Source organism: Panicum virgatum, chromosome 7K (assembly GCF_016808335.1).
Source record: "Panicum virgatum strain AP13 chromosome 7K, P.virgatum_v5, whole genome shotgun sequence".
NCBI classification, from domain to species: Eukaryota; Viridiplantae; Streptophyta; class Magnoliopsida; order Poales; family Poaceae; genus Panicum; species Panicum virgatum.
This window is the reverse complement of record NC_053142.1, coordinates 28,776,884-28,915,527: the sequence shown is the minus strand read 5'-3', so window position 1 is coordinate 28,915,527 and position 138,644 is coordinate 28,776,884. Positions and strand designations below refer to the sequence as shown.

At 46.4% G+C, this 138,644-nt stretch overlaps 8 protein-coding genes and 2 long non-coding RNA genes across 15 annotated transcripts; 4 read left to right on the top strand and 6 right to left on the bottom strand.

Annotated features, from left to right (window-relative positions):
- The first annotated feature begins 23,983 nt into the window (after positions 1 to 23,983).
- LOC120640776 (DNA-directed RNA polymerase III subunit RPC4-like) lies at positions 23,984 to 29,215 on the top strand. 3 transcript variants are annotated; one of them, XM_039916697.1, is made up of 11 exons: positions 23,984 to 24,026; positions 26,422 to 26,500; positions 26,577 to 26,638; positions 26,749 to 26,818; positions 26,915 to 26,957; positions 27,593 to 27,673; positions 27,884 to 27,921; positions 28,001 to 28,064; positions 28,145 to 28,233; positions 28,398 to 28,634; positions 28,717 to 29,215. In XM_039916697.1, exons 2-11 carry the CDS (start codon positions 26,438 to 26,440, stop codon positions 28,870 to 28,872), a joined length of 903 nt encoding a protein of 300 aa, XP_039772631.1. In that variant the 5' UTR covers positions 23,984 to 24,026; positions 26,422 to 26,437; the 3' UTR covers positions 28,873 to 29,215. The 3 variants fall into 3 exon arrangements, with proteins under 3 accessions (XP_039772631.1, XP_039772629.1, XP_039772630.1); XM_039916695.1 differs by lacking the exon at positions 23,984 to 24,026 and adding an exon at positions 25,069 to 25,413; XM_039916696.1 differs by lacking the exon at positions 23,984 to 24,026 and adding an exon at positions 25,163 to 25,413 and having other exon boundaries at positions 26,408 to 26,500.
- A 3,629-nt stretch (positions 29,216 to 32,844) lies between these two features.
- LOC120640775 (probable carbohydrate esterase At4g34215) lies at positions 32,845 to 35,836 on the bottom strand. The gene is made up of 3 exons (XM_039916694.1): positions 34,939 to 35,836; positions 33,255 to 33,475; positions 32,845 to 33,063 (listed from the first exon to the last, which is right to left on the bottom strand). The coding sequence occupies exons 1-2, from the start codon at positions 35,473 to 35,475 to the stop codon at positions 33,269 to 33,271; spliced, it is 744 nt and encodes a 247-aa protein (XP_039772628.1). The 5' UTR covers positions 35,476 to 35,836; the 3' UTR covers positions 32,845 to 33,063; positions 33,255 to 33,268.
- A 22,980-nt stretch (positions 35,837 to 58,816) lies between these two features.
- LOC120640773 (zinc finger CCCH domain-containing protein 27-like) lies at positions 58,817 to 69,787 on the top strand. Of its 2 annotated transcripts, none has more exons than XM_039916689.1 (5): positions 58,817 to 59,024; positions 60,424 to 61,282; positions 62,011 to 63,138; positions 63,324 to 63,641; positions 64,279 to 64,806. In XM_039916689.1, the coding sequence occupies exons 2-5, from the start codon at positions 60,512 to 60,514 to the stop codon at positions 64,804 to 64,806; spliced, it is 2,745 nt and encodes a 914-aa protein (XP_039772623.1). In that variant the 5' UTR covers positions 58,817 to 59,024; positions 60,424 to 60,511. The 2 variants fall into 2 exon arrangements, with proteins under 2 accessions (XP_039772623.1, XP_039772624.1); XM_039916690.1 differs by lacking the exon at positions 58,817 to 59,024 and adding an exon at positions 69,279 to 69,787 and having other exon boundaries at positions 60,512 to 61,282; positions 64,279 to 64,807.
- Positions 69,788 to 70,147: 360 nt separating this feature from the next.
- LOC120640774 (dihydrolipoyllysine-residue succinyltransferase component of 2-oxoglutarate dehydrogenase complex 1, mitochondrial-like) lies at positions 70,148 to 75,693 on the bottom strand. Of its 2 annotated transcripts, none has more exons than XM_039916691.1 (13): positions 75,502 to 75,693; positions 73,550 to 73,607; positions 73,435 to 73,474; positions 73,245 to 73,312; positions 73,081 to 73,155; positions 72,931 to 72,986; positions 72,800 to 72,844; positions 72,381 to 72,644; positions 72,213 to 72,307; positions 71,403 to 71,493; positions 71,213 to 71,323; positions 70,853 to 71,047; positions 70,148 to 70,760 (listed from the first exon to the last, which is right to left on the bottom strand). In XM_039916691.1, exons 1-13 carry the CDS (start codon positions 75,547 to 75,549, stop codon positions 70,569 to 70,571), a joined length of 1,338 nt encoding a protein of 445 aa, XP_039772625.1. In that variant the 5' UTR covers positions 75,550 to 75,693; the 3' UTR covers positions 70,148 to 70,568. The 2 variants fall into 2 exon arrangements, with proteins under 2 accessions (XP_039772625.1, XP_039772626.1); XM_039916692.1 differs by having other exon boundaries at positions 73,245 to 73,309; positions 75,502 to 75,692.
- Positions 75,694 to 79,454: 3,761 nt separating this feature from the next.
- LOC120640770 lies at positions 79,455 to 80,797 on the bottom strand. The gene is made up of 3 exons (XR_005661985.1): positions 80,718 to 80,797; positions 80,598 to 80,637; positions 79,455 to 80,416 (listed from the first exon to the last, which is right to left on the bottom strand). It is a non-coding gene; the product is annotated as an uncharacterized LOC120640770 (long non-coding RNA).
- A 1,154-nt stretch (positions 80,798 to 81,951) lies between these two features.
- LOC120640769 (cysteine-rich receptor-like protein kinase 27) lies at positions 81,952 to 91,244 on the top strand. 2 transcript variants are annotated; one of them, XM_039916688.1, is made up of 9 exons: positions 81,952 to 82,261; positions 82,532 to 83,286; positions 84,646 to 84,807; positions 84,912 to 85,096; positions 86,097 to 86,140; positions 89,840 to 90,006; positions 90,131 to 90,359; positions 90,475 to 90,628; positions 90,732 to 91,244. In XM_039916688.1, the coding sequence occupies exons 1-9, from the start codon at positions 82,173 to 82,175 to the stop codon at positions 91,014 to 91,016; spliced, it is 2,070 nt and encodes a 689-aa protein (XP_039772622.1). In that variant the 5' UTR covers positions 81,952 to 82,172; the 3' UTR covers positions 91,017 to 91,244. The 2 variants fall into 2 exon arrangements, with proteins under 2 accessions (XP_039772622.1, XP_039772621.1); XM_039916687.1 differs by having other exon boundaries at positions 84,909 to 85,096.
- Positions 86,148 to 89,453, top strand: LOC120640771. Its single transcript, XR_005661986.1, has 4 exons — positions 86,148 to 86,476; positions 86,955 to 86,993; positions 88,732 to 89,241; positions 89,315 to 89,453. It is a non-coding gene; the product is annotated as an uncharacterized LOC120640771 (long non-coding RNA).
- Positions 91,245 to 106,801: 15,557 nt separating the features above from the next.
- On the bottom strand, positions 106,802 to 109,705 carry LOC120640768 (glycerophosphodiester phosphodiesterase GDPD2-like). The gene is made up of 6 exons (XM_039916686.1): positions 108,962 to 109,705; positions 108,334 to 108,393; positions 108,136 to 108,216; positions 107,711 to 108,007; positions 107,393 to 107,589; positions 106,802 to 107,288 (listed from the first exon to the last, which is right to left on the bottom strand). The coding sequence occupies exons 1-6, from the start codon at positions 109,268 to 109,270 to the stop codon at positions 107,072 to 107,074; spliced, it is 1,161 nt and encodes a 386-aa protein (XP_039772620.1). The 5' UTR covers positions 109,271 to 109,705; the 3' UTR covers positions 106,802 to 107,071.
- Positions 109,706 to 111,381: 1,676 nt separating this feature from the next.
- LOC120640767 (probable serine/threonine-protein kinase PBL7) lies at positions 111,382 to 115,950 on the bottom strand. The gene is made up of 5 exons (XM_039916685.1): positions 115,559 to 115,950; positions 114,899 to 115,104; positions 114,319 to 114,508; positions 112,686 to 113,077; positions 111,382 to 112,176 (listed from the first exon to the last, which is right to left on the bottom strand). Exons 1-5 carry the CDS (start codon positions 115,734 to 115,736, stop codon positions 111,700 to 111,702), a joined length of 1,443 nt encoding a protein of 480 aa, XP_039772619.1. The 5' UTR covers positions 115,737 to 115,950; the 3' UTR covers positions 111,382 to 111,699.
- A 10,157-nt stretch (positions 115,951 to 126,107) lies between these two features.
- On the bottom strand, positions 126,108 to 127,025 carry LOC120642996 (glutaredoxin-C5-like). Its single transcript, XM_039919543.1, has one exon. It carries the CDS (start codon positions 126,875 to 126,877, stop codon positions 126,458 to 126,460), a length of 420 nt encoding a protein of 139 aa, XP_039775477.1. The 5' UTR covers positions 126,878 to 127,025; the 3' UTR covers positions 126,108 to 126,457.
- Positions 127,026 to 138,644: the final 11,619 nt, after the last annotated feature.

Below are 138,644 nucleotides of genomic sequence, written 5' to 3'. Positions count from 1 at the left end.
GAGCTTACTTTCCATCCATTCCATACCAAAACCAACTCATTTTCGCCCGGTCTCCATTTCTTTTTACTCAACAAATCATTTCAAAGCCAAAGCTAAGGGATCAAGATCCTAAACTCGCGAGTGACAGTAATCACTCGACTTCTACCGAAATCCTATTAGCAGAGCATTTCTATCGACACCTGCATACTAGTATAGGCCCACAGTACCTAGGGAAAACATGCATACTATGGTTCCATTCAACTCCTAGAACATAAATGCACAATACTTAAATAAACATTGAATAATTTAAATTATGGTTATGCTCCGGGGCTTGCCTTGCAGGTCAGCGGGGTTAACAAAGTCTGCTAGAGCGTGCTCAACGGCAACCTCCTGCTGTTCTCCTGCTCGTGGCTCCTGGACCGGCTCAGCAACTAGCTCGTGGACAGCTTCGTTCGCGGCGTCTACACGAATAAAATATGACATGCAACCGTTAGGACACAGAGCAATGCATAAGCACTTATGATGCGATGCAAAGATTAACTCAAAAAGCCTGAAGTGTTTCCTTCGAAATAACAACTACTAAACTTGCTTTGCTTAGGGCAGCAGTGATTAAAACAGAGGCTTGCTTTGTATGCCTGAAACAATTAACTAACAACACTTAAAAAGGAAAAGAGCATGGCTAGGAAAAATATAAGCCAAACCCTAACCTGCACACAGGACCTAGCAACACAATTTAACCAGATCAACGTGAAAGCAGTAAGCATGCCTCACAAAATTTTCCAACAAAAGCTACTGCTAACAAAGCAATTAACTAACCCTAGCAAGGAAAAAGGAACATAATTAGATCTACCCAAAAGTGTACAACACTAGCACCTGAAATTTTTACAGTGGGTTACACATGTAAGGAGTAATCCACTGCGAATTTTTCATAAATTTTAGAGCCCTAGAATAACCGGTAATAAATAAACTAGGTTTAACGCAAACCGGATTTTCAGCAGGGCAAAAGTGACAATCCTCAGGCACAAGTATTTTTCATCTGAAGATCTTGATTTTAGAAACCTAAGAAAATTGGGTTTGCAATTTTTGGATTTTTCTACAAATTTCTACACTTTTTGGAAGGTTTCAGCCATTTAAATGAAAGGAAAACAATAAAAGGGGGGCTGACAGCCGGGCCCCACATGGCAGTGGGCGCCGGCCCAGCTTGGCCCCCTCCTCTGCTTCACGCGCGCCGTGCGCCATAGCCGTGGCCGGCGGGGCGGCCAGCACCGCGGCGGCGGCGGCGTCCCGGCCCGCCCGCTGCTCGCCGGCGGCGCGGCCCGGCCCGCCCGCGGCCCAGGCAGCTCGGCGGAGCCGGCACCCGCGGCGGCGCTGGGGGGGCATGCTCAGTGCGGCTAGCGGCGGCGCAGGGGGAAGGGCAACGGCGGCGGCGGTGTTCCGGTCCGGTCGGGGCCGGCCGGCGGCGGTGGTGGGCGGCGCGAGCACCAGGGAGCCCAGGCGGCCCAAGGGCGCACGGCAGCGGCGGCGCACAGGGAGGCCCGGCGGCGTGCGCGCGGAGGCGGCGGCGCTGCCACGGCGGCGAGGCGGCGCTGCGGCTGCGATATCGCCGGAATCGGAAGGGGAAACGGACGGGGAGCAAGAGGAGGTCGCGGGGGATCTCACCGGGGGCTCGTTTTGGGCGGGGAAGGGCCGGAGGTGGGTCGTCGACGGAGAGGCGAAGCTCTGGTGAACTGCAATGGCGGTCGGGGCGATCTGCGGCTCGATTCGTCGGAGTAGGGGCTCGGTCACGCTCGTGGGTGGTCGGAGTGGGTGGACGGCGAGGCTGCACAGCTCGGGGTGCGACGAATCGAGGCGGGGCGGTGATCCGTGGCCGGCGCGGCGGACGGCGGCGACTCTGCTCGACTCGGGTCGCACGAGCTCGAGGATGGGGATGGAAGGGGAGGACGGGATGGGGCAGGAAGGTTCGAGGGCGTCCACGAGGATACGAGCAGCGCTCAGACGTCGAGGATCGCCGGGATTGCCGACGCGTGGCGCCGGTCGCCGGCGACTAGCGGCGGTATGGGCGTCGGGGCACAGTGTCGAGCACAGGAGGGGCACTGTTTGCTCGTTTAAAAGATTTTAGCCTGAGTTTGACCAGTTGAAACTCAAATTTTCATATAAGAACTTGAAATTTGGCCAAAATAGAAGTTGTAGAGGATTAAAAGATCTACAACTTTCGTTTTGGGCGGAAGTTGATTTGGAGCTCAGATCAAGGACAAAAACGAGATCGAACACGGCTAAATAGATGTTTACTAAGCGAACGCGATTAGCGTTAACAACGAATTTGAGTCCACGATTAGCGAGTTAACTCGTGATTAGCGAGACAATTAACACAGGGGTGTTACAGCCTTTCCCCCTTAAAGGAATCTCGTCCCGAGATTCACACACAATAGAAAGTATAAGACGAGAAGGTTCGAAGATGTAGTACCTGGATGAGCGTTTAAAAAGTCTGGATACTTGGATCTCAGAAATTCCTCCTTCTCCCAAGTAGCTTCATCTTCGGAGTGATTACTCCATTGAACTTTGTAGAATTGGTTGGTGGTGCGACGAGTAACTCGATCCTTGCGATCAATAATCTTGATAGGATGCTCAGAATAAGTGAGATCAGACTCTAATTGAATCGAGTCACTTTCAACAGCTTCCGTCGGAACTCTAAGGCACAGTCTGAGTTGTGACACATGGAAGATGTTATGAACTACAGAAAGATTCGCTGGAAGATCCAACCGATAAGCCACAGGACCGCATCGTTCCACAATTGGATATGGACCGATGTAACGGGGAGCTAACTTCCCTTTTATTCTGAATCTCTGCACGCCTTTCCAAGGTGATACTTTTAAATAGACGTGGTCACCGACCTTAAAGACGAGTAGATCTCTTCTTTTATCCGCATAGCTCTTCTGTCGAGACTGTGCAATCTTTAAGTTGGCTTGGATAAGGCGGACTTGTTCTTCGGCCTCTTGAACCATGTCGGGTCCAAAGATAGTTCTTTCTCCGGTTTCAGACCAATTGAGAGGTGTACGGCATCGACGACCGTATAAGGCTTCAAATGGTGCCATTTTGATGCTTTCTTGATAACTATTGTTATAAGAAAATTCAGCTAATGGCTAACATTGATCCCATTTCTGTGGATAGGTCAAGACACATGCACGAAGCATATCCTCCAATATTTGATTTATCCTCTCGGTTTGGCCATCTGTTTGAGGGTGATATGCAGAGCTGCGAATAAGATGCGTTCCCAAGCAAGCATGTAATTGCTCCCAAAAAACGAGCAACGAACTGGGTTCCTCGATCAGAAATGATGGTCTTTGGCACACCATGCAAACATAGTATGTGATCCATGTACAATTCCGCATATTGCTTGGTCAAGTACGTCGTCTTAACAGGGAGGAAATGTGCCGATTTAGTTAGCCTGTCGACCACAACTCAAATAGAGTCATAACCCTTTTGAGTTCGAGGTAAGCCGACGATGAAATCCATACTTATATCTTCCCATTTCCATTTTGGAATATTCAAGGGCTGGAGAGTTCCAGCTGGTCTGAGATGACTAGCCTTAACTCTTCTACAGATATCACACTCTGACACATACTTGGCAGTTTCTCTTTTCATCCGAGTCCACCAGAATCATTGCTTCAGGTCTTGGTACATCTTGTTGCTACCCGGATGAATTGATAGTCGTGAAGTATGGGCTTCGTCAATAATTTGTTTTCTGAGCTCAAAATTCTTAGGCACCACTAATCGGTTCTTGAACCATAACACATTCTCAGTATCCTGGTGGAAGCAATTCACTTTAGGATCTCCCTCTGATAGTCTTCTTTGAATTTCCTTCACCCCTTTATCTTGCTTTTGTGCCGCTATGATAAGATCGCGAAGAGTAGGAGTAAGCTCTAGATGAGCCAATGTGCCATGTGGTACAATACTCAAATTTAGCTTTTCCATTTCATAGCAAAGAGACTCGCTTAATGGTATAGCTGAAATGCAATGACAGTGAGCTTTGCGACTTAGCGCATCGGCAACCACATTTGCCTTGCCTGGATGATAATGCACTTCGAGCTCATAATCTTTAATCAACTCAAGCCATCTTCTTTGACGCATGTTCAAATCAGCTTGAGTGAAAAGATATTTGAGACTCTTGTGATCAGTATAGATGTTGCACAATGAACCTAAAAGATAGTGTCGCCAGATCTTCAGAGCATGGACGACAGCTGCTAATTCAAGATCATGAGTGGGATAGTTTTCTTCGTGACGCTTGAGTGATCGAGATGCATAAGCAATCACCCGGTTCTCCTGCATCAGAACACAGCCAAGTCCTGTGCCCGAGGCATCACAGTAGACATCGAAAGGTTTTGTAGTATCAGGCTGGGCCAAGATTGGAGCAGAAGTGAGAAGTGTTTTCAATTTCTAGAAAGCTTCCTCACATTGAGCACTCCAATAGAATTTGACACCCTTCTGAAGAAGTTCAGTCATTGGTTTTGCAGTTCTGGAGAATTCTGGGATAAACCGACGATAATACCCAGCTAAGCCCAAGAAATGCGAATTTCAGGGACTGAAGTTGGGGCTTCCCAATCGAGTACATCCTGTACTTTACTGGGATCCACAGAGATGCCCTCAGTAGATATGACATGACCGAGGAATGGCACTTCCTTCAGCCAGAAGTCACACTTGCTGAATTTGGCATAAAGATGGTGCTCTCTCAGACGCTGAAGTACTATACGAAGATGATGAGCATGTTATTCCTCATTCTTGGAGTAGATCAAGATATCATCAATGAAGACCACGACGAACTTGTCTAACTCCGGCATGAATACCGAATTCATGAGGTACATGAAATAAGCTGGAGCATTGGTTAATCCAAAGGACATCACCAAATACTCGTATAACCCATAACGAGTAGAGAAGGCTGTTTTTGGTATATCCACCGGTCTGATTTTGATTTGATGATAGCCAGATCGTAGATCTATTTTTGAGAATACTTTAGCTCCGGCTAGTTGATCAAAAACAATATCAATACGAGGAAGTGTATATTTGTTTTTGATGGTGACTGCATTCAGCGGTCGATAATCCACACATAGCCTTAGTCCGTGATCTTTCTTCTTTACGAACAGAGCCGGGCAACCCCAAGGTAAGGTGCTCGGTCGAATATAGCCTTTATCCAGTAACTCTTGTAACTGGATTTTTAATTCAGCTAACTCACTCGGAGTCATTCGATATGGCCTTCGAGATATGGGTGCTGTACCGGGTTGTAACTCAATGACAAACTCAATATCCCGATCGGGAGGCATGCCTGGCAAGTCTTCCGGGAACACATCAGGGTATTCACAAACCACCGGAATTATTTCTAGAATTTTCCCTTCAAGGTGGTATATGACAGTGGCTGGAATTGCATGCTGGGAAAGATGAATATCCATAGAACCATATGTGGGAGAGTTTAACTGAATAACACGAGAGGAGGTATTGATGGTAGCACCATGTTCCTTCATCCAATTCATTCCAAGTATGACATCTATCCCCTGGCTTGGAAGGACAATGGGTGTAGTCGGAAAAATCGTCCCATTCAAGTCAAGGGGCACACCTCGAACGAATTGGCTGGTACTTAAGTGTGCCCCCGGTGCATGAATGATATAAGGTCTTATCATGTGGGTTTCTTGCAAATTAAGCCGTGCTACACATGCTTGACTGTTGAAGGTATGAGATGCTCCAGAATCAAACAACACAGTAACAGGGCAGTGATTAACGGAGAACGTACCCGCCATCACTTGGGTGCCCTTCGAAACTTCCTCCAGAGTAGTGTAGTTCACACGACCAGTCTTGGCAGGTACAATCTTCTTCTTCTGATCCTTAAGGCTGGAACCTTGACTCCGCGCGGGAGTCTTGTAGATATTCTGCCGAGGTGGCAGACGACAGTCACGTGCAAAGTGCCCCAGGTTACCACAATTGTAACATGGGTAGTTGTTGGGGCGAGGACCTTGTAGCATTAAAGGCCTCTGCTGCTGTATCGGAAAACGGGGTGCCCACTGCTGCTGTTGCTAGGGTGGCCTAGCGACCCAACGACCCTGCTATGGAGGATGGTTTGGAGCCTGCTGATTCCCTGTCTGAACCAGCTTGTACCTCTGGGGTGCGTTGCTAGAAGATCCAGCAGGTGCCTTCCTCTTCTTGTCAGCTTTGTGCGCCAACGTAGCATCTTCCTGCGTTATGGCCTTATTAACCAGCTCGGTAAAGTCATTGCATGTAGTGAGGGCTAGCTTGTCCTGAAGCTTTGTGCTAAGTCCCCTTCTGAAGCAATCTTGTTTCTTCTCATCAGTATCCACATGAAAACCGCCATACTAGGATAACTGATTGAAAGTCTGAGCATACTGGAGCACAGTGTTGGTCCCTTGCTTCAGGGCTAGGAACTCTACCATCTTTCTCCTCATCAAACTTGTAGGGATGTGGTGGGCTTTAAAAGCTGCCACAAACTCATCACAGGTGAGACGTGTACCAGCGAGAAGTAGAGCCTTGTGATTTACCCACCATATTTTCGCAGGTCCTCGCAGCTGTTGCGCTGCAATGGCGGCTTTGTCCATCTCTGTGCAATTGAGGATGCTGAACTTATCCTCAATGGTGCGAATCCAGGCATCAGCCTCAAGGGGATCATCGGCCTTATGGAACAGAGGTGGCTGGGTGGCCAGAAAACCGACATAGTCAGTTTCTGCTGGTGCTAGTGGGGGAGCGTGTCGACCTCTGCCGGCATTGACTTGGGCTTGCACCAGTTGCCTTATCAACTCCGTCTGCTCGTTGCGGTCAGCGATAAGAGCTGCAACGGCTTGAGCCAAAGAGGGAGGTTGTTGGGGGCAGTGCTTCATGATTCTCACTGTCATGATTATCACCCATCTGCAAAACAATCATTCCCATGGTTAGCCATTTCGCTATCAGGACTAATTCATGCAATTTAAAGAATGTGCATATATAATATGAACACACAGCATGAATCCTTCCCCTCGCGATATGGTTCACCAAGGGAAGATAAACTAACTTGCTTTGGTTGAAAGCGCATCAACCAACAAGTTTCGTCCAGAGTAGCTCTACGTATGCAATACTAAACATCGCTCAACAAAATTTCAGATTTGAAGACGGTCAAAGCGCAACTCATAGCTAAAATTTCACACACTGACAGAAAAGATCATCACGGGAGTAAAAAATTTACATTAAGCAGCCACGCTGCTTAAGCTGGAACAAGGGCTATTACATGACCAAAGCCCTGCTGCAAACCAACTAACATTAGAGAAGGGTTCACAAACGACCCGACAACACACCACTACGGGGTCTTACACGACCCGGCTACACACCACACTAGCGAGGGGTTATCCTACATGACTCGAACTACTGAGCCACAAAAGAATTCTCAACCCAAGGTTAGCCCAGAGCACTATGTTGGTCATCCTACCCAACTATCCTACAGTTAGGCTACACTGCAAGGGGAGAATCCACACTATCCCGCTGCGTCCTCACGGAGTCCCAGGTCCCGACTCGACTCCAGACACTCCCTCGATCTCCACAGGGTCCTCTTCTTCTTCTTCCTCTTCCTCTGGCTCCTCCTCGGCTGCCTCGGCCTGCATGTCTGCTGCTGCCTGCACCTGAGCCTGGGCGTCCTCAATTCACTCCTGGGCCTGCTGAAGCTGCCCCTCAAGGTGCTGCACCATCTGAGTCCTGTTCTCCAGCTCCTCCTGCAACTCCTGAATCCTGATCTTCCTCGCTCTGGACTTGGCCTTTAGGGTCTTGATCATGTCCTGGGTACCAATCATGTGCTGCTCATGGAGGTGAGCCTCTCGAGCCTTGCTCCTGCATATCGTATTTTCCTCGCGAAGCTGCTCATACATGTTGCTCAAAGCTGAGGAGTAGCTGAACGAGAGTGCTGTCCTGACATTGTAGTCGGGCATCATGTAGTTCAGGTTGCGGTTCACCCGATCTTCATAGGCCTGAGTAGTCTCATCCTTCAGAGGAAACACACTGTAAGGAGTATCTATCACCTCTGCATTATGCTTCTCTGAGAACTCCTCAGTGGCTTTCCTAGCTGCAATCTCCCAGGAGTCTGCCAGCTTCCTACCATACACTGTGAGCTGCCACGAGTCCCATTCCAAGCGAGCGGGGCACGCAGGGATCTTCAAGATCATCTGACAGCGCTCGGTGCCCAGCAAGCTAGACTCGTGTTCGGAGTACTGTGGGGGCTCAGTGTAGTCAAACGCCCTGAGCATCTACCACAGTAGACGAGGAAAGTGGCCGGTGTGGAGGGCATTGGAGTGCGCCCAACCCTCAGCGTCCACGATCACGTGTGTGAAGCTAGCCATCTGTAAGAACACATAGCGCTAACGTAAGTCACAGATTTTTAAAAGAACAGATTTAAACTTGGCAACGCAACACAAATAATTTTTTTTAAGAATACATAGTAAAAACATGGTGATCCAAACAAATTTTTGTGAAGCGCAACCGAAGTAACAAGACAACCAACAACTCAGGAATGCAAGATGCAAGATGCATGCCACGTTCTAGCGTTTCTCACCCAAACAAGTACCAAAATATGGTATACGCGGACAATCGGTGGCATATTTACGTACTCTCCCTATATATAGACTAGTCGTTCCTACGATCAAGGATTTTATAACGCGCTTACGTGGTTAGTTTCCTGCAGAAGAGCACAGAGACAAATATAATATCCATTTCTGGACCCTTCGTGCCAGCACACACGAACGGCCCCCATGTGTCCTACGCCACACGGGTAACGCATATGCAGTTTCCCACATATTCACACATACATTACCATCCTCTATAGAGATGGCACCCAGACGTTCGACGCTGAATGGGCAGCGCTGCATATGTCATAACAACGTATTCACTTCCCGTACACTCGCCTTACGGGACATCCAAGGGTAGACGTGTCCCAAGGGTCACGGTCATGGCCAACCGCATGACAGGTTTACATCTCGTAACATTGCCTTACGAAATGGCCATGATCACAATCACACGGCATGAAAATCCAAACTCTATATCGAGCGGCAGATAGTGACAGGCTCATTTGAATTGAGCCTTATCACCTCCTCGTATGCTCATCATATGGGACCCGCGCACGTATGAAACACGTGGGCTATTCTAAGGACTACCAGAATGCTTACCTTGCTTACCTCAACGTAGGTGCGTCGTTATAGAAGTAAGGTTTAACAAAAAGTAAAAGCTGGAAGTGCTGGAATAAAATAGATACTTAGTTGCCACCTAACTTATATAACATAATTAGGGCATACGAACTATCTATTCTATTCCTTAGCGCATCTAGCGTCAACTTTTCGAAAACCCGAAATCGTTGCAAGGTAATCACCCCAGTGCAATTTAGAGCTCTGATGCCAGCTGTAGCAGCACTGTCTAAATTAAACCGGCTTAAATGCACTAACCATCATCTTAATACTTAATCAAGTTACTGTGCACTTAAAACGGTGTAACCTGACAGGCTGTCGGGTAAACTCCCGATTAAACTACTGTACTCCAAGATCACAATTGCACTTAGAACCGTACGAAGATGAGCACAGGTGATACCAGCACACATAAATCTTCCAATTAATTTACAACACAGGTTTTACATAAAACTCTTAAATACAAACAACAGAGTTCAAACGCACAGCGGAAGTTTAAAACTGAGTTCGAAATACGATAACCACGACGACGATACAAGGTGAGCTCCACATCCTGCCCACCGATGTGATGCCAACCTGCCCAATCTTCACGGGGAAGACGGGGCCCACTCGATGGTCCAACCCGGAGGAAGCGGCTGTCCAACCCAGGACGCACAGATCTCCTCGAAGTCCGCAGGGACACAACCTGCTCAGAAGGGTTACAACAACAACCATGAGTATACTAATACTCAGCAAGACTTACCCGACTCTGGGTATACTTAACCCATTACCTAGACATGCAAAGCTTTTTGGCTCTGGAGTTCTTTTGCTGAAAGGCTGCTAGAAGTGAATCCTTATTTTCAATATTTTAGCTCCATTTAGTATACCAAGTATTAACTACATTCGCCTAATCATCTAGAGCACACATGGTGGAACCGATTATCTTTCAGCAACTTCCAAACCAGTCTTTTTCATTCCGTTTTCATTCCACTTTCTTACTACGATGTGACAAAGTGACCAAGGTTCTCTTAACCGAGAGAGACGGCGAATCGATCCGATTTAACCTTGCAAGGTGGACCTAACTCACACGACACGCGTAAACCCCGTCGGGCCACACACGTCAACTGTTCCCATCATCACCCCGATGTCTGAATCACGCCTGCCAAAACCCGGGTGAAGGGTCCCTCACAGCGAACTCCCAGAGAACTAGGAGGCGACATACACTCCAACACCCGCCATCATCCCACTCCTAGAGTAGCAGGTCACGATTCAAAGTATCGTTGCAAATCAGGTAATTAGCTTACCGGTTTCGACTACCTCCTACTTCCGGCATGTGGTTAGTACTGTTCAAACTCAGTCAACACTGCCAACAACGGAACGGTCCTCAATCGACACAGGCGGAGCTTACTTTCCATCCATTCCATACCAAAACCAACTCATTTCCACCCGGTCTCCATTTCTTTTTACTCAACAAATCATTTCAAAGCCAAAGCTAAGGGATCAAGATCCTAAACTCGCGAGTGACAGTAATCACTCGACTTCTACCGAAATCCTATTAGCAGAGCATTTCTATCGACACCTGCATACTAGTATAGGCCCACGGTACCTAGGGAAAACATGCATACTATGGTTCCATTCAACTCCTAGAACATAAATGCACAATACTTAAATAAACATTGAATAATTTAAATTATGGTTATGCTCCGGGGCTTGCCTTGCAGGTCAGCGGGGTTAACAAAGTCTGCTAGAGCGTGCTCAACGGCGACCTCCTGCTGTTCTCCTGTTCGTGGCTCCTGGACCGGCTCAGCAACTAGCTCGTGGACAGCTTCGTTCGCGGCGTCTACACGAATAAAATATGACATGCAACCGTTAGGACACAGAGCAATGCATAAGCACTTAAGATGCGATGCAAAGATTAACTCAAAAAGCCTGAAGTGTTTCCTTCGAAATAACAACTACTAAACTTGCTTTGCTTAGGGCAGTAGTGATTAAAACAGAGGCTTGCTCTGTATGCCTGAAACAATTAACTAACAACACTTAAAAAGGAAAAGAGCATGGCTAGGAAAAATATAAGCCAAACCCTAACTTGCACACAGGACCTAGCAACACAATTTAACCAGATCAACGTGAAAGCAGTAAGCATGCCTCACAAAATTTTCCAACAAAAGCTACTGCTAACAAAGCAATTAACTAACCCTAGCAAGGAAAAAGGAACATAATTAGATCTACCCAAAAGTGTACAACACTAGCACCTGAAATTTTTACAGTGGGTTACACATGTAAGGAGTAATCCACTGCGAATTTTTCATAAATTTTAGAGCCCTAGAATAACCGGTAATAAATAAACTAGGTTTAACGCAAACCGGATTTTCAGCAGGGCAAAAGTGACAATCCTCAGGCACAAGTATTTTTCCTCTAAAGATCTTGATTTTAGAAACCTAAGAAAATTGGGTTTGTAATTTTTGGATTTTTCTACAAATTTCTACACTTTTTGGAAGGTTTCAGCCATTTAAATGAAAGGAAAACAATAAAAGGGGGGGCTGACAGCCGGGCCCCACATGGCAGTGGGCGCCGGCCCAGCTTGGCCCCCTCCTCTACTTCACGCGCGCCGTGCGCCATAGCCGTGGCCGGCGGGGCGGCCAGCACCGCGGCGGCGGCGGCGTCCCGGCCCGCCCGCTGCTCGCCGACGGCGCGGCCCGGCCCGCCCGCGGCCCAGGCAGCTCGGCGGAGCCGGCACCCGCGGCGGCGCAGGGGGGCACGCTCAGTGCGGCTAGCGGCGGCGCAGGGGGCAGGGCAACGGCGGTGGCGGTGTTCCGGTTCGGTCGGGGCCGGTCGGCGGCGGAGGTGGGCGGCGCGAGCACCAGGGAGCCCAGGCGGCCCAAGGGCGCACGGCAGCGGCGAGCGGCGGCGCACAGGGAGGCCCGGCGGCGTGCGCGCTGAGGCGGCGGAGCGGCCACGGCGGCGCGGCGGGCTGTGGCTGCGATAGCGCCGGAATCGGAAGGGGAAACGGACGGGGAGCAAGAGGAGGTCGCGGGGGATCTCACCGGGGGCTCGTTTTGGGCGGGGAAGGGCCGGAGGTGGGTCGTCGACGGAGAGGCGAAGCTCCGGTGAACTGCAATGGCGGTCGGGGCGATCTGCGGCTCAATTCGTCGGAGTAGGGGCTCGGCCACGCTCGTGGGTGGTCGGAGTGGGTGGACGGCGAGGCTGCGCAGCTCGGGGTGCGACGAATCGAGGCGGGGCGGCGAGCCGTGGCCGGCGCGGCGGACGGCGGCGACTCTGCTCGACTCGGGTCGCACGAGCTCGAGGATGGGGATGGAAGGGGAGGATGGGACGGGGCAGGAAGGTTCGAGGGCGTCCGCGAGGATACGAGCAGCGCTCAGACGTCGAGGATCGCCGGGATTGCCGACGCGTGGCGCCGCTCGCCGGCGACCAGCGGCGGTATGGGCGTCGGGGCACAGTGTCGAGCACAGGAGGGGCACTGTTTGCTCGTTTAAAAGATTTTAGCCCGAGTTTGACCAGTTGAAACTCAAATTTTCATATAATAACTTGAAATTTGGCCAAAATAGAAGTTGTAGAGGATTAAAAGATCTACAACTTTCGTTTTGGGCGGAAGTTGATTTGGAGCTCAGATCAAGGACAAAAACGAGATCGAACACGGCTAAATAGATGTTTACTAAGCGAACGCGATTAGCGTTAACAACGAATTTGAGTCCACGATTAGCGAGTTAACTCGTGATTAGCGAGACGATTAACACACGGGTGTTAGAATACCCCTCACGCCGGACCCACCTATCATGTTCGAGGGAGGTGGGAGGGGGTGGAGACCCATAAAAACTACAAGTTAGAGAGAGTTTCTGCCAAAATCTAATTGTTTTTCTCACCTTATGCAATTATACTATAAAGATCGAAAACAATTGAAAACTTTTTCACCCACCTCGGACCCATCATACCTCTCACGCCGGACCCACCTGTCAGGTCCGAGAGAGGTGGGAGGGGATGGAGACCCATAAAAACTACGAGTTAGAGAGAGTTTTTGCCAAAATCTAATTGTTTTTCTCAACTTATGCAGTTGTACCCATCGACTACACCCGTGGTACCCAAGATGGAATTTTTTAATCTAACAGCCCATGCTAACGATGATAGGGCCTAGCTCTAAACTCTCGTGCAGAGTTTTTTAAATCTAAGGAAGACATCCACGCTGCTTCCGTCCTTGGATCAGGACTCCGATAACAAAAAAAAGATTAGGACTTCAATATTGATACAGTCCTTGAGAAATATCTCCCCTGAAAAATATATTACTAATGATTAGGTATTAAAAAGTTGGTGATTAGTTCAATATAAACAGAATATGATCACGATAACCAAACAATATAGATTCATATGAAAAATATCACTGTGGTCTACAGCTTATTATATTCAAATTTTAAGTATTGTCGTGCCAACCTATCGCCCGCGCGTGGCGCGCGGGCCTCCTTACTAGCCTTCACAAAAAAAGTGAGCAGATCTCCAGCTCCGTGAAGCTTGATTTTCTCGGTTTGAGTTTTTACACTACTAGAAAACGGGCCATGGTGGTACCGGCTGCAATAGCAGCTGGTACCTTTGGCCTTCGACTGACCTAGTGGAGGACAATTGGTACCGGGTGGTCGATCCAACTGGTTCCAATGCGGCAGCATAGGAACCGGTTTGAACCACCACCCGGTACCAAATGAAAGCGACGATATAGCCACCGAATAATGGAAATAACCGGTTCCTATGGTGATGAAACGTGGCAGCTGCCAGGAGCTCGGGCCTAAGGCACCGGTTGGTGCCTTGACCCGGTGCTATTGAACAAAATTTAGCACCGGGTCATTGAAACCAACCGGTGCCTTTGGCCCGAGCCTATAAATACCCCAGCCCCTCCCCCCTCAAGCTGCCATGAACTAACTGTTCATGACAGCTGAGTGAGGTGAGGGGAGGCGAATTTTTACTATTTTTTTGAAAAAAGGTTAGTTATTTTTCTTTATAACTTAGCAATTAATTTTTAGAAACAATTATTACTTGATTTAGTTTATACATGTGATAATTATTTTTATTTGTAGCATCTTATTGTAGTTATATGCGTTATCAATTTATTTGATATTTGAATACTATCAAATTATTGTATTTATATGTTTTTCAATTTATTTGATAAGTGAATAGTATCTATTTATTATAGTTATATGCATTATCAATTATATAAATATATTGTTATAAATTGGTAGTATGAATGAACTATTTGTACAGTACAATGATGTATATAAATGTATTGTGGACCCAGATGAGTCGGCAATGGATGTACATGGCCGACCGGCGTTCAAAGGAGTTCATGGATGGCGTGCATGAATTCATAGAAGCGGCCAAAAAACACAAGTATGGCGGTTTCGTTCATTGTCCATGCAAATTCGGTAAGAATGAAAAGGATTACTTATCATCAAGAACCATCCATAGTCACTTGTCTAATAGTGGTTTCATGCCAAACTACTATGTTTGGACTAAGCATGGCGAAAGAGGAATTGTGCTGGATAATAATGTAGAAGAAGAGGACAGGATTCCTGACTTTGCAGCCAATTATAATTCCTTTTTCAATGACACTGCAATGGGTGAGCCTGAAGAAGATACTGAAGGATACGTTGTAGAAGATGATCTTGGTCAGATGCTGCGCGAAGCTGAGAAAGGTTGCGAAACAGAAAAGGAATCGAGAGATCTGAAGCGTATGTTGGAGGACTAAAGAACATTGTTGTACCCTGATTGCAAACAAGACCAAAAGAAGTTGGGTACCACATTGGAATTATTGCAATGGAAGGCATCAAATGGTTTGTCTGACAAGGGATTCGAGGAGTTGCTGAAACTTATAAAAAACTTACTCCCTGAGGGTAACACCTTGCCGGAGACAACATACAAGGCAAAAAAAAGTTGTTTGTCCTTTGGGATTAGAGGCACAGAAGATACATGCTTGTCCTAATGACTGCATCCTATATCGAGGTGAGTATGAAAATTTGGATTCATGCCTTGTATGCAACGCATGCCGGTATAAGATCCCTCGAGATTATCTAGGCGACGTTGAGGGGATGCGTGTCAAGAAGAGGGTGCCTGCCAAGGTGATGTGGTATTTTCCTCTAATACCACGTCTGAAAACGTTTGTTCATGAACAAAACGAATGCTAAATTGATGTGATGGCACAAAGAAGAACGTAAGCAAGACAATATATTGAGACACCCCGCTGATGGGTCGCAGTGGAGAAAAGTGGACAGAACATTCCCAACATTTGCAAATGATGCGAGGAATATAAGATTTGGTTTAAGTACGGATGTCATGAATCCTTTCGGTGAGCAGAGCAGTGGCCATAGTACCTGGCCTGTGACACTCTGTATATACAACCTTCCTCCCTGGTTGTGTATGAAGCAGAAATTCATTATGATGCCGGTGCTTATCCCCGGCCCGAAGCAACCCGGTAACGATATAGATGTGTATCTAAAATCACTGATTGAGGATCTTCTATTGTTGTGGAAAGAGGAGGGTGTCCATACGTGGGATGCGCACGCAGAGGATCATTTTAACCTTCGTGCATTGGTTTTCATAACCACCAACGATTGGCCAGCACTAAGTAACCTCTCTGGACAATCCAATAAGGGTTATAGGGCATGCACCCATTGTTTAGAAGAAACCGACAGCATGTACCTCAAGCACTGTAGGAAGATCGTGTATATGGGTCATCGTCGATTTCTTCCGATCAAGCGCCCATTAAGGAGGAGGCATGCTCACTACGATGGAAAGGCAGATCATCGTACCAAGCCTAGGCACCGTTGTGGGAAAATAGTGTTTGAAATGGTCAAAGATATAAAAGTAGTATTCAGAAAAGGACCTAGCAGCAGATCAGTGCAGAGTGATGACGGACGTGCACCTATGTGGAAGAAGAAGAGTATTTTTTGGGAGTTACCTTATTAGGAAGTCTTAGACGTCCGCCACGCAATTGATGTGATGCACCTAATAAAAAATCTTTGTGTGAACCTTCTAAGCTTTCTTGGTGTCTACGGTAAGGCAAAGGATACATTGGAAGCGCGGCAAGATCTTCGACGTATGAAACAACGGGCCACCCTACATCCAGAAAAAAGGGACAAAGGACGTCATTATCTAGGTCTTGCGTGCTACACTCTTAGTAAGGAAGAGAAGAAAAGTATGTTCGACTATTTGAACAGTATCAAGGTCCCATCAAACTACTCTTCGAATATAAAGAGGCTACGGAACTTGAAAGAGAAGAAATTCGCACACGTAAAATCCCATGACTGTCACATGTAGTAATTAAAATTATTGTACATTTAAATAATTTATTATGCAACTATTTGATTTATTATGATTTATTATGCAATTAAAATAATTAGTTATGCGCCTAAATGATTTATTATATGGTAATTAAAATTATTGTGCATTTAAATGATTTATTATGCAATTATTTAATTTATTATAATTTATTATGCAATTAAAATAATTAGTTATGCACCTAAATGATTTTATTATGTAGTAATTAAAATTATTGTGCATTTAAATGATTTATTATGCAATTATTTGATTTATTATAATTTATTATGCAATTAAAATAATTAGTTATGCACCTAAATGATTTATTATGTAGTAATTAAAATTATTGTGCATTTAAATGATTTATTATGCAATTATTTGATTTATTATGCAATTAATATGATTAGTTATACATTGAAAAAATTTACTATTCAATTAATCGATTTTGTAAATAACCTATTGGCACCGGTTGAAGGTTTCAACCGATACTAAATTTTTGGCAAAAAAAAGTGGCGCGCGGGAGTCAAACCCGGGCCTCTGCGATTGGAAAACTTAGGGTTACCACTGCGTTACACGGTGTTTTCGGTAGGTTTGGCGGCAAAAGGTTTAAAGTACAAATATTTCAGCAGCCTTAGGCACCGGTTTTTGTTTACTAACCGGTGGCTTAGGAACTTTTCAACTCCCGCCCGTTGTAGCCCTAAAGTACCGGATGGAATTATCACCCGATGTCTTTGGGTTACCTAAGGCACCGGTTGGGTTACAAACCGGTGCCATAGGCCCTCAAAGGCACCGGTTGAAATTATCACCCGGTGCCTAAGGCCTTTGGTGTATATAAGGCCGTGCCCTTCTCTTCTTCCTCACTTCTTCCTTCCACGCACAGCGCCGATCGTCCTCCGCCGCCGCCTCACCTTGACCTCTCCGCGGGCTTCCTCGACGACCCCTCGACGCCGAACCCCGGTGCGTCGCCGCCATTCCCCTTGGCGCCTCCTCTGCGCGCCTCCTCGACGCCGGCCGCCTCGACGCCGCCGCCCCTTCGGCCGCCGCCGCCCCTCCTCGCCGTAAGTGCCGGCCGGCTGGCCTGGCAGAGCACCGCCACCCTGTTTTTTAAATTTTATGAGAATTAGAAGATAATTAGGATAGAATTATTAGTGATTTGGTAGATAATTAGGGAGAATTATTAGTGATTTGGTGGAGAATTAGAGAGATCGAAGTAGAGAATTAGGGAGAATTATTAGAGAATTAGTAGAGAATTAGTGGACAATTAGAGAGATTTAGTAGACAAATAGAGAGAATTAGAGAATTAAAAAGAATTAGTTAGAGAATTTAGTTATTTTATTTATATACATTAGTTAGAGAATTTAGTTAGAGAAGGAAATGGAGAGAATTTAGTTAGAGAGAATGTAGTCATTATTTTTTTTGCCATTATTTGATATTATCTAGAATTTAGTTATTTCATATATAGAAGGAAATGAAGAGAATTTAGAGAGACAATTTAGAGAGAATTTAGTTATTTCTATTATTATGTCTTATGTAGTGTATAATTGTGTCATTCAAAGATTTTATTTAATCATGTATTTAATGGTTAGACGACGACGACATGTATTTCACTGTATAATGTAATGACGACGACTAGTAATGACGATGACAATGAGTAATGACGATGACGAGTAATGACGAGTAACGACGACGAGTAATGACGAGTAATGACGAGTAACGACGACGAGTAATGACGAGTAATGACAAGTAACGACGACGAGTAATAATTTTATGTACAATTCTTGATTACATGTATTCGCTCTCTAACTCACTCACGCATTCGCCGTCCCTTGACTCTCGACCTCGACCCTCGACCCCGACTCTCAACCCCGTCCCTCGACTCTCGACCTCGACCCTCAACCCTAGCCCTCGACCCTCAACCCTCAACCCCTCACACACACACACACACACACACACACACACACACACACACACACACACACACACACACACTGTCTAATACACTCTAACACACACACACACTCACACTTAACACAATTGTATAAAGTATCGACCCTGACACACACACACATACTCACACTAACACACACACACACTAACACATACAAACACACCCTAACACACTCTAACACATTTATATAAAGTATCGACCCTCGACCCTTGACACAAACACACTCACTCACACACACTGACTCACACACACACTAACTCTCTCTCTCTTTCTCTATCCCACTAACACACAAACACACAGACACACACACCCACACCCACACTGACTCACACACACACTCACTATCTCTCTCTTTCTCTGTCCCTCTAACATACACACACTCTCTCTCTCTCAAACACGCATATTCGTTCAAAGAATTGAATTCTCCTACTTCATTTAAGGATGGACACATACTCTAACGCATTTTTACGGTTTCAGTTAAGGATGGACCCCTTCGGTGATGACGAGGTCGCCAAGCAATACATGTTGGACGCAATAAACAAAGATACGAGGGCCAACACCACCCAGCCAATAGCTGAAGAAGATGCTCGGACAGCTGATTCGTTCCTGAATATGTCTGGAGATGCCGATGAAGAAGATGATGACTTTGCGCCGCCGCCCAATCAACAACAGCATGTTCCAGTACGAATCTTAAAACTATATGCATGGTGACTTCGTTAGATTAGTTTTGCGATTAACATATCTTTTCTGTAATTTAGTTGACCTCCGCATCGACTTCGTTGAGCCAGTCAAAAGGGAGACGCCGGCCAACCAAGAAAATGGAGGGAAGACAGGTCGTCACAGAAGTGGACGCAGAGGGCTGTCCAAGTGCTCCAGAGGCTGCTAGCACAAAATTTGTCAATCAATGTGGGGTTATTGTTCGGGCAAGAATTCCGATCACCACAAGACTATGGAAAACGAGCAAACCCGAAGAACAGCAACACGCCGTGCCTGCACATCAAAAGGAAATGCTATGGACAGAACTCAAGGATATGTTCACTCTTCCTGAAGGAGTTGACCAAGAACTTATGAAGAAATGTGCCTTGAAAAAGATGACCCTTGCCTTTGCAACTTTCAAGAAGAAGTTGTACATCAATTACATCAAGAAGGATAAGGAGCCAAACTGGGACGATCTTCCTCAGGTTAAACCATATTGAGAGGAGTTCAAACAATACAAACTATTAGAGGAAGCCCAAGAAAAATCCGAATAGGCCAAGGTGAATGCAGCAAATAAGAAGTACAGCCACCACCTTGGGGCTGCCGGGTACAAGAAGTCAATAAAAAAATGGAAGAAGATGGAGCAGGACCTTATGGATAGAGGCATCAGGCCGACGACTTGGGATTGGCCGGATAGATCCAAGTGGTGGTTATTTGCTAATGGCGTGACACTAAACTAGTTGGATGGAAATTTGGTCGTGCCCGAGCATATGCAAGAAGTGTCCCGCGATCTAGTCACTGCAATAGATGAGACCCAACAAGGAACATTACAGCCTCAAAGGGAGAATGATGAGCTCACAAGGGAATTAAAGAATCTGGAACACCCTGGACGAGCCCGCGGCATCGGCGTGGTCCCATGGAAAGTTGCTTGGGACGGAGATTCCTCTTACAATACTCACTGAAAGAGCAAAGCCGAACAGGAAGAGAAACTTCATGCCTTGGAATCTCAGATGGACGCCAGGGTCAATAAGGCAGTGCAGCTAGCTCTGAGCCAAAGGGGCACTGCTGGTTCGCACCCGGATGTTGTGATAAGCCCGGTCTCTCAGCGATGCAGCAGCTGTGCATCCACAGCGGCGCCCGACGTACAAGCGGAACAGCAACCCCAGATTGAGCCAACAGCGGTAGATGACCAGAGGTATCCAGTGGACGATGTCACCATGCCGACACCGTGCGAGCTTCATGTGCGAGCAAGAAATGTATCCATTCATGTCGCATACGGGTCAGCCCTGCCTCTGAATCCTTCTACTACAATTCATGGAAGGCCGATACCCCCTGGCTACACCTTCGTCACAGTCGAGCAAATAGTTGGAAACAATGAGGATCTTGAGCTCGACTTCGTTGGAGGGGATGGAGAGAAGACATTGGGAGACGCACTGCACGGAGTCGTTCTATGGCGCAAGGCCGACATCAAACTTACTGCAAGCACAACGGCTCCCGTGCAGACCGATTGCCCGTCTCCGCGGTCTCCCTCACCGCCGTCCCCACAACCATCTCATTCACCACTGTCTCCGCTGGCGCAAAGGGCCACGAGTACTCCAACTCCTCCTGACCCAGAAAAAGGAAAGAAAAAGACAGCATCCCTCCAGGCGGCTGGACTCTCAAAGAAGAAGCAGATAACGGTCGAAAGAAAATTAACCTACGAGAAAACTGCTGAGGAGTTGGAAGAGGAGACTGCTCAATATATAAAAGAACAATTAAAGCCTAAAGTTCCCCCGCCGAGGGAAAAAGTACCTCTAGAACTAGGGAAAAAGCTTCTCGCAAACCTAGACAACCCACCAAAACCGAAAAGCTTACCCTCGGACTATGATCGTACTCTGACAAAAGCACACAAGGTGAGAAATCTGAAGAAAAAATGTGGCAAGACCATTCCTCAGCTTGGCACACAACAAAAAGGACTCGAGCCCCTCCGGGTGCCAGGGTTGCCACTCCTACACCCGACGGACGTACAACTCTAGGCGGACCTACAGGCCGCGATATTTCTTTCTAAAACTAGATTAACGCTAGAGGAGGCAACGGGGCAAGTGGAGGCGGAAATCCCTATCGCTCCCGTTCTTACTCCATTCCAGCATGGAAAACCTTTTGTCACTGAGGAAGAGGAGAAAAGTCTAGGCACGCAGATGTTCAATTTGCATAGATGGTACCTGCGAATGTCGAATGACCAAGGGAAAATGTTTGGAGTCAAGTATCGTGACCATGATTTCTTCCGTAGGGAGGACTTCTGAGTGTACTTCGAAAATTTATATCACATTTACCATCGACAAGCCCTCAACGCCTCTATCGTCACCATTTGGATTTTGTAAGTATCACTTACCTCTACATTAATACTTTTTGTTAACAAGAACATAATTATATATGTGCATTATAAAATTTCTATTATATCGTTTAGACAGGAGACCCAAAGAAGCCGAAAATATGGATGGCACCATCAGATCGGCTTCATGTCTCCTTTGCTAGTCAACCAGAAAGTGCTCAACGAAAATTACAAGAAAACGTGCCAAAACATGTACGATTTGTTGACTAGGCAAAATTACAAAATCCTATATATTCATACCATACAACTTTGGGTAAGCCTTGGTCGACTCAATCCTCTGTTATATTACTAAATAAATACTAAGTCGTCTAATGCATGTATGTATATATCCTATCTATATCCACAGTTATCATTGGATTTTACTCATACTTTTCGTAGAGACCGTCAATCTTATAGTCTTTGACTCAATGAGAAATCCAAAGTCCGCAATCCAACATATCCTAGACCCCTTGAATAGGTAAGTTCGGTTTGCACAATCAAATCTTTTTTCTGTTAATAACAATTCCTTAATATCAAACTTAACTTTGAGCGTAGGATTTGGAAATTTTTTTGTGAAAAATAACAAAGGACGTGGTCAATGGAGGCCCGAACTGAACGTTAACATGGATTATCCGCTATGTTGATTCATAAAGATTTGTCTAGTTAAGTATATAATCCCAAATTGTTCTAAATTGAGTAATTTATTTGTTTCTCCTTAAATGTGCGAGACAACAACAAGGAACTGATTGGTGCGGGTACTACGTATGCGATTACTTGCACATCATGACTCCATGCGGGAAGGCTACTGATGAAGACACGAGAGTACGTCCAAACCGTTCACTAGTATATTTTCATAATTGTACTAACGCATATGATGTTAATCTTTTTTTTCTAAATGATAGATGTCTCAAATGGGGGATGAATGTTACTCTACTGATCGGATCAACGCCGTGTGCGAGCAGCTCGCCAGATTCATTTTGAACGAGATCTTGGATCCTAGAGGCGAGTTCTACCATGACGGTCACATCCATAGAGGACTTCCATCGACCTCCTGAGGGGACCAGTAGTTGGACTACAAACATGACTTGTACATTTGTAAATATTTTTAAACATTATGTCTTGATGTTTGTAAATTTGTAAATATATTAGTTCATCTAATTAGCTTAATTATATGCTCGCATTTCACTTTTAGCTAGTTTCAAATATTCTCTGAAAACGAACACGAACGACCAATGAACGTATAGTACTGTAGAGATTGAGTGCATTTAGCAATTATAAAAGAATAAACAGTAATAAATATAACAAACAAAACTATATTTAGGAAAAAAAAGGGAAAAGGTCATTGGTACCGGTTGGAAAGACCAACCGGTACCAAAGGGGCTGCCACCTTGCGTCAGCGTGACAGCCTCTTTGGTACCGGTTGGTGTTTCCAACCAGTACCAATGGAAGCCTAAGACACCGGTTGAAAAACCCGGTGTCTTAAGGCGAGGCCATTGGTCGCGGTTGCGGGGCACCGGTTGGGAAACCGGTTCCTTTGGCCCATTCTCAGCCGGTGCTGAAGGCCTGTTTTTCAGTAGTGTTTAGATGCAACTTCTTTTGTTTTGTTTCTTCCACAAACCAAAACACATTTCCCTCTGGGAAACGGAATGTCTGGTCTCGTTCTCTGAACAAAAAGGATTCGTAAAAAGTCAGTATTGTCTCTATAATTAGGACTCATTTGGTTTTTTTCAGTTTAAGTCATAAGTCCTGTCACATCGCATGTCTATACACTAATTAAAGTACTAAACATTGTTTATTATAAAATCAATTTTATAAGTCATGAATCTATTAAATTTAATTAGTCTATAATTTGACCACTTATTGCTACAGTAATCATTCATTATTCGTGCATTAATTATATTTAATAGATTCATCTAGAACTTTAATTGCATTTTATGCAATTAGTTTTATATTAAGTTGACATCTGAATATTCAAACTGACATTCGAATAGTCAATGTGACAGTAACTTAAAAAACTAAAAGAGATCTTATAAACGCATTTCAGTAATTTTTAAAAAAACAATGCTAAATGAAAGCTATTATTTAAAATACATGTTGTTACAATGCTGATATACTGGACGGTATTCGGCTGGCTGGTGCTGAATTTTTGTGAGAGAAAAGTATTGCTGGCTGGCTGGTGCTGGTTTTGTGTGAGAGAGAAATACTGTTGGCTGGATGCAGTGAAGATGAAGCGAACAGAGTCTTACACTGTCAGAGAGAGAGGATATTACAGAAGTTAAGTTTTAAGATATGTTTGTTTTCAATTTATGAAGCAGCTTATCAGCAAGATTAAGTGATCTGCTTCCTCCCAGAGTCCCAACCCTCTGCTTTCAAAAAAAACCTCTACTGTCTGCGCCACCACCGCCCTCACTGGCTCGCTCCCTCCACTGCTTGCGCCGCCGCCGGCCGCCCGCCCTCCCTCCCTCCGCTCTTGGCGTCGCCTTTTCCCTCCCTCCACCTCCCTGCTCTCCAGGATCCCCTGCCCCCGCGCCCTCTACGCTCCAGGAGGAGTCTCCAGCGCCAAGAAGAGGTAAATCCCTTCTGAACTTCGCAAATTTTGTGTGGTTTGTATGGTTAGGTATTTGGTACTGCAAAGATTTAGATATTTTAGATCCAACAAATGTTAGCGCTTTCTGCATTGCAATTTCAAAGAGTGTGCTGCAATTTCTTGTGGTTTGTATGGTTAGACATGTAGTGTTCTCCGTGCCCAGGCGCTTCAGCACTAAGGCGCCCCTTGGTGGGGTTCCTATATAACTTCCACAAGATGCATAAGCTATGCATCTATAAAGCCCATTAGGCTCAAATTAGATTCAATATTTTTGGAAAAAAGATCAACATTTCAAAATAGTAGATTCAACATTTTTACAAACCTATTTCAACATTTGGAGAGAACAGATTCAACATTTCTCAAATCTAGATCAACATTTTTCCTCAACTTGTCTTCTCCGGCGACGGTAGCCGTGGCAGCGGTGGCATGTGGCGAAGCCTCCGCTCGGCGGCGTGCGGGGGACGGGGTGCAGCCGCGGCGGCGGGAGCGGGGAGCGGAGGGCCGCCACGACGAGAGCCGGCCGCGGAGGCGCGGGGCGGCGGCGAGCAGGGGTGGAGCACGGCGGCGAGAAACTGGGGGCGGAGACTCGGCGGCAGTGGGGCAGCGGCGCGCGCTACAAGCTATGGGCGGAGGCGGTGCGGTGGCTGGTTGCTCGAGGACGGCGGCGGCGGCGCACGCGAGTAAGGAGGAGGCGGCGAGTAAACAGTGTTAGGGTTGAGGGAGGGAGTGATGAGGATCCAATGAATATGATTTGTTGTACGAATTTCAAACACTGGAAGATGGGGAAAAAAAATCTTCCGAAAAATATATAGGATCCACGCCCCTTGGTTCTCTTCCTCTGGATGCCACTAGAATCAGTGGCGGGCCCAAAGGGTAGTTTGGGTAGGCCCAAAATTACTCAAAATTTGAGCCCAAAATTTTTTGGGTTTCTCAAAATAGAGTCCAAGTTTGGCCCAATGACTCCCTCGGCCCAGTAACTCATCACCTTTCCATCTCCGTCACGGCTTAGCGCCCCTCGTCTCCTTCTCCCGTTCCCCCCGTCGCCCTCGCCCCCCTACCCCGAGGGCGCCGCCGCCATCCGCGCCTCGCGCCGGCTGCCGCAACCCGCGCAGCCCCGCCTCCCGCCACCGGCTGCCACCCGCGTGGCCCCGCCTCCCGCCGTCGCCTCCGCCGCCTGCTTCTGGGCGCCTGGGGCTCTGGGCGAGCACGCGCCTCCCGTGTCCCGCCGGGCGCTGTGCGCGGGCACGCGGCCGCGGCAAGCGACAAACCCGGTGCGCCGGCACCTCCCGCCGTCCCGCGCACCTGCACGGGCGCACGGCCGTCACCTGCAGCCCCAACCAACACTGGCAGTACTGCTCACTGGTGTCGGGTGAGTATTTTCTTTTTCCAGAAACATGAAGATTGTGATTTCATTTTCATCTTAATCTTGTTGCGACACAGAAACATGAATGAATGGTAGGGTGTTCTTGAGCCTTAAATTGGCATTCTACCAGTGTCAACTGCAACTGTGGAAAGAGTATTTTCTGGGTTCAATCCAGTGAAGAATCAAACAAGAAATCGCATGTGTGATGAGTTATTGAATGATTGTTTGGTCACTTTTCTTGAGCATGAAATTTTCTCTAATATAAGTGAGGATGACATAGTGATGGCCATGAAGAAGCATAAGTAAAGCCACAGCATTAGACTACATTAGTATTGTAATCTTCTGCAACTATTTATATTGTAAATTATTGGAGTTCTGAACTAATTTGTTGAATTGAATGTATTATGAGACCTTTTTACTTATGTTATTGTAAATTTGATCATTATATACCGTATGGTTGCTGAAGTGATATTAGAGTATACCAGTTTGTGCTTTGAATTTTTTTGCCAGGACTACCCTAGTTTCAATTCCTGGGTCCGCCACTGACTAGAATCGAGAGCATTTGGCTCCTCTTCCTCTAGCACCTTTTTCTTCTGATCAAGGGAAACAAGTTCCGAGACGTTAAAAATTGTCAGTTTATCTTGGTCCATGGATTGATGGGGTTAATGTTTTCAGTGTATGTCGTGGTTTTGACATCTAGAATAGAAGTTGGGAGGAACCCAAACTTAGGATTCTTAGGTTTAATGGTCTGGTCCTGCGTGTTAGATTTTTTGTAATAGCCCTTTACTAGTTTCTTTACATTACTCACTCTGGTCCAAGGTGAGGTATATTTTTTTTGTAATTGGACCACTCTTTCTCTCTTAATATAAAGATACACAGCTCTCTTGCGTGTCGAAAAAAAAGAATAGAAGTTGACAAGCAATTTCGAGTTTCTAATTGTTGTGTAAATTGTAGTCAACTTCAGTGCTGAAAGCTTAACACAGAGGTTTTCACTTTTCAGTTTCACTCTTATAGGTTTTGTGATTTTGTTATGGACGACAAGAGTAAAGTCAAGAAGGAAATAAATGCCCCCCTTGGAGCTCCTCCTCGAAAGGTTGATATTTCCTAGGCTGTTCACAATGTTGTCTTCTTCCAGTTTAGTGCTTACTATTATTGTTGCTTGATGTAAGGGAGGACTAAAATTTGCACCTAAAGTACCTGTGAAGAAAGCCGCTAAGGTTGTCCCGAAAAAGTACGTGCTTGGGTCCACATTTACTTTCCTATAACTTTGATAGTTTCTATTTGAATTTTGCAAGATTCACAATTTTGGTATGTGGAATGTGATTTACTGTAACTTGACAGGGAACCAGTTGAGGATAGCAAGGATGAAACCGTCGATAAGGAATTGTTGATGAAACTTAAGACATCACAGGTACTAATTATTGTATTTGGTTCTTCATTTGTTGTATCTGCATGCTTTTCCCTTGATGCTTTGTTCATGTATACAGTATTTTGTTTCATTTTGCAGGTTACAGATCCCTTTGCAAGAAGAGTTAAAACTGAGGAAAAACGTAAGAGTACTTATTTATGTTCATTCCATGCAGTACCTAGTAAATTTGTTATTCGTACCTATAAAAAAAATGTTATTCCTACAAGCTGAGTGTGCTCACAGCTACTTCCGTCAATGGCTATTGATATTCTCATATTCCATCTGCTTGGTTGGTAGCCTGAAATATATATAGGTACAAATCTCCGAGGTTATTAATTAAACATGCTCAACTAGTTTCTTACCACTTTACAACATTTGCAGATAAAACTGCTACTTGTGTCTTGCATTTTTATGAACAGTCTCTGTTTACCAAGTTATATGTATCTCTTTCTTTATTTCATTTGAAAAGCGTTGTTCTGCAAATAATTGTAAAAAATATATATGTTGCATCATGTTGAATTGTCTTAGAAAATGCATTGTGTTGGACATGCACCAAACTCTTTCTTTCCATGTCTTGAATTAGGTACTAAAATTAGTGCATGTAATACAAGGTTACCAAGGATTTGTAATAGAGAAAGTAATATATTCAATTATTACAATTATCAAACTAGTAGCTCATTGGTGTTGATAAATATACAATTTTTAGTATTGGTGTAGATTATTTATTGTTATTTCTGCTGCACATCTAGCTAATGATGTACTGTTCTGCTTGCATAGCAAAAAGCCGAACAGAAGTTGCATTTGGACAAGGAAATTCTTCTTATGCAAGATCTTTTCGTATCCCAAAAAGTTCTTCAGGTATTCATGGAAGATATTTATCTTCATTGTTTACGATTATGAACCGTTCCCTAAGCATCATTGTTCTGAAAAATTGTATTAGTCTGCTGGTTGGGCTGCATTTTTTTCTTCTCTCTTTTTAAAGAACATAGAATATATTTCATACTTGTTTATGCATACATATTGCTGTATTTAGACCTTAACTCCTCTTTGTTTCTATTTGATATTCAGGTGAAGCAAAGTTACCAAAAGAATATGCAGAGCCATGGGTGAGGAAAGATCAGATTACTAATGAGGATTGTTTCCTATTCAGACCTTATCCATTGGTTTCTTTTTCTTTTATTACAGGACTATACCCATACTGATTATCCTGTTTCTCTCCCACTGAGGAGGCCCTACTCTGGAAATCCTGGTATGCTGTTGTCTTTCTAGTTGAAATTGCAAAAGATTTTCTTCAACTGGCCTTACACCCTTCCTAAATCTCAAATGCAGAAATTCTTGACGAGGAAGAATTTGGAGAATCTTCTGCCAGCAGAGCTCAAGATGCTGAATTAACCGCAGCAGAAGAGCTTGGGTTAATGGTATATATTGTTGCATATTCCAAAACCGTTTTATTTCTGGTCATATGCATTAAAGCAAAATCACTTTGTGAGCTCAATTGTATACTCTAAGAAATACCATTGAACTGGCTAAAACTCATATGGTTATACAGGCAATTGCCCATTAATGTTCTCTGTGTTGACAGGATCGGTCAGATGAATCACAATTGCTCTTGTTCCAGTTGCCATGCTCTCTTCCTTTACCAATGCAGCCACAATCAGTTACTGAGCCTAATAAAGGCTCTGAGGAGAGACGTGAGGACGTGAGGCCATCATCGCAGCGTGGCTCGGAACTCAAGGACCTTCCTGCAGGTTATATGGGGAAGATACTTGTATATAGGAGTGGTAAAGTGAAAATGAAGATTGGAGACGCACTCTTTGATGTGAGTTTCAAAACTGAAGTATTTATGTTTTCTGTATAGGTTTCGCATGCAGTACTCAGATCACAATCAACAAATTGTGCAGGTTTCTTCTGGCTCCAATTGCAAGTTTGTCCAGGAAGTTGCAGCAATTAACACCAATGAGAAGCATTGCTGCACGGTGGGGGAGATCAGCAAGCGTGCTGTTATCACCCCCAATATTGGCTGTCTGCTGGGTTCTGCTAACAAGATGGAAGAGTAGTCCATTCATTTCTTTTCCATAAACCATGGCCATATCCCATATGCCATATTGCAAGGGAGTTTTGTTTCTTCAAGATAACAACTTGAGAGTTTAAGGTCCAAAGCTTAGATCTAGGAGAAAAGAGTCACAGGAGATAACAATTTTGATGTTAAACAAATTAAATATGAAAAAACAATGAATCAGATACGAGGTCTCGAACAAAGGAGGCAGTTGCAAATAGGTCAATGTTGAGCTGAGGGGTAAACAAACTTTTATGTATCAAAGGTATCTGTCCGGCTTTATTGAAAGGCGAAAGCATGAACTCAAGTTGGGGATCCCAGCTGACATATGCGCTTTTTGTCTACTTCCTCGTTTCCTAAAAGAGTGCTCTTTTAGATTTATCATAAGTCTATCTTAAAGTTGACCCTACAACTCTGTAACTTTGATTAAACTTAAAATAGTTTGATTTAGGATAAATCTAAAAGAACACTTATTTTGGGATGTGACAGAGAGTATGAGATGTGGAGCTAAAAGGAAACAAAATAATATTACTTTGGGTTTTTTTTTGGATTTCTGCCATTACAATTCTTGAACTTTGGAGAAATGACATTACAATCCAGCTATTCTGAAACTTGTCATTATAATTCTCCATCCATCCGAACCTTGCCATTTTATACGTCTTTCACGTGCCTAGGCCCTCTGTATGGTAAATTCAGAATGTTTTCCACGACCTCATCTGGCATGTACAGCTGCATTAATGGGTTTAATTCAGAATGTTGTACTGAAACTGGATGTTGAGATAGTGATCTTTACTCATGTTTTGCATATGTTGATACTGGTGGTCACGGGGCAATTTAGTTTTTAACTATCTGCTCCAGTTAGGGCATTTAGTTTTTGCAATTTCATATTTGGTCATGTGTCTTATTTACTTTAGTTAGGGCAATCTTTGGGAAAATCTGTTTATAATCAAGAGGCCATGAGCTTTTTTATTATGTACTTCAGCTCTGCCTGTTGGATTTTGTGCATATGTTGTTTAGGTGATCTATCTTGATTGCTGTCATACCCAACACTAATCACAAACTACTCAGGTTAGCTGTACTGCTAGTGCTAGCTGTTTTCTTTTTGTTTCATTCTTTTTATCTAGAACAGTGATCAGTTAAGCTAGCACATCTTACGAAGTCCAGGACCTGTGCTGAGCACTGACAAATAAACACATCTTACAAAGACCATGCCAGAACAGTCTTTCACGATCCAGTACATCATGTCCCTCGAGAGAACCAATTCGACCCAGATGATGAACCAAATCCTCAATGATCATGTGCGCCGCACCAAAAAGAATAGATCATTCTCATCATTCGAAGAGCAGGGACCAATCAATTCATTCATTACAAATTGATTGGATTCATCATCAGAATCCATACTCTATGGTGTTGATTTTGAATACAAACTGGCATGCCAGAACAAATTAGATCATTCGTGAGGAATACAAACTAGCACCACAATTAGATCATTCGGATCGTCCCTCGCGGTAGGAGGCTTCAGGCACGACGGAACAAATCAGGAACCATCCACGTGCAGGATGAGTGGCTGCAGGAGGCTTGAGCACTATAGGATAGTCTGACCAATGGGTGCAGCGAGTGACATTTTGGAGGAGCTTTGCGCCGGCGATGGATGGGTGCCGCTATAGATAGAGGGATTTTCTAGGTAGCGCGCGCGCGTCAGGAGGCCAACCAGCAAACGATCTCCGACAGCCCCCAAAAGATTCTATTTTCGGATTCCGCGTCATTCTCTTTTCTTTTTTTTTGGCTTCCGCAATCCAACATCCACTAGCAGCGATAGCGCGCGCCAGGAGGGGGTGACAGCGTTATCCAACATCCACGAGCAGCGGTATCGCGCGCCAGGAGGGGCTGCCAGCGCTAGATCAGACAGCTAATTTTTTTTTTGGGAAAATTTTTGTTCTCCATGATTTTCTACTTTTAAAAGTTTTTATAATTTTTCTAGATAACTGTTTAGATGATATTTTTTTCAGTATAATTTTAAATGATAATTTTTCAGCACAACTTGTACGATACTTGTAACTTTTACGCATAATTTTTTTCAGCCAACTTTTTGTAGAATAATTTTTTAACACAAATTTTCTAGATAACTATTAGATGATATTTTTTCAGTATTACTTTAAATGATAATTTTTCAGCACAATTTTTTTATACTTGTAACTTTTACGCATAACTTTTTCCAACCAACTTTTTGTAGAATAATTTTTTAACACGACATGTATAAATTTTACGCATGACTTTTTTCAGCCTTCTTACTAAACGATAACTTTGAACATAACTTCTATCAAACTTCTCAACTTTGATGCATAACATGGCATATTTTGTACGAAATATTTGTCAAAAGAATATCTTGAAAATAAAATATAAAGAAGGTAGACAAAAAAGATTAAAATAGAAAAAGAGAAGAGAATACTAGTCAATTCGAATATTATGCCAGTCTCAATGGAAGGGTCATCGACACGATTATCTAGACTGAAATCTTAAGAATTGTGCTAGTGGATGTTATGGTGATGACACTCCTCTTTTCTCTCTCCTCATACTATTGATACATGTTATCAAATTTAATATACACGACACTCTTATAACACTTCCACTGAGATTGGCCTTATATATCTACAACAAGTATGTATACAGCTTACATCGCTGTTGAATCGCTCCCCGTGAAGTTAGGCCTTGTTTAGTTGCCTTCAAAATTCCAAAATTTTACAAGATTCTCCATCACATCGAATATTTCAACGCATGCATGAAGTATTAAATGTAGCTAAATAAAATAACTAATTACACAGTTTGTCTATAATTTGCAAGATGAATCTTTTGAGCCTAATTAACCCATGACGAGATAATAATTACCAAATACAAACGAAAATGCTACAATACTTTACACCTAAAAGTTTACGCATCTAAACAGGGCCTTAGTTAACAAAAACTGATTAACTGCAGCGATGAGAAATAAAAACGGTCAGCAGCCCCACCCATGTGATCAGCGGCCCACCCACGTAAACGAGCTGGGTGGTCGGGGGTGTGTTTAGTTCGCGAAAAGTTTGCGAAAAAGTTGCTGTAGCACATTTCGGTTTTATTTGGCAACTATTGTCGAACCATGGAGTAATTAGTCTCAAAAGATTCGTCTCGTCATTTACAACCAAATTGTGCAATTAGTTATATTTTTTAATTACATTTAATACTCCATACATATATTGTAAGATTCGATTCGATGTGTGTCAGTGAAAAATTTGGTAACTTTTGGCGGAACTAACACAGCCCCGGGGGCACGACGCTCACTTATTTTGGGAACCGGGCGCCACGCTCGCTGACGCTCGCGCGTCCAATTGGATTCTCGATAGATAGATGGGGCGGCGATGGAGCATCGGAGACCGAATGACGTTTCTTTAGAAAAAAAATACCAAGGTTGGGAGGTTTTGAATATGGAGAGTAAAGATTTACTTAGTCTATTGGTTTCCCTACCATTTAGGAGGCTCTATTTTTTTACAGAGTTGGAAAAACTTCAAATTTAGCTAGGAGGATAGCTAATCTCCTGGAGTTGCTCTCAAGGCCATGAATAGCCATGCTATTATGTCCATAAATGGCTGAGATATTGCCACATATTCTAAAAGAAATAATTCAGCTCTCGCCCATGAGCGTTCGAGTCCCAAGCTCGACACGTTCACATCTCACTAGAGCTTGCCCCCATAAATAAATCTACATCCTCTCATGTGTAGAGCCACAAAGGGATGCGACGTGCTTATCACCTACGGAGTCTTCGGGGATTCCGATGATCTCTAGAAGGACGTGGTTTTCGGTTTTGTGTGTAGCTGTAGGGCTGTTTGTACGCGTATAGTGGTGTGAGTGAGGTGTGCATGTGTAGAGTGGGCATGCATGTACTTGTATGAACAGATATTGCATCTGTACCCAGATGAGAGGCATAAAAAAAAGCAACATATAACTAGTAGAAACTCAACGGGTAGCAATTACTTTATATATGGAGGGAAATGTTATGAACTGAATTTGAAATATTATACACTTAATACATTAGTTTTGAGCCTCTAGGGTGAATTCCCGAATATCATTTGATTAGGATCTTGAGCACATAATTGTCTTGCTGTCTTGTTCTGCAGTGCCTTTGTCAAACATATTCACTGTGGATTGAAGAAGGAACAGCCTGCAAAAGTATTAAAACTAAAGAATGAAACAAGGGCCATGATTCAGTTGATACACTAAAACATCTCTGAGAAACAGATGTGGCTCATTTACTCCTTATCTCCAAGGACTCACATGGATGTATCGTGAAATAAGGCAAAAATAAATTGTCAAACATGTCACGGTATGAAAAGGAGTCTCTAAGAATATTACCTAATGGCAGTCACCTAACAAGTCGTTGTTAAGAAGTTCTTGATGTAGGCTTCTGCAAGCATGTTACCAAGCTTTACTTGTGACTCAGTGGTAAGATGCAAGTTATCTTCGTTCAACGCAAGACCCATTGCATCAACAGTTACAACATTGGGTAGGTTAACCCTAAATTGAGCGCTTCTTACTTTCTCAATGTTCCTTTTATCGCCGGATGCAAGAGCAACCTGTTGATATTATATACAATCTTGATTAAAATCAGTACTAGATACTGCACTTGATATCTAGGGGGGCATAAAGGGTGATTTCCTAATATGAAGAAGCTGAGAAAACAATTTTGAAATCAACTTCTGTCCTTAAACAATTAAGGCAACGTCAAGGGCTTAAATATTACTATTACTTTACCAGTTCAGTATCAAGTTTTTTTTTCTTTATTGAAGGATGAAACAAAACTTGATGCCACACTATAAAATCTGAGGAAAAATCATGTGTTAGTCGAAATGATGAGGAAACTATTTATTCTAAAAAGTGTTTAAAGGTTACTAAAATTCAGAGATGAATATATGGCCCCATATATACAAGCTGCTCTGATCCTATACTGACTGATGTGCACAGTTTCGCTGCATTTTATCAATTCAATGTTTTGAGTGACATTCTGTTAAGTGCCATCCTTTTAAGAGGAATTTTATAGTTTTGCTAATAACTATTATGCGATTGGGGACAGGTTCACTTGTTATTACTCCCTCAACTCACAAAGCCATTGGAAGAACCTCAAACAACAACATTGACTTCCTACTAAATTTCCAAACCATAGCAAAAATCACTTTATTCTGGAAAACAAAAGTTAGACAACCCTATCTGTACCATTTTCAAAAGTTCAATCTCAATGTACACTAAGTATTTGACTGCTCGCAACCCAAAATGTTGGCTAGAGATTTACAGTTATAGTTACAGAAAACCCCACATGTCAGGGTCACAGCAATGCGCACATTTCATTATGTTGCGCCATGGAGAATGTCTGCTCAGTTCTAAGAAACAATAATGATAACAAATGGTACAGAGTATTAAAACTTCAGCGCTATGAGAACTAATCAGAAATTGCGGCAAACAACTAATCGCTCCTCAAGCCCTAAACCATTCCCCCACTTTCCTCTACTTTATCCGCTGCCAGCCTACCTCTTTGGTGCGAATTGTAAACTTATTTCTCTAGGGCGCGTGCGTGCGTGTTTGGGTGGGTGGCTGTGTGTGCTAAAGCCTTGTTGGGGCTGTTTGTATTGTTTTCATTCTTCTTAATATAATGACAGGCGACTCTCTAGCCGGTTTGAGAAAAGAAGCTCCCAGCCTAACAAGCATTAGTTTTCCTTTTCAAGACAATGTATCATCTCGATGTATCCTTCTTGAAATCAATAAAGTTTCCCTTTTCCAAAAAAAAGCAAGTGTTAGTTGAAAGCATCTAGACGAAAGAGGATAAAAGACTATGAAAGTAAAATTGAGAAAACTTTTCCTCTCTTGTGTCTTCCCTACGATGTCTGTCAATCAAAGTGGGTTCAATCAGCACAATAATTCGGACCACAAATTTGAGAGCAATTCATGCAGTTCAATTTCATCCGAATTTGGCAAATAGAGAACAAATGAATGAACCCAGGTAAAACTAAACCAAAGTGGGAGTAGGAAGAACCAAGGCCATCACCTGAATAAAAGGCAACTGCGGCATCCCAAGATCCGCCCTGACATTGGCGATGAGCCTCTCGATGTTCCCGCGGTACGCCGCCGCTGCGGCGTCGGACTCGGCGTCGCTCTCCCCCTGGTACCACAGCACGGCCTCGATCTCGCCGTACCGGGCCGCGACGCGCGCCCGGCACACCATCTGCTCGTACAGGCGCTCCCCGCGAGCCCACTCCCGGATGGCCGTCCCGCCGACGGCGCACGGCACGAGCCCGATCCCAATCCCGGTCCCGGCCCGGGCCCCCTCGACGGAGGTGCCCTCCTGCAGGCACGGGAGCACGGCGCGGGCGAAGACCATCCCGGGCCCGACGCCGCAGGTCTTGGCGGTGTCGATGTCGGCGTGGAGCGGCTCCCGCGCCTCCTCCCAGTCCAGCGCCGCGGAGAGGCGCTGGATGGACGGGTCCGGCGCGCCCTCCGGCGGCACCACGCCGTCCCAGCGCCGGCGGTGCACGCCGCCGCGGCCGGCCATGTTGCTCTGGCCGGAGAGCACGAATATACGCATGACTGGCTCGGCGCCGCGGCTTGCAGACAGGAAAGTGCCTCCTTTGATGTTGATGGTGGTTGCGAGTTGGCGTCGGCTTTGCTTGACGCCAAATCAAAAGCTACCCAATCTCAAAAGATCAAAAGCTACCCAAAGTCCTCCAACTGGCCATTGGGCGAGCTCCTGAAAATCAATGTTGACGGCTCGTATATTGCTGAAACCAGCTGCGGTGGTTGGGGATTTGTGATCGGAGATGCAGATGGTGCTGTATGCTGGGGCCGGGGCCGGGGCCGGGGCTATTCCTTGTGGATGGATGCTTTCCATTCTGAAGTTCTGGCCTGAAGGCAGCAAGCGAGAAGGGCACGACGAGAATTGTGGTGGAACCCGATTCCCTGCTGCTTCGGCTGGCCCTCGGGCGCAATGCTTTCTCCCTAGCCCCAACTGGAGGCCCCATTCTTCATCTAATTTTATATTTCTCTGTTCTGTACTGCTCTCGCGTCTCTAATAGTGTGGCGCATGTTTTGGCATTGCAGTTTGCTGGCGGACTTAGGATTGGAACTTACGATATGTATTAAAATTTTAACATATAATTCGGTACGATCTAAAAAATAAAAAAATTTCACGAGCAATTTAGTGTATAAAAAATTAGATTCAATACTTGCATAGATTACAATATAAATAATAAAAACACATTTAGTCTTAAAATGCATAAAATAAGCTTACAAACCTACAATAGTTCAAAGAGACTACCTTATTTCTTCTTATCAGGTCTACGCTTCCTAAAGTTCATGAAAGTATTAACTATATCATCTTCATTCACTTGAAAAAAGATATCTCGCTCGATAAATGTGTGTAGACAATCATCCAAAAGACTATCTCCCATCTTATTTCTCAGCTTAGTTTTCACAAAAGTCAATGCAGAGAAGACCCTTTCAACACTTGTCATCGCCACCGGTAGAATCAAGACCATATCATAAATATTATGCCTCCAAGTTTTAACTAGCTTAACTGAGAGCTCAACAAGATTGGTAAGACATTTGAAGCTGTCCTCATCTCTAATGTCATCAATATAATTGTCAAGTTGCAATTCAAGTTTGACCAAATCCGAGTCAGAGAAGTCATTAGAGTAGAAATCAGCAAGCCTACATAACTTTTGTGCATCAAAGGAAGCAAAAGAATCAGCAGGGCTGAAGACTGACATAAAAGAAAGCAGCTCCAAATTAACCTCATCAAATCAATTGTCAAGCTCTTGACCGATATGATCAATGACCCCAATAAATACAGCTTTCTTTTTGATACTATATCCAACCCAATCATATTTGTAAAACCATACAAAATTAAAAACCCGTTCTCTACCTCCAATCAGCCTTTTCTTAAATTCATGTGCATAAAGTTGGAATGGACCTTTTTAGAATATATGACCTTCTAATTGCATCTTGATCATTAAAAGGATAACTTCCAATGGGGAGCCTTTCACCTGGATCATAAGGAAGACGATTGACATCATAAATCGGTGATTGTGGTGGCAACACATTTTCAATTGGAGGTGGGATTGGTGGCAAGACATCTTCAGCTTCAATTGATTCTGAAAGCACACTAGATGCCACAATACTAGGATTCACATCTTCTTCAATTATTCTCTCTTGCACTTGAACAGGCTCTTGAACTTCCTCTTCCACCACTGGTGCAGCCGGAACAGGTGAAGGAAATGCAGAAGCAGCAAGCTTCTTTTCTATATGCTTCTGAAAAAGTGATGCAATGTCCTCATCCCTCTTCATTGTTCATGGAATTTAAAAAAATGAAATACATCAATAATCAACCCATGTATGATTCTCATTCAGCAATTCTTGCATCTATTAATCGACATGTGACATCAATTATCATTTACTTATTTACTAATCTACTGCCTAGGGTTAAGCAGGGGATCAGAATAGGGATTCAATTTACCTCTGGGGGTAGGCGCTTCCTTCACTAGGGTCTGGGGCTTTGGGAGCGCAGGCGCGCCGTGCCGGGGCTGGCTGGCGCCTGCGGCACTGCGAGCAAGGTGAGCCCGCGAGGTGATAGCCGACGGCGTGCGGCGACGCGGGCACGATGTGCAAAGCAGACGAGTGCGTGAGAGGGAGAGGCAGAGGCGGGTCTGGCGAGCCGAGGAAGGGGCGACGGATGGCGGCGCAGCGAGTCAGTGACTTGGGGCGGGCGGGCGGCCACCTGGGCGAGCGGCGAGTCGAGCGGAGTGCCGCGGATTCATCAGAGAGGAACGGGAGACCCCTATGAGCATCTTCGAAGACTGAGCCGGCAAATCCTCGAGATTGACGAAGTCACCACAGATGTTTCGCTGTCGACGGGACCGTTGCCTACCACTTAATGCCCAACGTCGTTAAATCCCAGAATATTCGCTCTCATGGGGAGTCGAACCCAGGACCTCATGTGTTACCGAGGCTCTTATAACTACTAGGCTACATGCCCTTTTGCAGAAAAAGTAGCTATATGCCAATCACCTGTATGACCCCTAGATCATTATCCAACAACTCGGTCATCTGCCCATATATGTTGTGTTACCTAGTTGTTATCGGGTCCACTTTCTCATATAGCTTGCCCGATATGAGTTCCTTGTTACCAGCCCAGTACATCACATTAAGCCCAGTAAACAATATTTTATTTATGTGTTTCTTCCAATTAGAGTAGAAATAAAAATTAAAAATGAAAAAAAAGTTACAGCTAAATTTTTTGGCTGACTACAAAGTTACAATTTCAATTTCTCCCAGCCAATCTTGATAACAAACAAGAACTGCACCATGATGCACCAACAAATCTGTAAAATTTACATCACCTTGAACCCAATACATTATATGATGTTTTATTTTTGTTTTTTCCAATGTTCCACAAGGCGCTATTCCGCGCCCGCCTAGGCGCACTTATGCGCTAGGCGGCGGGGTACCGCCTCGCCTAGGGGGTAGGCGGACCCCTAGGCGAGCGGAGCACCTTCGCCGGTCTCCCTCCGCGCCGGGCCGCCGATCTCCCTCCGCGCAGGGCTGCTGCTCCCGCCGGCCACTCCCCTCCGCGCGGTGCTGGCGAGGGAGGAGGCAGACCAGAGAGCGCCGGCGGCGGTGGCGGAGGAGGCAGGGACGGGCGCCGGTGGAGGAGGAGAAAGCAGGGGACGGGCGGCGGCGGCGGAGGAGGAGGAGAGATGCAGGGGCACGCGCGGAGGAAGAGGAGGAAGGGTGGAAGGCTGGAAGCAGAGGTGAATGGAGGCAGGGGCGGCGACGTTGAGAACGAGAGGAGATGCAGGGGGCGTCGGGAAGGGAAACGAGAGGAGAGGAGGGGAGGAGATAAGGTGGTTGTTGGGCTGCTGGGCTGGGCTGCTTTGATGGGCCTATTTTTCAATTCAGGGTTTAGTGGTCCTCTGTTTTTCTTTTCTTTTAGAAGTATATATGATGTATATGACAAATGTATACGTACATATATGGCACCGCCTTGAAACGCCTAGGCTCGCCTAGGCTCCAGGCAGTGGGTCACCGCCTAGAAACCGCCTAGCGCCTAGCCTAACATTGGTTTTTTCTAATCAAAGTACAAACAAAAAATAAAAAATTTACAGCTAAAATTTTTGGGCTGACAATAAAGTTACGAACGAACAATTACAATTCTCTTTGCCTATATTAACCACAAACAAGAGCCGGTCCATGCTGCACTAACAAATCTACAAAAAAACAAAAATACATCACATTGAGCCAAGTAAACTACAGGTTTTGTTTGTGTATTTCTCCAACTAGAGTGCAAACAAAACTAATTTTTGGGCTCACAATAAAGTTACAACTGCAATTCCTCTTACTTATCTTGATAATAAACAAGAGCAGGCCTACGGTGCACTAACTAATCTGTATAAAAACAAAGAATTTGTAATAATTAGGACTACTTTATATTTCAAATCACACTATACTGCATTCCTCTTAATTGGACTAGGCTGAAATGGGAGCTCCGCTCTTCGCTCCTCATGGTCTTATTTGGATAGTGCTAGGATCTAGAACGCACGTTCCTCAAAAAAAGAATCTCTCACCATGAAGTACTAAATGAAGTCTATTTGTAAAATTTTTTTAGGAATGGACGTAACTTTTCGCGATGAATCTAATGACACTAATTAATTAATGATTGGCTACAGTAATGCTACAATAATTACTCTCTAATCACACGATTAAAGGCATCATTAGATTCTTCAGGGTTTCTAGCGCAGAAATTGTGAAGTTAGTTTTGTAAACTACCTTCATTTAATATTAGCAATTAACGGTCAAAGTACCCTAGCACAAGTTGTGCTAGGGAACCAAACAGGGCCCAATGGAGTGTGCTGCCGTACTGGCAGGCGCGTGGGGACAGCCATTCTTGTGCCTGCTGGGTGCTGGCCGCGAACCACACGTCATTCAGTCACTCGCACGCCGGGAATCACTGATCTGTTATCCATCGCCCATCTAACCCTCTGGAACCTCGATTGATAGATAAACATAATTTCAATCGTTTGACACGGAGTAAATCTGTTCTGTTAATGGAATCACTATTTTCATAAAAAATAAGCTACCAAAACTCTTCAAGAAAAAATGGACCAAAAGTAATTAACAGGATGTTTAGAAGAGCTCCGCTCCAAGAACTCCACCAACATGTTGTGCCAAACACGTTTGGCTCCAGCAACTCCAACTTTATGTTTTTCTTGGAGCTCCTCAAGAGGTGCTAGAAACACCGGTTATGGGCGTCCACATAGAGTTAGGGTAAAATTACCCATCTTTGGCACTATTTACACAACATATTGCTTCAAAAAAAAAAGAGCCTCTCTGGACCCTGCGCCTCCCCCATCTCCTGACTTCACCTCTTGCGCCGTTGCCCAAACCCTAGGCGCGCCCTCCAAGGTTCATCGCCGGCGGCCTCATCTCTCATGCGGAATGGATCCCCAAAATGATTATCTTCCTTCTAGTATAGGTATTGTGGCCTAATTCCTTCTGATTCCCTTCAATTTTTCATCTCCCTCACTGCATATCTCCATGGCTCCATGACAATAACCTCATCTCCTTCTAGGGGGGGGGGGGGGGACGCCCTTCATCATGCTGGTGTTGGCCGGCCATGGGGCCTTCGATTGTGATCCTAGTTTCATACCAATGATACCAAAAAGATATAACAAATATGTTGTGTCATTATTGGCATCAGATGGGTCAACATCTGCACCCAACACTCCAACAATGGATTTATTTCGTGATGAGTTGGCGACCACAGTTTCTCTTGCTTGGAGGTAGTCGACAAAGTTTATAATTCTCATGTAGTATGTGAACTTGGACCATGCATGTGATTTGTTTCAATGAATATTGTATTTTCAATACTGTAGCAAGTTAATGTAGCATGCAGGCCAATCTGTACCATCGCGCAGTCCCTCCCCATCGTAGTAGGGCGTCGGGCGTCGGGTGGCGCGGGCTGGCGGCAAAGGAGAGGGGGAGAGGTGGAGGGCGTCGGACGTCAGACCTAATTCTACTCAAGACACTCGATGGCGGGACGATGCCGCCCCCCATGCGGGTGCCAAGTGAAGATCAATAGTGAAAAGAGTAAATTGCACCCCAGATCCCCAAACTTGTCTCGAGATTTCACGTACGTCCCTAAACTCTCTAATCGTCTACCTGGGTCCCTAAACCATGCTAAGTCTTTCATCTGAGGTCCCAAATACACCATGCGAGCACCCAAAGCTGATGTGGCATGCCACATGTCGCCACGCAGGCAAATATTTACAAAAACACCCTTCCAGAATTTCATCTTCTCCAATTTGATCCCATCCTCTCTCTTTCACCGAGGGCGGCCACTGACATTAATTCTCCTCCGGCTGCTGCTCTAGATCTCGGCTCACCTCCAGTGCGCAGCGCATGGAGGAGCCACTCGAGCGTGGCGTGCAGGCCTGCGGCGGCGGTCTCGTGCCTGCTAGCGATGCCTCGCGTGCGGCCGCACGAGCCGGAGGTGAGTGAGAGCCAGGCTAGGATGGGTATGCCGAGGAGGACGAGCCCTGCAGGGACCATCCAGAGCTGCTCGTGCGCCGGGAGGAACGCCAGCGCCCACCACATCAGCAGCGCCGCGCCACCGAGCCCCACTGTGACAAGGCCCACAGCCACGACGTACAGCTACGACCCCGGCGAACTCCCCTAAAGTCGAGACCGCGTCGGCGGCACCACGCGCTCCTTCGTGTTGATCCAGCGGCTTCTCTGACCACCCCGCGGCCGCCGCGCGCTCCATGGTGGAATAGCTGGTATGGCGGCAAGAGCCGCAGGCAAGGCGAGGCGGCGGCCTGGGCAGTCAGTGTAACACCCCGTCTCCGCACCGGTCTAACCAGTAGGCCAAATCGGTCGGACCAGTTGGGCGTCTTTAAACCTAGTCCTATTCTTTTTTCATCCTTATCTATTTCACTCTGCTCTCTCTTTCTTCTTCTTTCAGACAGAGCCGAGCTGAGCTCGTTCCCCGCCCCCTCCCTTCGATCTCCTCCCTCCGGTCGCCCCGCTTCGATTACTTACGCACAGAAGTTCCCCACCACCTCCTCCTCCTTCCCCAAACTCCAGCCTAGCTTCTCCTTGGCCGAGTCGACGGGAATCGAAGCTCCAAGCCTCCATGGACAATAGCTCTGCCCCTCACCGTCGATCCGCCTCTCCAGTCGTCCTCCGCCCAAATAAGTCCCCAAAATGGGTTCGTGGTAAGCTCCTCATCCTCCCGGACCCCTACCTCCGTGGTTTCCGGCGCTGAAACTCCGCCGCGCACCGCCGCCAGCCTGGTCGACCACGACCGGTCTAACCGGTTGTTATGAGGTGTGTGCCCTTTTATTCGTTTGACGAAACTTGTAGGTTGCCTAATAAATTAAAGAAAAATCCTAAAAATACAAAATTAGTTTTTTTGAATGCTTAGATCTAAATCTACAGGGGAAAAATATCAATTCTTGTGAAATGACCTTTTTGCCTCTGTTAAAGTTTAGGTTGTGTTTTAGGTTTGTTTAATTAGTTTCGGCAAATATGTTAGTCTAAAAATTATGAAACTAGGGCAGTGGCTTGTTTTAGGAATGTGTAGTTCATTGCAAAAGTTACAAGTCTAGAAAACATCGTTTAGTATGGTAATCAACGTATCCGTGTACTAGTATGTTTATTAGATAATAACTAGTTTATGTTTGAGAAAGATATTGGCGCGTACAATTAACACATTTTATCGGTGTAGTATTATGCTAATTTTTGATTCATCATTAGAATGCACGGATACTCCAGAAGTTTGTGCCGGACAATCTGGGTTAAAGCCCGGAGTCTCCGAATGTGTGGGTTTGTAGCTTTTTAATTGTTAAGTTTATCATGGGTGTGGCGGCAGCTGAGCGGGTAGGGTTAGGGTAGTTGGTCCGAATCATTAGCAATTCTCCTCAATTATGGGTTATTTTTGTGAATATATAATTCATATATGCATTCTCTCATATCATATGCATATGCACACATGTAGATTCCGGTGCATGCGATCTCGTGACTGTGGAACAGGCGTAGCCGTGAAGCCCAAGAGCTAGCGAAGCAGGATTGAGAAGAAATTCGTGAAGACCCGGCCCAATGGTCGGAAGGGCCCAAGGCCTTACTAAAATTAACACTAACTTAGTGTTACCCTCAGGCAAGCCCCGGTGCACATCCTATTATTTGAAATTATGACACCTATATATATATTTATCACGTGTGCATTACGTTTCAGGAGTTGATTGGAACCCTAGTTGCATGATCCCTAGATTCCCTTGAATTATACTAGTATGTATAGGACGATAGAAGTGCTATGCTTAATGGTTCTCCATAGAAGACGAGTGATCTCTGGTCATTCGCGAGAAATAGGATGATTAGAAGTCGAGTAATTTCCGGTTATTCGCGAGATACAAGATATTTTAATATTTCAGGATATGAGTTGCTGAATTGGATATGTAAGGAATGGAGAATTGAGACCGGACGGGAATGATGAGGATATGTAGGTATGACAGCAGGACAGGGTTCCTGGGTGTCTTAGTCCCGTCTGAGTCGGTTAAAGACCGTACCGTTGTTGGCCCTGCTGATCATGTTTGAATTTGTAATAACCGCATACCGGGAGTAGGAGGTAGTCGAAACCGGTAAGCCGAGTACTACCTTACTTCGAAAGTACAGGAACCCGCACCCAACTCCTGGGGTAGTCGAGTAGTCGCGGAGAAATGGGGATGCATTGTTTACTTTTGGTGGTCTCACGTTGAGCTCGGCTGACCATATGTCGTTGGGCTGGTTCCTGTAGTTCGAGGCGGGGAGGGGAATGGTTGGCATGTATAGTCCGACGGGGCAAATACGTGCCGTGTTGGTTAGGTCCACCTTGCAAGGTTAAATCGGATCGATTCGCCGTCAGTCGCTCTCGGATATGAGCACCTTGATCACTGCGTTGCATCGTAGTATTATGATGGGATAATGAGTATATTTATATATCTAGGATGATAAAAACATTGAATTATTATTGATTGCACCACCATGTTTGATATAGTTGATTCGTGCAAATATTAGATTAGAGTAAATTTATATATAACCTGGAGCTAAAATATGGAATTTAAGAAATTACTTTAGTCGCTGTTTTCTGCAAAATAAGGCACTAGCCAAAGACCTTGCATGTCTAGGTAGGTGGGCTAAGTTATACCCACTGGTCGGGTAAGTCTTGCAAAGTATTAGTTGCTCAGGGTTTGTTGTTTACCCTATTTCAGGTATAGGAGCTAACTAGGTGTCATATCGGTGGGCTCGATGTGGCGTCTTGTCTTCACGTCTCGGTAGTTCTCGATTTAGTTAGTTTGTTTTATTTATTCTCTAGTAAAAATGCTCTGTAAGTTAGATTCTTTTCCGATTCTATCTTTTTGTTTGTAATTTTTAAATTTAAAGCTGTGTTGTAAAGTCTTAATATTTTTGTTTACTATTTTCATAATATTTTATCATACTGGTGTAGGAATATGGGGTATCAAAAACAAAAATTTTCTACCACATAAACCAGGATTACTGCAGTTATAGATCACGGGATTACCACTAGACGCGCGGTTGCGGAACTTTTGTAGCGCATCGGTGTAGTGTAGATGGAAGCCGGCAGTGCAGTTGCGTGAACCTCCTCACGTGCGGCTCGTCCTTGTGCAGCAGATGCGGCACCTCCAAGGTATCCACACGTACGGGAAGAAGCGTCACGATCCGGACTGCTAGGTCCGCGAAGGCGACCTCGGGCTTGGCGCGCAGGAGGGGCAGCATTAATCACCCGCAGTTACTGTAGCATGTTACTGTAGCGGCGGCAAGGGTTAGGGTTTTTAGGCACCCCCTCCTCTGTTTATATAGCCCCTTAGGTGGGCTGCCTTGGGCCCCACCTTGGGCGCCCTCTTTTGGGCCTAAAAGGCCCATTAGTGCGCTTAAACCCAGTCTAATTCGGATCTAATCCTTATCAGACTTTTTTCCCTTAAGTGTGTGACCCTATGGGCTCACATGCGAATAGGCATGGCCCGAGTACTCTTACTCGGCCCAATAGTAGATAGTGGCCTCTAGCAAGACATGTCAACTCCTATACGCACACAAAGATCATATCAGACGAGCCGCCACAATATCATATACATGATGTTCCCTTTGCCTCACGATATTTGGTCTAGCTTAAAGCCGACCACTCTTTCTCGATCCTGTGATTCGGAATCCTTGGTTAACTCTTAACCCCAGCTTGGCCATGCATTTCCTTATCCAAATCACTCGAGGGGCCCAGAGATATCTCTCTTGTAGAGAGGGGCAAATTTTATCTTGACCGATTATGTCTCACAGCATGCTTCTTGACAGACCCAAAAGCCACCTTTTTGACTACGCTGTTACGGTGCAGCGTTTGATGGCTCCTAAATAAGTCGGTTCATATTTTAAGTACATACGACGATCTCAGGTCTTAGGACACAGCGTTCATATTGTGTAATGAGAAATCATCATCTCGTGTTGGGTCAGTTCAATCTCAAGTCTCACATGAGCCCACATTATTAGTTTCACATCACCATATCCATGACATGTGAAACGCAGTCAATCAACTAATACATGTGCTAGTCTAATATTCATGTGTGTCCTCACATGAACTCCGACTAGGAACACTTTAGAATATTCATACAAGTAAAGAGTTTCACAAATACTTCACATAAGCATTAATCAATGTGAGTTGTCATCCATGAATATTCAAGGAACACTTTATTAACCATGAATACAAGGAAATATGATTGCCTATAGGGCATATTTCCAACAGTTGGTACCTTCTGTGCTCGCCTTCGCGTGAGACTTCTGGTGTGTTTTGATCGGCCTGTGGGTTGGAAACAGCCTGTCAAGTTACACTTAATTAAGCTAATGCGCCAGATGATGGCGGTTATGCTTAATTAAGTATTTTAACTCGGCGGGTCTGTCACAGTCGGCAGCCCCATAGCACAGAGCCAGCCATGGATGACGGAGGAGAGGAAGGCGGCGTGCGGGATGGCTGCTGTTGACGCTCCTTAGAGCGCCAATTTACGTACCGCAAGCGCACGGATCATGTAGATTTTCCCTTAGAGTATTCCCCCAAGGTTTATCAATCCACGGAACAAGTATATTACTATACTTAACTAAGCACTAATGATGTTGGTAAAAGATCTATATTGAATGATTAAGTGTGAAATAGATCTAATCTAACCAATCTAATCTAATCTAGACTAGTGAACAATGATAGGTGTGTGCACAAGATATGAAGAGCATTTGTCCATAGGGTCTAGGATCACTAGAGATGTAATCGCCGAGCAACGAAGAACGGATCTAATCTACCAAAGGTGTGTTCCAAGATCAAAACATTTCCCTCCCGCATACTATCACTACACGAGGATAATCGGTAATGAATCAACAAGAACACGATAGTTGATGTAATCTAAGTAAACCATGCAAGAGCAAAGCAAATCCAAAGTCAAGTCGCGAACTATTAGGCATCAAAGCATCATCAACAAGAATCGTGATAGATCAATCTCATAAAAGATTCGGCAATTACAACTCAAGATCTCCTTACAACCCTATGAACAAACGAGGACTTTACCCCATGAAGCTAAGCGAAGCGTAGTCGATCATGGTGACGAAATCTCCGGCAAGGGATGGATCCCTTGCTGTCCTCCAACTTGCAGCGGCGCCAAGGGACGATGAGGCCTCCGGTGTCGCCTTTCTCTTGTGTCTAACTCGAATGGATCTCTGAAACTTGTCTCTGGATGCTCTCTTTCTGATCTCTCTACGATCTCTGCTGCGATCTCTCCTCTTTGACGGTGGCTTCGGGGTATATATATGCGGTTCTGGCCGGCGGTTTTGGTAAAACACAGATTAGGGTCAACACATACATCGCGCTGAAGAAAATCGAGGCCGATTGGGCCCCGAAATGGCCCCAGGCCGGCCGGCTCAGAGGGCCCCAGGCTGGCCGGCCTGGGCCCTTTCTGGCCCCTTTCGGTCCCATCTTTCGCGTGCGGCTTCTTTTCATTATTCCTCATCTTAGCCCAGTTGTGACCATGCGTCAAAACATCTCCGAAAATGTCCAATTTCCTGCCAAAACACAACATGCTCCAAAATCCAGGACAAAATCGAAAACGGTCAAGTTCGGGTGCCAAGTGGCGGGTTAGTACATGAATCATCCCGAAGAAATTACCAAAACCTCTCCTAATCATATAATAAAATGGGTACTTAAGGAGCGCCAACATTCCCCCCATGCTTAGCTTTTGCTCGTCCTCGAGCAAATCAAATCGTCAAGTCCTTCCATGGGTTGCTCGAGAGTTCTCAAACTGCAAAATTTACTTATGCAAACAAGTCTAACAATATTTCTTCAAACAAAGGTCAGAGGAGCAGCGAGGATAATCATATCATGGGCGTTTAAAAACTCATCCAATATTACTCCACGACTCTTACCTTTAGCCGGCAACACGAATATCGACAACACTTGCTTTTCTTGCCATCCTTGGAGGTTTTCTTCTTTTTTTTAGTTTTTAGAAGCAAAATACCCTGCAACAAAGGTTAGACCAAAAATTCTTGCACAAGTCCTTTCATGTCTCTCGATATAAGTGGCTATCCTATTATTATTTGCAAACTCTCATCTCCCAAAAGTTTCTCAAGTATAAAGTGGGGCTATAGGTGAGGCTTAGCAAAGTATATACATATATTGTCAAATTAAGAAAACCTTCTAATGATTGCTTACCTTCCGGGCCAATGATCATGAGAGTTTCTCCATAATGTAAAGGGTTCAAGGGTAAGAAGATTTAGAATGGTGGATATGTGCAAAGGCATACAAAAAGATTGACTTCAAGGCACAAGCATCGTCCTCGTTGTCGGATTGCACATGGTGGAATTGAGGATATTGTTCTCAAACAACAAGGTGATATCTCTTTGCACTTCTCTAACCATAGAATCCCTTCATTTATTCTTTTCTTCTCATACATTTTTTTCTTTCTTTCTCCCGAATTTTCTTTCTCTTTTGCGAACCTTTTCATAGGACACTTTCTATAAAACATAGATAGGCAAATCTCCAAAGAGGCTCCCTGAATTTTTGGAGCCCGAGCCGAGGCTAGAGGGGCCTAGACCGGCTGGCCCAAGGGGTGTAGGCCGGCCGGCCTGGGGCTTTCCCAGGTCGGCTTCGGTCCGTTTTTCTAGTACTCCTTCCTTTCTTCATCCCAAAATTATGTTTTATACAAATCATGCGCAGAAACAGAATGTATCCTCATAATTGGGTTGTGGTCAAGGAAGAGGATAATAAACAAGATAATCTCAGGTTCGGGTTTTGGAATCCGGTAGATTTCATGAGTTGTTCCAATGAGGAATTCTCATTACCGAATATTGACATGGCTAGCAATTCAGAGATGAAAAATACGGACATGATCATTGCTCGAAATTAAAACACCCAAGAGAAAGAAATCCTAACTCAACTCAATGTACATCCAATACTTATGGTGGAACGAATAAAGCTTTTGGATGATAGGATTTTTACTCACATCTTGCCAAGAACTTGATCAACCTTATGTTTGTAGGGGTTTTATTATTTTTATGAAATTAAAGTCCTCCAAATCATGCCTTACTCGCAAGCGTAATCAAAACCAAGCGCTAGATCAAAGCTCAAGTGTGGGTATTAACATGAACGAATAATTTACTAAGCTCCACAAATATGAATTAATTTTCATGACAACGCTCGTGAACAATTGCTTTAAAGAAAATAAAGTAAAACTGAATGCATAAATAAAATGCACGATCCAACAAAAAACAAAGACTCTTTTTATTTTGTTTTCATGACTCAACACTAATTTAAGACTCACTCTCACACATGCAAAAAATAAAGCACACAACGCTAAACTATAACTCTCACACATGCGGAATTAAAGACACGCACACGACGAACTTTCGAGTAAACAAAGACCAAAATTCAATCTACGAGTCGTCACACCTTCCCCCCATGCTTAGATTATGCGGCGTCCTCGCCGCAATGATATAAAAGACGGGTGTGATGCTCGTCGGTGTTCTCAACGGCACCTAGGGCAATTGAATCTAGGGCGCCCTCCTCCTTGCTTTTGAAGATCTCTGACCATCCCGAATAACTTTCTTATGTTGCGGACAAGGAAGTTGTAGTCTCTCTCAACCAAGCTCTCGATGTCGTCCATCCTTCGATTCATTGCCATGATTTGATCGTGACACCTATCGATGGTGGCGCAGAGATCCGCGATTTCATTGCGGCACTTGAAACAGCACTCGGAGTGATGCCCGCTGCAGTTGGGGCTGTCGTCCTCGAGCTCATCGTCGTCCTTCTTCTTCTTCTTGCCGCTGTCACCTTCGGAGGGGTCGTCTTCCTCCCTTCTCTCATCTTCGGCCCACCCCGGCAAATCATCATCGTAGTCACGACTGGTGGCGCCCCATGAACTAGGGCTCATGATGCTCTCCCAATCGCTGTCCCCCGCATAATCCTTCGGCTCCGGGGTGTGCTCGATGTAGTTCTTTCTTTTAACTCCTAGGAGGCGCAAGGAACGCCTAGGCGTGGGTGGCTTTTTGTCTTGTCGCTTCTCGCCTTCGTCTTCGTCGCTGCTGATGACGACGACCACCCTTTGGGCTTGAGCTAGCTTCTCGTTGCACCATTGAAGGCCCTTCCCTCCGACGCTCATCCTTGCTTGAGTATTGAATTTCTTCGGAGGGGCCTTCGCTTCACATCGCTTTGCTTCGACAAGGAGGGGCTGTGCACCGGTTGCCGAGATGGGGCTAGGCGTCCTTGGCATGGGGTTGTCGGGCGCCATGCCCCTCTCCTTGATCTCCATTGCTTCAATCATAGCTCTTGCGCTCGCTGGATCGGCCATTGTCGATGTCTCTCACGAGGTGGTGGTGTACATTGAAAAGTATGAGAGAATATATCTAACCCGCGCCTCTATTTAAGTCCCGAAAAAACTTGGACGAGAAGTCCAATATCTCTTCGATTTTGGCATGCGAAATCTATAAGGCACAGGTTTGAAATTTCCTTATCTCGTGCCTACCAAAAATCGAAACCGATTCGCACACGAGGAGACTCAGGCCGGCAAATGGGATGGAGACTCAGGCGAATCGGTTGTCATCTTGAATTGTAGAGCAGGACCTTATCTTGAATACTCCTTAGAGCGCCAATTTACGTACCGCAAGCGCACGGATCGTGTAGCTTTTCTCTTAGAGTATTTCCCCAAGGTTTATCAATCCACGGAACAAGTGTATTACTATGCTTAACTAAGCACTAATGATGTTGGTAAAAGATCAATATTGAATGATTGAGTGCGAAATAGATCTAATCTAACCAATCTAATCTAATCTAGACTAGTGAGCAATGATAGGTGTGTGCACAAGATATGAAGAGCATTTGTCCATAGGGTCTAGGATCACTAGAGATGTAATCGCCGAGCAACGAAGAACGGATCTAATCTACCAAATGTGTGTTCCAAGATCAAAACCTTTCCCTCCCGCATACTGTCACTACATGAGGATAATCCATAACGAATCAACAAGAACACGATAGTTGATGTAATCTAAGTAAACCATGTAAGAGTAAAGGAAACCCAAAGTCAAGTCGCGAACTATTAGGAATCAAAGCATCATCAACAAGAATCGTGATAGATCAATCTCATAAAAGATTCGGCAAATACAACTCAAGATCTCCTTACAACCCTATGAACAAACGAGGACTTTACCCCATGAAGCTAAGCGAAGCGTAGTCGATCATGGTGACGAAATCTCCGGCAAGGGATGGATCCCTTGCTGTCCTCCAACTTGCAGCGGCGCCGAGGGATGATGAGGCCTCCGGTGTCGCCTTTCTCTTGTGTCTAACTCGAATGGATCTCTGAAACTCGTCTCTGGATGCTCTCTTTCTGATCTCTCTGCAATCTCTGCTGCGATCTCTCCTCTTTGACGGCGGCATCGGGGTATATAGGCGGTTCTGGTCTGCGGTTTTGGTAAAACACAGATTAGGGTTGACGCATACTTCACGCTGAAGAAAACTGAGGCCGTTTGGGCCCCGGAATGGGCTGGGCCGGCCGGCTCAGAGGGCCCCAGGCGGCCGGCCTGGGCCCTTTCTGGCCCCTTTCGGTCCCATCTTTCGCGTGCGGCTTCTTCTCCTTATTCCTCATCTTAGCCCAGTTGTGACCATGCGTCAAAACATCTCCGAAAATGTCCAATTTCCTGTCAAAACACAACATGCTCAAATTCAGGACAAAATCGAAAACGGTCAAGTTTGGGTGCCAAGTGGCGGGTTAGTACATGAATCATCCCGAAGAAATTACCAAAACCTCTCCTAATCATATAATAGAATGGGTACTTAAGGAGCGCCAACAGCTGCCCTACAATCGGCCTGCGTGGGGGACGCCGATGCGCCAGGCCGTGGCTGCCGCTGGCGCCAGATGTTGCTATTGCGGGGAGCCAGGGACACAGAGGGCGGCAGGTCGTCGGACGCGAAGGGCCGCCCATGAGCTTCACCACGCGCCGCCACGGAGCTCGGGCAGCTCCAATGGAAGGCGACGGTGCTGTGCCGATTCCCTGCTGGGGAGCGAGCGAAACAAGTGGGAAGGGGGCTGGGGAGGTGGAGGAGCACGTGAGAAGGATGCTTGCCAGAGGAATTGGGCGGGGAAGGTCTGTAGCCACCGGATTGGGCTCAGCGTTGTCCAAGCAGAAGAGGAAGAAGGGAGGGGATGAGTGTGAGGGAGGTGTCTTGGAGAGGAATGGATTTAAAAGTCAAAGATGAATAAAGTTGAGGGATTTTTTTGGAGTAAATTGCACCCCAAGTCCCCAAACTTGTCCCGAGATTTTGGTTGGGTCCTTGAACTCTCAAATTGTGCATCTAAGTCCCTAAACTCTGTTAAGTGTTTCATCTGAGGTCCCAAACACGCCATGCAAGCTCTGAATCCGATGTGGCATTCATCTGAGGTCCCAAACACGCCACGCAAGCTCTGAATCTGATGTGGCATGCCATGTGGCGCCACAGTGGCAATTTTTTGCAAAAATAACCCTGCATATTTTTCTCTTCTCGTATTTGCTCTTTTCTTCCTCCATCTCCAATCCCTCCCCGCCGCCCCCTCTAGTGGGAAACGCGCTGCCGCCACCGGTCCCACCCTCGGCGCGTGTGACATCCCAAGTTTTTAATTTAACTAAACATAGATTATCAACCAATGTTATGCACAAAGAATCAAGAAAAATTTAATAAAAGCATCAAAATTTATTTTTGCAAGCAAATGTATATATGTATATGCATATGTATGTGTACATTTAAAGTAAATTAAATAACTTTTAAATCATTCCTCAAATGAAAAGGTGTCTGAAACAAAAGTTGTAGATCTTAAAATTTTGAACAAGTTTGGTATTCAAAGGTTTTTCATTTGACCACAGGATCATGGATAAAACTTTAGTTTACAGTGAACCCTGAACTTTCCTCTATTTATGAAACTGCCCTCCACTTCATCTTCCTCACCTCACCTCTCCCTGCGCCTTGCCTATGGCAGCGCTGTACGCCGGTGCCAGCCACCTGTTCGGGCTACGCATCGCGCCCTGGCCAAATCTGCCCTCGGCGCCCCCGGTTCTCCCCGAAACCCCCTCCTGGCTTCACCCGCGAGAGACACGCGCCCCTGCCCTGTCCGCTCGCCACCACGACGCCGGCAAGCCGAGCCCCTGTCCGCCCGTCCTGGCCGTTCCTTCGCAGCTAAGGAGCCCCAGCTCGCCCTTCCCCTGCTCCCCACGCCTATAAAGGCCAACTCAGCCCCCTCATCGCGCCAAAGCCAGAGCCGAGCCCTTCCCTGCCCAGAACAGACGCCGCTGCCCGCCATGGCTGTCGACCCTTCCTGAGCTTCATGGAGCACCCCCTCCACCCTCCCTCGGATCCAATCGAGACCCTGAACGGATTCCCCTCGTTCCACTGGACCTCCCCAAACCGCAGCCCCATCACACCGGCCACCACCATGGCCGGCGAGCCACCACCTCCATTGCCGGAGCTTCTGCTCACGCCGGCGAGCACCTTCCCGGCCATCTCCCCGCACCCCACGACCACCAAAAGGTGCGGCCCTACCTCCTCTATCTCCACCCCAGGCCCCTCGCCGCCGGCGAGTCTCCTCGCCGGAAACCCGGCCGCCCTCCTCTGTTCCCCACCATGTCTGGCCAGGGACCCCTTTGTAAATTGAAAACTAGATTCCAGGGGGTAAAATGCAAAAGATACATGAACTATTAGCTGTGAACTTTGAAAATGCATAACAAATCATAGAAAATCATAAAAATGCAAATCCAACTGTTCTGGAATCCTTGTAACAAACTCTACAACTTTTGTTACATACACATACTCAGATTATGCTTACATTTTAATCTAGAATAAAGAGTAGAAATAATAGCTCATATTTGTTCTAGGAGTTGTACTCATGAACTATAGGAGATTTTTGGATGGTAGCTTCACATCGCTGAGTAGAGGCTCACATAAATTTTTCAAAACCAGAAAAATAATATAACTAGATGAAATCCTAGTCTTTGTTAGATCTAGCATAATGCCATGCTATTTATTTCTGGATGTTCTATTACAGGTATGTGCATGAAACTTTTTCTATGTTCTTGGAATGCTAGGTAAACACCACTATACAAGTTTGGTTAATTTTTTATCGGTATAGCTATATATGTGATTTAACCCATGTTTGATAGTGCTATTTCATGATAAATAGTTCTGGTATCTAGAAAAATATGAAAATTTCATAGAATGCTTTAAACCATATCAGAAACACTCAGTAAAAGTTTGAGCACCAGAACATGTATATTTTGTTCTGTATAAATAGATATTTCTCCTAGCTGAAGCTGTTCAGTTTAATTTCCATGTTTAACCTGCTTAATGAAACTGTCTGAAATTTTTACAGTAAATTTGTTTTTCAATTTTGTTCCTTACATAAAAATTTTAGTACCAGAAACACTTCCTAGCAATGATAGTAAATAAACTAATTTTTTATGTGAAAAATGACAAATGAAAAATACCACAAATCCAATTTGCTTAATGAGTTTAAGTCAAGTTAATTACTACTCTATAAATGATTGCCCAAAAAAATGTAATTAAGAAATTTATTAATAAAACTTGTGCTACAACTTTATAGTGAAGGAAATGATATATAATTTGTTGTCATCTTAGTAACATGAACACTTTGCATTCATATAAACACGACGACACTCATCGGCGGAACCAACGAGTTGGTGCCAAGTCCAAGAATGAACTACATGCAGCTCAAGATAATCTAAGTTGCCGAAGACCCGAACCAATGTTCGGAAGAGCCCAAGGCTAAGTTTTGTCTAGGAAGGCTAGCCCCGGTGCATTTAAATGCCTATTATTTTTAATTATATGCAATCTATGTTGTAATTTATTTATCTGTGCATTTAAATTTTCAGGAGTTGACTGTAACCATATGTTCATGATCCTAGGTACCCATATTTTGAATACTAGCGGTTAAGCTCGACTAGATGCTCTGCTAATTAGGACCGGTAAAAATCGAGTGGTTTCCTGCCTCTCGCGAGATTATAGGAGTTGCAATGCTTTACATTCTGCAATAATATAAGGACCACGGGCAGGGATGTGGTACTTGTGATTCCCTGTCTATGTAGTGGCAAAAATATTAAGGTCGTGGTATGTGGCACATTTTGTTAAATTTTTGAAAGTACTAGCCACATGCTGAGAAATATGGTAATCGGTAAGCTTAAGTACCTGATTGGATCGGCGAGTGGAACGATCATTCATCCTCTTCTGAAGTTGTTCAGGATGGTCGCGCCACGCGGCTACTAGAGTAGACTTACTCTGTAGTCGAGGGGGATGACTCGGATCCACGGACTGAAAAGAAAGGGGAAAAGTCGTGTGGGTGACTTGGTTCCCATACGTGTGTGTTAGGTTCCTCTGGCTAGGTTAACGAACTCGATTCGAATCGTGCGACTCTCACGGCATGAGACTGCTTAACAATTTATGTCACATAGAGTAACAAATGGAACATGATGATGATGAATACTGGTGGATGATTAATATTTTTACTAAAATGATTGTTTAGAAATAGATGCTTATCTAGAATGGTTAATTGAACTAGAATATATAAAAGCTAAAATATGAAATTAAGGACCTACACTTAGTCGCTTTTTCGGTGAAACAAACCTCTCCAGCCAAAAAGCCTTGCATGTCTAGTTAACGGACTAAGGTATATCCGATGACGGGTAAGTCTTGCTCAGTATTAGTATACTCAGCCTTGCTTGTGGCTTTGTTTTCAGGTGATCTTTTCGGGAAATGGTTGATGTCATGTACGGGCTTCATCGTGACATCTTGCTTCGACACTAGTCTATCGTTTTATTTTTCCGCTGCAATAATGAACTCTGATGATCTCTTTTATGATTCAAAAGTATTTTCTGAATTTTAAACTCAGTTTGTAATAAATTTATGATGTACTTTTTGATGTAATAAATGATAAAATATTGTAATCTCTAGACTCACATTCGTGTGAGTTGTATGCAAGCTTTGGGTACGATCGAAGCGTAGGTGGTTTCATCGGGACTTTACCCGACAGCACTGCCGGATTACTCCGTTTGAAGTGCGTGTTAACATATACTGCCTTTATGGTGATAGTTAGCGCACTTAAGTCGGATTAATTCGGACGGTTCTGCCACAGCGCGCCCTCCTTCTGCGCCTCCCCGTCTTCTCCCCGTGCGCGTGAGGGGTACCGCGGCAAGGCGGTCCTCCTAACGGTGACACCCGCCTACTTCGAGAACGGGGAGTGGCCGCGCCACCGCCCTCCTCGGCCGCACTGCCCTCCTCCATGCTCGCCTCCGAGGATGCGCGGAGCGCCTCTATGCCCTCGCCTGCCGCCCTAGTGGGCACGCGGGCCACCTCCATTGCCGCGCTGCCACCTTTCATGGCCGGACCGCCGCCCTCCTCCATGGTTGCCTCCGAGGACGCGCGGGGCGTATCCGTGGCCATGCAGGCCTCCTCCCTTGTCGCGGCGCTGGATCCAACGCCGCCCTCCTCCATGGTCGCCGCTGAGGTGCTTGACTTGGCGGAATGCATACGGAGAAGATGGGAGGAGAGTGAGAGAGATTGGAGAGGGAGGGAGAAAGGAGCAAATGTGATAAGGCAAAAATATGCAGGGTTATTTTTGCAAAAAAATTGCAACCATGGCACCATATGGCATGCCACGTCGGATTCAGACGCTTGTGTTGTGTGGTTAGGACCTTAGATAAAACACTTAACAGAGTTTAGGGATCCAGATGCACGATTTGAGAGTTTAGGGATCCAACCGAAATCTCGGGACAAGTTTGGGAGCCTAGAGTGCAATTTACTCTTTTTGTAATTATTTGCCAGCATGGCAACATGTGGCATGCCATTTCAGCTTCAGGTGCTCGCGTGGCGCATTTGGGACCTTAGATGAAACACTTAGCATGGTTCAGGGACCCAGGTGGACGATTTGAGAGTTTAGGGACCAAGGTGAAATTTCGGAATATGTTTGGGGACCTAGAATGCAATTTACTCTAGTGAAAATTAAATTAACGAGGACCAGGGCAATCAACCGACAATTGTAACTTGTGGACGGCGAGACGATGGGCGTCGCATGTTTAGGTCGCATGAAGATTTGGTCTCCAATTGTTTTATTAGGAGTAGAGATAAGTGAGAAATGTCATGTAATTAGGTGTCGCGTAGGTGACAAAGATGGTGGTGGCTCGCATTGGCTAAGGTGTCGCCTTGGTCCACCTAAGCCCATCTTAACCCGCCTAGCTGTCGCCTAGTCGATAAGGCGGTGGTGGCTTGCCTTACCTCTGTCTTACCGTTTTAAAAATATAGAAGCTTAGTCTATTTAGAATTTGGACTTATAGGGTGTTGAAATGGATACAACATGTCCCTCTGACTCTCGACCCTTCCGCCCCTCTGCTACAGTTGAGAGAGGCGAAAAGGGAGCGACCGCCGTTTCCGGCGGCGGTTCCGCCGGCCTCCTTCTTCTCTGGCGGCCGGGGAGGCGTCGGAGAGGGTGGAGGCCCGGGGAAGCGCCGTGCGGATGTACATAGAGTAGTTAGGTCTAGGGTTTGCTCACCGGCGGTGGTCGTCGTCGGAGCTAGGTTTAGCTGGGGGAATGTTCCTTTGCAGCTTGCGTTCTGGGGCGGCGTCGACGAGGTGAAGGCGGCGGTGTCGCGGTGAATAATGCTCCAACTCCTCCTCGCCCCGATGGTGCTCTACTCCGGTGCCACCGGCGAGTTTGGGAGCCGCTGCACAGGAGTTCGGGCTTGGATCTTCGTCGCTCTACAGGTGATGTTGCTCCTGCCCTTTTGCTTCAAGGATGCGGGATGTGCTGTGGGTGTTGTGGATGGAGGCCGGCTGGATCTGCCTCGGTCTTCCCTCGGCAGCGGGGTCCGTCGACGGCGAGCTCAGATCCAGGAGTGGGACGGGTCGGGGCGCGGCCCCGGCCGATGGCCGACCGCCGATGGCTTCATCCCGTCTCTCGTGACGGGTGTCTACTTCGGCTCTTTTCAAAGCCTGTGGGCGATGGGACTCGTCCTGCTCAAGGTGATGCCCCGCGTCTTCTTCGGCAGCGGCGGCCGGCGACGAGGACGACGAGGGTCTTCGGCTTGCTCGGGATCCAGGGTGTTTAGTGTAGTTTTTATTTTCTTTCGGGTCCTTAGCGTAGTTTGGCTGAGACAGCTGTTCCTGTATCCTCCTTGTACGTCTCTGTATTTTTATGTGTACCTGTACGTTTTCCTTATCTAGAAATACATACACATATTATCAAAAAAAAAGAAATGGATATAACATGGGTGATGTATGAATGTTGCCTTTACTTGATATCAGAAGAAATATATGTTCGATGTTATGCGCATCCGCCCCGCTCCATATTTGATACACATCTATTCATATTTGTAACCGAAGTAATCCGTATTCGTATTCGTAACCGAAGCAATCTATATTCGTATTTGTATTCGAGGCTATCCGTGTTCAAATCTGAATCTGGTAGAAAATATGAAAACAAATATAACATCGATGATATCGTCTGTATCCGATCTGTTTACATCTCTACCGGCGCCCGTAGAAGAAGGGGAGGGGGTGGAAGGGACCGGCGGTGGTGTCGGATTGCGGGCGACAACAGGACACCGATATCCAATGGGAAGGATCAGGTGGGGGAGCTCGGATCAGAGGCGGTTAGCGGTGGCTCGGCCTGCTATTGGATGAATTGCAATCACATACGCTAGGAATAGAGATGCCTCTACGACCATACGTGCACAACTGCAATTTAGGAATGTCTATAGGCAGAAATAATAAAAAAATAGAGCTTATTTTACCCTTTGTTTAACTATTAGAGGCACGTATTTAATATTCCTTCCATTAAGTAATAATGTTATTTATTTGCTTTTAAAAATAATACATGTCTTTCTTTTCTTTTCATAAAATAATAATATCAATTATTATTCTTTCAAAATAAATAATGACGCAAGGAAATATTTGTACCAAAGAAAAGTAATATATGGATAGAAGGGGTTGATCGATGAAAGTGCTTGATGTAAAAAATATTATAATTTTAGTAGAAATATTTTTTTCTATCAATTTCGTGGATGTACACCATCTTTCGTCAAATTTTTAGTCTGATAAATGGAACTTCCGTGAAGAATATATATCGGACCTAATCTTAACGAAAAAGACAGATATACAAAACGTACCAACGTGAACAAACCCAATTACACAAGACGAATGATTATTACTTCTCGGCCAACGAATTAGCCTCATGGATGCGATTTTTTTTTTGCGTGTACTCATGGAAGAATTGAAGCTTGGGATTAGCGGCGTCGGCTCAACAGCAGGCAGACGGCAGCAGACCTGACCAGAGAAGCAGCGAGGGCAAGAAAACAAGAGAGCAAGAACCCTAGCCTTGCTTCCCAATACGGCAGCCAAGGACAGAATTACCGAAGTGCCCCTCGCCATTTAACCATCTCATCTCCTCACCTCCCCGACGGCGACTCCCCTCGAGCTCGCCCTCCTCCCCCGCCTCGCTACCGTCGCCTGGTCCTCTACGGCCGGCGACCCCGATTCAACTGGTAAGCCCCCGATTCCGTTGCGCCCCTTGGTTCCCCTTGCCCAGCATCCCGCGCGGCCCTGGGCCCGCTGCGGAATCGGCGAGTCGTAGGAGCCATGGTGGGAGGCGGCCGGCTTGCCGTGCGTGGTGTATTGCTGGTGCGATTGCCGCGGCGCTGCCTCGCGGTTTCTTCCTGGTTTAGGTTTTGGGTCTGTATTGGCGATTGTTGTTGGCTGGGAGGCCCCCGATTGCAGTCCGTCGCAGGGACCGTCGGGCCACGGGGTGCGGGCAGCACAAAATCGCCCCCCTGACTCGAGAAGAGCTCCATTTCGGTGTTGTCGAGCGGTGTGATTGGCGAAATTCTGTCATGAGTGCAGTGGACTTTTGAGTTCAATACTGACGATTATTTCTTTGAGAGGAGTATAGGGTTGCAAATCATTTTATTGTTCCCTATGATAGAGAGCTGTCGAGCAGGGCAAATTGGTATATGCTTGATTTTAGCGTGCTTAATTTTACATTGGCCTTTAGTCTTTCTGACATTTGCTTGTCGCCATTTTATGGATACTGTGTACATGCTGCTCTATTTCACCCTATCTGTTTGTGTTTGTCTGACATGCAACTGCTGTCTAGTTCAAACCAAAATCACTTTACGCATGATGTCTGCCAGCTTATATGCATGTTGTTTGTTCTGATCAACATGAAATTGAATTGTATTGGGATTTGGGAATGGGTTAATCTGCATGAGGGCTCCAAGGAATATCGAGGCCTTTGTCCAATTGTTCAGATGTGGTATCTCTTTGTTAATTGCAGTTTGTATTGGTGATTTTGCTGATATCCACCATCCGTCAACAATTCAGTGGCATTTTACATATTGAAATTACTAGGGAGTGACCTCAACCAGTATTTCTGTCCCCCATATTTTTGTATGTTTCTAGGAGCTAAATAGTATAACTGGAGGGCAGAGAAATCCACTCACTATTTTCATTGTGCTCACTATTTCCACGTATGATGTTGGTCAAAATTAGGGAAGCTAACAGCATGCACCCTACTGTTACATTTCGTTTTGTTGCTAGAAGCAGCATGATAAAATCTATTAATATTGTCGATTTGAGTAACTGACTTGATATATATGTTTCACCTTGACCCTTAAGCGTAGTCTGGGTTTTCTGTTCGCATAATCCCGCTAATAGTTCAAGTATGGTTTGGAAAGCTGAGTTAAACTGCCATCTGTGCAGTTCCTGTTTTAAAAAGGAAAAGAGTTACATATGGCCTTCCCACTTTGCTGTTGTTCTGGCCTATTCAGTTTGTTGTTAGTATGGTATTTTACAAGCTACTTGTTATCATGATCATTCATTATCTTTCGTATTCGATTACTCGTTGTTGTTTCTGTGTTGTGCCTCATAGTGGTATATTGACTGTAGGGCTAAATTGCTTCTTGGAGTTGAATATGATCAAGACTATGAATACATTGTAGATGCAAAGTTTGCTGCTAGCTTTGTAATCTTGAAGATGCTTGAAGAGACATCATCTCCAGCATTGGATGCTGACAGGATAGAAGCTCCTTCGCCAAAGGAAGAAAATAATTCGACAAATTCTGAAGCTGCTACAGATACTGAAGACATTGAAATCAGTGATGACGATGACCGCAATCACAAGCATCGAAGACGGGAGGCTAGGCCACAATCTGATGAGAATACAGAGGAACAACATCCAGGGATATCTCTCAAAAAAAGGGGCAGGGTTTCTGGTAATGGGCAACCTTTTGGCGGAGCTGGTTCTCAAGGCGAAGCACAGAAGGATTTTGTGCCAAAATTCAAGAGGCGTCCTGGAACAGGAGCTCACAGTCGAGCGTCTAGAGTGAGCCAATCCTTCCGATCCGATTCATCAGCTTCTGGTGCTGCTCGCCCTCCTATGGCACGAGGAAGAGGACGAAATGGTGCACCCTGGACTCAGCATGATCCCAGATTCAACAACCTTGATATGATGGATTTTGCATCCCAGATGGCTTCACAAGGACCCCCCGCGCACCCTAGCTTATTTATGGGTGCTGCATTGCCAAGTGGTCCATATGGATTTATGCCTGGAATGCCTCATGGGATTTTGGATCCAATCCACCCACTTGGAATGCAAGGTCCTATTCAGCCTACAGTATCTCCTTTGATTGATCTTGGCATGCCTCGTCAACGCTGTAGAGACTTTGAGGAACGTGGATTTTGCCTGAGAGGGGATATGTGCCCCATGGAGCATGGTATAAATAGAATTGTTGTTGATGATATGCAGGTATGACTATTTCACTCTTTTTTTAGAGCATCTATTTTACACTCTACATAAATCATAATCTTCTGCATAGTATCCTGTATTCTTTTGCTTATCTGTTGTGTTCCATCCTAACTTCCTAGGATATTCCCGTGAGATTTACATGTTTTATGGATCCAGATTAGTTCCTTATATATATTTTTGAGCCAGTGTCATGGCTATGTTGTGCCAACATAACTGTGGCCCTGAAAGGCATGCCCTGAGCTCTGTTATCAGTTATCGCTAGTCTGAGTTGTGAATCTTGTGATCAATGTTGCTCGCAAATGTCACAATACCCTATCCAAAATCCAAACTGCGAAATCCTGTTGAATTTTATACCATATCCAAAATCCAAAATGAGAATTCCTTTTAAATTTTATATCTTACCACAATTAACTTTCGCATGCCTTGTATCTTTTTCTTCACTGTAGCATTTTATCTTCTGATTTTGCTTGAGTTAGTTTTTTAATATAAAAGATTAAACTTGTTATGGGTGGCTAGGGTTGCCAATTTGCACACCTATGGGTGGCAAAGTTTGGCTCAAGTACTACTCATTTTGGTTTTGGGGCTCTTTCCCCTTTTTTTTACCTTCTTAATATATTGATGCGCAGCTCTCCTGCGCATTCGAGAAAAAAAGGCTCAAGTACTACTAGATAATCTTTTGTCCTGAGGTAAAGACATTGAATTTGATATAATTTATTATCAATTTGCAGAGTCTTTCGCAGTTCAATCTCCCAGTATCAGTTCCAAATGCTCAAGGACTCGGAATCCAAAATGAGGGAGGAACTGGTTCTGTTAACTTATCAAGTTTTGGAGGCAGTAAAATTGTTCCCGTAAAAGATGTCAAATCTGGTGTGGCAAGTGATGCAGTAAAACCAAATGGAAGCACCACTGCAGTTGTTGCTGATGCTGATGTATATGATCCTGATCAGCCTCTATGGAACAATGAACACCCAGAAGCATCGTGTGCTGGTTTTGTACATAACGATGCTGGAATGTGGAATCCTGAATCCTCAGGCTATGAAATGGGGCAGGAGCATTCAACACAGAGTTTGAAGTCTTCTGTTTGGGGCAGGATAGCATCAAAGAGAAAATCAGGGGGCAGTAACACAGCTAAAATTACATCAACAAGTACTACTGGAAACCAAAAAGGTGATTATGATGACATGGCTCCCAGCACAGCCCAAGTAAAGTCCACTGCTGCTAAGGATACTAATGGTCAATCCAATTCGAGAATATATGCAGATGTGGGCCGGCAAAGTAATCGAGCTGCTCAGAAAGCATCCCGTACACTTTATGTACATGGAATTCCCCAAGAAAGCAACAGATGGGAGGCCCTTCTCTCGCATTTTCAGAAGTTTGGTCAAGTAATAGATATTTATATTCCATCTAACAGTGAAAAAGCTTTTGTCCAGTTCTCGAAAAGAGATGAAGCTGAAGCTGCCCTTAAAGCTCCGGATGCTGTTATGGGCAACCGCTTTATAAGGCTATGGTGGGCCAATAGAGATAGGATTCCTGATGAGGTAGAGGGTAGGATCCCTGCAAACTCTTCCCAATTGTCTACTACGCTGGCCAATTCTGCCCCTCAGCCATCTTATCTCAGCAGAGTCAAGGAAAATATTCAATCTACAACTCCAAGGCCTAGTTCTGGACCTTCTGCTGAACCGTTGAGTTCTGGTACAGGTTCTAAAATGCTGTCAGCAAGCAGTATAAAACCAATACCTCATGCTCCCAAAAGGAATGAAAGTCTAGAACTATTGGAAGAACTTCGCAAAAAACAGGAGATCTTAGCTCAGAAGCGTGATGAGTTCCGCCGCCAGTTAGAGAAACTTGCAAAACAAGTACTTACGTTTTCCCCTATACTGGCTTGAATTTATATTGTTTACTCTGTAATTGTTTGTTGTTAAGTGAATAGACTTTTCTTTAGTAGGAACAAGCTGAGTGTTTATGCTAAACTTGTCCTATTAGTTTCCCTTTTTAGCTGTCTGTTCTGCCGATTTCTAATAAGTAAACAATTATATTGCAGAAAGGTTCAGCTAATTCGGTTAAGCATGCAGAGGCCAGCGGAATAGAAGTTGCTTCTAATGATGCATCAAAAGTAAAGGATGCAAGGTCCATCAGCGCGAGGGCTGAAGGGTCACAGGAGGTTTCTGGTTCAATGGAAAAGAAAAGTTCTGGAGAGTTGGCTTCATGCTCTCAAAAATCTGCTGCGATATCCACACAGAAATCAGCAGTGGTTGCAAAGCAGACTACTCTGTTAGCACCTTCACAGAATAGGTTTAAGCTTGACAATCGAACCACATCATTCAGAATTCTTCCACCTTTGCCTTCTGATATTGCAAATGTAAGTTCAGCATCCAACCAAATGCTATTTCTTGATGTTTTGAAACTGTTAAGGTTATGGTGCTATTTTGAGAGTTTTATCTGTGGAGCTCGATGTTTTCCTGTCAATATTTAAGATAAGCATATACTTGAACTTTTGGGGATAGATGAACACATAATATTTGAACTCCTTTGCTGAATTTTTGGCTTGGTATTGAAAGTTTAAAACTGCTGATAGTAGGTTTGAGTGATGTAAGTACGCAATACGTTGGACCATGTATCTACTGCTATATGTATTATCTAGAATTCTCTAATGGAATTTGCTTCTTATTCTTAGGTTATAGGATTTGCATGCCTTGTGCAACTGCTTTACTGTTACATCTTTTGTTTTGGATAATGACTAAGACTTTAACAATAGTTATGTGCTACTGCCCTATGGCTATGTGGTGAGCCGGAAGTTAGTCTTGTGTCTACATTTAGTGGCAAGAGGAGCTTATAAAAATCAGTCTTCCATCTGTGTTTAACTGATGACAACAAGTTTTTTTTTCAGAAAAGAACGCACCTTTTCCTTTGATTTCGCATGCTGCATTTTGTGTTGATTTATTTGATTACAAGCTGTTCATTTTATTTCTGATATCTCTTACTATTTTTATTTACAGGAATCCATCTTGGCAGACCATTTCTCATCGTTTGGGGAGCTTTCATCTGTTGTTCTGGAAGATAGCGAAGCCCATAACCTTGATGCAACTTTAAAACCGTCTCTGAGTTGTTCAGCCTGTGTGACTTACACAACACGGCAATCAGCTGAGAAAGCATTTATTGGTGGTAAATCTTGTAAAGGGCATACACTACGATTTATGTGGTTAACAGCATCTCCTGGCTCAAATAACCATTCTAGACCTCAGAATACTTCGATTCCTGTCAGGGCCTCCAGTATTTCTGGCCATACGCAAAGCATGTCTTCTGAGCCCCCTTGCCCTGTTGGGAAAATCTCATCTACTGCCACATCTTATACGGCAGCCATTCCTCATAATAAATCAACCTCAACTGCCAAAAGTGCAAAGACTTCTCCAGTTGGAATTTCCAAAGCTTCAGGTTCTAGTTCCTCTCTATCGTCAAATGATGAGTGTCCTCCTCAACATGGATCAACAAGGAGTGTTATCTCAGATTCTGCGCTTCCACAATGAGGTACATTGCACCTGATCATGAAATCATCCTACAGTTCTATAAATTGTTAAATTTGAATTTGTTGCTAATTACACAATAAATGTTTTTGAACATTGGCATGACCCCGAAACACAACTTCTTTACTAACATATATGCTGTATTTGAAAAATGGTAAAAGTATATATCATGAATTATGTTTCATGATGTCCACTATTTTTCATAAATCCGATCAAAATATTCATGAAATACCTATACCAAGGTTTAAATACAGACTGCACTTGCTCCAATACTCCAATTTTTATTGGAGGGGGTATGTTCTAGGTCATTGGCACTTTGTTACATGCATGATTTCAGGATTGATTTTTTCACGTCTACTTGCCAAATAGTTCATGCAAAAAGGGAACCACTGATGCTGGCAAAGTATGCCATAATGGTGTACTGTTATGAGTTTAGCAGTCTGGCTGTATGCAGTGCTTCAAACATTATCTGATCTGTCCTGCTCCCTCCAGCTGCATATGCATGGAGGCCAGCAGTAGCACAGCAATTAGAGTAATTCAAATTTTAGCACCACCCCCCCCCCCCCCCCCGGTGCCCCCGTTGTATACGGGGAGTTCAATAAGTACGGATGATCATATGCAGTTGAGACGGTAGTTGCTTCTTGTTCTTAATAATTAATTCCAGTAGCCGTATATTACCTTCATTGGTTCAGAATCCAGAATATATTGATTGATATGTGAATCTTGCCAGAGGGCGCGTAACAGGCTTCATAAAGCATTATGCTTAGCTTCTCCAGTTTCCAATGCCTTTGTTATTCACTCAAGTTTTTACCATGTTAGAAACTACTCTGAGTCTATGATCTTCCCTTGTATCAGCATTGTTGTATGCATCTTCTGTAATTGTCTAGAATGGGGCTTAGTTATTTAATCCCCAATGGTTAGTGCACAGTGAGAAATTCTCTTAAGCAACTAGATCAAAACCTTTCTGTCTTAACCTAAACTTTGCATTGACACAGCGATATTGGTTGCTGATTGTCCTTTTACTTTTTGTGTGTGTTTTTACACATTTATCTTCTATCCTGTTGCCCTTTGTTTTGCCTCCTTATTTTACTGCAAGCTGTTTCATGAAATATATTCCTTAGGTAGTGCGGTTATTCCTCCTGCTGATGTGTTAAATCATGCTATTTCCAATGCATAATGCAATGAGTTATTGTATTATTTATTTATCTTTATTATGTGCATGGCAAGATCATCTGTGAGCTTAGCCTACAACTGCCAAAATTTATTCAATTGTGACATATCAGAGAATTGCTAGTGTGCAAGACTAAGGTTGGATGAAAAACTCGTGGCTTGCTAGCTCGCTCGGCTCGGCTCGTTGGAAAATATTAATGAACTGAGCCAAGGTTTAAGCTTGGTGTTTTATCGAGCTAGCTTGTGAGCCGAAACGAGCCAACACCCAAATACTAAGCCGGCCCAGCCTGAGGATGAAACCCTAACTGCCTTACTCGATTACTCCCAGCCCTCTCTCCCTCTCCCTGCGCGGTGGCTACGAGACTTCCCCCGTTGCCTTGCCCGTCCCTGGCTGCCATAGCGCTGCCGCCCTAGTCCTTCACACCTACAGACTCCCGCCTCCACTCCCTAGCCGCCCGGCCCAGGCAGGCAGTGCCGCACCGCAGCGGCCCTTGCCTCAGTCCAGTTCTCGGCTCCAGTCGTCATACGCAGGGTTTTAAAATCCGACCGGTGACCGGTAACCGCCGGCCTCTGGTTCCGGTATACCGGTCTGGTTTGGCCGGTTACCGGTCGGAACCGGACAAATTCAAATTTAAATTCAAACTTCCCAGTTCAACCGGTTCGTACCGGTATACCGGCCGGTTTGGCCGGTATACCGGCCGGTTTGGGCCGGTTTGACTGGTAACCGGTCAAATTCAATTTTTTTCTTTTTTGGTTTAAATTCAAATACCCGCAAAGTATACTAAATAAATGTTTGTATAACATATTTTAGTCTAAATGAACCCTCCAACCCTCTTTTGTACTATTTTTACATTGTATTTGTATACTTTTGTATGCACGTTTTTTTTGTTTAACTTCAAATCCCCGCAAACTATACTAAATGAACGAATTTTTGAGAAAATTTGACACCATTAGATTTGTCGCATCTTGAAGTATTTTTAGGAATTTTTTTGAGAATTTTTCATTTTTTTGAATTCAAATTTAAATTTTGAATTTGGACCGGTTTCATACCGGACCAAACCGGAACCGGTCCGGACCGGTTTGACCGGTAACCGGTCAAACCGGACCGGTTACCGACGGTTTGGTGAACCCTGGTCATACGTCGCTGAGCGAGTCGGTGTTGGAGATCTCCAGCGGCCCGCCCCACGAGTCCTGCCCGAACATCCTGCTAGCTCTACATGCACCTCTTGATTCTGCCCTGCGCCGCCGCGGCCAGTCTGCCTCCGCTCACCGACAGCAATGCGGGCGATGGGTGGGGAGTTGAGCAGGGGACGCTACACCTGCACTGAGTGTACGGAGCAGAGCGGCGGGCAGGCGGGCGGGGGGGGAGGGGGGGTAGGTCGGCGTGTGGCTTTGGGCTCGCTAGCTCTGGCAGTTGGCCGTCATTTTCGAGCTGGCAAATGAGTCGAGCCAAGCCTGACTTCTAGCTTGGCCTGGTAGCGAGCCGAGCCGGCTCGATATCTAGTCAAGATGGCAACGGGTAAAACTTGTGTGAACATACCCTTAACATACCCGTACCCGCGAGCCAAAACTCATGCCCGCATCCGCACCCGCTACTCGCTACGGGTAGAGAACCACGCCCGGACCCATTATCCGCGGATATCACCTGCTTGCGGGTACGCTCGTATAGTCGTATACCCGCAAACTTAAGGAAAGCATGTAAACAACATCTTAATAGCTTAATAAGCAAGCGCTAAGGAGGACCCCGCGGCCGCCGCTCTAGGATGGCGAGCCCCTCGCGGCGGCGGCTGGTCCAGGTTCGGCGAGGCCCTCGCGGCGAGGACCCGGCGGCGGCACATTTGATGAGGTGATGGCTTCGGGGCGACGAGCTAGTTGGGGAACTGAGGGTGGGTGCGCAGCCGAGAGGAAGGAAGGAGGGTGCGGGTCGGGTGCACTGGCGGCGACGCCTTTCACAGCGCACTCGAGGAGGTGGGGATGGGGGCGGGGGCGGCAGACGGGCCCCTGGCAGCACATGGAGGAAGGAATTGGGAGGAGGGGAAGAAATGTGGATGGAAGCATGTGGAGGAAGGAGTTGGGAGGAGGGGAAGAAATGTGGATGGGTGAGGTTGAAACCCTAACAAAGCTTATATATCTGCAGTTCTGGTCCCACCTGTCAGCTGTTGAAACAAGTATGGCGGGTTTGCGGGTGCGGATATCAATTTTTGATACCCGCGACTGTACCCATGCATGCGGGCATAAGTCTAGATCTGTATCCGCACCCGTTGGGTTTAATATCCGCGGGCATGCGGATATTTGCTACCCAGCCTTATGCAAGACTCACATAAAACTTGTTTCCATCCAACTCCCACATCTCCTATAGTTCACAAGCAGTGAGACACCTCAGCTGCTGACAGGTTGGCAAGGGACATTATGCATGTTTAGGCATGGCAACGGGTACAAACCCATCAGGTTTTACCGTCCCAAACTCAAACCCATGAAAAATATCTAGACCCATTAAAAAACCCATACTCGTGACGGGTTTAAAGTTTTGCCCAAACCCATACCCATCGTGTTAATGGGTACCCGTGGGTAATCCGTGGGTCTACACTTTACTATGCTAGTTTTTATCACAATCAACAAATTTAATATAGTAAGCATCAGATTTATAGTGTATAGGAATACAAACACTATAACTGTAAAGCAACAACACCCTATTCAGGGTTCCTTAAAATAAGAAGGGAAGGATAAGGGGTGTAAGTTTATTGTAAATTTAAAAAATAAAATGACAATTGCACTAGGTTAGATCGGGTTTAAAAACTCATGTGTTTACAGGTTCGGGTATTGTAGGAACAAACCCGTACCAATAAACCCAACGGATAGGATTTTGTGCTCAAACCCGTACCCTAATGGAGTAAAAATCCATCGGGTTTCGGGTTTCAGGTACCCATTGTCATCCCTCATGTTCGCATTAATCTTTGCGGCTGAGGACCCCCCATTGAACGCTCATCTCACTGCATGTTCCAGCCAAGACAACAGATAACAGAAGCTGGATGGAACCAGTTTTGTTTTTGTGCATGATACCTTTTGTTGTTTGATGCATTTGTGCAAATACATTTCGTTTTTTTTTGTTTGATATATGGCAGATGGCACATTGGCACAAGACTGGTAGTTTGTGCAATCCACTAAAACTTTGTTATTGACATTATTGTTTGCGTGTTTATCTGTCCTAAAAAACCATCTCCTTAGTTTTTCTGTTTTCATTTGTTTTAGCGTGTTAGTTTTCCCTTTCTAAAACAATTGGCATGCTAACGTGCTTTTTTCCACAGATTGTATTCGGACGACTTGGTGTTCTGAAGCTTGGCTTGGCTTGGTTGTTACATAAATCTTTATCTAGCCAAGTTCCCCAGCACACTTAGTTATCCGAAGATCTTTGAAGACCTCTTGGTATTAATTATGGGGCAGCATGGATAAGACCCACAAAAGGGAAAACGGATGGTTAAGAATAGGAATTTTAATGTAAACTGGGGCCTTTTACCGACGGGAATCACTGTCCAATCTTATCGTTCTATGAGGTGTGCTAGATCATTTGTGCACCTTATTTTGGGGAGCATTATGCCGAAAGCAGTTGATATTATGCTAGTTCTGTAGTTTGTAGCTCCTTGCTGAAAGCAGCACCGTGTGGATTATGTTATGAGCTCATTGAACACCAAACTCGTAACTCATCTAGGCCCGCATGTCCAAAACTTCTGTTGTGCATAGCATACTAATAGGGCATACGTAACTGACCCATTCAATGCAATTTTTGTGTTTACCTATTAGGGTTCCTTTAAAATAATCTATGTTGTACTTCTTATGGCCCCATCTCTCTCTCTGATTTCATATTTAAAAAATTGCAGCTTACGGACATGCCAGTATGCCACTGAAATTCGTTGGGGACTTTTCTCATGCACTCCCTGGTTCCAATTTCCAAATATAAAATGTTCTGTCTAAATCAAACTTTTCTGATGTTGATAACTTTATACAAAGATAGACCAACCTAAGATGAAATCTTACATTTTGAAACAGGGTGTTTATTAAACCAGGGGGAGTTCTATGTTCTGACAATCCAACGAATGCAACATATGATATCGTAATCTTTTTTCTTACAAAATTCAGCTTCCACGAGCAGATTAGAATCAGATATTGGAGAGCATACTGAAGATAAAAATGTAACACATCCAGACAGTTATTCTGCAGATCCAGCGAGAACGATTGGAGCACCGATATAACATCAAATCGCAAACAGTACGGTAATACAGCTAAGGACCTCGAGTTGCAGATTATGGCAGATAATGGAAACCCCCCCAAAAAAAATGCAGCAGCCTCTATTGCTTTTGCATGGGGTAAACAAACGGCTCTTCAGGGAACTACATCCCGAAAATGGACATCTTCGATAGAAGTAAACTCAGCGTTGAGTTTGGTGCTTTCTACAATTATAGGAAAAAAACTCACCATATCCTCGGCTCAGATCTGCCTTTCTGTGGAAGCATTTCGTTTTCATTCAGTCAAAAAAATTTGCATGGTATTATTTCCAGATAAGCACAAAACAGTTGGCAGGCCAGTGCTGGAGCCTCAACTTAAATGTCAAGCAGCAACCTCCTGGGGTCTTCGACCACATCCTTGATGCGGCGCAGGAAGAAGACGGCCTCTCTGCCATCAATCAGCCTGTGGTCATATGTCAGGGCGAGGTACATCATCGGCCTTGCGAGGATGTCGCCGTTCACAACCACAGGGCGTTGCACAATGGAATGCATCCCAAGAATCGCTGACTGCATTTTGTTGAGATCGCAAATCAGAAGACTACACAGAGCATGCTACAGAATGTGTTGAAGAAAACTTCTGATAGAAGGCGGGCAGTTACCTGTGGGGGGTTGATGATAGGTGTGCTGATAAGGCTTCCATAGACACCACCATTGGAGATGGTGAATGTTCCTCCTGCCATGTCATCAATTGACAGTGCCCCCTCATTTGCCTTCTTTGCAAGGTTGTTTATCCCTTTCTCAATGTCAGCAAAGTTCATGGTATCCGCATCTCGGATAACAGGCACCACAAGACCCTGAAAAAAATATTTAGATCAGTGAGATAATTGAAAATTAAAAAGAAGGAACAGGCATAAGGCCCTGAAAAAGTTTAGATCACAGTGAGATACACCGTAAACAAAAAGGAAACAGGTACCACGAGTCCCTGAAAAAGATCTACAATCATCTGATAATGATGGTACCTTGGAAGTGCCAACAGCAACACTGACATCAACATAGTCTCTGTATATGATGTCATCACCATCAATGACAGCATTGACGATGGGTTGGTTTTGAAGTGCAGAGACAGCAGCCTGCCAAAATAAATGAAATTAGCACGCCCCCATAAGTATGTCATGCAAAAGCCTGGCAACACATAAGCCTGGCAGGTACCTTGACAAAGCAAGACATAAGACCCAATTTGACACCATGCTTTGTGACGAATTCATCTTTATAATCAGAACGAAGCTTCATCAAATTTGTCCTGTATTATACATCAATTTGGTGATGAGATAAACACAACACCTAGCCAGACTTGAATAAATGATGATGGTAAAACAAAGATGAACAGCATAGTAATACACGAGTTATTTGCGGTCTTGCACAACTAATGACTTGATTATTTTGGTCATTCATAGTAAAAAATAATTTCTATCAACATTCATACATATTCGACAATTATATAGTGCAGTACTTTCATAAGTGTGCATATGTTCTGAATTTCCAGGGTGCTGCAGCAAGTATTAGGGCTCCTTCAAAGTGGAAAATAGGGGGAGCAGCGATCATATATTGTAGTGCACTCAGACAGACTACATTCTCTATTGTGTGGCAAGCCACATCTTTTAACAATTGGGATGATGATAGGAGAAGCGCAAAGATAAAATGATTAGATAGAAACCTACCGCAATAATTATTATGTGCATTATCATTATTATGTAGGAATAGGAACGACTAAGGCTGTGTTTAGTTCGCGAAAAGGTTTGATTTTGGCACTGTAGCACATTTCGTTGTTACTTGACAAACAATGTCCAATCATAGACTAATTAGGCTTAAAAGATTTATCTTGTGCTAATTAGTTAGACTGTGCAATTAGTTGCTTTTTTCAACTGCATTTAATGCTTCATGCATGTGTCTAAACATTCGACGTGACGGGTACTGTAGAAAATTTTTTGGGAACTAAACAGGGCCTAAATTAGCACTTACATGTCAACTTCATTAAATGTTGTCAGCATTGCAAAGGTGTTCTGAGAATCCTTCAAACGGTTTGCAATACGCTTCCTGAGCCTTGGCATCGGCACCTGCAACATCATGGTAAATGTGCATGTCCCTCAAATAAAATCTGGAACTGTCATTGGTTAATATAGGCCTTACCCGCCGTTCACGTTCTTTTGGAGGGAGCTGTGGTTCTGAAGGGGACGTTTTTGATGGTGCAGTAGGCTTAGGTGCTTGTGTCTTCGGAGGTTCTACCTTTGGTGCTGTCTCTACTTTTGGTTTCTCTTCAACTTTTGGCGGAGAGGGTTCTTTTGGAGTTGATTCCTCGGATGGAGCAACATGTGTTTCAGCAGGTTGAGCAGACTTTGATATGATTGCAATTTTGGTGCCTGGAGTAACTGTATCACCTTCACTAGCAATGAACTGGAACACAACAGCAGTCAGAAATAGCAATAATAAGTATCAGAGTAGCTGCTGATCTATATCATTAATAGATATAACCACTGATCTGGAACATTAATGGATAGTATGTATCCAAGAAAGCAGATTGGAAGCTAAAAAGGAGCAAAATCATTCACCTTTTCAATAACACCAGCTTCAGGACTAGCAACATCTATAGTAACCTGAAACAGAGGAAGGAAAAACAATCTTTTTATGACCATTCGCAAATGTGGCGCTCTAAAAATATTTAAACAGATGTCATCAATACCTTATCAGTTTCGATCTGTGCTATGGCCTCATCAGCTTCGACTCTCTCACCGGGTTCTGTTTCAAAGAAGTATTATTAGTGAACAAATAGAACCTTGTGTAGAAACGAGGGAGGGAGGGGCATAATCTTCAAAATGTTGAGAGATCATACTCTTCAAAAAGTTAGCAAGGGTTCCATCAGTTACAGATTCACCCATGAAGGGCACAACAGCCTCAACCTTGTCTCCTATAGAAGGAAAAACAAGATTCCATAAGCACATAATGAGGAACACATTTATGAACACTATTTCACCTCAAAAGGCTACTGTGGTTTACCATTGTCTGAAGCAAATGACCGACTCCATACTTGGTACGGAGAGGCATTCGGCATGTAATAACGTCTTCTAAAAAAGGATTACAAGAATGTAATAGTTGTATTAATTGAAAAAACGTAAGAAAAATTTATGCAAGCTCATTAATAAAGAAATCACATTCTCTTAACTAATGCATGTAGTCTAATAATTACCTTGTCAGCTTCGAGCACTGGGACGTAGCTGGAATCAAAGCTGAAGAAAACAGACATGTATTATAATCAATTTTTAAGATCAATACTAAAAACAAGGGCTAGTCAAACTAATTACCTGAAAGTTGGCTGCTGTAGTTTCTGACATGTGTATAACTCCTTAAGAGGCCTAGTGTCTGCAAGTAAATCAGAACAGTGAAAAAGAGAGAATTAACTTTAAAGGAGTGGCGTGCTAATAGATGCAAACATATATTATCTGTGTATCAGTACTGCTACAAATGTGAATATGTGAAATAGCAGAAAAATTGTACAACTATAACCAAGAAGGCTTGGTACACTACTTCCAAATAAAATGTAAATCAGCAGAGCAATTTACAAGTAGTGGAAGAATCACAATAGTGACACTTTTTGAGCAATTTATAAAGGAATATCTTGAAGGTTGTTCTGACTGTGCACTTTGCTAGAATTTCATAATGGCACCATTCAACTTAACATTGTTATAAATGATGGCCACCAATGCTGAAGCATCTGCCGTACTTGACAGCTGACCATAAAGCTTCAGCCTTCAGGATATAAAGCCATCCGCCGTCAGAATCATGCAATGCATTCCTTTCCATCCCTCACTCTTACTGCCTGCCACACCCCGGAACCAGCCGGCAGGCATCAAATCCCACTCCCCCACCATTAACCATCAAACTAACGTTTCTCATGGTGGAAGAAGGCAATTGGGGTGGGGGGCTTGGGCTACACATACAAGCTTCTTAGTTGTATTGGTAGACAACATCCAAAAGTTCAAAAGCATTAAAGAATAGCATTGGTTGATCAAATAATCTCCAAAAGCCTTCATATTTGAAGCAGTAGGTTCAAGAAGACTGATTGATCTGGGTTTGTTTGACCGACCTTTTCCATTAAACATGATGTATCTAAGTTTCAAATGGTGAACTGTGAGATTTATCAATTTGTTGATTACCATGTAGTATGCCACAACATTTTACACACTACTATGCATAAAACCGTATTCTTAGGTTGACATATCACACAGAAGGTCACATACCGCTTGAGCACATGAGTATCAATACTGAGACCGCTGCAACTGAGGTTCTATGTATTCTTAAATGCACATCAAAATATGCTCAGCTAAGATTGTAAGAGCTTATAGCGGTATTTACAAATGGACACATTCTTGGTTCAGTACAGAGCACAAAACTTCCATTAAGACAATCTACTTAATAAATATGGCTCAAAAAAGTTTCATCAGAAGTCATAACATGTAACCATGAACCAAGAAAATCAGAAGTAACATCAATCTACTCACTAATTGATGGTATTTTTCAGTTGTATGCTAAACAGATTGTACTACACAACACCGAAAGGGTCCTCTTTGCAGGTAACAGCTAGGCATAAGGAAAGTATCATAGCCCAATCGTTCAAGGTCCATTTGTTAGATTTGTTTAGATTCTTTTGTATAAACCACAGGAAAGGCAGCAAAGAAATCAATTGACTAGACTCCTTCAAACGCATATAATCCTAGCGAGCACAAAACCTCACAAGATGGGGGAAATTACAAGCTATACATACTTCCTCTGCATCCATTTGTTGATCCTAAATCATATTCCACAGCCACTAGAAAGTTGATGCCAAGGTTAGCCCATGGAATGGCCAGAAATAGCACGTTTGCAACCCTAATCTGTGTGACGCGATCCCAAATCATCACCCCAGGGTCCCCGGACTGTCCCAATCAAATCACGGGTAAAAGCGTAGGGAGCAGCAAGTAACGTCCGTCCCTCAACCAACAGCGCCCACCTGCGGCAGGCCCCGGGGCGTCGCAGAAGCGTCGGCTCCAGCGCCCCCCGACGCGCTCCCAAACCCAACCAGGCAACCACCACCCCCATCCGGGGGACCCGAATCCGGAGAAGGAAAAAAACACGCGCATCGGACGGAGGCCGCCTACATCGGACCCCGACGCGAACCCTAAATCCGTCGGGTTCCCCGAACCACAAAGGGGAACAAAAGCTAGCCGCCACCCACGGAGACCGCGCACGAGGGAGGGGAAAGGAGCGGAGGCATTACCGCGCCGGCGCGGCGGCGGAGGAGGCCCGAGGCGACGCGGGACGCCATTCGCCGGAGTCCTCACAGCGGCGGCGTGCGGGGGGAGGAGGAAGGGGAGGGGGCACCAGGGATTCGATTTGGCTTGGGTCCCTTTCTATTCTTCCCTTGGGAGATGCAAATCTCTCGTCTCTCTCTGACTTGCGCAAGGGGGGGAGGGGGTGCCGCGTGCAATCTGGAAGCAGGAGAATGGGAGAGGGAGAGCGGGCGGTCGCTTCGCTCCGGTCGCTTTCGGCTTCTCCGGGGCGCCACTGGGCCCACCAGCCAGTGGGGGACGCACCCTTGTTTCGCGTGGAGACCTCATTTCGGTCGATGCCAGGTGTCTACTTTTCTTCTCGTTTTTTTCTTCTTCTTGTTGTGTACCTGTAGCTGCCACGATGGTTCAACCACTTTGACCATTGAATTCTTCTTTTTTTCTGACTGGTTCAAAAAAGTAATTCGGGTATCGAGCTGATGACGTTTTGGGTCATTACTGGTGCTCGTTCTGTTCCAAATTGTCGATCATTAATTTTTTATATAATATTTATTATGCATCTAAATATATACTATGTTTAAATTACATTTCCTATTTAACACTCAGGTTGTTGAATAAGTATTTAACACCCCGACATCTCTCAAGCCCAAATCCATCTAGCATCCATTCCGCAATCGGAAAATTAAGAGGTTCAAATCGGAAATAGATCTATGTAACTGGAAAATTTAGCCGCAACTGGAAAACTAAAAAGTCATAACCGGGAATCGGTCTACATGACCAGTAATTTAGCTGAGCCATCCTGAAACCGGAAAATCCAAGGTTCTAACCAAAAACCGATTCAACGTGACCGAGTACTAACCTTGGATATTGAAATTTTGAGAATTGCGCTAGCTCGAATCCTTTTGTGGGATTGTTTGGGGTTACCAGCCCCATTTTTCGGTTTAATAAACATTGGTTTTTTTAAAATAGCAATTTTTTTATTTTGGGGATACTTTTTCCGGTTTCGGGAACACTTTCAACGCTAGGGTAATTTTTCAGTTACAAGCACCATTTTTCAGTTTAAGAAACATTGGTTTTCTGTTGAAATAGCAATTTTCTGATTTCGAGAATATAGTTTCCAGTTTCGAGAATATTTTTTCGATTTCAGCTTCCTGTCGAGAGGTGTGCCGTGTGTTTTCCGGTTGATAGAACAATTTTCCGGTTTTGAGACTAGTTTTTTTGGTTTCGCACTGTTTCTGACCCTAGACGGGGGAGAGGGGGGCTGGTTTCGCCCCTCATGTTTAGATTCATAATAAAAAAATATATATTTAGAAAATTCAGAATGATCTGCGATTTAGAATGGACGGAGTAGATTTTAAAAACTGGGCAGATAGTTAAAAGCTGATGAGAGGGGTGGATCTATCTAATCCCTAAATTGTATGATAGTGTACTGTGGCTCTGCGGCATCAAATATCTATAATGCCCTTGCAATCCACGGTGATAGTGTACAGCGGCTTTGCGGCATCAAATATCTAAATATGGTTTGTGTTCAGCTAAAAAGATAAAGGGAACTTGTCAGATGCAAACCAACTTCTTCGTACAAACTGCGCAAATTTCAATTTGGATTATCGATCAACATCTAAGGGCACAGGGGATTGGATAATTTTATAATTAACCCCTGGCTCTAATCATATTTTTTGCAAATCCCCCATCCCACTCCGCATTCGCACCCCCTTAGATGTTAATCCGGTGACCCAGATTGATTTGCACAGTTTGCACGAAAATTTTGATTTGCACTTGATATATTTTCAAAGATAAAACAATAGGATACAAACAGGCCCCCTAGTTCGACGCATGATATTTCATTTAGCAAAGGAAGGTATGATCTCTTTATTCTATTATAGTTGCACGTACGGTAGGGGTACCGTGAAATGATCGAGAGATAAAACACACATGCATGATGACTTGTATAACAAGATACAAAATATAAAGCGTCTCTCGTCGCGCACCACCCGCGAAATGGTGTGCGGTCATCACGTTCGAGGTTAATGTCGTCTAAATAAGATCAATTTCAGGAAGAGTGTCATGAGAATGTCATGAAAATTAAATTTGTTGACATGACATAAGAGAGAAAGAAGAGTGTCATGAAATGTGAGAGGAGTGTCATCACCATGACACTCCTTTAGCACGGTTACCTAGTTCACAGCCTTGGCAACCGTGCGATAACACTCCCTACTGAGACTGATCTAAATAGTAATTATTTCGAAGAGCATATTATTTTAGACCATCCGATATGATCCAGCACACGAGGTTCATTCCAAAAGCAACGTGTATATAGAGGGTGCTGGTATGACAGTATGCCATAAGTATGCTGTGAGATGTTGAGGTGTCATATTAACAATAGCAAATAAAAACATAAATGAAAATAAAATTAAAAAAGACAATAAATTTTAATGTGAGAAAAACAAATGCATGAGTATATAGAGGGTGTTAGCCAGAATCCCTCCGTCCCAAATTTTTTTTAAACAACGTTACTAATAGTGAGAAATGATCTTATTGTTCCTAATTAATATAACTGTTCCTAATTAATTATAGTAGTTGTGACCTAAAATCATATTATTTATTTAGTTCTCTAGATTCTTAACAAATGCATAAGCATTGGAACTAGAAAAATAACATGCTGAATATTTGATTGGCTCCATGCAAGTTTCTATGTATTTTTTTTTGGTATTTGACTTTGCTTTAGTTAGATGGAACTCACTACAAGTTAAAAACACTCTTTATGAGATAAAATTTGAACACTAAACAAACACTTCCATCTTCTTGTCCTTCCTCACCATCTCCCACTTCTACAGCGGCCGACGGCGCTGCGGCTGCCCATGGTGCTCCCGCCGCCTCTCCCACAACTTGCGGCCGCTGGCGGCCCCCCTCCCCTCCCCACCATCCACTCACGTGCACCTCCACCGTGTCATTCTGGACTTCTCTAGCGTTCTTCAGCTCTACCGCCGCACCGCCGCCAGTTTTTTTTTAAAAGACATCGCAAGGGGTTTCTTTCTTCATTCTATTGTACCTACAGAGTTATATGAGTTACGATATACTTTCTTCATTTTTTATTTACATGTCGTATTACCTTTGTCAAAAATCAAATTTATCCAGATTTGATCAAAGTTTTTATAAAATATGATAACATTTATAATACCAAATTTATTTTATTAAATTCATCATGATATATATTTTGATAATGCGTATATTTGATAGTTAGATGTTGTTATATTTTTCTATAAACTTGATTAAAGTTTAATAAATCTAACTTAAGACAAACCTAATTATGATATGTAAAAAAAAATCAGAGGAAGCTCGGCCCATTCGGCATTCGCTCTCGTCCATTTTCGTCCGGCCTTTTTTTCTGCCGCGCGCGCCCGGGACGGAAAATCTCTCAAACGCACAAATTGCTCCCTCTACACGCTGCTTCCGAGGAATGCGACGCTAGGACAAGAGCCAAGTGCTTCGATCCGGATCGCGCATGACCAATATGCCCGTGTCGAGACCGTTGTGCACTTGTGCTGGTTCGCACGCACAACAAGAAAAATCCCCTATAGATACGCTTTATTTCTAGATTAGGTACACTTTGTTTCATGTCTAATGGAGTGTAGACACGCTTTACTAAAACATGTCTGTAGCGTCTCCACACGGACCGTGTCAAAAACTGTAGATACATTTTTATTAAGGGTATCTAGAAGGCATGATATGCTTTTTAGATACGATAAATTGCATGTCTAAGCTTGTAGAAACATTTTGTATTTTGTTGCTAGCAACTTAATTAATAATTTTCATTTTTTTTAATTTGATCTTTATTATTTCTAATATAGTTTGACTGCGATGTCAGTACGGACATTATTTTGCTGTTTCTATTTATATGTGCAGCCATTTTTTCACTTCAAGTACCACAGAGTACACAGCAGAGAAACCTCATAGGAACCAATACTCATTTCATATTAGAGCATATACAGTCAACAATCATCTAACAAACTGAAAATGTTACATATCACCCCTAATTTTTATAAAATCAAAATCTATTTAAAAAGCTTCATGCTTGCAGCTAATTTGTATTTCACTCGTCCATGTTTGCTTCAGTTTCGGATTTTTTTTCATGGTCTCCCAGGATCCTGCATATTAAACAAACAAATTATTTGTGTATAAGATATAGGATATGTGTGGTGACCCAAATTTACATGATGAAATTAGAATACTTCAATTAACCTGTAAATGAGGTTATATCAAGCATCATTCAGTAGAAGTCATCATGGCTTCCACTGAAGATTAAACTGTAGTCAATTTAATAGAACGGACTCTTTGATTCAAGATCAAATTGTACTAAAAGGTCAAATATAAACAGTATCATTTGAAGGATGCAAGATGTTTATTAAACAATAGCATTGGAAGGATGCAAGATGTCTATTCTCTGAAGACAACAGTACAGTGGTCATATTAGGTGGTAACTAATGCTATCGGGATCATATATTAATACTGACATGAAAGGCTGCACCATGAGACTTACCAAGCTATAATGAGAGCATCCACGCATACCTAACATGACGATTGCAAATACCACTGGTAGTATAAACTATACTTGTAAGGAAAAAGCATATATATGAGTTCTTTTTTATCAAAAAATATGCTATCTCTCACGTATATTATGAAATTGAACACTTGCATGTGGAACAGATTACCTGCCATTAGTTTAGAGCTTGAAATTATCCTTAGGACATATTTTGGAACTTTGACGCCATAAAAGATTAGAGATTTGATTGTCAAAACTCAGTTCTGAAGAAAAACAAAAGTGAATCAGGGTCATGCAGGGAAGTACTTACCTCCACTTCATCTTATGCCAATTATGAAACGAGCAGCATCAAGGGGGTTCAGATTCTGCATCACAACCAGGAAGAACTTAATTTGAAGATACAGAAAAAAAAACTCAAGAAACAAATGATATAAAAATTTGAACTCATAAAATTGTAATGGGACTAGTGTTATTTAATCATAACCAAGACGTCAGATTAAAGCAATTCAATTAGGAAACTATGAGTAAGAGAGAACCAATACGTACTCGATGAAATGTCCAAGTGACGCAGGGAGAAACTTCTTGTCTTTCATACACATGTAATTCGAAAATTAGATGTCTAGCATCGCAGCACTGCATGTGTTACAGTGGGGAAGTGTTCCTAACCTGTTGGAGTTGGATCGCAGCTGCATGAGGTGGCGGCGAGCCATGCGGAGACCGCGGCACAGATGGGCGCAATGAAGGGGTGGTTCGGTTCTAGGGATTTTTTTTAAGTCTTTGGAACTTTTTAGTATTTAGAAGTATTAAATAAAAGTTAATTATAAAACTAACTGCATAACCCTGGGGCTAAATTGCGAGACGAATCTAATGAGGTATATTAATCTACGATTAGCGGATGGTACTGTAGCAAATTATGAATTAGTTATGCTCATTAGATTCGTCTCGCGAATTAGCACTCACCTGTCAAAAAACATTTATAAACAAATTTTATTTAATACTATAAAATAGTAAGATTCTTTTTGATGTGATAAGAACTTCTGAAAAAAGTTTAGAACCAAATAGTGCCGAAGGTGTCATCCTCATGAGACGCTCCCAGGTCGAGGGCCTGCAGGTCGAGGATACTTCACCACTTCAGAAGCCTTTCACGGCATCACCATGTGTCGAGTGTGGCGTTGAAGCCGAAGAGGAGCGAGTGGAAGCGCTGGATCCAACATTACTGGCTCCTCCAGCGGGATTGATTTGGGTGCGCCAGGGCACCTAAGATGCGCAGTGCTAGATGCAGACAAGGAGGATCATGAATTGCAGCGAGCAGCAGCACCAGGGAAGATAGCATCACGGAAGCAGATGGGAGTTGCGGCGCAGGGAGCCGGGGAGGAGCGACGGCAAGAGGCGGCGCTGGGGAGCGGCAGCGTGGGACTTAGATTGGGGGCGACGGCGGTTGGGTTTGGGGTCAGAGTAGTGGAGGGGGGAGACGTGCCTGCGACTGATTTTTTCCGCATCCCCTCCAAGCGCTGAAACACATGACCTTGACGCGTTTTTTTAATCGTAGCAAATTTCGTATCTAGGTGCTATAGCGTGCTTAGCTTGACACACTTTTTTTAATCGTAGCAAATTTCGTATCTAGATGCTATAGTGTGCTTAGCTTGACACGTTATAGAAAGCGCTAAAACAAAAACGTATCTATAGGGCTGTTTTCTTGTAGTGACGAGAGCTAGACGACGCTATTCACTGCCGGAAACTCATAGTTTGCCGTGTGCACACGGCGATTCCGGTAGTGATTGGTAGGGGCGTATGGCATGGATAAGAAATTCTGTGGCGGTGACCGGCTATAGCTGCCACGAGCTGGCCTTCCGTCTTCGAGTTTGGAAATTGCCAAATTGGAGAACCACTACCCTTCATTCTTCGCTTCTTCGGAAATAAAAAAAAATCTACTTGTAGTGCGTGTGCGTGGTCGTCGTTACTTGGCGCGCATCCATCCAGCTTCCAGCCGTCCTGGAGACCTGGAGTAGCCGCGCCATAGCCCGGCCGGCCGGTATCACTTGTCTCATGCAGCACAATTCGCCGTACGGGCCGGGGATCCATGGCAAGGGAGATCAGGACGACGACGTGAATTGAAGGGCGATGATGGCCTCGCCGCACATGATGTTGTTGTTATTCATCACATCAGCTCTACTAGCAGCAGCCGTGCGGCCAGCAACGAGCTGGTCGCCGCCGCCGCCAGTGGCGGATGTACACCCCGGGCCACCCGTGCCATGGCCCGGGGTTCGGCCCAAAAAATTACTGAAGAAGAATAAATATACTACTTCGTGATGACACTTGTTGTATGTTTTCTATCTTTCTATTATATTCTCGTGTATCTTTTGAACTTCCAGTATGTTCTCGTGTATCTTTTGAACTATGAGTTTGTCGACGTCTGGTTTTTGTCACAACTATATTTAAAACTCGACCCGGGGTTCAACTCAATCCTGGTTCCGCCACTGGCCGCCGCCGTCCGGCACCTCGCCGGAGCCCGTACTGACATTCTGCTCTGGGCAGCCTCCTGACTCCAACTCCTCCTCCTCCTCCCCGGCTGTCGACGCCGTGTTCCGCGAGGACGAGTACACGGCGACCGTCGTGTTCAACGCGACCCGCCACGCGCCGCTGCCGTACCGGCGCGGCAAGGCGGCGGTGAGGCGCCTCCTCGCCGCCGCCGCGAGCGGCACGACGAGCAGCCACATGTGCCTCGGCGCCGGCGCGAGCAGGGCCGCCGCTGACGCCGGCACCGGCCTGATGATGTACGGGCTGACGCGGTGCGCCGCCGGGACGCCGTGCGACCACTGCCGCCGCTGCCTTCGCGGCGCGATCGCGGCGGTCGAGATGGGGTACAACGGCAGCGCCGGGATGCAGGTCCTGCGGCTCAGATGCATGGCCAAGTACGAGAGCTACCCCTTCTACAACGCCACAACCGTGAGGAGGCGCGCGGCTGAGCAGTGCCGAATTCCATTCGCGTGTTCTTCTTCCTCCGTCGGCCCAATCACGGGCGGATCTGGGGGGACTCCAGCACCCCCTAACCCTATGAAGCCCATGGAGCCCACCCCGGCGCCCCCTGGCGGTGATACCCCACCGCGTTTGCCTGCGCCGCCCCCTGCCGGTCATACCCCACCACCACGTTTGCAGGCTCCGCCGGCTGCAGTACATCCTCCTCTTGCGCCCCCCGCCGGTCATTCTCCACGGCCTCCGCCAGCCGCACCGCCCGGTAATATTTTTTTTTACTAGTGCACTCCATGGATATCCTTACTCCCAACTGATTCTATTTTGTTAATCTCAAGAAAAAATTGATTCTATTTTGTTTCTAAACTCTCAATTTTTTATAAGTAAATCTTGGTATCTTTACATATGCGATCTTTTTACTGCACAAAGGGGAGAGGGTAGGAAACTGGATGCCAGAAAAGGAAAGCCTGCCGTGAATGTGGTCGCTAGGGATGGAAATGAGAAGAAAAATAGGAAGATGGATATCCAAAATGTTAGAATCTGTTTTCATCCGAATTCGATCTGCTTCCATACCTAGGATGAAAACGGAAAGGAAACAAGATATCCGAAATATCCAAATCCAATCTGCTTCCATCCTTTATTGCTGACCTTAGGAAAGCATTTACAAGAAGGCAGCAGGGGAGACAGAGGATGATAAGAGCATCTCCAAGAGCATTTCTAAAATCTATTTTCTAAATCATCATTTAGAGAGTCATTTGAGTAAAAGTCATTTTCTATATCTTTGTGTTATCCAACAATTTTTCTACATCTTGTGGATAGTTCAGAGTCATTCTCGTACTTCATCTTCAACATCTAGTGATAATACAGACAAACAAATAGTTGATTCACATGCATGCTAGTACTACCATTAGCTAGAGGTGGTGGCTGCACATGCCAGTATATGTACTACTCTCTCCGTATCAAATTGTTAATCAGTTTATTTTTTTAGGTGCATATTTTTTTATTATACATTTGGATATATGTTATGTCTATCTAAAAAAGCTAAAACAATTAGTAATTTGGGATGGAGGAGTATCATCTAGCTAGTCGTATATACGTGGTACGAAAATGAATATGCACAGCTACGTACTCCCTCACAAAAAGAATGCAACTCTCCCTTCAAACAAATTCAAGTTTGACCAAATTTATTCAAAATAGTATTAATATTTATGTTACAAAATTAGTATTATTCAATTATATGTAATATATTTTCATACTAAATCTCCAAATAGACTTAAATGTTAGTAATATTCTGTGTAAATTTGATCAAACTTAGAATTAGATGACTTCTTGGGAAGCGAGAGTTACATTCTTTTTGGAAGGAGGGAGAGTATGATTATATGGTGCGTGTATGTCTCTTATCATACACTCTCTCAGGCTGGCAAAGCATGTCGTGATATGAACCGCTAGCTCCAGTCGGAACAACAACATTATTTCCTAAATTGGACGGAATATTTAAAAAGACAAATTCCATATCTTAAATAATGACTTCAGCGTGCTCCAACTTCTTTTTTAACCCATTCTATTAGAGGACCGGCTGCCCGATGAATTGAATAACTTTACCCTATTTTTTCTTTGTTTTTAGTTGAAACACAGCTCATGCAACAAAGCCACGGGAAGAAGATGCAGAAGACACTCATAATGCTGATCCTTTCTAGTGCAACCGGAATAGTGGTTATCACCGTCATTCTTGTACACATCTGGTATCTTCGTCGAAAGCAGTCGATTAAGATGCGACATGTCGTAGGTGATATGACGAGTCATCCCAACATCTTTGTTCCTGTTTTCCGTTTGTCTTTTATGCGTTTCAGTATCGTTTTATATATGATCTGCTTTGATTTTGTCCAGAAGCTGGCATTCCAGGTGAGAACATGTATGACCAAGAAGACGAGCAATGGAGCATGGAAGAGGAAGAGGACAAGGATGGAGAGAGAATGAGCTGCCAACTCTACAGCTACCAAGTTCTTGAGGCTGCAACATGTCACTTCTCAAATAGAAGCAAGATAGGGAGTGGTGGATTTGGAACAGTGTACAAGGTGATTATCACATAAGTATGCTTAATCTTTTTTAGCAAAAAATCGTGAATTCCAAAGCACTATATTATCTTTCTTAATTTATAACAATTTAGTGGTATTTTTTAGGAAACAGGAGGGATTTATCCCCTACTGGTTATATCTTACTATTACTAATTGGATTGAAGCTTCCACGTGAAGCCACCTAGGATCCTAGGTGGATACTCTAACAAAATGAAGAATTCTAGAAATTCTCACAAAAATTAGAATCTTCCAGCTATCAATCCGACAACTCTAATCACAATATTCACCTCTGCAATTATAAAAATAGACTAAAATAATTTCCTAAATATATATCAAAATTACCCACTTCTGCAATTATAAAAGTCTAAAGTAATCCCCTAATTTTCATGTAAACACCTGCCTATGCCATTATAAAAATAATACAAATAACCCCCTAAATTTGCATATAAATTTTCCAATTATGTTATTGTTAAAAGTTAAAGTAATCCCTAAATCTGAATCTAAATTATGTAATTATAACAAAGTATTAAAATGCACCAACATAAAATTCTAAATTACTATTTCTATCATTATCAATGTATTATTTATGTATTGTTTATATAAAAATACTACTCATGACATGTGTCACCATGTATTCATGTGTGAAAGAAGAGATAAGAATATCAATTCACAAATAAATGGTTCAATTAAATATATATCAAACACACATGGAGGTGTGATACAAAATAAAATCTATTGCAACTAGATAATGATAAATATACATTTTAGAGTATGTGTTAGAATATTTAATAATAAAAGAAGGTGTGAAATAGATAATTATAATTATTAGATATAAGACTTAACTTCATATTATTCTAATTAGCCCATGCGGGTTTATAACAACTTAGCATCATATTGTTGGTATTACCTTCCAAGTCCCAAGGATCACGAAAACACTGAATTTTGGCTTTCTATTGATTCTCTTTCGCAAATAATGGAAGGGAACGTTTATTTGTCGCAGGGCATACTTGAGAACGGAAGAGAAGTGGCGGTGAAAAGACTCAGGCTGCGTTTGGAAGTAGAAATTGAAGGCCGGAATCGTGAATTAGAATCGTACACGCCGCAATTGACGTGTTTGGATGGCTTCCGCATTGACAGCCGGAAATCTCCCTCCAATGCCGCGAAATATTGGGCCAGTGCGCGGGCGCCCGCCCACAATTCAGAGACCTCCCGCTCCGCATTGCTCGGCATCTTAATTCCCCCACTCCCCGCGTACCGGTTCGCGACCAAAAAAAAGAAAACGCCGACACCGCCCCATCCGCAGCTTCCTCTGGAGGGCGTCAACAGGCGGACGGCCACCTCGGGAGGGCGCCACCGCCGCTGCCGTCCCCTCCGCCGCAGGTACCTGTCCTCCAGCCCTCCTCCAGCAAACCTCCGTCCTTTCCCCTTCTTCTTGGTAGACCATCTCTCTCCCAATCTCCCCTGTGTTTGCCGGATCTATTCTTGTACATGGCCGGCTCCTGCGTCGGCGGCGGCGGCCGGTGGTGGCCCGTGGCCAGCTGCCCGTGTGCCTGGTAGCTCCCGCGCGCCACAGCAGCGGCGGCCCACCACGCACACCCCAGCGGCGGCCAGCTGCACACGCACATAGGCCCACCACGGCTCCCACGACGCGCGCCCTGATCTCCGGGTCGGCAGCGGCGCTGGACATTAATCCACCTCGGCACTCGGCAGCAGGGGTAGAGCAGAGTAGCTGAAGAGGGTCGCTGGGTGGGGGGGATCGGAAGCGGCCTACTACTGCCTGCCTCTCCCTCTCTGCTCTTTGTCCTCTTCTTATAATGGCCGCCCTGACCTGCCCTGCTTGAAATTTTTGAAATTTCAGGTTAATTCAGCGTTGGGTTGCTGGTCTAGACGATTGAAGGTATGTGATGCCTAATTGTTGTGTCTTTGTTGTATGTCATAATGTTTATGAACAGTGTGTGTGCATTATAGCTATACTATGTCAGATCTCGAGTTGATTTCTTATATAACTGAAGAAAATGAAAGAAGAAAGAAGAGAAGGATTGTGTTGACAAAACTATACTTTGAGTCAGTGGTTCTTGGGCTTGCATATCTTAGTTCACAGAGGGCACCAAGGGGTGTAGGGTGCTTTAGCAGTGATGAGCAGTTGCACAATTATAGGAAGTATTTGCTTAAGGAGATGTATGATCGGTCTGATGTTACATGCTACGATAAGTTGCGTTTGACTAAAAGAAACTTCCATGATTTGTGTGCCATATTGCGGGAAAGGTGTGGTCTGCGTGACAGTGTATATGTTAGTGTGGAAGAAAAGATTGGTATGTTCTTGCTAGTAGTTGGACATGGTCTAAAATTGAGGTTGCTTCGTTCAGATTACAAGCGTTCTTTAGAGACTATCAGTAGGCACTTTTCTGATGTGTTGACTGCTATTCTATCTCTAAGTGCGGAGTTCATTAAGCTTCCTGATCCTTCTATTCAACCACCTGATGATTACAAATGGAAGTGGTTTGGCAATGCACTTGGAGCACTGGATGGGTGTCATGTTGATGTGTGTGTGCCTGTGGCTGACCAAGGGAGGTATAGGAACAGAAAGCAACAGATCAGCACTAACATGCTAGGTGTGGTTGATTGGAACATGAAATTCTTGTATGTATTACCTGGCTGGGAGGGCTCAGCTTGTGACGGTAGAGTGCTACGTGATGCAATGAGTCGCCAAGATGGATTTGTTGTGCCTAAGGGTATGGCTCTTTGTCTTGGTATTTTATTTCTTTTATTTGCTTCTTAACTAACTCGATTGCTTGCCAATAGGAAAATATTATTTAGTTGATGCTGGATACACCAATGGACCTGGATTTCTAGCTCCATTCAGATCCACTCGCTACCACTTGAAAGAGTGGGCTTCAAGTCAACAGCAGCCTAAAACTTCCAAAGAGTTATATAACTTGCGTCATTCTCGTGCTAGAAATGTTGTAGAGAGAACTTTTGGTTTAGCAAAGAAAAAATGGGCCATCCTACGCACAGGAAGTTTCTTTGGCATTAAGGATCATGTAACAAAAGTACATATGGTGTTCAGCAACATAAATCTGAATGAAAATTGCTAACTAGTAATATTATTGCAGATTCGAGTTATTAATGCTTGCTGCGTGTTACACAACTATGCACGGGATAGGCAGCATCATAAGGATGATTTATTGTTGCCGGAAGTGGATGCTGAACTAGCTGATGCGCCAATTGAACCTGTAGATGATGCTAACTTAATTACTAGTGTTCAAGTCACTGCTGAATGGAACTCTTTTAGAGATCAGCATGCCAATGACATGTTTGATGAGTACCTTTTGAGGCATGGTGAACTAGAGATGGAGTAGGCCGTGTGGGATATCTTTTGTGTCAAAGCTGGCTGCATTATTTTGTGTTGGCAGCTAGTGTGTGGTGCCTTTTGTGAACTTTTATGCATGCACCATATAGTTTGGCATACTAACTTTTGTGGTATTTTGACAAATCTATGTGATTAGCACCATGGCTACAACAAAAGGAAATAAGAGGGTCTATCTCACTTGGACTGATGAGATGGACGCTGCATTGCTGGCTGTTCTCGTGGAGCATCACAACAATGGTGAACAAAGTAGTGTGTGTTTATGTAGGCTAACAAGTCAGCAGCTTGCTACAAGAACAAAGTAGTGAAGAATTGGGATGCAATCAGTACCATTTATTCAAAAGATCATGCCAATGGTCAAGGTGCTCAGACAGGTGCTGAGAGTGCTCAAGTTCTACCTGAACAAGTTGATGATGCATCACCAGATTTGCCCCAAAAGAAGCAGCGAACTGGTGAGGCCATTCTATCTATACTAGGAGATATGAAGACCTCATTCAATGATTCTTTGAAGTCCACCGAACCACTACCGATGCCTAGTGTTACTTCTCCTGCTGAGATCCTTGCAACACTTCAAATGGTACCTGATTTGGCTAGATCTGACATGCTAAAATCTTATGGGAAGTTCATCCTTAATGAACGCTTATTCCAAGCGCTCCTAGAACTCCCCATGGACATGAGGAAGGAATGGCTCTTGTTGTTGAACTAAAAGAATGGCAATTGAGGGTGGTACTGTATGGTAGTTATTATTTAGAGCTTAAGAACTTGTTATCCTAAGTAGGTGTTTCATGTTGTGATGGACAAAAACTATGTGTTGTACTATTTAGGGCTTAAGAACTTGTTATCCTAAGTAGGTGTTTCATGTTGTGATGGAAAAAACTATCTGTTGTGATGGACAAAAACTATCTGTTGTGATATGTTATCTGTACGGTTCTTGTGACAAACTTGGATTATTATTGTCATGTTTTTGTCTGTATAATGGCTGGTGCTATATTACTGTTGTCATTATTTTTCTCTTATTTTCTCATGATATACGTACTGTTTTTAATTATTTTCAGAATTTTTTTGCTATTTTAATATTACTGTCACAATATATTTTTATAAACATTACATCATATATATAAAAGTTATGGAAACTAAATTTTCATACATGTACAACATGATATCTTATTCAAACTCTTTGAGGTATACAATTCATAGGTTTGTGCATCCAAACAAGAATTGGAATTGGTTGCTACCCTTGATTCCAGCTACCCATTACATATGCATCCAAACAGCAGCATTGGCATTGTAATCCATTTCCATTTCCAGTCAGCTTTGGCATTCATAATCCAATGCAATTCCTCCAGCTGAAATCCAACTTCCAAACGCAGCCTCAGGGATTCCAAGCGGAACCTGCAAGAACTTGAGAGGGAGATCTCCATCGTGGCCACTTTGTGCCATAAGAACCTCGTTAGGTTTTTAGGGTACTGCTTCCAAGACGAAGGGAAGTTTCTCGTGTATGAGTATGTACCCAATAATAGCCTCGACAAATTCTGGTACAAAGGTGAGCCTAATTCTCTTCTATCTACGAGTAGTAAATAAGTAGAAGTTTCTCATTAATTCTGCTGGTAGTCTGCATGGTACCAATGCAAGGAAAAAGATATAAATTTTGGCTTGCACTTTCTCAGCATGTTCCCAGTCACAGAAGCTAGAATGGGCTACATGGTTCAACATCATCTTAGGGGTCGCCCGTGGCCTCCAGTTTCTCCATGACAAGGGGATCATCCACAGAGATCTCAAGCCACACAATGTGCTTCTCGATGAAAACTTCACCCCCAAGATCGCCGACTTCGATCTCATGAGGACGTACGATAAACAGAAGACCCACGGGAGCACGGAGAAGGTCGCCGGAACATTGTAAGTACGTAGTTCATGCTGCTGTCGATTTTCTTGAAATTTGATGAAAGCAGGAATGAAATAAACCTTTAGTCTTGTACTCTTGTAATAAACCTCTCGTTGTGCTGAACTGAAGCGGTTACATAGCGCCGGAATGCACGTCCGGTCGGAAGTTCCTGCTGTCGATCAAGTCCGACGTGTACAGCTACGGCGTCCTGGTGCTGGAGGTCATCACCGGCCACAAGATCTACACGTTCGAAGGCCAAAAATCCGAAGGCCTCGTCGAATACGTGAGTAGCTAGTGCAGGGCAACTTCATTCCTTGCTGCCAATCTTGCATTGCATCAGCTTCGAGGCTTCGACGAATAGTAACTTTGCCTGGGCACGCTTGCAGGTGTGGCAGCACTGGGAAGAGAAGAGAGCAGGAGACATCGTGGACGGCGACCTGCTGGGCGTCGCGGGCCAGGAGCTCGCGGCGCGGCAGGCACAGAGGTGCGTGCACGTCGCGCTGCTCTGCGTGCAGTCAGATCGGTCAAGGAGGCCGACCATGGGGCAGGTCATCGCCATGCTGACAAGTGACGACGGCGGGATGGAGCTGCCGGAGCCGTCTCTGCCCGGGTACCTTGTCGTCGTCCACCCAAGGGCTCTGGTACGGCTGCCATGTCTCGGGTGTAGGTAGCTAGGGAGGAAAATGAAAATGGTAATTTCGAAGTATCAGAAATCGTTTTCGAGATTTTATCAATTTTTGTGGCTAAACGGAAACAGTAGCGGTTACCGCGAAAACGGAAACGAAATCGGTAAAGCAATCCGAAAATGAAAATGTTTTGCACTCACTGTGGTGAATCTGATCTTCGGTAAAACAAATCCTCGTGTCCATTCTTGATTTGTCACTTATTGTTCTGTAGCATTTTATTTGTGCTTCTGCTTCGATCTACTTGGGTGTGCCTTCTATGTGTGTAGGGACTTGTTAGAAATAATATCTGAAATCATATGCAGAGGCACCACATCAAGTTTGGGTCGTGCTAGAGCCACTGGCGGACCCAAAGGGTGGCCAGGGTATGCCGTGGCATACCCTAAGCCAGCACTCTCTATCCTAATGACTTCCCTCGTCAAGCTCTAGCCTAGAGCTTGAGGAGGGAAGTTCTTCAGGTTTTTGTGTGGTTTCTGCTTGTGACCGGTCTGACCGTTTGGCTATCTAGTTAGCAGTTCTAAGTCCCCAACCGCGCCGCTTGCCTCGTCGTGGCGTCCCCCCGGCTCGCTGCCGGGTGGATGGAGTGCGCAGCGTCCCCCGCCTGGCACAACACTTGTGAAGCGTCCCCTCATAAGAGAAGACTTAAATGTGATACAAAACATCAGTCCCAGGAGGCTGATGCCACATTTATTACATCAGATGGTTCAAAACCTTACAAACCTTGGCGGACACTCGATACAGATGATAATAATAATTAACCAGGCTACGACATAACACCAGACCGCGAACCACATAGGGTCTACTACGGGCTCAGAGTACTGCGACAACGGAGGCATCTCAACAGGGCCGGTTCCACAGGCAAGGTTGGGTGTAGAACGATAACCCTACTCGGCGTCGTCTGGTACGAAGTCCGGGTCTTCTTCTGTAAAAAGTAAGAGTGGGGTGAGTACAAACGTACTCAGCAAGTCCAACCACACCCACGGAGGGGGTTATAACAGAATAATATGCATAGGTAAATCAAGGATAAGGTTACGGTTTAATTTGCAGAAAAACGACATTTTATGCAGGGGTTTATTTTACGAAAAACCTTTTAGAAATCAGTTTTTGCAGTAACACAGAGTTCAGGTTTTAAAACTGCTACCGGACTCCCCGTCCGTCGTAGCACACGGCACAACTGCCGGAACCAATTCCAAAACAACTCACACCAGCCCATCCCAAAGAAACACTAGTTATGTGACCACACCATAACTCGCCCAATACCGTGGGCACGGACTATTCGAATAGATTCTTAACTCTGCAGATGTGTGCAACTTTACCCACAAGTAGGATACCACAACTCGAACACCGTCGTGTCGGTGTAGATCCCAACATAGCCATTACCCACCATAGCTAAGCCTGACTAGCCATCACGGGATGCACCAAGGGGTCATTGACCGTTCACTTAGGTATAACCGGGCATAAGTCACTCGGGGCTTATCCCTTTTCCTTAGTTACCCGTTGCTCTCAGCTCTCCTGATGGCTACCACACCAACTAGTGGGATTTATGCTACGCCGTTGCCCATTCAACGGTCGAGTGGTTTGCACGATAATGGAGTTAGGTGAGATGACACACCAACTCGGTCCTTAGACACGACCAGATGGATATCTCCCTCCTTGCTCTGCCACACAGGCACAAGCACACCAATCGGCAAATCACACAGAAATGCTGTCCATCTCGTCCATACTCATCTTTCGAAATCCACATTTTATCCCTTCCCACACGCACACATTTTCTTTATCAAATAAATCATATTAAGAGTAAAGTCCTAAGCGTTCTAATATCGATTAACGTCCAAGCAAAATCAGACATTAATCTAGGTGGTCAAGGAATGGTCATCACAAATCAAGGGGTGGCTATCCAACCGTGTTTTCATGCAAGTAAAACATATGCGACTTTATAAAACAGGCCATTGGGTTGTGTTTATAAAAACTAGGACAGAAACATGCATCAAAGGATGGGATTGAACTTGCCGTCTTCAAAGCCTTCGGGGAAGTCTTGACCTTCGGGCTCGGGGTCGCGGAACGGGTCCTCGTTCACCTGCTCACAGCACTGCTCGTCAACGGGTTCTCCTTCGTTCACTCCGTGGTCTACAGCGCACACAAACAGGCACACAATCAAAACACAGAAAATAAAGATTTGTCGTCGAGCTCGAAACGGGAACACATGAAATATAGAGCATAGATTGTTATTTTTTTGAATGGTTTCTGGATGGTATGGCCACAACTGAGCTAGGAGAGGCGGGGTAAAATTTTAGGTTAAACCGGGGTCGTTAGGCACATAAAATGATAGGTCAGGGAAGCGTTTAGGCCCTAAACAGGGGTCCAGGGACCTAATTGTAATTAAGATTAAGTAGGCAGGGGCTTGGTTTATATTTTAGAAGTTTCTTGGGTTAATTAAAAAGGGTCAGGGTTTTATTTGTAATTAAGTTTATAAGGTGGGGGGTTTGTTTTGGAAATATAACAAAGGGTAAGGGTTTAATTGCAAAAGGGCTTAAAAGGGCGGGGTCTCTTTACTAATTAAAGGAAAGTTGAGGGGGTTATGGGCAAAAACGCCCTTTCTTCCTCCTCCCTCCACGGGAAAGCAGGGGAGGGGGTCAGGGGGCGTCGGCGGCGCTCAACCGGCGGCCCTGGCCCTCGGGAACGGCCGGAGTAGAGGGGGAAAGGGGAAGGGTGACACCGGGGTTTGATTTCCCCTTCCTAATTTCGGAGGAGGGGACCCGCATAGGGGGTTCTGGCGGCCATGGTCATGGCGGCGGCCGCAGGCAACGCCGGTGGGGGCAGCTCGGAGGGAGAGCTTATGGGGGAGGAGGGAGAGGGAGGAGCGAGGGCTCCTTTCCCCGGCTCACCTTGGGCGGATGCGGCTCGAGGAGGTGGCGTGGCTAGGGCCAGTGAAGGGGCGGCGGTGGCGAGCGTGGAGGCGGCGGCGCTGGGAGGGCAAGGAGGCGGCGGGCGGTGGCTCGGGATATGAAGCTCGAGGGCGACGCGAGGGTCCCCTTTATAGGGCAAGTGAGGCGGTGGAACGGGGAGCAGGGCGGCGGCGGCGTCAACGGCGGCGCTGTAGAGGGGTCGCCAGCGCCGTGCGCGCACAGGGCGGCGGCGTGCGCTGTGAGGTGACGTGACACCACGGCCGGGCGGCGACCGCTGCAGGCGGCTCTGTGCCGCGGTCGACGCTGCTGTGCAGCGTCAACGCCGGTCGGCCGTGGCGTGGGCGCGCGCTCGGCTCGGGCAGGCGCATGTGTGTGCGCGCCGCGGCAGTGCAAGAGGAGGAGGCAGCAGCGGCGCGCGCGAGAGCGGGGTTCCGGGGCGTGCGTGAGCGCGGGCGCTCGTGTGGGCACGGCCCGGGGGCGGTGTGCGCGGCAAGCTGGGTGCCGGGCTGAGCGGCGCGCGGGTGGGCCGAGCGGGGCGCGAGCGCGAGGGGGGGAACGGGGCAGGGCAGGCCGGGGTGCGCGTGGCCGTGGGCGAGGTCGGGGGCGAGCCTGGTGCGCGCGGCGAGCGGCGCGCGGGGGCGTGCTCGGGAGCGGGCCAGCGCAGAGGGGGGGCAGGAGGAGAAGGCGCGGGCCAGGCGCGAGCGGCAGAGAAGAAAGGAAGAGGAGAGAGAAGAGGGAAGGGGAGAAGAAAAGAAAGAAAAGAAGGAGAAGAAAAGAAAAGAGAAAGAAAATGGGAAAAAGAAAAAGAAAAAGAAAAGGAGGGGAGAGAAATAAAGAGAGAGAGAGGGCGAGCGCGTCGGCGCTGATCGCGGCCGCGGTCGGCCATGCGCGTGTCGGCCGCGTGCGACGCGCAGGCCGAGGGCCAAACAGGGATGGGACAGCGGAAGATTTGGGTGCCGGCTCGGTTCCTCGGGGTATCGGGAAGTCAGGCGGAAGATGAAACAAGAAGGGATCGAGCTCAACGACAAAACAAGGATTAGCGCGTGATTTATTTTTGTTAGATTTTTGGGATGTTACAAACCTACCCCACTTAAAATGAATCTCGTCCTCGAGATTCGACTGATCCTTAAATAGGTGGGGAAATTCCTTCTTCAGAGCATCTTCGCGTTCCCACGTAGCTTCTTTTACTCCGTGTCTGCTCCACTGAACTCTGCAAATTCGTACTTCGGAGTTTCTGGTCCTCCTGGTGACGGTGTCTAGGATCTTCACCGGTATTTCCTGATATCGTAGGTCTGGCTGCAGATCTATCGTTTCAACCGGCACATGCTCTACTTCGGGTATCCTCAAACACCTTCTCAACTGCGAGACATGGAATACTGGGTGGATATCCGACATTTCTTCTGGTAGCTCCAAACGGTATGCTACCGCTCCAACTTTCTTCAAAACTCGGTATGGTCCAATATACCGAGGGGCCAATTTTCCTTGTACTTGGAATCTTCGGGTTCCTCGAATAGGCGATACCTTGAGATACACGAAATCTCCTGGGTTGAAACTTATTTCCCGTCTTTTCTTGTCCGCATAGCTCTTTTGTCGGGACTGGGCTGCTTTTAGCTTTTCTCGAATCTCGGCGACTCTTTCTTCGGCTTCTTTTATGAGTGCGGGGCCAACTAGGGCACGTTCTCCAACTTCTGACCACATCAGAGGGGTTCTGCATTTTCTTCCATAGAGAGCTTCAAACGGGGACATGCCCAAGCTTGCTTGGTACCCGTTGTTGTATGAGAACTCGGCGTAGGGTAGACTCTGTTCCCAATCCTTGCCATAAGTGAGGACACATGCTCTCAGCATATCCTCCATGATCTGATTCACCCTTTCTGTCTGACCATCTGTCTGCGGGTGATAAGCGGAGCTAAAGTCTAGCTTGGTGCCCATAGCTTTATGCAAACTTTTCCAAAATCTAGAGGTGAACTGGGTTCCTCTATCTGAGACGATTCGGCTGGGCACACCATGCAATTTCACTATGTTCTCTATATAGAGCTTAGCTAGCTTCTCCCCGTCATAGTTGGTCCGTACGGGTATGAAGTGAGCTGATTTAGTAAGGCGATCCACTATTACCCATATGGAGTCATGTCCTTTCTGGGTTCTGGGCAGGCCCACCACAAAGTCCATTCCTACTTCATCCCATTTCCACACCGGGATGGGTAGGGGTTGCAGTAATCCTGCCGGCTTCTGGTGTTCAGCTTTGATTCTCTGGCAAGTATCACAACGGGCGACAAATCGTGCAATATCTGCCTTCATCCCATTCCACCAATACTTCTGTTTTATGTCCATGTACATTTTGGTGGATCCTGGGTGAATTGAGTAGGCCGAGTTATGGGCTTCATCCATGATCATCTGCCTGAAATCTCCTTTCTGGGGCACACAAATCCTGTCTTTATACCACAACGTTCCCTTATTATCAACTCGAAAGTCTGGGGCCTTATTTTCTCCGGTTTGCCTCCGGATTTCCATCAGTCCTTTGTCCGATCTTTGGGCTTTCCTGACTCTTTCCTCCAGAGTGGATTGAACGTTCAGCACTTGGCTGGAGCCTCGAGGGACAATGTGCACATTTAATCGTGCCATTTCTTCTTGTAAATGGTCATTCTTAGGCCCGTAAGACTTCCGACTTAGAGCATCAGCTACTACATTTGCTTTTCCTGGGTGATAATGAATTTCTAAATTATAATCTTTGACTAATTCTAGCCATCTTCTTTGCCTCAAGTTCAAGTCCGGCTGGGTGAAGATATACTTCAGACTTTTATGGTCGGTGAAGATTTCACACTTATTTCCAATCAAATAATGCCTCCAGATCTTGAGTGCGTGCACTACGGCTGCAAGTTCTAGGTCATGGGTCGGGTAATTTTGCTCATGAGTCCTGAGCTGACGGGAAGCATATGCAACGACTTTCCCATCTTGCATCAGTACACAACCCAATCCTTGTCGGGACGCATCACAATAGATGACGAAATCCCGATGAATATCCGGCAGGGTTAGCACTGGGGCTGTCGTCAATCTTCGCTTCAACTCCTGGAAGCTCCTTTCGCACGACTCCGTCCAGGTGAACTTCTTTTCTTTCTTGAGCAGCTCTGTCATGGGCCGGGCTATTTTAGAAAACCCTTCAATGAATCTCCGATAATACCCAGCTAATCCAAGAAAACTCCTGATCTCACTCACATTGGTCGGCGGCTGCCAGTTGGATACTGCTTCGACCTTCTCGGGGTCTACTGCCACTCCTTCTGCGGTCAAAATATGACCAAGGAAGGCTACTTTCTCCAGCCAAAATTCACACTTGCTGAATTTGGCGTATAGCCTATGCACTCTCAGTTTTTCCAAAACTACCCTCAGGTGCTGCTCGTGCTCCTGAATGCTCTTCGAGTAAATAAGTATGTCGTCAATGAAGACTACGACAAACTTATCTAGCTCGTCCATAAACACTTTGTTCATGAGGTTCATGAAATAGGCAGGTGCATTTGTCAGTCCAAAAGACATCACTGTGAACTCAAACTGTCCGTATCGGGTGACAAAGGCTGTCTTCGGGATGTCGCTTTCCCTAATCTTGAGCTGAAAATATCCGGACCTTAGGTCAATCTTGGAAAAGTACTTGGCTCCTTTTAACTGATCAAAGAGATCATCGATCCTGGGAAGGGGGTACTTATTTTTGATAGTGACTTCGTTTAGTGCCCGGTAGTCTACACACAACCTCATACTTCCGTCCTTCTTCTTGACGAATAGAACCGGGGCTCCCCAAGGTGACGAACTTGGCCTGATAAAGCCAATCCGTTGTAGTTCCTCTAGTTGTTTCTTTAATTCTGCCAACTCGGAGGCTGCCATCCTATACGGTCTCTTGGCTATGGGGGCGGTTCCAGGGACAAGATCAATGACAAATTCTACGTCCCTATCTGGTGGCATACCGGGAAGCTCTTCGGGAAAGACATCGGGGTACTCATTCACTACTGGGACTTCTTCCAAGGACTTGGCTTCCATGCTAAACACCATCGGGTTTGCTCCACTTTCCCGGGTGTGGCAGGTCACTCGGACTCCTTCTGGGTTCGTTAGGTGTACTACCTTGTCCGTACAACCTATGAGGCCATTATGTTTGCTCAGCCAATCCATTCCAAGGATCACATCTATCCCTTCCGACTTAAGTACTACTAGGTCTGCTAGAAACTCTACCCCACTTAAATTGATCCTTACCCGTAGACAACCCAGTTGACACCTGATGTCTCCTCCGGGCGTCCGGGTTATTAGGGGTGTTTTTAGTAGTACCGTAGGTATTTTATGTTTCTCCACAAAACTCGAAGATATGAATGAGTGTGATGCTCCAGAATCAAACAGTACTGTTGCAAGAGTTGAGCTGACTAGGTACTCACCGAGTACAACGCCCTGGGCTCCTTGAGCTTCCTGTGCGTCGATGTGGTTGACACGGGCTCGTCCAAAAGACTGCTGGGACTGCCTCTGCTGGTTGTTGTTGTTGTTGCTGTTGCCACGGAGGGGCACTCGGTTGGCACCGGTCAGAACTGGCTTGGGTCCGTTCACTGTGTTGGAGAAAGCCGAAGTAGCAGGCTTGTTCTTGGCATAGGGGCAGTCGGCGATGAAGTGACCCGTCTCACGGCAGTTGAAACAGGCTCTCACGTTGCTGTTGTTGTTGGTGACCTGGCTCGCATTATTCTGTGAGGCCCTCATGGTGTTCTGGCTTCTGGGCTGTGTGTTAGGGGCCCGTGGTCCTGTCACTTGAGACTGAGTTTTGTACTGCATTGGGGCTTGGGACCTTGGTGCGTTGTAGCTGAGACTTCTGGTCTTCTGAAAACGATCCTGCTGGCGAGACTTACTCTCCAGAAACTTGCGCTTGTTCTCTTTCCTTTCATCAATCTTAGCCTTCTCGGTGAGGATTGCCTTGTTCATCAAGGTGTTGAAATCCGGATAGATCTGAGGGGTGAGCAAGGTCCTGAGTTCTGGGTTTAGTCCCTTCTTGAACATGTCCTGCTTCTTCTCGTCGTCGTTCACTTCATCTGGCGCATATCGAGACAGCTCCATAAACTGGTGAGTGTATTCTTCCACCGACATACTCCCCTGCTGAAGTGCGCGGAACTCATCTGCCTTGCGCTTCATGGTGGCCGAGGGGATGTGATAACGGCGGAACTCCCTCACGAATTCATTCCAGGTGATGGTGGAGGCATCTCTGGCAGCAGCGCAGTAATTCTCCCACCAGGCTAAAGCAGTCCCGGTGAGTTGATGTGCAGCCAGAAGAACTTTATCACGATCCTGGCACCCAAATGGCTCGAGCTTCCTCTGGATCACGCGGAGCCAGTCATCTGCATCCAAGGGGTTGCTGGACCCGGCAAAAGTGGGTGGCTTGGCCCTCAGAAAAGCTGTCAGCTTGTCATTAAAGGTCTGCTCTCGTGGCTGCCTGTTCACTAGAGCATTGGCCAGTGTCTCCAGTATGAGAGTCTGGTTATGGATTACTTGTGCCAGGTCCACGAAAGGTGGTGGTGGTGGTGGTGGCAGCTGTGCACCATGATTTTCTCCTTTGCCCTGACTCACTTCTTGTTCCTCCTGAGGATGGTTTTGCCCGTCAGGGTGTATTCCTGCATCAGCGGCTGCAGGGTCCCTGACTCGGGAGGCCCTTGTGATGCTCCGGGAAACCATCTGCAGAACGAGTGGATTGGGACTAGGATTAGGTGATGTTTAAGTTGGTTAAATCGTATTTTTGAAAAGGCAGTATCTATTTACTGCCGGCAAGCACACAATCAACAAGCAATCATCACAAACAACAAGCACAAGCAACTTTATTACAACAAGGGTGGTACAACAAGGGGCAAGGTCAAACGCGTACTACACGACCGGGTACACAACTACAAAAGAAAAGGGGCACTGATCTTCTTCGGACCACACGGCTTCATCCCTTGACGATCGCTAACACTTTAGGCTGACTCATCGGCTTGAGTGGGTTCCTCCCTCGGAAAGGTACCCACGACCTCCGGGGAAATGAGTGGTCCCTGTTCGCCATCCTCTAGACCTCCGTTTTCCCGGGGTTGCGTTGTGGCTTCTCTTGCGGCGGCGGCCGTAGACCTTCCAGGATTCTCGGGTGGGGCTAGTGGGTTTCCAACGAGTGGTCCCCATCCTAAGATGGGCGTTCCGAGCAGAACATGGTCTTCTCCTATTGCCGGGACTGGGGTTCCACTGTTAGTCCATTCTTGCATACGCTGGTCCCGGGCTTGCCTGAGGCTTTCCTGAGCAACTGCTTCACTGCTGACCGCGGCTGCGGCTCTTGCCTCGGCTTGGACTGCTCGGATCTGCTGCAGTCTTAGCGCGAGCTCTGCTTGCTCGGCTCGATGGGTCTGTTCTCTCAGTAAGTTGGCTTGCTCGTCAAAGAGCTGATCCAAGGAGGCTAGGTAGGTAGCTACTTGGTACAGGAGGACTTCTTCATGGCGACGCCGTTCCAGGCTTCTCATTCGAGCTTCCCAGACTGGAGTTCTGATGGCTGGTGGGAAGAATCTCATTGGTGTGGGGGCGAGGCGTCTTTCGAAAATCCGGCACAGGTAACGGAGTGCTTTCCTGACGGCTAGGGGATAGGTGTCCTGGTGCCTAAACCCTGTAGCGGTCACTCGCCATGACAGGATGTCGGGGTAGCGGTCACTTCTGGCGACGACTAGGATCACCCTGCAGCGGAGAGTGCCATGATGCTCATACTCTCTGTTGTAGTACCTTGGGCGTTCCGTGACTCCAAGATTTTCCAGGGCACTGATCAAGAGGCTGGGGAAACCAGGTGCAGCTTGGCAATTGCCCTGGGTCCATCCTTCCTCAGCCATCTGAAAACAAAGATAGGGTGAAAACTTGCACAAATATTTGAGGTACACAAAGGGGTAGATGATTTTTATTTATGGCCACATGGAGGAGTACATCTTCATGGGTACATGATTATTATAGCAAGGGTTCTAGCTTGGAGATAACTCCTATCATGGGGATTCTTCCTCAATTCTAAGGGAGCGCTTCTTCAGTGGAAGATACTGATCTATCAAGTCATCCTCGGTCTGAGTCCCTTTATCCCAGTGGGTTTCTTCAGGTTCTTCTTCTTCAGTTTGAGTTCCAACATCCCAATGGGTTTCCATGGGCTCTTCCTCTTCGGCCTGAATGCCTACATCCCATTGAGCCTCTTCGGGTTCTTCTTCTGCGTCTTCTTCTATCCATCCACCTATTCCCCAGCGAGCCTCATACCTCCGCATACGAGCTTGGAGAGCGGCTAGCGAGTCCTCAGCGCGTGTGGCTCTTGCTCGCTGTTCTTCCAGTTCTTCCTCTTTTTCATCCATTTGGACTTGGAGGGCGGCTAGGGAATACTCGGCATGGAAAGTCCTCGACCGTTGTTCCTCCATCTCCTGGGTTGCTTTTTCTGCTCTGTGGACCTGCTGTTTCAGTTGTGCTGCTTGCTCGCGATAGAGCTCATCCAGGCCGGTGAGATAGATGGATAGGTGAGAGACCGTGTCTTCTAGGTCTTCTTCTTCTCTTCCAAGTCCTCTCATCCTGGCAATCCATGTGCGTCCTCTTCCTTCAGTCGGCGGGAAAAATCCCATAGGAGTCCGCTGGAGATGATGCCTGTAGATCACTCGGAGCCGTCGTAGGGCTTTGCGGGCGGCTTTTCGATAAGTGTCCGGAAAACGGAACCCAGTGGTGGAGATGAACCAAGGGTCCACATCTGGGTAGCGGGTGCTCCTAGCTATGAAGATCATCAGGTCACACCGAAGAGTGCCCTTGGAGTCGTACTCTCGGTAAAGAAACTCTGGCGGATCCACAACTCCAATGCGTTCCAGGCTGAGTATCAACAACTTAGGAAGGCCGGGCTCTGCGAAACAGATTCCGCTGATCCATCCATTGTCAGCCATCTGGAACAGGGCAAGAACCAAGGGTAAGTATTTGTGTGAGGAAAGAATTAAGGATAGAAAAGTCCTAAGGTGAAAGGTCCTGAAAACGGGTTTCGCTCCTAGGGTCACGTCCTACGGCCAACCTACGGCTCTGATACCACCTGAAGCGTCCCCTCATAAGAGAAGACTTAAATGTGATACAAAACATCAGTCCCAGGAGGCTGATGCCACATTTATTACATCAGATGGTTCAAAACCTTACAAACCTTGGCGGACACTCGATACAGATGATAATAATAATTAACCAGGCTACGACATAACACCAGACCGCGAACCACATAGGGTCTACTACGGGCTCAGAGTACTGCGACAGCGGAGGCATCTCAACAGGGCCGGTTCCACAGGCAAGGTTGGGTGTAGAACGATAACCCTACTCGGCGTCGTCTGGTACGAAGTCCGGGTCTTCTTCTGTAAAAAGTAAGAGTGGGGTGAGTACAAACGTACTCAGCAAGTCCAACCACACCCACGGAGGGGGTTATAACAGAATAATATGCATAGGTAAATCAAGGATAAGGTTACGGTTTAATTTGCAGAAAAACGACATTTTATGCAGGGTTTATTTTACGAAAAACCTTTTAGAAATCAGTTTTTGCAGTAACACAGAGTTCAGGTTTTAAAACTGCTACCGGACTCCCCGTCCGTCGTAGCACACGGCACAACTGCCGGAACCAATTCCAAAACAACTCACACCAGCCCATCCCAAAGAAACACTAGTTATGTGACCACACCATAACTCGCCCAATACCGTGGGCACGGACTATTCGAATAGATTCTTAACTCTGCAGAGGTGTGCAACTTTACCCACAAGTAGGATACCACAACTCGAACACCGTCGTGTCGGTGTAGATCCCAACATAGCCATTACCCACCATAGCTAAGCCTGACTAGCCATCACGGGATGCACCAAGGGGTCATTGACCGTTCACTTAGGTATAACCGGGCATAAGTCACTCGGGGCTTATCCCTTTTCCTTAGTTACCCGTTGCTCTCAGCTCTCCTGATGGCTACCACACCAACTAGTGGGATTTATGCTACGCCGTTGCCCATTCAACGGTCGAGTGGTTTGCACGATAATGGAGTTAGGTGAGATGACACACCAACTCGGTCCTTAGACACGACCAGATGGATATCTCCCTCCTTGCTCTGCCACACAGGCACAAGCACACCAATCGGCAAATCACACAGAAATGCCGTCCATCTCGTCCATACTCATCTTTCGAAATCCACATTTTATCCCTTCCCACACGCACACATTTTCTTTATCAAATAAATCATATTAAGAGTAAAGTCCTAAGCGTTCTAATATCGATTAACGTCCAAGCAAAATCAGACATTAATCTAGGTGGTCAAGGAATGGTCATCACAAATCAAGGGGTGGCTATCCAACCGTGTTTTCATGCAAGTAAAACATATGCGACTTTATAAAACAGGCCATTGGGTTGTGTTTATAAAAACTAGGACAGAAACATGCATCAAAGGATGGGATTGAACTTGCCGTCTTCAAAGCCTTCGGGGAAGTCTTGACCTTCGGGCTCGGGGTCGCGGAACGGGTCCTCGTTCACCTGCTCACAGCACTGCTCGTCAACGGGTTCTCCTTCGTTCACTCCGTGGTCTACAGCGCACACAAACAGGCACACAATCAAAACACAGAAAATAAAGATTTGTCGTCGATCTCGAAACGGGAACACATGAAATATAGAGCATAGATTGTTATTTTTTTGAATGGTTTCTGGATGGTATGGCCACAACTGAGCTAGGAGAGGCGGGGTAAAATTTTAGGTTAAACCGGGGTCGTTAGGCACATAAAATGATAGGTCAGGGAAGCGTTTAGGCCCTAAACAGGGGTCCAGGGACCTAATTGTAATTAAGATTAAGTAGGCAGGGGCTTGGTTTATATTTTAGAAGTTTCTTGGGTTAATTAAAAAGGGTCAGGGTTTTATTTGTAATTAAGTTTATAAGGTGGGGGGTTTGTTTTGGAAATATAACAAAGGGTAAGGGTTTAATTGCAAAAGGGCTTAAAAGGGCGGGGTCTCTTTACTAATTAAAGGAAAGTTGAGGGGGTTATGGGCAAAAACGCCCTTTCTTCCTCCTCCCTCCACGGGAAAGCAGGGGAGGGGGTCAGGGGGCGTCGGCGGCGCTCAACCGGCGGCCCTGGCCCTCGGGAACGGCCGGAGTAGAGGGGGAAAGGGGAAGGGTGACACCGGGGTTTGATTTCCCCTTCCTAATTTCGGAGGAGGGGGCCCGCATAGGGGGTTCTGGCGGCCATGGCCATGGCGGCAGGCGGCGGCCGCAGGCAACGCCGGTGGGGGCAGCTCGGAGGGAGAGCTTATGGGGGAGGAGGGAGAGGGAGGAGCGAGGGCTCCTTTCCCCGGCTCACCTTGGGCGGATGCGGCTCGAGGAGGTGGCGCGGCTAGGGCCAGTGAAGGGGCGGCGGTGGCGAGCGTGGAGGCGGCGGCGCTGGGAGGGCAAGGAGGCGGCGGGCGGTGGCTCGGGATATGAAGCTCGAGGGCGACGCGAGGGTCCCCTTTATAGGGCAAGTGAGGCGGTGGAACGGGGAGCAGGGCGGCGGCGGCGTCAACGGCGGCGCTGTAGAGGGGTCGCCGGCGCCGTGCGCGCACAGGGCGGTGGCGTGCGCTGCGAGGTGACGTGACACCACGGCCGGGCGGCGACCGCTGCAGGCAGCTCTGTGCCGCGGTCGACGCTGCTGTGCAGCGTCAACGCCGGTCGGCCGTGGCGTGGGCGCGCGCTCGGCTCGGGCAGGCGCGTGTGTGTGCGCGCCGCGGCAGTGCAAGAGGAGGAGGCAGCAGCGGCGCGCGCGAGAGCGGGGTTCCGGGGCGTGCGTGAGCGCGGGCGCTCGTGTGGGCACGGCCCGGGGGCGGTGTGCGCGGCAAGCTGGGTGCCGGGCTGAGCGGCGCGCGGGTGGGCCGAGCGGGGCGCGAGCGCGAGGGGGGAAACGGGGCAGGGCAGGCCGGGGTGCGCGGGGCCGTGGGCGAGGTCGGGGGCGAGCCTGGTGCGCGCGGCGAGCGGCGCGCGGGGGCGTGCTCGGGAGCGGGCCAGCGCAGAGGGGGGGCAGGAGGAGAAGGCGCGGGCCAGGCGCGAGCGGCAGAGAAGAAAGGAAGAGGAGAGAGAAGAGGGAAGGGGAGAAGAAAAGAAAGAAAAGGAGGAGAAGAAAAGAAAAGAGAAAGAAAATGGGAAAAAGAAAAAGAAAAGGAGGGGAGAGAAATAAAGAGAGAGAGGGCGAGCGCGTCGGCGCTGATCGCGGCCGCGGTCGGCCATGCGCGTGTCGGCCGCGTGCGACGCGCAGGCCGAGGGCCAAACAGGGATGGGACAGCGGAAGATTTGGGTGCCGGCTCGGTTCCTCGGGGTATCGGGAAGTCAGGCGGAAGATGAAACAAGAAGGGATCGAGCTCAACGACAAAACAAGGATTAGCGCGTGATTTATTTTTGTTAGATTTTTGGGATGTTACAACTTGCTTCCTTCTCTACCAGCAACGGTGACCCCAACTTGTTCCTCGAGGACGAGTACATGGCGACCATCTTCAACGCAACCGCACGCGCTGCCATACATGTACCAGCGTGGCATGGCGGCGGCGAGGTGCCTTCTCATCGCCGCCGGGAGCAGCACATGAAGAGCTGCCACATGTGTCGTGGCGTCAGTGTGTGGACCGTTGCCGCCGGCCTAATGTACGGGCTCACGCGGTGCGCCACCTGGACGTCGTGCGACTGCCTCTTCCACCGCCTCCATGGCGTGGACTCCGCGTGCAGTGTTTCTTGCAGGTTGCGAGAGCGAGGTCGAGTATAACGGTGGGAGTGATGAGGTCCCCATGCGTTTATGCTTTCATGTGGTGACTACGAGGCAGCCTGCGAGAGGTTCAGATCTGATGTTTTTCACCCTATCAAGTGAGCGTGGTGTTGCAGTGACACTTTGGCCATGGATCCTGCATGTCGGTGGCCTTCTTGATGCGGTGGGGGTCTGTTTTTCTCTAGAGTCCTTCGTGACGTTGGGTCACAGCGGGAGGTTTCGGCGGCGGCTCTCTGAGAAGTGTGAATGCTGGTGAGCACTGCGTTTAGACTTGGATCTTGTTGCCACTATGGAGTGGAGTGCTATTGTCGTGTGGAGTGATGTGGCATGTCCCAATCCAACCGGTCGGCATTTTTTCGGAGTTAAATTGTCATGATGCGGTGTGAGTTGAGATCTCAATACAACTGGTCTATATATTATTTTTTATTATTTGTCCAGTCTGAACTTATTTTTTTTAATATAATCGGCAGCTCTCTTAGTTCGTTAAAAAATTATCGCACCATAAAACCGCTGGTGCCCTTTCTTCTAAATCATGTAAAGATCGAGGGATCACAAATACAAACAGCCCAAGAGTCTGTCAACTCAGAATTCACAGACATGGCTGAACATCTGCCCCTTTAATTTGGGGCTGACTTCAGTTCCAAGCAGTCAACGAGTAATTAGTCTACAACGAGTCAGAAAACTCATCACCCGGCTAGAAAGGCAGAAACACGTGCGCTACTGCACTAGCTCCGGGATGAGCCGGGGCAGAAACACTACTAGAAAACAAGTCTTAGATCCACCCCAAAAATACAGGTACCGGTTCATCTCCATACCGGTACTTTTGGGGTGGATGAAATCTTTGAATGAGTCTTAGGTACCGGTTGGTATTATCAACCGGTACCTAAGATTCTCCATAGGTACCGGGTGGTAACTTTTATATTAATACCGGGTGGTACCACCAACCGGTATCTTTAGACGAGCCTTAGGTACCGGTTGGTGTTACTTAGGAGCCTTAGATACCGGTTGGTGTTACCAACAGTAACACCAACCGGTACCTTAGGCTCATCCATGGGTTACTTAAAAAAAACATCTTTTTCTCAATCAGAAGAACTGTGTAGCTGAGATGGTAAAGAAGCAACGCGCAAGGCTAGAGGTCGCGAGTTCAAATCCTAGCCAAAGAGAATATTTTTCGTGAATTTTGGAGGCCTTAGATACCGGTTAATTTACCCGGTACCAAAGGCTCCCAAAGACTCGAGCCTTTGGTACCACTTTCGGAGTACTGGTTTAAAAAACTGGTACCAAAAGATACCTGCAACCAGTTGCTTAAGGACCACTTTCGGAGTACTAGTTCAAAAAAACTATACCAAAAGATACCTGCAACCAGTGGCTTAAGGTATTTTTCTAGTAGTGAAAGGACATCTCCGGCGTGGAGAAGCTCGGCGTCCCCGCCGCCGCCGCCGTCCCCAGCCTCTCGCACCTGCCGCCTCCTTCGGAGGAGCCCGACTCCCCCGCGGCGGCGGGGAACGCCGACACGGCCTCGGCGATCTCCAGCACCCGATCGACGATCACGCCGTCCACCCCCATCAGGTGCTGCACGTACACCACCTCCGGCACGTTGCTGCAAGAGGCAAAAACACACCAGCGACCATGCGTTCAGCTAGCTCCTAGGCAAAAATAGGCAACAACTCTTGGATGGACGAAAAAAAAGGATCGGTCGCTCACTTGAGCTGGCCGTAGGTCATGAGCGAGAGCTTGGCCTCCTTGATCTTGGCCACCGCCGCCGGCTGCCGGAGGATCGCCCGGACCTCCGACACGATCCCCTGCAGGCCGGCGGCGACGCACAGCCTGACGGCCTCCTCCAGCGAGTTCCGCCTCGGGTCGGCGTACATCTGCGTCCCGCCGTTCGTCAGGAAGTACACCTGGTCGATAGCAAGCAATTGGGCAGGTTTCAGACATCATCCACTATTCATGGCCCGAAAACCTGCTGTGTGCTCAAGCTCAACCACGGTGCGTTGCGTGGTGGCAGGCAGCGAGGCTTACAGGGTACTTGTCCTGCAGCTTCCGGACGAGCTGCGCGGCGTCGGGCTGGAAGCTGGAGAAGATGACGGGCCGGCCGCCGGCGTGCTCGAAGACGACCTCGAGGACGGCCCGCAGGGCGGCGGCGAGCGCCGCCTCCGTGTAGGCGAGGTTGTCGTCGAACTTGAGCTCGACGTTGAAGCCGACGCGGCGGTCGACGCCCTCGAACGCCTCGCGCAGCGTGCAGAGCGCGTCCTCCGACCGCGCCTCCCACCGGAGGATCCTCCCGTCCTTGAGCTTCCGGAGCAGCGGCTTCCCGGCCTGACGATGAGGACAATTCGGCAAAGCCAATGCAGCACGGAGGTGAGCTCGATCGGACATTGCTGAATTTGGCAACGAGAGGTTTAGGCCTGAAATCCTCGTGGCTGTACGTTCAGTGTTCGCCGTACCTTCTCCTGGTTCCTCTGGGGCCCGTAGGAGAGGAACTCGTCCAGGTCGAGGTCGGTGACGCGCTTCCCTGAGATCTCGCCCTGAAACTTTCAGTTTTGTCATGAGATCTTTGAGAGATGGATGCTTAGATTGTGGTCGGCTTGGCAGATAATTAGAGCGCCGGATGATGCAGAACGCAAGCGGCAATAGGCTTTTACGTTTTCCTCAGTGTAGATGAAGTTGTCGTGGAAGATGACCGGGCAGCCGTCCTTGGTCACCTGCAAATTAAATAAAATCATCACTGTCACGTTTAGCAACCCCTGCCAGGGTGTTCCGTTCTCTGTTGCAGAGGAGGAAGTCAGGATCATATGGGACGTTAAATTCTTCAGATTAGTTTCCCAATTTACTAGTACTTTGTTCTCATGTTTGCATCATTCTCGAGTAGATGCGATTCTTCTCTAGAGTGATCGGATTGAATGATTTTGTTTTGCAAGTTTCTGACCGAGGTGCAGAAGTTTGTGTCATGGATGGAGGGGGAATGGGGAGTCACGGGAGGAGCTCAAGAACTCGAGATCTGGACCGATCTCTCTAGACCGGACCGGTCAAGCCCGGGCCAGGAGCATGGACCGGACCGAACCACCCACACAAGTGTCAGCACCCCGGCCCGCCAAGGACCAGCACACGCGGCGCCCCGTCGCCCCGGTCGGTGCGCCGTGGACAAACCAAACCAAACCCACCGTTGGTTTGGATAAAAAAAAAACCCGGCGTGGTCAACGGCGGACGTTGACGGCCGCGGCGAGCGAGACCGAGATGCGGGTGGGAAACGGAATGATCCCGGTCGCGTACCTGGACGTCGAACTCGACGTAGGCGACGCCGGCGGCGGCGGCGGCGGCGTTGAAGGAGCGGAGCGTGTTCTCCCTGACGTCGCCGCCCCGCGCCCGCGGGTCCTCCGGCGCCGCCGCCAGCGCGTTCATCCCGCTCCCGCGGTGCCCGACCACCACCAGCGGCGGCCTCGCCGCCGCCGGCGCGGCTCCGCTGGTAGTAGTAGGGGACGGCGAAGAACGCGCCGCCAGGGCGTCGAGCTCCGCGGCGATGTCCGGCTCCGGCATGGCGGCCGGCGGGACGACGACGACGTCGGCCTTGGGCTGAGCCATCGCCCTTCGCCCAGACTAGCTCCAGACGTACACGTACGTTGCCGGCTACCGGCGGCGGCGCGTCGTTGGCCCTGGTCAGATGAAGGACCGGCCGGCGAAGACGAGGGTCAGCGCTAGCTAGATAGATGACGGCCAAATTATACAAGATGCTCGAGCTGTAACGCGCGGGCTTTGCTGCTAATTTGTGGAGGCGAGCTGCTATTTATACACAGGACCTCTCTGTATATGGGATTCAGGCGGATCGAGTGTTGGGCGTGCAAGAAACCAAGGGGAAAATGCGCGGGGAAAACGGGGAAGAGGATCCGGCTGGAGAAAGAGAGAGAATATTCGCCGCGTCCCGGGGGTTTATGCCCCGGCATATCCATGATCCACCCGGTCCAAAGAAGGTCCAGCGCCGCCGGGTGGGCGCCGCCTCGCATGGCATCAGCTGGCTAGCTTCCACGGAAGGTCGATCAGGAACCTTCCTCTTCCTCCTCCAAGAATTCCAATGTTCCAGAACCATACAGAAACGGGATATCCTTGGTGACCTGGCGATCAATGCGACGGCGACTGCTGTCGGCGCCGGGCGCGGCAGGTCCGGCGATTGGCGTGCCGCCGTAGCTTCAAGCGTCATTGGCCACGACGCCACTCCAATAGAAAGGAAACGGTAGACACAGGGCAGGGGGGCCCCTGCGTCGAGTGCCGCATCTCCCCGTTTGGTTCCCCGGTGGTCAGCTGTACCAGAGAATTTTGACCATTAATTACTAGTATTAAATGAAGACAGTTTGCAGAACTAACTCCACGACCCCGCACTACTCTGCGAGACGAATCTAATGGGACCTTTGATCGCACGATTAAAAGATGGTTACTGCAGTATTACTATAGCCAATCACGGATTAATTACCATCAATAGATTCGTCGCGTAAAGTTGCACTCATATGTAAAAAAAATTTTACAAATAGATTTTGTTTAGACCTCCATGCATGAAAATTCTTTGTGTAGTACTACTTGTGCTAACTGACCAAACAAGGGCTCGGCCGGGTGGCTTGCACAAGCAGCAGGGTTGATTGACCGATGTCCACTACCGGCCTGGTAGTAAAGTATGCGGTCATGGTCATGGTGGCCCGGCCCGATTGAACGGCCAGTGCTGCTTTCCTCGCTGGCCCATCATCCAGCAGCGCCCATCCGAGTCCGACGCGTTCTGTTGCTCGCTGGCCCACCAATCCGGAGCCCGCGTCTCCGAGCCGAGTTCAGTTCGGGCAAGCACGACCAGTAGCGTGGATCCCCCGCTACGGTCCGAGTCCGACACAGCGAAAAGAACGAGATCGCGGCACGTAAATAAATACTCCCCGATCCCCGAAAGCTGAAGCCGCGTCGTCGAGCGAGCGGATTCGAGAGCAGCGGCTAGCTCCGGCCACCGGCACACCCACCCACCCATCAGTGCTTGGCGTGCTGCGGCCCATGGAACCCAGCATGGCCGGGGCCTCACCAGCGGCGGAGGCCGTTGAGGAGCGCGCGCGGCAGCGAACTGCGAGCCGCGGCGAGCTCGGTGGCCTTCTGGGGTGCATCGCCCGAGCCCTGGGCTTCGTCGCCGACGCGGACGCCAGGGAGCGCAGCCGACGGACTTGCTGCCGCGCCCAGGGGCTCTAGTATTTCTTCTCACTGACGACCACAGCACGGTGGATCAGAATTCAGAACACACCAAATTGCTGTGGGATTACGTTGTATATAGGCACTCAATTTCTGTTCGGTGAATAAGTAACAATGGCAGTGCGTATGCTGTTTATAAGTTGCATCGCGCTGGAATTTCATAGAATTATAGCGCATGATTTGTAAGTGTCTGCGATTAAAGAAAACCAGGGCCCTAAAACAACTTCCACACGAATCACACACACAGAACGAGTATTTTAGGAGTAGACACGATGAGAACATGACGAGCCATCCTAGCATCCAAGAAAGGAAAACAGAGCCCTTGAAGAAAAGAAAACATGCTCCACGAATTCTCTCGATGAAAAAAAACTGCTGGGGGCAAAAAGGCACTTCAGGATCAAAGTGATGCGTTTTTCGAAAAAGGGATCAAAGTGGTGCGGAGCTAGCCCACTTTGAGCAGAGCGGACTGAGCCTACCAAAACTTTTCCAACAGAATCACAGAACCACTGTACGCAAACAGTAGTAAGATGCGACAGAATGAGGTTCACACTTGCCCTCCACCGTTGCAAAATTTTCCGAGAATTTACAGGCACGACTCAGACCACATCCAGAGCAAAGCACCCAATGCTTCCCTTCTGTGCTCTTTTCACCCACGTTTTTGTTTTGTTTTACCCCTACGAATGTACACCTAACAACACCAGAAACCCAATTCTGTCTTCTTCATAACCAACCACACAAAGGCAAAAACACCGTCTGAGACAGAGGACACGCACAGGCAAAACAGCCCTTGGTGAGTGGCGTTACCCACCTCCTTTCGGAGAATCCAGGCTACCCTGAGTGGCACGCCGCTTCTCCCGCCAGTTCTCGCCCCACATCTTTGCCTCGGCCACCATCCTCTCCCTTTCCAGGCCCTTGTTCGCGGTCCCCGTGGCATGCTCCCTGGGAGAGTCGTCCCGGTCCTTGCTCGGAGACCTATGGCCAGAGCTGCCTGTGTCCTCATTCCTGGAAACCACCCTTTCGCTGTCGCTGACCCTGCTCCTCTGGTCGCCGCCGCCCTTCTTGGTGGTGTTGGCTGGACTAGGATCATAAATCTGGTTCGCAAGGTAGGAAAGAGCGGTCACAACGTCGGCAATGAGTGGGCGGGACGCAGCCTCAGACTGGATGCACATTGATGCCACCGCAAGTGCTTGGTAAAGTCCACGCGTAGGGAATCGCCCCTCCAGCCCTGGGTCAGCCATCTTTGGGAGCTTCCGCCTGTCATTGAAAAGAGGCCGTGCCTGCCAATGTACAAAGAGTTAGCTTCATTACATGCAATCAATTAATTAATCCAAATAAGCATATCGAAGATAACCATTGATCAGTGTACAATGATATCAAATGCCCATTCTCTTCCTAGATGTACTATATACTTGTATGCATATACTTATCTAAGCAACCTAGCATGGACATTGCATCTGTATGTGTACAATTTTTCAAAGAAAAAAGAACTAAAGAAGAATCTGACATAGTTTCTGTTACAATCAGATCCAATACTTCAACATATCAATGAAGACCATTATCACAGTCAAAGAACTATCATAATTTCTGCCTAAACATACAAACAAACTTCCCAGTTTCCCATCAAAATTACATATCCATTTGTCAACCAAATCCTTAGAAGACACTGAGATATAAATGTCAACAAAATAATGGTATTCAATATCTTGACATTCAGAAACTTCAGATACTGGATACCCTGGCCAAAAAATATTGACAAATGATTTATGAAGAAATTGAACAAACTTACCCATGAAACAAGGTTTTGCTCTGCGGTTGGTCTGGTGCTGTCAATGGCCTTCCGGCCAGTAATCAACTCAAGCAAGACAACTCCAAAGCTATAAACATCTGACTTAACTGTAAGTTGTCCTGTCATAGCATATTCAGGGGCACAATAACCATATGTTCCCATAACACGTGTTGAAACGTGAGACTTATCACCAACAGGACCCAACTTAGCAAGACCAAAGTCGGATAGCTTGGCATGGAACCCCTCTCCCAATAGAATATTTGATGACTTGAAGTCCCTGTATATAACTGGTGGCTGTGCCTTGTCATGAAGGTACTCCAGCCCTTTAGCAGCACCTGCCGCAATTTTCATCCTAGTGTTCCAATCCAAGGGCTCCTTGCCAGGAGGGAGATCTGCATTAAGTGCTAAGTTAATTCAGAAATGGGAAATATGCCACTGCTGATAGTATTAGTATTGCTAGACGTTCACACTTATTTGATTGGAGTAAAGTCAAAAAAGTGTATATAATATGAATGAATTTCTCAGCAGATTTTCTACAAACTGCAAATTTGCACTTGTAATACTTAAACATTGGAAGATCATTGGTCCCTGACTTCCTGTTCCCTATATTGACCGACAAAGAGATAAAGGAAAGTTAAAAATGCTCCAAAGAAAATGTTCTCAGCGCATAGTTGTATCACTCTACTATGTCACGGGATACAGTTCAAATGCCCTTTGTGGGAAAAAAATTGCCAGAGCATAGCAAGCTCAGGAGAAATATTAAATTGGGATACTACTCGCGTCAGCAGTCTGCTTCTTTGCTAGGTCCCAATCACTGCTATGACTGACTAGATAGAAATGATTACTCTTTTCTCACATAAGGCACATTCTATTCATCAACCCAGTAACATAGATGATCCTTTTATTCAAATAATTAAATTAACTATAACATAATTATTACATAACAGTATCTGTATTCCAATCTAAGGAATTGTAAAGTGGGCAAATTAAATAGCAATGAACCTGAACAAAGATCATTTTCTTACACACATTTTCAGTCACACGAACAATAAGGATGTGCCACCAATACTATAGTCACATAAGTGAACAACTAAAGTTTCATCTCCAAATCTGTACAGGAATTCGAAAAAAAATAGATATAGCTGAAGTATTTACTCTGTACAGAGATTTCTCCAGAGTAGCTAAAGTCATATGTCAACTGGTTGATGTAAACTAGATTTAATCGTACTGTGCCCAGAGTCAAGATGCAAATATGAAAAGTCCATCCTTACTTTAATTAGGCAACACTGAGAAAATAGAAAGGCAGAACCGTGATTGACTATTGGAAAAAACCTATTGGCTACTATGCACATATGTACTGCTGCATGGACAAAAGGACATGGATGAGAAAAGTGTCTCACAATCATGGACATATGCATAAATGCACATGGACAAAATGAAACGCATTGTCAGATAGATGGGGGGCAGACAGCATGGCAGATCGACAGCATGTACTCCAACAAGCATGTGAAAAACAAGTACTATCATGCATTGTAGCACTGAGCGCCACAGTACCAGCGAATAAACATCAACAGGAAACTTAACAAGCACTAACATGCAGAGACAAATATACAAAAGTAAAGAACAGTCTTACCGTGCAGATGGTCTTCCAATGATCCAAGTGGCATGTATTCATACACGAGAAGGCGTTGATCTCCATCAGCACAATAGCCAACCAAACTGACAAGGTTTTGATGATGAAGCAAGCTGAGCATGAGAACTTCCACTAGAAATTCTTTGTTTCCTTGATTACCATCCCTATTAAGCTGTTTGATAGCAACAACCTGTAACAGATGCATCAGTATTTCAGCAAAATACAAATGTTGTGCCTCATCTCAAAGATCAGGGTTTCAATTAGTTGCATACAAAGCAAATGGCATGTATCACTTGTTTGCTTGTTTTATATCATTCATCTTGTGAAATTAAAAGTGGACCTACGGAACAGTCCACACTGCCCTCAATTATCAGGCCAGTGTAAGTTGGATCAGCTACAAGTGAACATGGGTTTTTTTTGTGCCTGTGGGTATCCACCACTCATGTGCAAACACTGTTTTTTCTTGAATGTCCTAGACAGATCAATGTCTCCATTGGTACAACTGAGCCACTTTTGTACCAGCCCAACAGCAAGAGACGAAGAAAAGTCAACACCCTGCTTTGCCGACAAAGTGCATTACCTGGCCTGTGCCGTCCAGGCGGCCCTTGTAAACACGGCCGAACCCTCCCTCCCCAATGAAGCATTCATCCCTGAAGTTCTTCGTCGCGGCTGCAAGCTGGCGGAAGGTGAAGGTCTGCGTGGAGATGGCATTGCTGTTAGCGCCCTTGAGAACCACGAGCTCCTTCTTCGAGCCGGCATTGCCTTTGGCCCGCGACTTGTCTGCCCCTGCGCATATGCATTGTTCGACATGGTCAAGCGGGTCAAGATACAGTCATGCAAAAGCAAGCTACTACACCAATCATCACGGGGGGAAGAACAATAGCCCAGCTACTAATCAATGGGGGCCATCATCGGGTAGAGTTTCTGAATTTGGCGATACAATAGAAGCCGATACGCTTCCCCCAATCCCCCCTTCTAATACTGGAAGATCCCAAGGATACGCCGCCTCGCGCATCTCTCCTGTCATTTCCCTCGATCGCGCCCACGCCCGCCCGCAAGGGTTCCGGCCCGTTCGTACCAAACGGAGCGACCGACCCAACCTGGCAACCACCACGAGACGAGGAGACTAGGCCCGAGCACCAAAGCCCCGCAGCACGGATCCGATTCCGATCCCACCAACAAACCGAGCGGCCGATCCGGGAGGGGGAGAAGTGGGGGCGCGCGGACGCAGCACACGAACCTGCGGGGATCCTCTCGGCGCGCGGCGCCGCCGCCTCCGCGCCGCCCCCGCCAGCGGCGGCGGCGGACGAGGACGCGGCCGCCCACCCGGCCGCACCGCCATTGCCGCCGCCGCCCTTGGCGCCGTAGTACTCGAGCCCCTCCTCGCGCCCCGGGCCGAAGCACGGGAAGCAGCCCATCGCCGCCTCGGCGCGCGACTACCACCAGTCCACCAGTCCACCACCGCCGAATCGATGGATCAACCAATCGCCGCGCGCGGAACCCGCATTCCCGCGCCGACCAGCCGCCGGGCTCCGGGTCGGCGAGGGCGGCGCGGATCGGGGAGAGGCGGTGGGAGGGGGACGGGGAGGAGGCGGGGGCGGTGGCGTCGGCTGGTTTCGCTCGGCTGCGGCTGCGGCTGCTGCTGCTGCTGCTGGTTATAGCAGGCGGGGGCTGCGGGGTGGGCTCGCTCGTCCGGGGGTGGGGGGTTGGTAGGACGGGAACGGGAACGGGAAGGCGTCGTGGGACGGGAACGGGGGAGGTTAGGAGCGACTTCACTGTCATCTTGGGCAATTTTCCGGGGATTATCGTGTGATCTCGGCTGCGCCCCGGTTCGAGAAAAAAAAATATCTCCGCCACCTCAGATAGTTACTTACCCCGCGCGCGCGTGCTTCACGCATCGCCGTGAAAATATTTATTTTTTTCACGCGGCCAAGTTAATAATAGTAGCAGTAGTAGTAATAAATTAAATTAAATTTTTATATTTGAACCATGGAGGTGAATGAATTAATAAAATTTAAAAGAATGAAACCTCGGAGGATGAAAAAAAAAAGATGCGCTCCAGTAAATAAAATACTGGCACTTGATGATGGTTTGTTTCAGCAGCAAGCTGCTGGTTGGCAACTTGCAGATCGATGGAGCAGCCATGTCCAAGTCAGATGTCGGCTCACACGTACTACTACTGATTTTGTGCCGATTAATTTAATTGCCCGGTTGACTGGTATTAGCACTAGCAGGCCGATTAGCTCGTAAAGAATGACAGGCTGACGGCGAGCCTGTCATCTGGAAACACGGCACAAAGGTGAAGGGAACTTAAAAGTAAACCGTTACTAATCATGTGTGAGAGGAGCACTAATGTTTTTTTCACTTAAAACGCTATCCTTATATATTTTTTTTTAGGGGACTCAACGCTATCCGTATATTAATCAGCCGGAGAGAATGCATTCTCTCTTTTTTTTTTTTACATAATTGAGTCTGAGCAAGTGATGATTCCTATTATACCAAAAAAATAATCCTTGCTAAAAAACATCGTGCTTTTTCCTAAAAGTGTGGCCCCCAAACCAAAGTAACATATAGCACGTAGTAGATCGAAATTAAGTACAGACCAGATCACCAGAATTGGAATTCCCGGCTTAACTTTTTTTCCCTCAAGGAATTTCTAGGCTCCTAACAAAAGTGCTTTTAACCCCACCCTTGTCAAGTAAAAAGAACAAGGCAAAGGTCGATGCTTATGCTGCAAGGATTGGGCGGTAGATGCACACGGACCATTCGATCGCCTGGCCAGAAAGAAAGCCAGGAGCTTCCAAATAAAGCTGCGGCGGGTCCACGTGATACTCGTGCCACACCGTGCACGCAAACGCAGCACGGGACAGTGATACTTTCCCGTTGGGGCCAGCAGGTTTGGTCATTGGCATTTTACCTTTCATTTGTCGAATTCAAATTTGATTTTCAGTCAAATTTGATGATACTTTGAAAAAAAAAATTGGATGCTGCAAGAAACCACAAGGTGCGGAGGTTCCCTTTTGTTTTCATTGCAAAGTGCTCCGTCCAGCCGACGTGCAGCTAATTAACCACCACTTCTCTCATTACTGCCTCTGCAAGTTGCAGAGAAAGGTGAGGATATATTCCAGTATCCCCACGCTATCCTCAGGGACAAAATTGCCGTATTTGTCCCCATGGATAGCTACAAATCCACGAATCTTCTAAAAAAATTTAGGTCCATGGTACACTTTTTTTTTTCCGCGGCGAGGCCGGCACGATCGGTGAGAAAAGATGCCTACTCCTAAGTCGCAAAAAAAAATGCCTAGTTACTCGCTTGTTCAAGAAAAATTGACGGTTTGTCATCTGCTAGTTATTCGCAGATGGGTCAGCACATGCTGGTTACTTTCTACTCTGGGGAAAGGACCTCTGCCTGACTTGTGCTCCGGGGCATCGTCATCGTCAGCTCAAGGAAGAGAGGCATAAAGGAGAGAGATCTAGCAGCACATGAAAGACAGAGCACAGGCAGGAGGTTGGAGAAGCACCAAAAATTATCTGGGAGCGCAAGAAGCTGGGGGCGGTTTCTTTATTTTTATATTTTTTATTTTCGTTTTTTACAAAAATATATTTTCGATTTGGAAATTTATAGGAATATACCCCGGCCGCCTCGCTGCCGGGCAGCCGGGACCTGGCCGCCTGGCAGCGGGGCGGCAGGGGCATTTCTGAAAAAAAAATTCGCAGAGAAAATTGCGCATAGGTCCTTGGGGCCGGTCGCCCGGCAGCTCGGCGGCCGGCCCTATAGATGTCCATGCAGCCCGTAGCCCGTTAGCCCGCCCGAAGCACGGTCAATTTGGCCCGGCCCAAGCACGGCCCGGCCCGGTCCAAACTGTGCCCGGGCTGGCCCGGCCCGCTCCCCGTGCCCGGGCTTGGGCCGTCACCCCAGCCCGTGGGCTGGCCCGGCCCGGCACGGAGTTAGCAGGCCGGCCCGATATTGGCCCGCTAACTCCAATGGCCAAGACAGCCCAGCCCAGCAACGCCCCCTCCCCCTTCCCATCTCGCGTCGCGCAGCGCCCCCCGCCCCTCCCTTCTCTCGTGCAGCGGCGCAGCGCCCGCACCCCCGCCTCCCGCTCCCCTCCCTTCTCGCGCAGCACCCCCGCCCCCCGTCCCCGCCCCCGCCTAGAGGCCGGAGACTGCGACCACATCGCAGCGAGAGGGCGAGACGCCAGCCAAGACCGCGATTCCACCCCGCCACGGTGCCACCTCCTCGTCTCCATCCACCCTGTCGGTCGCCGCTCGTCGTCTCCGCCTCCCGGCCGCCGCCTCATCGTCTCCGCCCCGCCGGCCACCGCCTCGTCATCTCCCCCCCCCCCGCCGGCCACCGCCACTTCCTCGACACTGCCCCCTTGCTCCGCACCGCAACCCTAGATCTAGCGCCGCCGCACTTCCTCTCCTCGCCTCCTGCTCTCCTCCCGCAACCGGCCGCTGGCGACCCCCGCCTCCTCCCACGACCGGCGAGTCGGCGACCCGCGCCTCCTCCCGCGACCGGCGACCCGCGCCTCGCCGGTCCGCCGCCCCTCCTCCCGCGGGCGACTGGGACACCGCCCCCTTGCCGCGCCCCGCCTCCCTTTGTGGGCCGCGGGTGGCCCGAGCCCGACAAGCAGGCCGGGCTCCGCGGGCCCGTGCCTGGGCCGTCGGCGCGGCCCGTGGGCTGACCCGGCACGGCCCGCTAAGGAGTAGGGCCGGGCCGGGCACGGCCCGGAGATGATCGGGCCAGGGCGGGCCCGGGCGCGGGCCGGGCTGGGCAGCCCGAATGGACATCTATAGCCGGCCCCCCAGGCCGCCAGGCAGCAGGGCAGCCGGTCCTGGCCGCCCGGCTGCGGGGCGACCGGTCGTAATTTTTGCAATGTAGCCCTTTTCGTGAAAGAATTTCACATATGTGTCATTTTTGTAACTTTTTGCAGAAATAGACCATGCGGGTCGGCGCCGTAATATGTGGCGCCGAGATAACACGTCTTGGCGCCACAGATCACGGCGCCGAGGTGCCACGCACGCACAAGCAATCTAGTGAATCTTCGAACTTGCCTTTAATATTTTCGGACCTTTTCAGGAGAATAGAATACTTTGAACCACACATCAAATATAACGGTAAGAATTAAGAACTAAAAACTGCATTACACAATGTAAACCATAGGAATTACATCATAATACAACGTTAATGAAACACACATCAGACATGCAGTGGCATGGCAGAACCCGTTGCAACTACGGTAAACAGATTCTGAACTAAGCTAACATGCCTTAGGTAATTTAAAAAAACACAACAAACACAACGATGCAGCATATCACTAGCACTAGGTAGTCCTAGTAGCCTTACCCCCACGTAGCAAACTGCGTTGAGCCTTCTCCGCAGTATCCACCCATTGCAGGTGGTGCAGGCGGTGGTGCCGGAGGGGCAGGGCCCTTCTTCTTGTGACAAAGGTAGTTGCAGTAAGGAATAGTGCATGGTTCATCCTGTGAAGCGGCAGCATTGCTGGTATCATCATCTTCGTCGTCTTTGTTACCCTCGCTCACTTCCTCATAATGGTTCACCTTACATTCCAGATCAAAGATCTTTATCTGGAGGTACTCGATGAACTCCTGAACTGAATCAATTGGTGCCGGATCGACCCACCTGGTAAAACCACAGTTTTCTGAAGCATCTGAATACTGCAAAATAAATTTCATGTAAGGTTTCTCAATGAAGATAAAGAAATAAAACAACCGAGTATTACCCATGCGTGTGGGCATTTGAAGAAACGCCGACCGTCATCCATCCCGTCGGTGCACATCTGCACTAAGCAGTCCTCACCATGTCTGCATTTTGACCATGGTTCTCTACGATTATCATATTGTCGAAGATGAGTTTCATTGGTAAATTCACTCTTGTGCTATGGCGGAAACTCAAACACTGGTTCCGGAAAGGAATCAGGTCCAAGAGGCCCCTCCCATATTATGGGGTCTCCCTTTCTTCCCCCTTTTTCTTTCCCAAAACCGTAGTAATTCTTCCCGCTAGACCCACCTCCAGACATTGGGTATACAATGAGCTTTGGTGTTTGAGTGCTGCTGGGAGTTCACAAACTTCGGAGTATTTATAGGCGCACAAAGTTCTGATACCCGGAGTGTGGAGTGTAAATGCACCTGAAAAGCCTACATGATAACACAGTGAAGAGGCTAGCTGACCGAACACTGAAAAGGCTAGATTCAATTCTCGAACTGACTACTCGGTGCATCTCTGTGCATTCAGAGCATCTAAGTGCATGCAGACTCACAGCACTGCATCGCTGCCGCTCGGCCGATCGTGCCTAGATGCCGCCTTCCCCACTACACGCCACAGACCTTCGCTGTAGAATAACAGTTCCGTCGTCCTCGCCCGAGAGACTGCTTTGAAGGTGAGCTGGTGTGGTTGTCGTGTTGTCACATCTTTTTGAAATGGTGAAAGGGCACTGCTATTGGGCTGTCGTCTTTTGTCACGTTTGTCTAGGCAAACAATGCGACATATGGGAAACTCGTGATCGCCGTGCTGAGCAGTGGCAACCTGTGATCTCGTACTCGCAGCTAGATACACTATGGTCCCTATTTTGAGCTATACGAGCTGTCACGAAGTTTACTCTGTATGCGGTAGTCGTCATCATCGTCGACGGGATCTCGGCCGCTAACTCCTCCCGCACCAAACTTATTCTTCATTAAATCACGGAAAAAATTCGCAAGAACTTCCCTTATTTCACGAGCATTATGGAACCCACAAACATAACAAGTTCACATCAATAATATCTATAGAAACAAATGACAAGTAAACTACCACAATCATAAACAACCATAATCCGAACAGTCGAAACAGTCCATAATAACAATAGAGAAACAAGTGCCAACAACTAACCACCCATACCATTCCGACCTCTCTTACGTTGTGCGTGTACGTGATATGTAGGGTAGCTATGACGGTCCGGTGGCCTCACATCTCTGGCAGGATGGCGTAACAAAGCCACATGTGTATGCAAGCTAGGATCATCGTCCTGGGCAGGCGTAGCAAATAACCGTGTAAAGTCGTCGAAGGAGGCCGTGTCGTTGTCTTCAGACCACCCTACAGATCACAAAAAAAACAACATTCAATAGGTGAATGCAATTCCGTACAAATTATACTACGTACCCTATGTTTCCGGTGGTGGTGGTGGTGGATAGGAAGAAGCTCCTTCATATCCTCCTGGTGGCGGCATAGGGTGATACGAAGACGGCCCCGCTCCGGTGAACTGTTGTGATCCTGAGTATAAATAATAACGTATGAGCCTTCGACCATAAAACATGCACTACATATTTACCTAAAGTACCTCCAGCTGGTAGCATAGAGGTAAACTGGGTTCCTTGAAATGGAGCCCCTTGCGAGGCACCTGGCCCTCCATAGGGCTGAGAACCGGGGTACTCGTACCCTGTGTGGAGTCGTATTTAAATATTGCATATAAACATACAGATCAGTAAATATCACACCATACCTTCGTACTGTCGGTGGTATAAGGGAGGCTGCTGCCATGCTGGACCACAAGGAACCGACGTCGACGCTTGCGACGATCCGTAGGAATCCTCGTAGTACGTCCGCGTACCAAAGGCCTGAAGGATGCATCGGGCTCTACCACGTTGAGTGGTCCAGGCCTCGAGTTGTGCCGGCATGCTCATCGTAGACTCGCCATGAATCCTCATTACATTCAGTGAGCAATCTAATTCAAGCAACCTACAGGCCTCGAACTGCAACAAAAAAACTTAGTATACAAATCTTAAAAGATCAAAAATGCCGTCAACATTTACTCACCGCCCCAGCTAATGCCTCATCCCTATGTCGTGCATAGCGATCCTGCGAAGTTGCAACATGCGGCTGTGTATGCATGTCAACATACGTCAAACGGAAACGAATCTTCGGTTTGTACCAGGTCAGTTACGCCCGAAGCGAAGGCTCAGTGTGTGGACCGGTATCCTCAGCCAACTGCTCGCCTGCATCATCCCACGCAGCCACCCATGGTTGTAATCTAGTGACCCACATTGTCGAGAAAGGATGTCCAGCCCTTGATAAACTGCACGTTAAATAGAAATTAGTTTCACGTTATTAGTACATGGGTACTTACACATTTTTGTTACCTATGATCGTGGCGCTGAACACGATCCAACGCTGAAGACACAGGGAAAGACTGGCGTCGACCGAACTGTCTCATGACTCTATCTGGGCAGTGGGCCTCAACTGCAACATCGTACACCAAAGCTGCAGTAGTCATCCATAGGCCCTGGTCCTGTGTGCACACCGAAGATATCCCAAGCGGTGCACGTGCGGCTATAGCCGAAGGGCTGTATGGCTCCCACACAATGTCTTCTGGGGTCAATCGATCAAATTCGGCAATAAACTCAGGATAAGACCGCCGGGTCTGTACATGTGCCCATATTTTCTGCAAAAATAAAAATTATGTGTCCATAAGAAAGGTATTGAGGGAACAATATATGACCATAGTATGCATAGAATATAAATTTTTATCGGGTCCATACCTGTCGAGAGTACTAGAGAGTTCTCATGGTGGGTCTGTCGTCCTCCGTGTCACCGTACATATCCGGCTTGTACGGTGACTGGTCAATCATGGGACGACCGATAGCAATCCTCTCGTAAGACCAAAACTGTAGCAGAATTGGGCACCCCGTTAGGACAGCATTCCTATCATTCTGCCGTGATGCCTTGCAGAGTCCACGATATGTGCATGCAAGAACCGCTGAACCCCAACTATATAAGGTTATTGCATCCTCATCTGCATCGGCGATCTCCTGTGCGTAGGACAGAAGCACCCTATCCACACAGTGGTCGTGTGAGTTGTTGAACATGATGTACCCAAACAACCACAGCATGTATGCCTCGAGTGATCTAGTCACGCTGTACTCATCAGCATCGGCTGCCAACAGATCCGGCTGCAATGAAGTACGAACATTGAGAATAAGAAACACATGAGGTATTTCAAAGCCATAAAATACATCAACACATCGTTTTGTACGAAATTGTACCTGAAACTGTAGGAGCCATGACTTGGATGGGCCTTTCGACTGTGGGTGCTCATTGAAATCTTCAGGATCAATCGTGGTGGCAACACCTGCAAAACATTCCTCAAGATCCTCCAGTCACGTAGAAGGTACCACGCGGGGTCCGACAGCGTCTCCGGTGATAGAAAAACCAAGCAGCATCGCAACGTCCTGCAGGGTCGGTGCCATCTCCCCACAAGGGAGGTGGAACGTGTGTGTCTCAGGTCTCCATCTGTCAACGAGAGCTGAAAGTAGAGACCTGTCTAGCTTCACCAAAGCACTCTCAGCAAGACGAGCCACAGTGAGAAGACCTGCCTCGCTCAGCCTGCATCATACAGTGCACAAATGTTAATACATTATATAACGAAATGTATAACGGATAAAAACAGAAAAAAGATGATATATCACCTGGGCACCCATCGTGGACGTGGACGCAGCACGTTTAGTTCTTGGTGCTGAACATTCGCAAGGAAGGACCGGTGACCCGAGTCTATTGTTGGGTCCAGCAACGCAGGAGTAACCCCGGCCATACCTACCACATAAGATCAAAACAATACAATACAATCACACACATCTAAATATTTCTAATAGTTCCTTATATTTCCTAAATAATTTCTAAGATTTTCTAACGATTTATAAAAATTTCTAATATTTTCTAACATTTTATAAATTTTCTAATATTATCTTGCAATTTTTAAGATTAATTAATTAGATTGATAATGTACTATATCAACACTAATCACTACAAGTAACTACACATAAATGTACCACTAATCAGTCCTAATAATAATTAATCTGATTGCTAATATACTGTTTCAACAAAATAGTTTCTATAATTTTCTACAATTTTCTAACATTTTCTACAATTTTCTAACGTTCTCTACAATTTTCTAACATTCTCTACAATTTTCTAATATTATCTTGCAATTTTTTTGATTTTCTAATACTTCTCCAACAATTTTCTAGTATTTTCTAATACTAAATCTAACACTAAATGTACTATATCAACGCTAATAACTATAAGTAACTGCACCTAAATGTACCACTAATCACTCCTAACAATAATTGAATTGATTGCTAATCTACTATTTCAAAAAAATAATTATAACATAATCTATTTATAAAATGTAGAAAATTTTAGTTACCTACAGTCGCCGGCTTGAAAATCTGGCAGGGCTTCGCCGCTTTGCCTCTCCCTCCCTCACTCTCTTTTCTTTTTTTCTAGATTTTTAGTGAGGCAAATGAGGGGGTGAGGGGCAGCCAACACCTTATATAGGGTTGGGGGGCTGTTTGCCCTGCAGGCGGGCAGCCAGGGCCCGCCGCTCCACTGCCGGGCGGCCTGGAGGGCTGGCCGCCCCGCTGCCGGGGGGCCGGTCCTCCAGGGACCTCGGCGTAATTTTTTGTCGACTTTTTTTTGCAGATAAGTCCCTGCCGCCCGGCTGCCGGGCGGCCAAGTCCCGGCCGCCGGCTTACCCGGCTGCCCCGCTGCCGAGGTATATTCCTGTAAATTTCCAAACCGAAAATATATTTTTGTAAAAAACAAAATAAAAAAATAAAAAAACCGCGAAGCTGGGGCTTGCCTCCTGGGGCAAGATTGCGGCCCATACATAGCCGGCCGTCGAAAACAGAAGCCTGGCCCAGTCCTAGCTAGCTGAGGTCTCCTTGACCTTTTTTTTTTTTGGAAAAATCCCGTCGCTCCTGTGTAGACTACGGCGGCCATCGAAGAAAAGAAATTGGGCTGTCGTGGCCCACTTAATTTCATGTTGATTGAGCTTAAAAAAATATGATAAATTTCTTCTAGTGAGTCCGATTTCAAATCCATTTGCACCATTGTATTCTTCTGGATAAAATTTACAAAACTAAATCAATGATACATATATTTTAAAATATCTTTTACAAATTAGCAATTTATATTGAATATGTAGTAGCTACTTATCCCTTGTTTAGATGCAAAATTCAAAATTCCAAAACTATCACATCGAATGTGTGCGGCATATGTATGGAGTATTAAATCTAAATGAAATAAAAAACTAATTGCATAATTTATTTGTAATTTACGAGACAAATCTAATGAGCCTAATTAAGTCATAATTGGTCACTAAATTGCTACAGTAAATATATGCTACTGCCAGATTAGTTAGGTTCATTACATTTGTCTCATAATTTACGAACGAGTTATATAATTAGTTTTGTGATGGAGCACGCGCAAGCAGCTAGTTTACGAGACACAGGCGAAGCACACAGTGAAAAGCTATCTCGAACAAAGCATAAAGATGGAGCACACGCGGTGCTAGCCATCTCATGCAAAAAAGACGAGCGTGCATGCTGCCTGCCAGTGCCAGCCGCGAAAAAGGAGCTCCCAAAAAAAACTACACTGAGCAAGCACCGACTACACGATCGAGTACGGGGGAGCGCCAATCCCACTTGCTATTAGAAAACCCTTCTTTCAGTATTATTATTCAGCTTGTTCCATCTTTTCTTTGACATCTTATTAAATTAATCAAAGCAAAACCAGTAGTAAATAAAATGCTACAATTATTTGAGTATACGTCTATCATCTTAGTTAATTACTAGAATCATGCATGTTCGTTGTGTGTTTATATGTGATGAAGTATAAATAGCTATAAGAAGTTGTTGAAATTAGCATTGATTTTTCACATTTGGGAATGTAAACGACTGTGGTCACGCCTGTCATCATTCCCTTGATGCAAAACACAGGAGGCCCGGAGGAATGAAAAGTAATAAGGCAAGCCAAACTGCAGATTAATAAGGTCGAAGAGATTGATGACACTAAACAGCCACATCTCTCCTTGCATCTAGCAAGCATCGCGCACACTCGTACGTTTGAGCATGCGAGCACGTGCCAACTCTACCACACACTCGCTCCCACACACAAGACGGAGGCAGCATCAGTAAAAAAATTCACCGACCTCTCTCTCTAAAACACAAACACACACAAGCACTCACTCTACTGTGGATGGTAATGTATTACTTTAATCTGCCCTACGACAGTTAACTAGCTCCGACGACGGCACGCAATGGCAGCTAGCGGCGCGAGCGTCGGGAGAGCTCGATCGATAGCTCAGAGCCAGAGCGCGCCGGCCTCCTTGAGCAGCGGCACGAGGGAGCCGTTGATGTGCGCGGCCATGACGCGGTCCATGGCGCCGACCAGCCTGCCGCCGATGAACACGACGGGCACGACCGGTGGCGGCGCCGCCGCCGCAGCGGCCCCGGGTGCGGCGGCGGCGCCGAGGAGGCAGGCGAGGGCGCGCTCCAGCTCGCGGCCCCGCGGGTCGAGGTCCAGCTCGTGCACCGCCGGGTGCACGCCCATGCCGCAGAAGAGCCGCTTCACGGCGTGGCACATGCAGCAGGTGCTCACGCTGAACACCACCACCGCGCTCTCCGACGCCAGCCGCTCCACGCGCTCCGCCGCCGTCTCCGCCGGCGCCACCACCGCCGCCGGCATGTACCACGCCTGCTCCGCCGCCGCGCCGTACTGCATTGTCGATGATCTGTCGCGAGCTAGCTACGTGCGTGCCTGCACGGCTACTGATCAGAGGGCTAGCTAGCTGCTAGTAGCTAGCGGCGGTGTGTGTGGTTTGCGAGAGCAAGCAGGGCGAGTGTGGCTTTGCTTTAGGGCTGGCAGGCTAGAGGTGAGAGGAGGTGAGCGTATATACAGAGGAGCGGGGTCAGGGGCGTTCCGGTCATTTTGTGGCGGCAAGTAGCTTTAAAGCTGGATTTAACTTGTGCCCTTTGATCCTCTCCACCTGTGTACACTGTACAGTGTAGGGGATTACTACTTTAAGTACTTGATTATAATTAAGAATCCTTGCTTAGTAGTGTATGTAGTACTAAATCGTGTTAGACACTCGAATAATACACTACAACTTTGCACGCTAAGTTCATCTTTGTAAGGCTTATGTTTTGGCAGTTCAAAGTTCATGATCTGACCAACAATTAGCGCAATGGCATATGAATGTGTGTAATAAAATTTATACAGTTGGATTTGAGTTTGGTATCACTACTCCAATAGGGGCTATCACCGCCGGTTCTCAAACCCATCACCGCCGGTTCTCAAACCTCATCACCACCGGTTTTGATCCCGTTGGATTAGGGTCGACAGTGATGGGTGGACTATCACCAACGTGTTCACAACCGGCAGTGATCTCTGTTGAAAAAACAAAAAAAAACAATCAAACCACGAGGCCGCCGCCAGCCCCACGCGTGGCGCCGCATAACTGCACCCGCCCATGCCACCGCATGTCAACGCTCCGGCCCGCACGCCGGCACGACCGCTGTCCCGGTCAGCATGGCCGCTGGCCCGCACGACCGCGGCTCCTGCCCGTCAGCATGCCGACGCGGCCGCCGGTCCTGCCTGCCCACCGAGCCCCACGCGCCCGCACGCTGGTGCTTGGCTGATGAGCCCCTGCGAGGGGAGAAGCGGAGCGCCGGGCGGGAAAGAGGAGAAAAGGGTAGGGGATGGTATGGGTGGGGAGGAGACGACTAGTGACGAGGAGAGAAGGGGAGATGAGGGAGCCAGGGAAAGATCAAGAGCGACGTGGGAGAGAGAGGAGGCGGGGAAGAGAGGTGAGAGGAGAGTACAGATCAAGGTGTTACATTAATAATAGATAGGGTTTTCATCACCGCCGGGTCGTATTATGAACCGGCGGTGATGGCCTTAAAACCTATCACCACCAGTTCGTAATATGATCTGGCGGAGATGCTATGTCCACTATCATCGTCAGGTCCAAATGGAACAGGCGGTGATATCCCATCATCGGCAGTGATGGGGTGTTTGCGATGACCAGTTCTGTAGTAGTGTATCATTTTGTACTGATTACAATTTCGTAACTATCAATCAAATATTAGGAAAGAGTTTATGGTCAAAGATCAATTTTGTTAGACAGAAAATCAAAATGAATGCGGAAGCACTTCTCTATGAAAATGGTAATAAAAAGTGACAAGATATAGTTAACTATGAAAATATCTCCCATTACATATTATTATTCAATGATAATACTAATTGAAATACATTAATAGAACATGTTTAAAGAAAGTATTTTTCAAGTCAACACTACTGGAAACTGTAATTTCCCTGAGGGTGAATATACCCACAGGGAAATATAAATCAATAGCGAATATTTTTCATGTTTCCAAATTTAATTATATATGAAGTAGTACGCACTCCATCAATTTGAAAATGTGGGGCGCATTTTGATTTGGCATTGATAGTCGATCTCCACCAAAACTATGTTTTGATCCATGATTTGTCTTATAGGATAATAATGTTTGTAACAACAAATCACAAGCATGAGATAAATAGTAATAACTTCAAACACGAATTCAATGATATTGCTTCTGTATACTAACTGTTGGTAAAATATTATGAGGTTTGATCATTGATATGCGAGCTTGCATGTCACAAAATCGGCAGAAAGAACTCAAATTTATTTAATTTGCAGACAGCGGAGGAATTAATTAGGTGGAGATCGTCTAGGGATACTGAAACAGTTACATGTCTACATGTCGCTAGGTTTCGAGACAGATATCTGAAACAAGTGAGCCTAGGCTAGTAGCTTTTGGTACAAACGCATCGGTGGATGAACACACACCTCGAGCTAGTGCATTACATCACGGTGATGCTCCCCTTTGTCTCCAAGGCCAGGCCGACAGTGCATGCTTCTTCGGCCCCTGCTTTTATCTTTATCTTGTCAGGATCGGAGTAGAGCAAAGGAGAAGCATGCATGCATTACTGGAAAATTGTCCCGAGGATTTGATCGGTGGTGGGAGCAAAGACCGGCTTTTGCTTCCACAGAGAAATGTCTCTCAGCACCGGCCGGCCGGCTTTTTGTTGCTTGCAAATGGTTTTGGTTTTGTCCAAACGGTTCAAAGCTAGCTTCGTTTTGCATGCATGCCGGCATATGTGTGTGTTGGCCTCATTCAACCGACATGTAGAGAAAAAAAATCTGCAACAGTTTCTAATTAAATAAATAATACTAGGAACACTTTTATATATACATACATAAATACATATATATGACACGAGTTGCCTGTTTGAAGTGAAGGTGCATATGGTACCAAATTCCAAGATCACTGCTAGATCAGTATGAGAGAGAGAGAGAGAGAGAGAGAGAGAGAGAGAGAGAGAGAGAGAGAGAGAGAGAGAGAGAGAGAGAGAGAGAGATTTTGTATGTAGTAGAGTATTAAGCTGCTGGTACCAAAAGGTTGAACTTTGCACTGTAGCTGACGTGCGGTATTGTTTATGGAAAGCTGTCGTGCGGTGGCACTGCCGCCATGCACACACACCTCCTTTATCTAACTGTCACAAACGGTCGAAGTAGTATAGTAGTTGCTCATGAGCATGCATGCATGAGCTAGCTTGGCTAGCGGTAGCGGCAGCAAGGCTGTGTGTGGGTGGGTGAGATCATGGCGACCAATGACCTTGTCGGTAAACTATTTTGACTGACTGATGATGATGATGGTACACATACACTTTGGAGTTTGGACGACTTTGCAACAATATTGTAACCTAAGTGCTGCATACATATGCATGTTCCATGTACTAGTATACGACGTACGATCGACCAACAAATTAAACTTTGCTGCTTTTGCATGCCGCCAGCGAAATCACGAAAGTTCCGAGCAAGGATTCACCCACATGCCTGCAGCTTAATACGGCTTTAGTTAGTTTATGTAGTGTACAATAATATAATATGTACTCCCCCGTCCCATGAAAGTGCAATCCTAAGTTTAAAAAAATCCCACAAAGAGTGCAATTCTAGAGATCGGATCTCAATTACCTGCCTAATTAAATGGTTAGATTTGAATTGCATGTCAAAACTAAACATATGTGGCAAACAATTGAGTGTATGAAAGTCTTTTCACGCCACCACTAATCTGTTTGAAAAAAAAATAGAATTACACTTTTCATGGGACCGAGGGAGTAGTCGTCAAGTACTCCAAAAATATGATGATCATCAACAAGTAACTAACCAAGTGCTATACATGAACCCCCCCCCCCCCCTAATTTAACCCTCCAAGCTTTTGTGAAAGCGTGTGCGCCACTTAGCTTTGCAAGGGTCAGGTTGGGGTGGCTCCGGATCTCGAGAGGCGGCGCCTCGACCGCCGCTGGCCATCGGATCGATCGGCCGGCGGCACACAGCAGGGCGGGTGATGGGCAAGTAAAAGTTGGCGCGCGCACGGGAAAAAAGCACACGCGTGCAGCGCCGTACACGTATCGTGCCGCATGCGAGACCGAGGCGCTCGCTCGTCGCCTCAGGCTTGCAGCTGCGTGCATGGACGACGGGTCTCTCTTTATTTGCATGGACGCCATGCAGGCCAGATAGCCAAGGGAGAGAAGAGAGATGATCGTGCCGGCGTGCGTGAGATCTTTTTCAGGATTTTTCACGAGGGCGGCAGCAGCAACCGTATCTACCCGATCACGATCATATCTCTTGTTTCCTGCGTTTTTCGTACGTCCTTTATTTTGCATTGGTTTCCTTCTCTCTCTCTCTCTCTTTCTCTAGCTCTAGCTCTCAAAAGTTTTGAATATTTGATGAAATTACAGAGCTACTGGATGTGTTTTGATCATGACACAGTCGTCCTTTATTTGAATTTGCATGCATGCAATGAATACATGGCTTTTTCACGGCCATCACTGAGCATAATTATTATTGGTAAGTGAGGTAAGTGCTAGCTAGGGCCGGCCACTTGCATTGGGGTTGGCCTCCACGCAACAATGTCGATCCATGTCCATCTTGGTATGGTCCCATGCATAACCATACATATCATGTGAGAGACGTACTTGGGTTTGGGCGAGATCTACTTTCATTGGATCTATTAGTGTTGATTGATATTTATTAGCTAAGAGCCTAATATTTTTTTGGAAAAAAATCTACTTTCCCTCGCTCCCTTAGCTATCGCAAAAGTCTGATTTTTCTCCCTCAACAGCAGAACCGGTTATCCAGCCTCCCCCAACTATCAAAACCATTTGTCTTACCTCCCTCGGCATTTTTACAAGTGGTTTTATATTTTTTTTCATAGATTTTCCCCCATATCTCCTTTTTCACTCAATTGAGGCAGCAAATGTGATTCAAAAATTATAAAATTGGCATAGTTGTAGAGGAGAGTACAAAGAATCCAATTTTGCAAAGTTTCAACCTAAATAAATTTGAAACTTAAAATTTTTAAGAAAGAAAGAATTCAAAATTTATTGAATTTTTAAGGTATCAAGATGATCTCCATCTTTGACAAAATTTGAACTGTGTGACATATATAAGAGGTATGTCACTAGAGACTTTTTGTGAGTATAAGTTCTATAGAAAATTTTGAAGTTTATTACGAAGGGTCAAATTTGAGCAAAATTTATATATTTTTATTTATTTTTTACATAATTTAAAAGGTACTCAAGAATTTATATATATATATAAATCAAATATGCAAAAGATTTAGTAGATTCTACTTATATGAAAATAAATAAAATTGATAAATTTTGGCTTAAATTTGACCCTTCCTAAAAAACTTACAATTTTATTATAGGATCTAATACTCACAAATTTTTTCTATTGCACCTTTAATATGTACCACATAGTCCAAATGGTCAAAGATGGAACTCATCTTGATGCTTTAAAAAATTAATGAAATTTGAATTTTTCTTTCTTCAAAATTTCAAATTTATTTTAATTTTAACTTCAAAAAGTTACAAACTTGGGTTCTCTATACTCTCCTCTACCACCATGCTAATTTTTATGATTTTTTATCCATATTTGCTAGCTCAATTGTGTGAAAAAGGAGAGAAGGAAGAAAATCTATGAAGAAGTATAAAAACTGCTTGTAAAACAGCCGGGGGAGACAAATACAAATTGTTTTGATAGTTGAATGAAGATGGATACTCGATTTTATAGTTGAGGGATAAAAATCAAACTTTTCCAATATTTGAGGGAGGAAAAGTAGACTTTTTCCTATTTTTTTCTAACAATTTTTACTAATGTCAAGCCACTTTAATGGGTTACTTGTCTATGTGCTTTATTTTGAAGCCCACGTGTCAAGGATCAATATAATTTTGCACCCCCTTCCCTTCTCTCTTCTCCATTCCGCCCCTCTCTCTCACCTCCCGATCCGTTATTGTTGTTGTCCTTCACCAGTGCACCCCTACCAGCTTCCACCACCATCCCTTCTATGAAACGCCCTAGTACGAACAGAAAGGGCTTGGGAGCCGGCATCCGGCCCTGCTTCACCGTGATATAACTATTAGCAGTCTCCAACCAGCTAATAGTGTACTAATTGTTAGCAGGGTAAGCTGCTAATATTTAGTAGGTCTATAGAAGGTCCCGCGGTTTGCGCTGCTATGGTTGGCGAGTGTGTGTGTGTGTGTGTGTTCCGCGCGCCCCCGACACTTGGTGGCAGCAGCGGACCTGCTCCCTCCGCCATGGCGCCTCCACATGCGCTCGTGTTCGGACGTCTCATGGTGGGGGGGGGGGCTCCTTCCTCACGCCACCCCGGCGGTTGGTGGCGGCAACGCTCTCCCTCTGCAGTGTGCAAGCATGAGAATGAGGTTCCGGGGAGAGCAAGGAGAAATCCCAGTCCGATTTCACGTCGGCCGCCAACCGTAGCAGCGCCGTTTTCCTTCTTAAAGGTTTTGCCGAAGTGCTACCCTACCTAGGTAGATTCATATTGACGCCGGATGCTGCTGGAAACTGTACAAGGAAATTCCAGTCCGTCATTAAGCTGGCGTCAATATTAGTCACACCTCTTGGTGCCGCTCCCTTCATGAAGGTGGTGTTGATATCTCCTCGCACTTGTGCGTTAGATGGAGGTTTTATCAAGGTTTGACAAGCAATAGACGATGATTCAGATATCAAGTTTCTAAGCAGACAAGAGATCTGATGGTTTCGTTCTGCGTAAAGACATTGCAAGGTTGAAACGTGAACGAAGAAGAAAGTTGAAGTTTAGTCTTCAAGATTTCTTTGTTTGTTTCAAAATTTTCTATCTTGTATTTGTGAAACCCCTCATTTTGAGATTTAGTGTCCAAGAACTTTTGTACTAACTATTAGCTGTATATATCCGCCTTGTGGATATGGATCGAGGCCGGATTAATCCATTATCTAAAAAAATAGAAGGTCCCGACAGAGAAAAGCTATGTGGACAATATACTAGTACTTCAACGCTAGGCAGAAAATTCATGATATATATCGACCACGCAAAACTAATGAATACTACAGTAAATAAGCAATTGTTGAGTGAGCTAGCAAACCAGTGGACCAAAAAGATCGAGTCATCGATTATACTAAAGAGAAATGTCCCAGTACACAGCCGTAGGAACACGATCAAGATCAAATAAAGTACAGCGATAATCTAGGCGGTGGTACGTACGTATGCCTAGTAGTGCCTACTTGTATCGAAGCACGGGGGTTGTCAGCAGGGGTGCCCTGCTTGTCTGCTGGTCTCCCGCTGCGGCCAGCGGGCATGCAAAGAAAGCTCGCGAGATCGCCTAGAGATGGAGGAAAGCCCGGCCACTGGGCAGGCAGGCTACTAGCTGCTGCTAAAGCGATCGGCGGCATGCAGCAGCAGCCAGCAGGCCGGCCGGACCCGGACGTAGGTGATCGCGCGCGCGCGCCCCTGCGACGGCCGGACGCCGCCCGAGAAAAGGCGGAGGCCGGACGTACGCCGAGGGGAAAAGCTAGCGCTGGAGGCTGGAGCGACGACGGGGGTGGAAAAAGCTGGGCCGAGACAGGCACGCCGCTGCCTGCCGGCCGGCCGTTGTGGAAAGAGAAAGATCAGTGGCTGGCTGCCGTGTGGGTGGTGGTGGGCGCGCGCGGAGGACGCCGCGTCCCGAGGCTGACGCGATGCTCCTTGACTGCTGACCTATTCCGGCCGGCCGGCGTGGTCCAGCTCCAGCAGCAGGCCGCGCGCGGGCGCACAGCTTCGTTCTTCGCCGGCCAGGCCGCTCTTTTCTCCCGTGCTCACTGCGGCTTGCCACTTTAAATTTGGTCCACGCTCTCTCTCTCTCTCTCTCTCTCTCTCTCTCTCTCTCTCTCTCTCTCTCTCTCTCTCTCTCTCTCTCTCTCTCTCTCTCTCTCTCTCTCTCTCTCCCCCCCCCCTTTCGAGCTACGTACTCCATGCTGCTCGGAGATACAGATACGATCGTGGCTTTGGCTGCATATTCAAAAGGTATTTGGAGCTAGCTAGAGTGCTAGCTAGATACATAAAGAGGCTCATAGGGGATTTAAGTTTGAACTAAGGCCTCCTCCACTAATTGCCGCTAGTACTGGCGACTTCGCCAGCCCGGAAAGCAGCAGCAATGTCTGGGAACATGTGCATGTGACGAGAAGAACGCTCTCGCTAGACGATGGCTGCACCGCTACCGCGGATGTTTCTACACTATTTATTGATTATAAACAATTGATTTGGTTGGCGATGTCGCCTTCCTTTGGAGGAGGCCTAAGTAATAAACGGCAGAGATTTTCGCTCTTTGTTGGGGCAACCACTTTTGTACAACCTGCTGATTGAAAACACTTAGATTGAATCTAATAAACGCATCGGATGCGTGGTTATACTCATGTTGTATACTAAAATAATAAGAGTAAAATGCACCGACGGCCCTAAACATGACAACGGGTGTCATCCTGGTCCCCAAACTCTTAAAATGCACATATGAGTCTCCAAACTTATTAATCGGTTCAAGTAGGGTCCAAATCACCGTTACACTTGTTAAACCGTCAATGTGTCAAACTGACTAGACGATGATGTGGACATGACATGTGGGGCCCACATGTCAGACCCACCTCCCTCCTTCCTCTTCCTTCCTCCCGGCCGCTCCCTTCGCCGCCACTCTACTCCGCCGGCGCCCCTCCTCCTCCTTCCTCGCCGGCCCAGCCCGCTCCTCCTCCTCCTCGCCGGCCGTGGAGGCACCCCCTCCTCCTCCTTCCTCGTGTCCGTGGTGGCACCCCTCCTCCTCTTCCTCGCCGGCTGTGAAAGCACCCCCTTCTCCTCCTTCGTCGTTGGCCGTGGTGGCACCCCTCCTCCTTCCTCCTCCTTTAAAAGCCCGGCCCCCTTTTCTCCCAAAACCCTAGCCACAACACCATTGCAGCCGCCCCTTACTTCCCAACCGCTGCCCTCTTCGATTCACTGCTTTCGGCGAGCCTCCTCTCGATTCCTTGCGCTGGGAGCTTCTACTTCCTATCCTCAACCGATTCCTATGCTCACCCCATCTTCTTCCTTGCCGTGCAGGTGCCCCGGCGAGCCCCTCCCGTCGGCGCCGCCACTCCTCGTCGTGCCGCACCCACGTCGCCGTTCGCCGCTCCTCGATTCCATGGTGAGCTTCACCCCCGCTTGGACCATGCCATGTGCTCGCCTCTTCGCGCCTTGCCTCGCCGCGCCGCCGCTCGCCGTTGCCGACTGGGGCTGAGCCAAGCACGCCACGGCGCGTTCCGCCCGCGCCCCTGCCACGAGTCAAGGCCAATGGCCGGCCTTGACCCGAGGGGCGCACGGGAGTCGCTGCTGCATGCTCTGCCAGCCCTCCACCGTCGTGGGGCGAGCAGGAGTCACTGCGCCATGCTCCGCCAGCCGCTGCCCCGTCGGGTGAGCAGGAGCTGCCGTAGGGGTTGGGAGAAGAGAGACCGGGCTGACATGTGGGCCTCACAAGTCAGGTCCCCATCATCACCTAACCGGTCTACCATTCGACATGTTTAGTGGAAAAATTAGAGATTTGGACCTCGTATGAAACTATTACCAAGTTTGGGGAGGTGAATGTGCAATTTTGGACTTTAGGGACCGGAATGACACCCGCTGCCAAGTTTAAAAACAGGCGGTGCATTTTACTCAAATAATAACTACAGGCTTTGAGTTCCGTTAGAATGTTTCCATTCACAAATTAGAGCTGGTACTCCCGGTCCACCACCGGTTCAAAATACACGAACTGTTGTTATACTTTGACCATCAATTGTATAGAAAAGTGGATAGATTGAAGACACAAGATATTGCTAGATTCACCACGAAAGATATTTTTAGAATATCTATTTGTATTTCTTTTTTTAAAATTTCTATAGAAATTATTTGTCGAAGCTTCACCTTGTAAATCGTGTTGACGTCCAAAATAGCATATATTTTAAATCAAAGGGAATTGTTGTGTAGCAGCATCGTGATGAGGACTGAGACAACACCATGCATGTTAAAAATGGGAGAAAATTGCCTATCTGACACTAGAAAAGATGAGGTTTGCTCATTTGACATCGAAAATTGTTGGCGCTCCTTAAGTACCCATTTTATCCCTTGTTTATCCTTGATAATGGCATAAATTTAATATCAAAATCACTAACCGTCCTAACCCCGGCCTAATTATTGGTCATTTTCACACTTGCACATATATTTTGGAGGAACTTCGTTTTTGCAGATTTTTGGCCTACTTTGGAGCATGAAATGACGAGGCCCGTGATCGAGCGCCAACACGAAGAAAGACGAAGGCCAAAGCCTAAAGGGAGGACCAAAACCCATGTTGATTCGAAGCTCATTCATGCACATCCATCCTCCAAGAGAGCCCAAAGGACCAAGCCCACAAAGATGAGATCAAGATACTTCGGGATTAAGTAAAGCAAATGAAGATTTAAGGAAGGATTCCCTATCCTATCCTTTCCCCGAAGATATCTCCAAGATAACGACGTCCAAAGGGGTGCAATCGTGAAGGACATAAACTCTAGAAGATGTGAGCGCGAAAGATGTGACCGTGGCGAGCCCGAAAGAGGGTAGGCCGGCCGGCCTAGGCCCATGGGGCCGGCCGGCCTCGCCCGTTTCCGAGGCGGTTCGGCCTCCCATTCGACCGGTGGCTTCCTCGACTTATAAATAGCTTGCACCTTATTCAACTCGCAGCATCCATCCACCCAGAACTCGACGAAAACCTAGGGCCAAGACCGAAGGGAGACGGCAGCCGCCGCAAGTCTTCGAAGTTGTCTAGGAGATGGCTTAGGCCGCCCCTAGCCGCCATGGCCTCCCTGCGTGGTTGTGCCATGATGGAGTTCATGAGCTAGTTAGAGTCGTCAATGGTATGTACTCGGTGGTGACGATCCAAACGAATCTATTATGTGAGTAATGATAATCGTGTCTTCCGAATCTTTTAGCGACCATGTTCTCTCTTTCGATTTCGTTCTTTTCTTTGGGTTTGCTTCATCCTAGATTTATTATCGAGATAGATCGCTTTACATGATCTTGTAGTCATGGTGGCTAGAGGTTCATGGCGGAACTACCAAAGGGGGTTCGACTTGCTTCAGTACACACCCTAATCCTTGTCAGGATGCATCGCAATAAATGACAAAATCCCGATGAATGTCCGGTAGGGTGAGTACCGGGGCGGTTGTCAATCTTCTCTTCAACTCCTGGAAACTCCTTTCGCAGGTTTCTGTCCAGACAAACTTCTTTTCCTTCTTAAGCAGCTCTGTCATGGGCCGGGCGATCTTGGAGAATCCTTCAATAAATCTCCGATAATATCCTGCTAAGCCCAGAAAACTTATAATCTCACTTACATTGGTTGGTTGCCTCCAATTGGAAACTGCTTCGACCTTCTCAGGGTCCACTGCTACTCCTTCTGCGGTCAGAATATGACCAAGGAAAGCCACTTTCTCTAGCCAAAATTCACATTTGCTTAATTTAGCATAGAGTTTGTTCGCTCTCAACTTTTCCAAAACTACCCGCAGATGCTGCTCATGTTCTGGTATGCTTTTGGAGTAGATAAGAATGTCGTCGATGAAGACCACCACAAACTTATCCAGCTCATCCATAAACACCTTGTTCATGAGGTTCATGAAATAAGCGGGTGCATTAGTGAGTCTAAAAGACATCACAGTAAACTCAAACTGCCCATAACGGGTGACAAAAGCTGTCTTTGGGATGTCACTTTCCTTAATCTTGAGCTGGTGATATCCTGATCTCAGATGAATCTTGGAGAAGTACTTGGCTCCTTTTAGCTGATCGAAGAGATCATCAATTCTGGGGAGAGGGTACTTATTTTTTGTGGCAACCTCATTCAATGCACGATAATCTACACACATCCTCATACTCCCGTCCTTCTTCTTGACAAAAAGGACGGGGGCTCCCCATGGGGATGAACTAGGTCTGATAAAATCACTTTGTTGTAATTCTTCTAGTTGTTTCTTTAGCACTGCTAGTTCTGAGGCTGACATCCTATAAGGTCTCTTGGCTATGGGAGAGGTCCTGTGGCGGAACCACCCAAACTAACTGGGCCCGGGTGCACTGATCTTGGTTGCCAAGCAACTCTGACC

Excerpts from the sequence above, each read along its gene's own strand:
- LOC120640776 (XM_039916697.1), top strand. The coding sequence starts at position 26,438 with ATGGACGACAAGAGTAAAGTCAAGAAGGAAATAAATGCCCCCCTTGGA. Across the intron at positions 27,674-27,883 it reads TATCCCAAAAAGTTCTTCAG|GTGAAGCAAAGTTACCAAAA; the intron begins GTATTCATGGAA and ends TTTGATATTCAG. Across the intron at positions 27,922-28,000 it reads AAGAATATGCAGAGCCATGG|GACTATACCCATACTGATTA; the intron begins GTGAGGAAAGAT and ends CTTTTATTACAG.
- LOC120640775 (XM_039916694.1), bottom strand. The coding sequence starts at position 35,475 with ATGCGTATATTCGTGCTCTCCGGCCAGAGCAACATGGCCGGCCGCGGC. Across the intron at positions 33,476-34,938 it reads CGCAGTTGCCTTTTATTCAG|GTTGCTCTTGCATCCGGCGA; the intron begins GTGATGGCCTTG and ends TAATATCAACAG.
- LOC120640773 (XM_039916690.1), top strand. The coding sequence starts at position 60,512 with ATGCTTGAAGAGACATCATCTCCAGCATTGGATGCTGACAGGATAGAA. Across the intron at positions 61,283-62,010 it reads TTGTTGTTGATGATATGCAG|AGTCTTTCGCAGTTCAATCT; the intron begins GTATGACTATTT and ends ATCAATTTGCAG. Across the intron at positions 63,139-63,323 it reads TAGAGAAACTTGCAAAACAA|AAAGGTTCAGCTAATTCGGT; the intron begins GTACTTACGTTT and ends ATTATATTGCAG.
- LOC120640774 (XM_039916691.1), bottom strand. The coding sequence starts at position 75,549 with ATGGCGTCCCGCGTCGCCTCGGGCCTCCTCCGCCGCCGCGCCGGCGCG. Across the intron at positions 73,313-73,434 it reads CAGTGCTCGAAGCTGACAAG|AAGACGTTATTACATGCCGA; the intron begins GTAATTATTAGA and ends ATCCTTTTTTAG. Across the intron at positions 72,308-72,380 it reads CAAAAGAACGTGAACGGCGG|GTGCCGATGCCAAGGCTCAG; the intron begins GTAAGGCCTATA and ends ATGATGTTGCAG.
- LOC120640769 (XM_039916687.1), top strand. The coding sequence starts at position 82,173 with ATGATGGCCTCGCCGCACATGATGTTGTTGTTATTCATCACATCAGCT. Across the intron at positions 85,097-86,096 it reads GATTTGGAACAGTGTACAAG|GGCATACTTGAGAACGGAAG; the intron begins GTGATTATCACA and ends TATTTGTCGCAG. Across the intron at positions 90,629-90,731 it reads CCGAAGGCCTCGTCGAATAC|GTGTGGCAGCACTGGGAAGA; the intron begins GTGAGTAGCTAG and ends GCACGCTTGCAG.
- LOC120640768 (XM_039916686.1), bottom strand. The coding sequence starts at position 109,270 with ATGGCTCAGCCCAAGGCCGACGTCGTCGTCGTCCCGCCGGCCGCCATG. Across the intron at positions 108,394-108,961 it reads ACGTCGAGTTCGACGTCCAG|GTGACCAAGGACGGCTGCCC; the intron begins GTACGCGACCGG and ends TTTAATTTGCAG. Across the intron at positions 108,008-108,135 it reads CCCAGAGGAACCAGGAGAAG|GCCGGGAAGCCGCTGCTCCG; the intron begins GTACGGCGAACA and ends CCTCATCGTCAG.
- LOC120640767 (XM_039916685.1), bottom strand. The coding sequence starts at position 115,736 with ATGGGCTGCTTCCCGTGCTTCGGCCCGGGGCGCGAGGAGGGGCTCGAG. Across the intron at positions 115,105-115,558 it reads CGCCGAGAGGATCCCCGCAG|GGGCAGACAAGTCGCGGGCC; the intron begins GTTCGTGTGCTG and ends GCATATGCGCAG. Across the intron at positions 114,509-114,898 it reads GCCTGGACGGCACAGGCCAG|GTTGTTGCTATCAAACAGCT; the intron begins GTAATGCACTTT and ends CATCTGTTACAG.
- LOC120642996 (XM_039919543.1), bottom strand. The coding sequence starts at position 126,877 with ATGCAGTACGGCGCGGCGGCGGAGCAGGCGTGGTACATGCCGGCGGCG.